The following is a 144,179-nucleotide window of genomic DNA, read 5'->3' on the forward strand; positions in this document are numbered from 1 at the left end:
TCTGGTGGATTTTAAGTTTGGACATTGTAGTGAAGAGTTTACCACACTGATCACAGCAGTGGCACTTGTGTTTAGCAAAGACTCTTTGTTCATTCACCTCTGGTAGAACAGGGAAGCCAGACTGTTCATTCAACACTGAAATGGAAACAAAGACAACGGTCAACCCCTATATTGTTTAAAGGTAATTTATGGTCTACAACAACATAAACACATTTGTACACAATTAACAATTTTACGAGACATTTCAAATTTGATTCTACAATTTCCCTCGCTATCTCTCCTGGCACTCCATCATGGCACAAATTATATGTATACAACAGTTATTCTCTGTTGATTTGTTAGTATTCTAGGCAGGGTTAAGATGGATAAACTGTTATATGTAGGCCTATGAGCATGCTGATTCTATATTATTTAGACGGTAATGGAACACATGTTTATGTGTTGATTAATTGCAAGGGAATTGTTGTGCATTTTAGAAAGACACAAAACAGGTTGTCTTTTAAGTCTATGCTAATGCTGCTAACAAAACGGTAAACATGACTAGATTAAAACATCCTTATGACATGCTGTATACCCACATAAAAACAGTAAGTAACTTACAGAGGTCTTGATGGTCATTGTGTCCTCCCTGTTGAGCAGAATTGATCCTGGTGTCCTTGATAGAGTTCATCTTCACCTGAAGTCCACAGACAGATCTGATCAGAAATGATTGATATCCTGGAGGAGTTGTGGAGAACTGACAATTACAAGCTCTTCTTATACTAGAGAGCCTGAGTTGGAACCATTAACTGCTTGGGATTGATTGGCCAAAGAGGTGAACAATAGAACCCGCTCTAATGAGGCTCTTGTCACACTGTTCACACTAAACACATGTATCTCTCATATGTGTGCATGGCACGAGTCTCTCCCCCTCTTGTTATTCAAACGAACCATTAGATAGACAATCAAGTCCATATAGAAACCTAATTTTCACATGATTGCTCCAAATCCTTCCAGCTTTAGTGAAAGAACAGCTGTTTGTGATATTGTGTTAATAGTATTTGATTGTTCATAACAGCATCTTCATTAATCACTGTTATGTGATCCTACATTACAAGGTGTGTTATTGCCTCCCAAAGGGTATTTCATGTGATTGACTGAAATTACCACAGACTGTACTCCTATAAACACAAGCTCAAAAAACATCTCTTGACTTTGAAAGTTTGTCTTTATTTGTTGACTGCAAGACATAAAGTAATAAACACAAAATTACATCTCACTACATAGTGTCATTTTAAGTATATACAAAAAAGTATTAGTATTGTAAAAAGAAAATCCCAATTGCAACAGAAAAAAAATAATCATAGCTATTTTAAATATCCGTTGAATGACTAAATATATAGGCAGTTTGATTTAGTTGATTTAAACTAATAGTTAATGTAACCTAAAATGTATAAAAAAATGTTTTTAATGAACAATTGCTTTACAAAGTCCATAATGGATCATCATGCTACACTTGGTTGTGTGGATTTGTTGATGTTTCTCACCTGCTCGAATGAAGCTCTTGTCATACTGTTCAAACTAAACAGATATGTGAATTCGTATTGTATTCTTTCCACACTGACCACAAGGGAACAGTTTAAATTGCGTGTACAGCCTTGTGAACTTCTATTAGTTCTTTTAATTACTACAATCTTTTCCGCACACATCACAATGATTTGGGTTTCTCTCCAGTGTGAATTCTCTGGTGTGTTTTAAGGTTTGACATTTAAGAGAAGTGTTGTCCACACTGATCACAAGCATAGGGTTTCTCTCCAGTGTGAACTCTCTGGTGGCTTTTAAGGCCAGTCAATGCAGATAAGTGTTGTCCGCACTGAATACATCCATAGGGTTTCTCTCCTGTGTGAAATTTCTGGTGTGTTTTAACGCTGGACATATGAGAGAAGTGTTGTCCACACTGACTGATCACATCCATAGGGTTTCTCTCCAGTGTGTATTCTCTGGTGGCTTTTAAGGCTGAACATATGAGAGAAGCATTGTCCACACTCATCACATTCATAGGGTTTCTCTCCAGTGTGAACTCTCTGGTGGCTTTTAAGGCCGGACAATGCAGAGAAGTGTTGTCCGCACTGAATACACCCATAGGGCTTCTCTCCAGTGTGAATTCTCTGGTGGATTTTAAGTTTGGACATTGTAGTGAAGAGTTTACCACACTGATCACAGCAGTGGCACTTGTGTTTAGCAAAGACTCTTTGTTCATTCACCTCTGGTAGAACAGGGAAGCCAGACTGTTCATTCAACACTGAAATGGAAACAAAGACAACGGTCAACCCCTATATTGTTTAAAGGTAATTTATGGTCTACAACAACATAAACACATTTGTACACAATTAACAATTTTACGAGACATTTCAAATTTGATTCTACAATTTCCCTCGCTATCTCTCCTGGCACTCCATCATGGCACAAATTATATGTATACAACAGTTATTCTCTGTTGATTTGTTAGTATTCTAGGCAGGGTTAAGATGGATAAACTGTTACATGTAGGCCTATGAGCATGCTGATTCTATATTATTTAGACGGTAATGGAACACATGTTTATGTGTTGATTAATTGCAAGGGAATTGTTGTGCATTTTAGAAAGACACAAAACAGGTTGTCTTTTAAGTCTATGCTAATGCTGCTAACAAAACGGTAAACATGACTAGATTAAAACATCCTTATGACATGCTGTATACCCACATAAAAACAGTAAGTAACTTACAGAGGTCTTGATGGTCATTGTGTCCTCCCTGTTGAGCAGAATTGATCCTGGTGTCCTTGATAGAGTTCATCTTCACCTGAAGTCCACAGACAGATCTGATCAGAAATGATTGATATCCTGGAGGAGTTGTGGAGAACTGACAATTACAAGCTCTTCTTATACTAGAGAGCCTGAGTTGGAACCATTAACTGCTTGGGATTGATTGGCCAAAGAGGTGAACAATAGAACCCGCTCTAATGAGGCTCTTGTCACACTGTTCACACTAAACACATGTATCTCTCATATGTGTGCATGGCACGAGTCTCTCCCCCTCTTGTTATTCAAACGAACCATTAGATAGACAATCAAGTCCATATAGAAACCTAATTTTCACATGATTGCTCCAAATCCTTCCAGCTTTAGTGAAAGAACAGCTGTTTGTGATATTGTGTTAATAGTATTTGATTGTTCATAACAGCATCTTCATTAATCACTGTTATGTGATCCTACATTACAAGGTGTGTTATTGCCTCCCAAAGGGTATTTCATGTGATTGACTGAAATTACCACAGACTGTACTCCTATAAACACAAGCTCAAAAAACATCTCTTGACTTTGAAAGTTTGTCTTTATTTGTTGACTGCAAGACATAAAGTAATAAACACAAAATTACATCTCACTACATAGTGTCATTTTAAGTATATACAAAAAAGTATTAGTATTGTAAAAAGAAAATCCCAATTGCAACAGAAAAAAAATAATCATAGCTATTTTAAATATCCGTTGAATGACTAAATATATAGGCAGTTTGATTTAGTTGATTTAAACTAATAGTTAATGTAACCTAAAATGTATAAAAAAATGTTTTTAATGAACAATTGCTTTACAAAGTCCATAATGGATCATCATGCTACACTTGGTTGTGTGGATTTGTTGATGTTTCTCACCTGCTCGAATGAAGCTCTTGTCATACTGTTCAAACTAAACAGATATGTGAATTCATATTGTATTCTTTCCACACTGACCACAAGGGAACAGTTTAAATTGCGTGTACAGCCTTGTGAACTTCTATTAGTTATTTTAATTACTACAATCTTTTCCGCACACATCACAATGATTTGGGTTTCTCTCCAGTGTGAATTCTCTGGTGTGTTTTAAGGTTTGACATTTAAGAGAAGTGTTGTCCACACTGATCACAAGCATAGGGTTTCTCTCCAGTGTGAACTCTCTGGTGGCTTTTAAGGCCAGTCAATGCAGATAAGTGTTGTCCGCACTGAATACATCCATAGGGTTTCTCTCCTGTGTGAAATTTCTGGTGTGTTTTAACGCTGGACATATGAGAGAAGTGTTGTCCACACTGACTGATCACATCCATAGGGTTTCTCTCCAGTGTGTATTCTCTGGTGGCTTTTAAGGCTGAACATATGAGAGAAGCATTGTCCACACTCATCACATTCATAGGGTTTCTCTCCAGTGTGAACTCTCTGGTGGCTTTTAAGGCCGGACAATGCAGAGAAGTGTTGTCCGCACTGAATACACCCATAGGGCTTCTCTCCAGTGTGAATTCTCTGGTGGATTTTAAGTTTGGACATTGTAGTGAAGAGTTTACCACACTGATCACAGCAGTGGCACTTGTGTTTAGCAAAGACTCTTTGTTCATTCACCTCTGGTAGAACAGGGAAGCCAGACTGTTCATTCAACACTGAAATGGAAACAAAGACAACGGTCAACCCCTATATTGTTTAAAGGTAATTTATGGTCTACAACAACATAAACACATTTGTACACAATTAACAATTTTACGAGACATTTCAAATTTGATTCTACAATTTCCCTCGCTATCTCTCCTGGCACTCCATCATGGCACAAATTATATGTATACAACAGTTATTCTCTGTTGATTTGTTAGTATTCTAGGCAGGGTTAAGATGGATAAACTGTTACATGTAGGCCTATGAGCATGCTGATTCTATATTATTTAGACGGTAATGGAACACATGTTTATGTGTTGATTAATTGCAAGGGAATTGTTGTGCATTTTAGAAAGACACAAAACAGGTTGTCTTTTAAGTCTATGCTAATGCTGCTAACAAAACGGTAAACATGACTAGATTAAAACATCCTTATGACATGCTGTATACCCACATAAAAACAGTAAGTAACTTACAGAGGTCTTGATGGTCATTGTGTCCTCCCTGTTGAGCAGAATTGATCCTGGTGTCCTTGATAGAGTTCATCTTCACCTGAAGTCCACAGACAGATCTGATCAGAAATGATTGATATCCTGGAGGAGTTGTGGAGAACTGACAATTACAAGCTCTTCTTATACTAGAGAGCCTGAGTTGGAACCATTAACTGCTTGGGATTGATTGGCCAAAGAGGTGAACAATAGAACCCGCTCTAATGAGGCTCTTGTCACACTGTTCACACTAAACACATGTATCTCTCATATGTGTGCATGGCACGAGTCTCTCCCCCTCTTGTTATTCAAACGAACCATTAGATAGACAATCAAGTCCATATAGAAACCTAATTTTCACATGATTGCTCCAAATCCTTCCAGCTTTAGTGAAAGAACAGCTGTTTGTGATATTGTGTTAATAGTATTTGATTGTTCATAACAGCATCTTCATTAATCACTGTTATGTGATCCTACATTACAAGGTGTGTTATTGCCTCCCAAAGGGTATTTCATGTGATTGACTGAAATTACCACAGACTGTACTCCTATAAACACAAGCTCAAAAAACATCTCTTGACTTTGAAAGTTTGTCTTTATTTGTTGACTGCAAGACATAAAGTAATAAACACAAAATTACATCTCACTACATAGTGTCATTTTAAGTATATACAAAAAAGTATTAGTATTGTAAAAAGAAAATCCCAATTGCAACAGAAAAAAAAATAATCATAGCTATTTTAAATATCCGTTGAATGACTAAATATATAGGCAGTTTGATTTAGTTGATTTAAACTAATAGTTAATGTAACCTAAAATGTATAAAAAAATGTTTTTAATGAACAATTGCTTTACAAAGTCCATAATGGATCATCATGCTACACTTGGTTGTGTGGATTTGTTGATGTTTCTCACCTGCTCGAATGAAGCTCTTGTCATACTGTTCAAACTAAACAGATATGTGAATTCGTATTGTATTCTTTCCACACTGACCACAAGGGAACAGTTTAAATTGCGTGTACAGCCTTGTGAACTTCTATTAGTTATTTTAATTACTACAATCTTTTCCGCACACATCACAATGATTTGGGTTTCTCTCCAGTGTGAATTCTCTGGTGTGTTTTAAGGTTTGACATTTAAGAGAAGTGTTGTCCACACTGATCACAAGCATAGGGTTTCTCTCCAGTGTGAACTCTCTGGTGGCTTTTAAGGCCAGTCAATGCAGATAAGTGTTGTCCGCACTGAATACATCCATAGGGTTTCTCTCCTGTGTGAAATTTCTGGTGTGTTTTAACGCTGGACATATGAGAGAAGTGTTGTCCACACTGACTGATCACATCCATAGGGTTTCTCTCCAGTGTGTATTCTCTGGTGGCTTTTAAGGCTGAACATATGAGAGAAGCATTGTCCACACTCATCACATTCATAGGGTTTCTCTCCAGTGTGAACTCTCTGGTGGCTTTTAAGGCCGGACAATGCAGAGAAGTGTTGTCCGCACTGAATACACCCATAGGGCTTCTCTCCAGTGTGAATTCTCTGGTGGATTTTAAGTTTGGACATTGTAGTGAAGAGTTTACCACACTGATCACAGCAGTGGCACTTGTGTTTAGCAAAGACTCTTTGTTCATTCACCTCTGGTAGAACAGGGAAGCCAGACTGTTCATTCAACACTGAAATGGAAACAAAGACAACGGTCAACCCCTATATTGTTTAAAGGTAATTTATGGTCTACAACAACATAAACACATTTGTACACAATTAACAATTTTACGAGACATTTCAAATTTGATTCTACAATTTCCCTCGCTATCTCTCCTGGCACTCCATCATGGCACAAATTATATGTATACAACAGTTATTCTCTGTTGATTTGTTAGTATTCTAGGCAGGGTTAAGATGGATAAACTGTTATATGTAGGCCTATGAGCATGCTGATTCTATATTATTTAGACGGTAATGGAACACATGTTTATGTGTTGATTAATTGCAAGGGAATTGTTGTGCATTTTAGAAAGACACAAAACAGGTTGTCTTTTAAGTCTATGCTAATGCTGCTAACAAAACGGTAAACATGACTAGATTAAAACATCCTTATGACATGCTGTATACCCACATAAAAACAGTAAGTAACTTACAGAGGTCTTGATGGTCATTGTGTCCTCCCTGTTGAGCAGAATTGATCCTGGTGTCCTTGATAGAGTTCATCTTCACCTGAAGTCCACAGACAGATCTGATCAGAAATGATTGATATCCTGGAGGAGTTGTGGAGAACTGACAATTACAAGCTCTTCTTATACTAGAGAGCCTGAGTTGGAACCATTAACTGCTTGGGATTGATTGGCCAAAGAGGTGAACAATAGAACCCGCTCTAATGAGGCTCTTGTCACACTGTTCACACTAAACACATGTATCTCTCATATGTGTGCATGGCACGAGTCTCTCCCCCTCTTGTTATTCAAACGAACCATTAGATAGACAATCAAGTCCATATAGAAACCTAATTTTCACATGATTGCTCCAAATCCTTCCAGCTTTAGTGAAAGAACAGCTGTTTGTGATATTGTGTTAATAGTATTTGATTGTTCATAACAGCATCTTCATTAATCACTGTTATGTGATCCTACATTACAAGGTGTGTTATTGCCTCCCAAAGGGTATTTCATGTGATTGACTGAAATTACCACAGACTGTACTCCTATAAACACAAGCTCAAAAAACATCTCTTGACTTTGAAAGTTTGTCTTTATTTGTTGACTGCAAGACATAAAGTAATAAACACAAAATTACATCTCACTACATAGTGTCATTTTAAGTATATACAAAAAAGTATTAGTATTGTAAAAAGAAAATCCCAATTGCAACAGAAAAAAAATAATCATAGCTATTTTAAATATCCGTTGAATGACTAAATATATAGGCAGTTTGATTTAGTTGATTTAAACTAATAGTTAATGTAACCTAAAATGTATAAAAAAATGTTTTTAATGAACAATTGCTTTACAAAGTCCATAATGGATCATCATGCTACACTTGGTTGTGTGGATTTGTTGATGTTTCTCACCTGCTCGAATGAAGCTCTTGTCATACTGTTCAAACTAAACAGATATGTGAATTCGTATTGTATTCTTTCCACACTGACCACAAGGGAACAGTTTAAATTGCGTGTACAGCCTTGTGAACTTCTATTAGTTCTTTTAATTACTACAATCTTTTCCGCACACATCACAATGATTTGGGTTTCTCTCCAGTGTGAATTCTCTGGTGTGTTTTAAGGTTTGACATTTAAGAGAAGTGTTGTCCACACTGATCACAAGCATAGGGTTTCTCTCCAGTGTGAACTCTCTGGTGGCTTTTAAGGCCAGTCAATGCAGATAAGTGTTGTCCGCACTGAATACACCCATAGGGCTTCTCTCCAGTGTGAATTCTCTGTTGGATTTTAAGTTTGGACATTGTAGTGAAGAGTTTACCACACTGATCACAGCAGTGGCACTTGTGTTTAGCAAAGACTCTTTGTTCATTCACCTCTGGTAGAACAGGGAAGCCAGACTGTTCATTCAACACTGAAATGGAAACAAAGACAACGGTCAACCCCTATATTGTTTAAAGGTAATTTATGGTCTACAACAACATAAACACATTTGTACACAATTAACAATTTTACGAGACATTTCAAATTTGATTCTACAATTTCCCTCGCTATCTCTCCTGGCACTCCATCATGGCACAAATTATATGTATACAACAGTTATTCTCTGTTGATTTGTTAGTATTCTAGGCAGGGTTAAGATGGATAAACTGTTACATGTAGGCCTATGAGCATGCTGATTCTATATTATTTAGACGGTAATGGAACACATGTTTATGTGTTGATTAATTGCAAGGGAATTGTTGTGCATTTTAGAAAGACACAAAACAGGTTGTCTTTTAAGTCTATGCTAATGCTGCTAACAAAACGGTAAACATGACTAGATTAAAACATCCTTATGACATGCTGTATACCCACATAAAAACAGTAAGTAACTTACAGAGGTCTTGATGGTCATTGTGTCCTCCCTGTTGAGCAGAATTGATCCTGGTGTCCTTGATAGAGTTCATCTTCACCTGAAGTCCACAGACAGATCTGATCAGAAATGATTGATATCCTGGAGGAGTTGTGGAGAACTGACAATTACAAGCTCTTCTTATACTAGAGAGCCTGAGTTGGAACCATTAACTGCTTGGGATTGATTGGCCAAAGAGGTGAACAATAGAACCCGCTCTAATGAGGCTCTTGTCACACTGTTCACACTAAACACATGTATCTCTCATATGTGTGCATGGCACGAGTCTCTCCCCCTCTTGTTATTCAAACGAACCATTAGATAGACAATCAAGTCCATATAGAAACCTAATTTTCACATGATTGCTCCAAATCCTTCCAGCTTTAGTGAAAGAACAGCTGTTTGTGATATTGTGTTAATAGTATTTGATTGTTCATAACAGCATCTTCATTAATCACTGTTATGTGATCCTACATTACAAGGTGTGTTATTGCCTCCCAAAGGGTATTTCATGTGATTGACTGAAATTACCACAGACTGTACTCCTATAAACACAAGCTCAAAAAACATCTCTTGACTTTGAAAGTTTGTCTTTATTTGTTGACTGCAAGACATAAAGTAATAAACACAAAATTACATCTCACTACATAGTGTCATTTTAAGTATATACAAAAAAGTATTAGTATTGTAAAAAGAAAATCCCAATTGCAACAGAAAAAAAAATAATCATAGCTATTTTAAATATCCGTTGAATGACTAAATATATAGGCAGTTTGATTTAGTTGATTTAAACTAATAGTTAATGTAACCTAAAATGTATAAAAAAATGTTTTTAATGAACAATTGCTTTACAAAGTCCATAATGGATCATCATGCTACACTTGGTTGTGTGGATTTGTTGATGTTTCTCACCTGCTCGAATGAAGCTCTTGTCATACTGTTCAAACTAAACAGATATGTGAATTCGTATTGTATTCTTTCCACACTGACCACAAGGGAACAGTTTAAATTGCGTGTACAGCCTTGTGAACTTCTATTAGTTATTTTAATTACTACAATCTTTTCCGCACACATCACAATGATTTGGGTTTCTCTCCAGTGTGAATTCTCTGGTGTGTTTTAAGGTTTGACATTTAAGAGAAGTGTTGTCCACACTGATCACAAGCATAGGGTTTCTCTCCAGTGTGAACTCTCTGGTGGCTTTTAAGGCCAGTCAATGCAGATAAGTGTTGTCCGCACTGAATACATCCATAGGGTTTCTCTCCTGTGTGAAATTTCTGGTGTGTTTTAACGCTGGACATATGAGAGAAGTGTTGTCCACACTGACTGATCACATCCATAGGGTTTCTCTCCAGTGTGTATTCTCTGGTGGCTTTTAAGGCTGAACATATGAGAGAAGCATTGTCCACACTCATCACATTCATAGGGTTTCTCTCCAGTGTGAACTCTCTGGTGGCTTTTAAGGCCGGACAATGCAGAGAAGTGTTGTCCGCACTGAATACACCCATAGGGCTTCTCTCCAGTGTGAATTCTCTGGTGGATTTTAAGTTTGGACATTGTAGTGAAGAGTTTACCACACTGATCACAGCAGTGGCACTTGTGTTTAGCAAAGACTCTTTGTTCATTCACCTCTGGTAGAACAGGGAAGCCAGACTGTTCATTCAACACTGAAATGGAAACAAAGACAACGGTCAACCCCTATATTGTTTAAAGGTAATTTATGGTCTACAACAACATAAACACATTTGTACACAATTAACAATTTTACGAGACATTTCAAATTTGATTCTACAATTTCCCTCGCTATCTCTCCTGGCACTCCATCATGGCACAAATTATATGTATACAACAGTTATTCTCTGTTGATTTGTTAGTATTCTAGGCAGGGTTAAGATGGATAAACTGTTATATGTAGGCCTATGAGCATGCTGATTCTATATTATTTAGACGGTAATGGAACACATGTTTATGTGTTGATTAATTGCAAGGGAATTGTTGTGCATTTTAGAAAGACACAAAACAGGTTGTCTTTTAAGTCTATGCTAATGCTGCTAACAAAACGGTAAACATGACTAGATTAAAACATCCTTATGACATGCTGTATACCCACATAAAAACAGTAAGTAACTTACAGAGGTCTTGATGGTCATTGTGTCCTCCCTGTTGAGCAGAATTGATCCTGGTGTCCTTGATAGAGTTCATCTTCACCTGAAGTCCACAGACAGATCTGATCAGAAATGATTGATATCCTGGAGGAGTTGTGGAGAACTGACAATTACAAGCTCTTCTTATACTAGAGAGCCTGAGTTGGAACCATTAACTGCTTGGGATTGATTGGCCAAAGAGGTGAACAATAGAACCCGCTCTAATGAGGCTCTTGTCACACTGTTCACACTAAACACATGTATCTCTCATATGTGTGCATGGCACGAGTCTCTCCCCCTCTTGTTATTCAAACGAACCATTAGATAGACAATCAAGTCCATATAGAAACCTAATTTGCACATGATTGCTCCAAATCCTTCCAGCTTTAGTGAAAGAACAGCTGTTTGTGATATTGTGTTAATAGTATTTGATTGTTCATAACAGCATCTTCATTAATCACTGTTATGTGATCCTACATTACAAGGTGTGTTATTGCCTCCCAAAGGGTATTTCATGTGATTGACTGAAATTACCACAGACTGTACTCCTATAAACACAAGCTCAAAAAACATCTCTTGACTTTGAAAGTTTGTCTTTATTTGTTGACTGCAAGACATAAAGTAATAAACACAAAATTACATCTCACTACATAGTGTCATTTTAAGTATATACAAAAAAGTATTAGTATTGTAAAAAGAAAATCCCAATTGCAACAGAAAAAAAATAATCATAGCTATTTTAAATATCCGTTGAATGACTAAATATATAGGCAGTTTGATTTAGTTGATTTAAACTAATAGTTAATGTAACCTAAAATGTATAAAAAAATGTTTTTAATGAACAATTGCTTTACAAAGTCCATAATGGATCATCATGCTACACTTGGTTGTGTGGATTTGTTGATGTTTCTCACCTGCTCGAATGAAGCTCTTGTCATACTGTTCAAACTAAACAGATATGTGAATTCGTATTGTATTCTTTCCACACTGACCACAAGGGAACAGTTTAAATTGCGTGTACAGCCTTGTGAACTTCTATTAGTTCTTTTAATTACTACAATCTTTTCCGCACACATCACAATGATTTGGGTTTCTCTCCAGTGTGAATTCTCTGGTGTGTTTTAAGGTTTGACATTTAAGAGAAGTGTTGTCCACACTGATCACAAGCATAGGGTTTCTCTCCAGTGTGAACTCTCTGGTGGCTTTTAAGGCCAGTCAATGCAGATAAGTGTTGTCCGCACTGAATACACCCATAGGGCTTCTCTCCAGTGTGAATTCTCTGTTGGATTTTAAGTTTGGACATTGTAGTGAAGAGTTTACCACACTGATCACAGCAGTGGCACTTGTGTTTAGCAAAGACTCTTTGTTCATTCACCTCTGGTAGAACAGGGAAGCCAGACTGTTCATTCAACACTGAAATGGAAACAAAGACAACGGTCAACCCCTATATTGTTTAAAGGTAATTTATGGTCTACAACAACATAAACACATTTGTACACAATTAACAATTTTACGAGACATTTCAAATTTGATTCTACAATTTCCTCGCTATCTCTCCTGGCACTCCATCATGGCACAAATTATATGTATACAACAGTTATTCTCTGTTGATTTGTTAGTATTCTAGGCAGGGTTAAGATGGATAAACTGTTACATGTAGGCCTATGAGCATGCTGATTCTATATTATTTAGACGGTAATGGAACACATGTTTATGTGTTGATTAATTGCAAGGGAATTGTTGTGCATTTTAGAAAGACACAAAACAGGTTGTCTTTTAAGTCTATGCTAATGCTGCTAACAAAACGGTAAACATGACTAGATTAAAACATCCTTATGACATGCTGTATACCCACATAAAAACAGTAAGTAACTTACAGAGGTCTTGATGGTCATTGTGTCCTCCCTGTTGAGCAGAATTGATCCTGGTGTCCTTGATAGAGTTCATCTTCACCTGAAGTCCACAGACAGATCTGATCAGAAATGATTGATATCCTGGAGGAGTTGTGGAGAACTGACAATTACAAGCTCTTCTTATACTAGAGAGCCTGAGTTGGAACCATTAACTGCTTGGGATTGATTGGCCAAAGAGGTGAACAATAGAACCCGCTCTAATGAGGCTCTTGTCACACTGTTCACACTAAACACATGTATCTCTCATATGTGTGCATGGCACGAGTCTCTCCCCCTCTTGTTATTCAAACGAACCATTAGATAGACAATCAAGTCCATATAGAAACCTAATTTTCACATGATTGCTCCAAATCCTTCCAGCTTTAGTGAAAGAACAGCTGTTTGTGATATTGTGTTAATAGTATTTGATTGTTCATAACAGCATCTTCATTAATCACTGTTATGTGATCCTACATTACAAGGTGTGTTATTGCCTCCCAAAGGGTATTTCATGTGATTGACTGAAATTACCACAGACTGTACTCCTATAAACACAAGCTCAAAAAACATCTCTTGACTTTGAAAGTTTGTCTTTATTTGTTGACTGCAAGACATAAAGTAATAAACACAAAATTACATCTCACTACATAGTGTCATTTTAAGTATATACAAAAAAGTATTAGTATTGTAAAAAGAAAATCCCAATTGCAACAGAAAAAAAAATAATCATAGCTATTTTAAATATCCGTTGAATGACTAAATATATAGGCAGTTTGATTTAGTTGATTTAAACTAATAGTTAATGTAACCTAAAATGTATAAAAAAATGTTTTTAATGAACAATTGCTTTACAAAGTCCATAATGGATCATCATGCTACACTTGGTTGTGTGGATTTGTTGATGTTTCTCACCTGCTCGAATGAAGCTCTTGTCATACTGTTCAAACTAAACAGATATGTGAATTCGTATTGTATTCTTTCCACACTGACCACAAGGGAACAGTTTAAATTGCGTGTACAGCCTTGTGAACTTCTATTAGTTATTTTAATTACTACAATCTTTTCCGCACACATCACAATGATTTGGGTTTCTCTCCAGTGTGAATTCTCTGGTGTGTTTTAAGGTTTGACATTTAAGAGAAGTGTTGTCCACACTGATCACAAGCATAGGGTTTCTCTCCAGTGTGAACTCTCTGGTGGCTTTTAAGGCCAGTCAATGCAGATAAGTGTTGTCCGCACTGAATACATCCATAGGGTTTCTCTCCTGTGTGAAATTTCTGGTGTGTTTTAACGCTGGACATATGAGAGAAGTGTTGTCCACACTGACTGATCACATCCATAGGGTTTCTCTCCAGTGTGTATTCTCTGGTGGCTTTTAAGGCTGAACATATGAGAGAAGCATTGTCCACACTCATCACATTCATAGGGTTTCTCTCCAGTGTGAACTCTCTGGTGGCTTTTAAGGCCGGACAATGCAGAGAAGTGTTGTCCGCACTGAATACACCCATAGGGCTTCTCTCCAGTGTGAATTCTCTGGTGGATTTTAAGTTTGGACATTGTAGTGAAGAGTTTACCACACTGATCACAGCAGTGGCACTTGTGTTTAGCAAAGACTCTTTGTTCATTCACCTCTGGTAGAACAGGGAAGCCAGACTGTTCATTCAACACTGAAATGGAAACAAAGACAACGGTCAACCCCTATATTGTTTAAAGGTAATTTATGGTCTACAACAACATAAACACATTTGTACACAATTAACAATTTTACGAGACATTTCAAATTTGATTCTACAATTTCCCTCGCTATCTCTCCTGGCACTCCATCATGGCACAAATTATATGTATACAACAGTTATTCTCTGTTGATTTGTTAGTATTCTAGGCAGGGTTAAGATGGATAAACTGTTATATGTAGGCCTATGAGCATGCTGATTCTATATTATTTAGACGGTAATGGAACACATGTTTATGTGTTGATTAATTGCAAGGGAATTGTTGTGCATTTTAGAAAGACACAAAACAGGTTGTCTTTTAAGTCTATGCTAATGCTGCTAACAAAACGGTAAACATGACTAGATTAAAACATCCTTATGACATGCTGTATACCCACATAAAAACAGTAAGTAACTTACAGAGGTCTTGATGGTCATTGTGTCCTCCCTGTTGAGCAGAATTGATCCTGGTGTCCTTGATAGAGTTCATCTTCACCTGAAGTCCACAGACAGATCTGATCAGAAATGATTGATATCCTGGAGGAGTTGTGGAGAACTGACAATTACAAGCTCTTCTTATACTAGAGAGCCTGAGTTGGAACCATTAACTGCTTGGGATTGATTGGCCAAAGAGGTGAACAATAGAACCCGCTCTAATGAGGCTCTTGTCACACTGTTCACACTAAACACATGTATCTCTCATATGTGTGCATGGCACGAGTCTCTCCCCCTCTTGTTATTCAAACGAACCATTAGATAGACAATCAAGTCCATATAGAAACCTAATTTTCACATGATTGCTCCAAATCCTTCCAGCTTTAGTGAAAGAACAGCTGTTTGTGATATTGTGTTAATAGTATTTGATTGTTCATAACAGCATCTTCATTAATCACTGTTATGTGATCCTACATTACAAGGTGTGTTATTGCCTCCCAAAGGGTATTTCATGTGATTGACTGAAATTACCACAGACTGTACTCCTATAAACACAAGCTCAAAAAACATCTCTTGACTTTGAAAGTTTGTCTTTATTTGTTGACTGCAAGACATAAAGTAATAAACACAAAATTACATCTCACTACATAGTGTCATTTTAAGTATATACAAAAAAGTATTAGTATTGTAAAAAGAAAATCCCAATTGCAACAGAAAAAAAATAATCATAGCTATTTTAAATATCCGTTGAATGACTAAATATATAGGCAGTTTGATTTAGTTGATTTAAACTAATAGTTAATGTAACCTAAAATGTATAAAAAAATGTTTTTAATGAACAATTGCTTTACAAAGTCCATAATGGATCATCATGCTACACTTGGTTGTGTGGATTTGTTGATGTTTCTCACCTGCTCGAATGAAGCTCTTGTCATACTGTTCAAACTAAACAGATATGTGAATTCGTATTGTATTCTTTCCACACTGACCACAAGGGAACAGTTTAAATTGCGTGTACAGCCTTGTGAACTTCTATTAGTTCTTTTAATTACTACAATCTTTTCCGCACACATCACAATGATTTGGGTTTCTCTCCAGTGTGAATTCTCTGGTGTGTTTTAAGGTTTGACATTTAAGAGAAGTGTTGTCCACACTGATCACAAGCATAGGGTTTCTCTCCAGTGTGAACTCTCTGGTGGCTTTTAAGGCCAGTCAATGCAGATAAGTGTTGTCCGCACTGAATACACCCATAGGGCTTCTCTCCAGTGTGAATTCTCTGTTGGATTTTAAGTTTGGACATTGTAGTGAAGAGTTTACCACACTGATCACAGCAGTGGCACTTGTGTTTAGCAAAGACTCTTTGTTCATTCACCTCTGGTAGAACAGGGAAGCCAGACTGTTCATTCAACACTGAAATGGAAACAAAGACAACGGTCAACCCCTATATTGTTTAAAGGTAATTTATGGTCTACAACAACATAAACACATTTGTACACAATTAACAATTTTACGAGACATTTCAAATTTGATTCTACAATTTCCCTCGCTATCTCTCCTGGCACTCCATCATGGCACAAATTATATGTATACAACAGTTATTCTCTGTTGATTTGTTAGTATTCTAGGCAGGGTTAAGATGGATAAACTGTTACATGTAGGCCTATGAGCATGCTGATTCTATATTATTTAGACGGTAATGGAACACATGTTTATGTGTTGATTAATTGCAAGGGAATTGTTGTGCATTTTAGAAAGACACAAAACAGGTTGTCTTTTAAGTCTATGCTAATGCTGCTAACAAAACGGTAAACATGACTAGATTAAAACATCCTTATGACATGCTGTATACCCACATAAAAACAGTAAGTAACTTACAGAGGTCTTGATGGTCATTGTGTCCTCCCTGTTGAGCAGAATTGATCCTGGTGTCCTTGATAGAGTTCATCTTCACCTGAAGTCCACAGACAGATCTGATCAGAAATGATTGATATCCTGGAGGAGTTGTGGAGAACTGACAATTACAAGCTCTTCTTATACTAGAGAGCCTGAGTTGGAACCATTAACTGCTTGGGATTGATTGGCCAAAGAGGTGAACAATAGAACCCGCTCTAATGAGGCTCTTGTCACACTGTTCACACTAAACACATGTATCTCTCATATGTGTGCATGGCACGAGTCTCTCCCCCTCTTGTTATTCAAACGAACCATTAGATAGACAATCAAGTCCATATAGAAACCTAATTTTCACATGATTGCTCCAAATCCTTCCAGCTTTAGTGAAAGAACAGCTGTTTGTGATATTGTGTTAATAGTATTTGATTGTTCATAACAGCATCTTCATTAATCACTGTTATGTGATCCTACATTACAAGGTGTGTTATTGCCTCCCAAAGGGTATTTCATGTGATTGACTGAAATTACCACAGACTGTACTCCTATAAACACAAGCTCAAAAAACATCTCTTGACTTTGAAAGTTTGTCTTTATTTGTTGACTGCAAGACATAAAGTAATAAACACAAAATTACATCTCACTACATAGTGTCATTTTAAGTATATACAAAAAAGTATTAGTATTGTAAAAAGAAAATCCCAATTGCAACAGAAAAAAAATAATCATAGCTATTTTAAATATCCGTTGAATGACTAAATATATAGGCAGTTTGATTTAGTTGATTTAAACTAATAGTTAATGTAACCTAAAATGTATAAAAAAATGTTTTTAATGAACAATTGCTTTACAAAGTCCATAATGGATCATCATGCTACACTTGGTTGTGTGGATTTGTTGATGTTTCTCACCTGCTCGAATGAAGCTCTTGTCATACTGTTCAAACTAAACAGATATGTGAATTCGTATTGTATTCTTTCCACACTGACCACAAGGGAACAGTTTAAATTGCGTGTACAGCCTTGTGAACTTCTATTAGTTATTTTAATTACTACAATCTTTTCCGCACACATCACAATGATTTGGGTTTCTCTCCAGTGTGAATTCTCTGGTGTGTTTTAAGGTTTGACATTTAAGAGAAGTGTTGTCCACACTGATCACAAGCATAGGGTTTCTCTCCAGTGTGAACTCTCTGGTGGCTTTTAAGGCCAGTCAATGCAGATAAGTGTTGTCCGCACTGAATACATCCATAGGGTTTCTCTCCTGTGTGAAATTTCTGGTGTGTTTTAACGCTGGACATATGAGAGAAGTGTTGTCCACACTGACTGATCACATCCATAGGGTTTCTCTCCAGTGTGTATTCTCTGGTGGCTTTTAAGGCTGAACATATGAGAGAAGCATTGTCCACACTCATCACATTCATAGGGTTTCTCTCCAGTGTGAACTCTCTGGTGGCTTTTAAGGCCGGACAATGCAGAGAAGTGTTGTCCGCACTGAATACACCCATAGGGCTTCTCTCCAGTGTGAATTCTCTGGTGGATTTTAAGTTTGGACATTGTAGTGAAGAGTTTACCACACTGATCACAGCAGTGGCACTTGTGTTTAGCAAAGACTCTTTGTTCATTCACCTCTGGTAGAACAGGGAAGCCAGACTGTTCATTCAACACTGAAATGGAAACAAAGACAACGGTCAACCCCTATATTGTTTAAAGGTAATTTATGGTCTACAACAACATAAACACATTTGTACACAATTAACAATTTTACGAGACATTTCAAATTTGATTCTACAATTTCCCTCGCTATCTCTCCTGGCACTCCATCATGGCACAAATTATATGTATACAACAGTTATTCTCTGTTGATTTGTTAGTATTCTAGGCAGGGTTAAGATGGATAAACTGTTATATGTAGGCCTATGAGCATGCTGATTCTATATTATTTAGACGGTAATGGAACACATGTTTATGTGTTGATTAATTGCAAGGGAATTGTTGTGCATTTTAGAAAGACACAAAACAGGTTGTCTTTTAAGTCTATGCTAATGCTGCTAACAAAACGGTAAACATGACTAGATTAAAACATCCTTATGACATGCTGTATACCCACATAAAAACAGTAAGTAACTTACAGAGGTCTTGATGGTCATTGTGTCCTCCCTGTTGAGCAGAATTGATCCTGGTGTCCTTGATAGAGTTCATCTTCACCTGAAGTCCACAGACAGATCTGATCAGAAATGATTGATATCCTGGAGGAGTTGTGGAGAACTGACAATTACAAGCTCTTCTTATACTAGAGAGCCTGAGTTGGAACCATTAACTGCTTGGGATTGATTGGCCAAAGAGGTGAACAATAGAACCCGCTCTAATGAGGCTCTTGTCACACTGTTCACACTAAACACATGTATCTCTCATATGTGTGCATGGCACGAGTCTCTCCCCCTCTTGTTATTCAAACGAACCATTAGATAGACAATCAAGTCCATATAGAAACCTAATTTTCACATGATTGCTCCAAATCCTTCCAGCTTTAGTGAAAGAACAGCTGTTTGTGATATTGTGTTAATAGTATTTGATTGTTCATAACAGCATCTTCATTAATCACTGTTATGTGATCCTACATTACAAGGTGTGTTATTGCCTCCCAAAGGGTATTTCATGTGATTGACTGAAATTACCACAGACTGTACTCCTATAAACACAAGCTCAAAAAACATCTCTTGACTTTGAAAGTTTGTCTTTATTTGTTGACTGCAAGACATAAAGTAATAAACACAAAATTACATCTCACTACATAGTGTCATTTTAAGTATATACAAAAAAGTATTAGTATTGTAAAAAGAAAATCCCAATTGCAACAGAAAAAAAATAATCATAGCTATTTTAAATATCCGTTGAATGACTAAATATATAGGCAGTTTGATTTAGTTGATTTAAACTAATAGTTAATGTAACCTAAAATGTATAAAAAAATGTTTTTAATGAACAATTGCTTTACAAAGTCCATAATGGATCATCATGCTACACTTGGTTGTGTGGATTTGTTGATGTTTCTCACCTGCTCGAATGAAGCTCTTGTCATACTGTTCAAACTAAACAGATATGTGAATTCGTATTGTATTCTTTCCACACTGACCACAAGGGAACAGTTTAAATTGCGTGTACAGCCTTGTGAACTTCTATTAGTTCTTTTAATTACTACAATCTTTTCCGCACACATCACAATGATTTGGGTTTCTCTCCAGTGTGAATTCTCTGGTGTGTTTTAAGGTTTGACATTTAAGAGAAGTGTTGTCCACACTGATCACAAGCATAGGGTTTCTCTCCAGTGTGAACTCTCTGGTGGCTTTTAAGGCCAGTCAATGCAGATAAGTGTTGTCCGCACTGAATACATCCATAGGGTTTCTCTCCTGTGTGAAATTTCTGGTGTGTTTTAACGCTGGACATATGAGAGAAGTGTTGTCCACACTGACTGATCACATCCATAGGGTTTCTCTCCAGTGTGTATTCTCTGGTGGCTTTTAAGGCTGAACATATGAGAGAAGCATTGTCCACACTCATCACATTCATAGGGTTTCTCTCCAGTGTGAACTCTCTGGTGGCTTTTAAGGCCGGACAATGCAGAGAAGTGTTGTCCGCACTGAATACACCCATAGGGCTTCTCTCCAGTGTGAATTCTCTGGTGGATTTTAAGTTTGGACATTGTAGTGAAGAGTTTACCACACTGATCACAGCAGTGGCACTTGTGTTTAGCAAAGACTCTTTGTTCATTCACCTCTGGTAGAACAGGGAAGCCAGACTGTTCATTCAACACTGAAATGGAAACAAAGACAACGGTCAACCCCTATATTGTTTAAAGGTAATTTATGGTCTACAACAACATAAACACATTTGTACACAATTAACAATTTTACGAGACATTTCAAATTTGATTCTACAATTTCCCTCGCTATCTCTCCTGGCACTCCATCATGGCACAAATTATATGTATACAACAGTTATTCTCTGTTGATTTGCTAGTATTCTAGGCAGGGTTAAGATGGATAAACTGTTACATGTAGGCCTATGAGCATGCTGATTCTATATTATTTAGACGGTAATGGAACACATGTTTATGTGTTGATTAATTGCAAGGGAATTGTTGTGCATTTTAGAAAGACACAAAACAGGTTGTCTTTTAAGTCTATGCTAATGCTGCTAACAAAACGGTAAACATGACTAGATTAAAACATCCTTATGACATGCTGTATACCCACATAAAAACAGTAAGTAACTTACAGAGGTCTTGATGGTCATTGTGTCCTCCCTGTTGAGCAGAATTGATCCTGGTGTCCTTGATAGAGTTCATCTTCACCTGAAGTCCACAGACAGATCTGATCAGAAATGATTGATATCCTGGAGGAGTTGTGGAGAACTGACAATTACAAGCTCTTCTTATACTAGAGAGCCTGAGTTGGAACCATTAACTGCTTGGGATTGATTGGCCAAAGAGGTGAACAATAGAACCCGCTCTAATGAGGCTCTTGTCACACTGTTCACACTAAACACATGTATCTCTCATATGTGTGCATGGCACGAGTCTCTCCCCCTCTTGTTATTCAAACGAACCATTAGATAGACAATCAAGTCCATATAGAAACCTAATTTTCACATGATTGCTCCAAATCCTTCCAGCTTTAGTGAAAGAACAGCTGTTTGTGATATTGTGTTAATAGTATTTGATTGTTCATAACAGCATCTTCATTAATCACTGTTATGTGATCCTACATTACAAGGTGTGTTATTGCCTCCCAAAGGGTATTTCATGTGATTGACTGAAATTACCACAGACTGTACTCCTATAAACACAAGCTCAAAAAACATCTCTTGACTTTGAAAGTTTGTCTTTATTTGTTGACTGCAAGACATAAAGTAATAAACACAAAATTACATCTCACTACATAGTGTCATTTTAAGTATATACAAAAAAGTATTAGTATTGTAAAAAGAAAATCCCAATTGCAACAGAAAAAAAATAATCATAGCTATTTTAAATATCCGTTGAATGACTAAATATATAGGCAGTTTGATTTAGTTGATTTAAACTAATAGTTAATGTAACCTAAAATGTATAAAAAAATGTTTTTAATGAACAATTGCTTTACAAAGTCCATAATGGATCATCATGCTACACTTGGTTGTGTGGATTTGTTGATGTTTCTCACCTGCTCGAATGAAGCTCTTGTCATACTGTTCAAACTAAACAGATATGTGAATTCGTATTGTATTCTTTCCACACTGACCACAAGGGAACAGTTTAAATTGCGTGTACAGCCTTGTGAACTTCTATTAGTTCTTTTAATTACTACAATCTTTTCCGCACACATCACAATGATTTGGGTTTCTCTCCAGTGTGAATTCTCTGGTGTGTTTTAAGGTTTGACATTTAAGAGAAGTGTTGTCCACACTGATCACAAGCATAGGGTTTCTCTCCAGTGTGAACTCTCTGGTGGCTTTTAAGGCCAGTCAATGCAGATAAGTGTTGTCCGCACTGAATACACCCATAGGGCTTCTCTCCAGTGTGAATTCTCTGTTGGATTTTAAGTTTGGACATTGTAGTGAAGAGTTTACCACACTGATCACAGCAGTGGCACTTGTGTTTAGCAAAGACTCTTTGTTCATTCACCTCTGGTAGAACAGGGAAGCCAGACTGTTCATTCAACACTGAAATGGAAACAAAGACAACGGTCAACCCCTATATTGTTTAAAGGTAATTTATGGTCTACAACAACATAAACACATTTGTACACAATTAACAATTTTACGAGACATTTCAAATTTGATTCTACAATTTCCCTCGCTATCTCTCCTGGCACTCCATCATGGCACAAATTATATGTATACAACAGTTATTCTCTGTTGATTTGTTAGTATTCTAGGCAGGGTTAAGATGGATAAACTGTTACATGTAGGCCTATGAGCATGCTGATTCTATATTATTTAGACGGTAATGGAACACATGTTTATGTGTTGATTAATTGCAAGGGAATTGTTGTGCATTTTAGAAAGACACAAAACAGGTTGTCTTTTAAGTCTATGCTAATGCTGCTAACAAAACGGTAAACATGACTAGATTAAAACATCCTTATGACATGCTGTATACCCACATAAAAACAGTAAGTAACTTACAGAGGTCTTGATGGTCATTGTGTCCTCCCTGTTGAGCAGAATTGATCCTGGTGTCCTTGATAGAGTTCATCTTCACCTGAAGTCCACAGACAGATCTGATCAGAAATGATTGATATCCTGGAGGAGTTGTGGAGAACTGACAATTACAAGCTCTTCTTATACTAGAGAGCCTGAGTTGGAACCATTAACTGCTTGGGATTGATTGGCCAAAGAGGTGAACAATAGAACCCGCTCTAATGAGGCTCTTGTCACACTGTTCACACTAAACACATGTATCTCTCATATGTGTGCATGGCACGAGTCTCTCCCCCTCTTGTTATTCAAACGAACCATTAGATAGACAATCAAGTCCATATAGAAACCTAATTTTCACATGATTGCTCCAAATCCTTCCAGCTTTAGTGAAAGAACAGCTGTTTGTGATATTGTGTTAATAGTATTTGATTGTTCATAACAGCATCTTCATTAATCACTGTTATGTGATCCTACATTACAAGGTGTGTTATTGCCTCCCAAAGGGTATTTCATGTGATTGACTGAAATTACCACAGACTGTACTCCTATAAACACAAGCTCAAAAAACATCTCTTGACTTTGAAAGTTTGTCTTTATTTGTTGACTGCAAGACATAAAGTAATAAACACAAAATTACATCTCACTACATAGTGTCATTTTAAGTATTATACAAAAAAGTATTAGTATTGTAAAAAGAAAATCCCAATTGCAACAGAAAAAAAATAACCATAGCTATTTTAAATATCCGTTGAATGACTAAATATATAGGCAGTTTGATTTAGTTGATTTAAACTAATAGTTAATGTAACCTAAAATGTATAAAAAAATGTTTTTAATGAACAATTGCTTTACAAAGTCCATAATGGATCATCATGCTACACTTGGTTGTGTGGATTTGTTGATGTTTCTCACCTGCTCGAATGAAGCTCTTGTCATACTGTTCAAACTAAACAGATATGTGAATTCGTATTGTATTCTTTCCACACTGACCACAAGGGAACAGTTTAAATTGCGTGTACAGCCTTGTGAACTTCTATTAGTTATTTTAATTACTACAATCTTTTCCGCACACATCACAATGATTTGGGTTTCTCTCCAGTGTGAATTCTCTGGTGTGTTTTAAGGTTTGACATTTAAGAGAAGTGTTGTCCACACTGATCACAAGCATAGGGTTTCTCTCCAGTGTGAACTCTCTGGTGGCTTTTAAGGCCAGTCAATGCAGATAAGTGTTGTCCGCACTGAATACATCCATAGGGTTTCTCTCCTGTGTGAAATTTCTGGTGTGTTTTAACGCTGGACATATGAGAGAAGTGTTGTCCACACTGACTGATCACATCCATAGGGTTTCTCTCCAGTGTGTATTCTCTGGTGGCTTTTAAGGCTGAACATATGAGAGAAGCATTGTCCACACTCATCACATTCATAGGGTTTCTCTCCAGTGTGAACTCTCTGGTGGCTTTTAAGGCCGGACAATGCAGAGAAGTGTTGTCCGCACTGAATACACCCATAGGGCTTCTCTCCAGTGTGAATTCTCTGGTGGATTTTAAGTTTGGACATTGTAGTGAAGAGTTTACCACACTGATCACAGCAGTGGCACTTGTGTTTAGCAAAGACTCTTTGTTCATTCACCTCTGGTAGAACAGGGAAGCCAGACTGTTCATTCAACACTGAAATGGAAACAAAGACAACGGTCAACCCCTATATTGTTTAAAGGTAATTTATGGTCTACAACAACATAAACACATTTGTACACAATTAACAATTTTACGAGACATTTCAAATTTGATTCTACAATTTCCCTCGCTATCTCTCCTGGCACTCCATCATGGCACAAATTATATGTATACAACAGTTATTCTCTGTTGATTTGTTAGTATTCTAGGCAGGGTTAAGATGGATAAACTGTTATATGTAGGCCTATGAGCATGCTGATTCTATATTATTTAGACGGTAATGGAACACATGTTTATGTGTTGATTAATTGCAAGGGAATTGTTGTGCATTTTAGAAAGACACAAAACAGGTTGTCTTTTAAGTCTATGCTAATGCTGCTAACAAAACGGTAAACATGACTAGATTAAAACATCCTTATGACATGCTGTATACCCACATAAAAACAGTAAGTAACTTACAGAGGTCTTGATGGTCATTGTGTCCTCCCTGTTGAGCAGAATTGATCCTGGTGTCCTTGATAGAGTTCATCTTCACCTGAAGTCCACAGACAGATCTGATCAGAAATGATTGATATCCTGGAGGAGTTGTGGAGAACTGACAATTACAAGCTCTTCTTATACTAGAGAGCCTGAGTTGGAACCATTAACTGCTTGGGATTGATTGGCCAAAGAGGTGAACAATAGAACCCGCTCTAATGAGGCTCTTGTCACACTGTTCACACTAAACACATGTATCTCTCATATGTGTGCATGGCACGAGTCTCTCCCCCTCTTGTTATTCAAACGAACCATTAGATAGACAATCAAGTCCATATAGAAACCTAATTTTCACATGATTGCTCCAAATCCTTCCAGCTTTAGTGAAAGAACAGCTGTTTGTGATATTGTGTTAATAGTATTTGATTGTTCATAACAGCATCTTCATTAATCACTGTTATGTGATCCTACATTACAAGGTGTGTTATTGCCTCCCAAAGGGTATTTCATGTGATTGACTGAAATTACCACAGACTGTACTCCTATAAACACAAGCTCAAAAAACATCTCTTGACTTTGAAAGTTTGTCTTTATTTGTTGACTGCAAGACATAAAGTAATAAACACAAAATTACATCTCACTACATAGTGTCATTTTAAGTATATACAAAAAAGTATTAGTATTGTAAAAAGAAAATCCCAATTGCAACAGAAAAAAAATAATCATAGCTATTTTAAATATCTGTTGAATGACTAAATATATAGGCAGTTTGATTTAGTTGATTTAAACTAATAGTTAATGTAACCTAAAATGTATAAAAAAATGTTTTTAATGAACAATTGCTTTACAAAGTCCATAATGGATCATCATGCTACACTTGGTTGTGTGGATTTGTTGATGTTTCTCACCTGCTCGAATGAAGCTCTTGTCTTCTTGTAGTGAAGAGTTTACCACACTGATCACAGCAGTGGCACTTGTGTTTAGCAAAGACTCTTTGTTCATTCACCTCTGGTAGAACAGGGAAGCCAGACTGTTCATTCAACACTGAAATGGAAACAAAGACAACGGTCAACCCCTATATTGTTTAAAGGTAATTTATGGTCTACAACAACATAAACACATTTGTACACAATTAACAATTTTACGAGACATTTCAAATTTGATTCTACAATTTCCCTCGCTATCTCTCCTGGCACTCCATCATGGCACAAATTATATGTATACAACAGTTATTCTCTGTTGATTTGTTAGTATTCTAGGCAGGGTTAAGATGGATAAACTGTTACATGTAGGCCTATGAGCATGCTGATTCTATATTATTTAGACGGTAATGGAACACATGTTTATGTGTTGATTAATTGCAAGGGAATTGTTGTGCATTTTAGAAAGACACAAAACAGGTTGTCTTTTAAGTCTATGCTAATGCTGCTAACAAAACGGTAAACATGACTAGATTAAAACATCCTTATGACATGCTGTATACCCACATAAAAACAGTAAGTAACTTACAGAGGTCTTGATGGTCATTGTGTCCTCCCTGTTGAGCAGAATTGATCCTGGTGTCCTTGATAGAGTTCATCTTCACCTGAAGTCCACAGACAGATCTGATCAGAAATGATTGATATCCTGGAGGAGTTGTGGAGAACTGACAATTACAAGCTCTTCTTATACTAGAGAGCCTGAGTTGGAACCATTAACTGCTTGGGATTGATTGGCCAAAGAGGTGAACAATAGAACCCGCTCTAATGAGGCTCTTGTCACACTGTTCACACTAAACACATGTATCTCTCATATGTGTGCATGGCACGAGTCTCTCCCCCTCTTGTTATTCAAACGAACCATTAGATAGACAATCAAGTCCATATAGAAACCTAATTTTCACATGATTGCTCCAAATCCTTCCAGCTTTAGTGAAAGAACAGCTGTTTGTGATATTGTGTTAATAGTATTTGATTGTTCATAACAGCATCTTCATTAATCACTGTTATGTGATCCTACATTACAAGGTGTGTTATTGCCTCCCAAAGGGTATTTCATGTGATTGACTGAAATTACCACAGACTGTACTCCTATAAACACAAGCTCAAAAAACATCTCTTGACTTTGAAAGTTTGTCTTTATTTGTTGACTGCAAGACATAAAGTAATAAACACAAAATTACATCTCACTACATAGTGTCATTTTAAGTATATACAAAAAAGTATTAGTATTGTAAAAAGAAAATCCCAATTGCAACAGAAAAAAAATAATCATAGCTATTTTAAATATCCGTTGAATGACTAAATATATAGGCAGTTTGATTTAGTTGATTTAAACTAATAGTTAATGTAACCTAAAATGTATAAAAAAATGTTTTTAATGAACAATTGCTTTACAAAGTCCATAATGGATCATCATGCTACACTTGGTTGTGTGGATTTGTTGATGTTTCTCACCTGCTCGAATGAAGCTCTTGTCATACTGTTCAAACTAAACAGATATGTGAATTCGTATTGTATTCTTTCCACACTGACCACAAGGGAACAGTTTAAATTGCGTGTACAGCCTTGTGAACTTCTATTAGTTATTTTAATTACTACAATCTTTTCCGCACACATCACAATGATTTGGGTTTCTCTCCAGTGTGAATTCTCTGGTGTGTTTTAAGGTTTGACATTTAAGAGAAGTGTTGTCCACACTGATCACAAGCATAGGGTTTCTCTCCAGTGTGAACTCTCTGGTGGCTTTTAAGGCCAGTCAATGCAGATAAGTGTTGTCCGCACTGAATACATCCATAGGGTTTCTCTCCTGTGTGAAATTTCTGGTGTGTTTTAACGCTGGACATATGAGAGAAGTGTTGTCCACACTGACTGATCACATCCATAGGGTTTCTCTCCAGTGTGTATTCTCTGGTGGCTTTTAAGGCTGAACATATGAGAGAAGCATTGTCCACACTCATCACATTCATAGGGTTTCTCTCCAGTGTGAACTCTCTGGTGGCTTTTAAGGCCGGACAATGCAGAGAAGTGTTGTCCGCACTGAATACACCCATAGGGCTTCTCTCCAGTGTGAATTCTCTGGTGGATTTTAAGTTTGGACATTGTAGTGAAGAGTTTACCACACTGATCACAGCAGTGGCACTTGTGTTTAGCAAAGACTCTTTGTTCATTCACCTCTGGTAGAACAGGGAAGCCAGACTGTTCATTCAACACTGAAATGGAAACAAAGACAACGGTCAACCCCTATATTGTTTAAAGGTAATTTATGGTCTACAACAACATAAACACATTTGTACACAATTAACAATTTTACGAGACATTTCAAATTTGATTCTACAATTTCCCTCGCTATCTCTCCTGGCACTCCATCATGGCACAAATTATATGTATACAACAGTTATTCTCTGTTGATTTGTTAGTATTCTAGGCAGGGTTAAGATGGATAAACTGTTATATGTAGGCCTATGAGCATGCTGATTCTATATTATTTAGACGGTAATGGAACACATGTTTATGTGTTGATTAATTGCAAGGGAATTGTTGTGCATTTTAGAAAGACACAAAACAGGTTGTCTTTTAAGTCTATGCTAATGCTGCTAACAAAACGGTAAACATGACTAGATTAAAACATCCTTATGACATGCTGTATACCCACATAAAAACAGTAAGTAACTTACAGAGGTCTTGATGGTCATTGTGTCCTCCCTGTTGAGCAGAATTGATCCTGGTGTCCTTGATAGAGTTCATCTTCACCTGAAGTCCACAGACAGATCTGATCAGAAATGATTGATATCCTGGAGGAGTTGTGGAGAACTGACAATTACAAGCTCTTCTTATACTAGAGAGCCTGAGTTGGAACCATTAACTGCTTGGGATTGATTGGCCAAAGAGGTGAACAATAGAACCCGCTCTAATGAGGCTCTTGTCACACTGTTCACACTAAACACATGTATCTCTCATATGTGTGCATGGCACGAGTCTCTCCCCCTCTTGTTATTCAAACGAACCATTAGATAGACAATCAAGTCCATATAGAAACCTAATTTTCACATGATTGCTCCAAATCCTTCCAGCTTTAGTGAAAGAACAGCTGTTTGTGATATTGTGTTAATAGTATTTGATTGTTCATAACAGCATCTTCATTAATCACTGTTATGTGATCCTACATTACAAGGTGTGTTATTGCCTCCCAAAGGGTATTTCATGTGATTGACTGAAATTACCACAGACTGTACTCCTATAAACACAAGCTCAAAAAACATCTCTTGACTTTGAAAGTTTGTCTTTATTTGTTGACTGCAAGACATAAAGTAATAAACACAAAATTACATCTCACTACATAGTGTCATTTTAAGTATATACAAAAAAGTATTAGTATTGTAAAAAGAAAATCCCAATTGCAACAGAAAAAAAATAATCATAGCTATTTTAAATATCCGTTGAATGACTAAATATATAGGCAGTTTGATTTAGTTGATTTAAACTAATAGTTAATGTAACCTAAAATGTATAAAAAAATGTTTTTAATGAACAATTGCTTTACAAAGTCCATAATGGATCATCATGCTACACTTGGTTGTGTGGATTTGTTGATGTTTCTCACCTGCTCGAATGAAGCTCTTGTCATACTGTTCAAACTAAACAGATATGTGAATTCGTATTGTATTCTTTCCACACTGACCACAAGGGAACAGTTTAAATTGCGTGTACAGCCTTGTGAACTTCTATTAGTTCTTTTAATTACTACAATCTTTTCCGCACACATCACAATGATTTGGGTTTCTCTCCAGTGTGAATTCTCTGGTGTGTTTTAAGGTTTGACATTTAAGAGAAGTGTTGTCCACACTGATCACAAGCATAGGGTTTCTCTCCAGTGTGAACTCTCTGGTGGCTTTTAAGGCCAGTCAATGCAGATAAGTGTTGTCCGCACTGAATACATCCATAGGGTTTCTCTCCTGTGTGAAATTTCTGGTGTGTTTTAACGCTGGACATATGAGAGAAGTGTTGTCCACACTGACTGATCACATCCATAGGGTTTCTCTCCAGTGTGTATTCTCTGGTGGCTTTTAAGGCTGAACATATGAGAGAAGCATTGTCCACACTCATCACATTCATAGGGTTTCTCTCCAGTGTGAACTCTCTGGTGGCTTTTAAGGCCGGACAATGCAGAGAAGTGTTGTCCGCACTGAATACACCCATAGGGCTTCTCTCCAGTGTGAATTCTCTGGTGGATTTTAAGTTTGGACATTGTAGTGAAGAGTTTACCACACTGATCACAGCAGTGGCACTTGTGTTTAGCAAAGACTCTTTGTTCATTCACCTCTGGTAGAACAGGGAAGCCAGACTGTTCATTCAACACTGAAATGGAAACAAAGACAACGGTCAACCCCTATATTGTTTAAAGGTAATTTATGGTCTACAACAACATAAACACATTTGTACACAATTAACAATTTTACGAGACATTTCAAATTTGATTCTACAATTTCCCTCGCTATCTCTCCTGGCACTCCATCATGGCACAAATTATATGTATACAACAGTTATTCTCTGTTGATTTGCTAGTATTCTAGGCAGGGTTAAGATGGATAAACTGTTACATGTAGGCCTATGAGCATGCTGATTCTATATTATTTAGACGGTAATGGAACACATGTTTATGTGTTGATTAATTGCAAGGGAATTGTTGTGCATTTTAGAAAGACACAAAACAGGTTGTCTTTTAAGTCTATGCTAATGCTGCTAACAAAACGGTAAACATGACTAGATTAAAACATCCTTATGACATGCTGTATACCCACATAAAAACAGTAAGTAACTTACAGAGGTCTTGATGGTCATTGTGTCCTCCCTGTTGAGCAGAATTGATCCTGGTGTCCTTGATAGAGTTCATCTTCACCTGAAGTCCACAGACAGATCTGATCAGAAATGATTGATATCCTGGAGGAGTTGTGGAGAACTGACAATTACAAGCTCTTCTTATACTAGAGAGCCTGAGTTGGAACCATTAACTGCTTGGGATTGATTGGCCAAAGAGGTGAACAATAGAACCCGCTCTAATGAGGCTCTTGTCACACTGTTCACACTAAACACATGTATCTCTCATATGTGTGCATGGCACGAGTCTCTCCCCCTCTTGTTATTCAAACGAACCATTAGATAGACAATCAAGTCCATATAGAAACCTAATTTTCACATGATTGCTCCAAATCCTTCCAGCTTTAGTGAAAGAACAGCTGTTTGTGATATTGTGTTAATAGTATTTGATTGTTCATAACAGCATCTTCATTAATCACTGTTATGTGATCCTACATTACAAGGTGTGTTATTGCCTCCCAAAGGGTATTTCATGTGATTGACTGAAATTACCACAGACTGTACTCCTATAAACACAAGCTCAAAAAACATCTCTTGACTTTGAAAGTTTGTCTTTATTTGTTGACTGCAAGACATAAAGTAATAAACACAAAATTACATCTCACTACATAGTGTCATTTTAAGTATATACAAAAAAGTATTAGTATTGTAAAAAGAAAATCCCAATTGCAACAGAAAAAAAATAATCATAGCTATTTTAAATATCCGTTGAATGACTAAATATATAGGCAGTTTGATTTAGTTGATTTAAACTAATAGTTAATGTAACCTAAAATGTATAAAAAAATGTTTTTAATGAACAATTGCTTTACAAAGTCCATAATGGATCATCATGCTACACTTGGTTGTGTGGATTTGTTGATGTTTCTCACCTGCTCGAATGAAGCTCTTGTCATACTGTTCAAACTAAACAGATATGTGAATTCGTATTGTATTCTTTCCACACTGACCACAAGGGAACAGTTTAAATTGCGTGTACAGCCTTGTGAACTTCTATTAGTTCTTTTAATTACTACAATCTTTTCCGCACACATCACAATGATTTGGGTTTCTCTCCAGTGTGAATTCTCTGGTGTGTTTTAAGGTTTGACATTTAAGAGAAGTGTTGTCCACACTGATCACAAGCATAGGGTTTCTCTCCAGTGTGAACTCTCTGGTGGCTTTTAAGGCCAGTCAATGCAGATAAGTGTTGTCCGCACTGAATACACCCATAGGGCTTCTCTCCAGTGTGAATTCTCTGTTGGATTTTAAGTTTGGACATTGTAGTGAAGAGTTTACCACACTGATCACAGCAGTGGCACTTGTGTTTAGCAAAGACTCTTTGTTCATTCACCTCTGGTAGAACAGGGAAGCCAGACTGTTCATTCAACACTGAAATGGAAACAAAGACAACGGTCAACCCCTATATTGTTTAAAGGTAATTTATGGTCTACAACAACATAAACACATTTGTACACAATTAACAATTTTACGAGACATTTCAAATTTGATTCTACAATTTCCCTCGCTATCTCTCCTGGCACTCCATCATGGCACAAATTATATGTATACAACAGTTATTCTCTGTTGATTTGTTAGTATTCTAGGCAGGGTTAAGATGGATAAACTGTTACATGTAGGCCTATGAGCATGCTGATTCTATATTATTTAGACGGTAATGGAACACATGTTTATGTGTTGATTAATTGCAAGGGAATTGTTGTGCATTTTAGAAAGACACAAAACAGGTTGTCTTTTAAGTCTATGCTAATGCTGCTAACAAAACGGTAAACATGACTAGATTAAAACATCCTTATGACATGCTGTATACCCACATAAAAACAGTAAGTAACTTACAGAGGTCTTGATGGTCATTGTGTCCTCCCTGTTGAGCAGAATTGATCCTGGTGTCCTTGATAGAGTTCATCTTCACCTGAAGTCCACAGACAGATCTGATCAGAAATGATTGATATCCTGGAGGAGTTGTGGAGAACTGACAATTACAAGCTCTTCTTATACTAGAGAGCCTGAGTTGGAACCATTAACTGCTTGGGATTGATTGGCCAAAGAGGTGAACAATAGAACCCGCTCTAATGAGGCTCTTGTCACACTGTTCACACTAAACACATGTATCTCTCATATGTGTGCATGGCACGAGTCTCTCCCCCTCTTGTTATTCAAACGAACCATTAGATAGACAATCAAGTCCATATAGAAACCTAATTTTCACATGATTGCTCCAAATCCTTCCAGCTTTAGTGAAAGAACAGCTGTTTGTGATATTGTGTTAATAGTATTTGATTGTTCATAACAGCATCTTCATTAATCACTGTTATGTGATCCTACATTACAAGGTGTGTTATTGCCTCCCAAAGGGTATTTCATGTGATTGACTGAAATTACCACAGACTGTACTCCTATAAACACAAGCTCAAAAAACATCTCTTGACTTTGAAAGTTTGTCTTTATTTGTTGACTGCAAGACATAAAGTAATAAACACAAAATTACATCTCACTACATAGTGTCATTTTAAGTATTATACAAAAAAGTATTAGTATTGTAAAAAGAAAATCCCAATTGCAACAGAAAAAAAATAACCATAGCTATTTTAAATATCCGTTGAATGACTAAATATATAGGCAGTTTGATTTAGTTGATTTAAACTAATAGTTAATGTAACCTAAAATGTATAAAAAAATGTTTTTAATGAACAATTGCTTTACAAAGTCCATAATGGATCATCATGCTACACTTGGTTGTGTGGATTTGTTGATGTTTCTCACCTGCTCGAATGAAGCTCTTGTCATACTGTTCAAACTAAACAGATATGTGAATTCGTATTGTATTCTTTCCACACTGACCACAAGGGAACAGTTTAAATTGCGTGTACAGCCTTGTGAACTTCTATTAGTTATTTTAATTACTACAATCTTTTCCGCACACATCACAATGATTTGGGTTTCTCTCCAGTGTGAATTCTCTGGTGTGTTTTAAGGTTTGACATTTAAGAGAAGTGTTGTCCACACTGATCACAAGCATAGGGTTTCTCTCCAGTGTGAACTCTCTGGTGGCTTTTAAGGCCAGTCAATGCAGATAAGTGTTGTCCGCACTGAATACATCCATAGGGTTTCTCTCCTGTGTGAAATTTCTGGTGTGTTTTAACGCTGGACATATGAGAGAAGTGTTGTCCACACTGACTGATCACATCCATAGGGTTTCTCTCCAGTGTGTATTCTCTGGTGGCTTTTAAGGCTGAACATATGAGAGAAGCATTGTCCACACTCATCACATTCATAGGGTTTCTCTCCAGTGTGAACTCTCTGGTGGCTTTTAAGGCCGGACAATGCAGAGAAGTGTTGTCCGCACTGAATACACCCATAGGGCTTCTCTCCAGTGTGAATTCTCTGGTGGATTTTAAGTTTGGACATTGTAGTGAAGAGTTTACCACACTGATCACAGCAGTGGCACTTGTGTTTAGCAAAGACTCTTTGTTCATTCACCTCTGGTAGAACAGGGAAGCCAGACTGTTCATTCAACACTGAAATGGAAACAAAGACAACGGTCAACCCCTATATTGTTTAAAGGTAATTTATGGTCTACAACAACATAAACACATTTGTACACAATTAACAATTTTACGAGACATTTCAAATTTGATTCTACAATTTCCCTCGCTATCTCTCCTGGCACTCCATCATGGCACAAATTATATGTATACAACAGTTATTCTCTGTTGATTTGTTAGTATTCTAGGCAGGGTTAAGATGGATAAACTGTTATATGTAGGCCTATGAGCATGCTGATTCTATATTATTTAGACGGTAATGGAACACATGTTTATGTGTTGATTAATTGCAAGGGAATTGTTGTGCATTTTAGAAAGACACAAAACAGGTTGTCTTTTAAGTCTATGCTAATGCTGCTAACAAAACGGTAAACATGACTAGATTAAAACATCCTTATGACATGCTGTATACCCACATAAAAACAGTAAGTAACTTACAGAGGTCTTGATGGTCATTGTGTCCTCCCTGTTGAGCAGAATTGATCCTGGTGTCCTTGATAGAGTTCATCTTCACCTGAAGTCCACAGACAGATCTGATCAGAAATGATTGATATCCTGGAGGAGTTGTGGAGAACTGACAATTACAAGCTCTTCTTATACTAGAGAGCCTGAGTTGGAACCATTAACTGCTTGGGATTGATTGGCCAAAGAGGTGAACAATAGAACCCGCTCTAATGAGGCTCTTGTCACACTGTTCACACTAAACACATGTATCTCTCATATGTGTGCATGGCACGAGTCTCTCCCCCTCTTGTTATTCAAACGAACCATTAGATAGACAATCAAGTCCATATAGAAACCTAATTTTCACATGATTGCTCCAAATCCTTCCAGCTTTAGTGAAAGAACAGCTGTTTGTGATATTGTGTTAATAGTATTTGATTGTTCATAACAGCATCTTCATTAATCACTGTTATGTGATCCTACATTACAAGGTGTGTTATTGCCTCCCAAAGGGTATTTCATGTGATTGACTGAAATTACCACAGACTGTACTCCTATAAACACAAGCTCAAAAAACATCTCTTGACTTTGAAAGTTTGTCTTTATTTGTTGACTGCAAGACATAAAGTAATAAACACAAAATTACATCTCACTACATAGTGTCATTTTAAGTATATACAAAAAAGTATTAGTATTGTAAAAAGAAAATCCCAATTGCAACAGAAAAAAAATAATCATAGCTATTTTAAATATCTGTTGAATGACTAAATATATAGGCAGTTTGATTTAGTTGATTTAAACTAATAGTTAATGTAACCTAAAATGTATAAAAAAATGTTTTTAATGAACAATTGCTTTACAAAGTCCATAATGGATCATCATGCTACACTTGGTTGTGTGGATTTGTTGATGTTTCTCACCTGCTCGAATGAAGCTCTTGTCATACTGTTCAAACTAAACAGATATGTGAATTCGTATTGTATTCTTTCCACACTGACCACAAGGGAACAGTTTAAATTGCGTGTACAGCCTTGTGAACTTCTATTAGTTCTTTTAATTACTACAATCTTTTCCGCACACATCACAATGATTTGGGTTTCTCTCCAGTGTGAATTCTCTGGTGTGTTTTAAGGTTTGACATTTAAGAGAAGTGTTGTCCACACTGATCACAAGCATAGGGTTTCTCTCCAGTGTGAACTCTCTGGTGGCTTTTAAGGCCAGTCAATGCAGATAAGTGTTGTCCGCACTGAATACATCCATAGGGTTTCTCTCCTGTGTGAAATTTCTGGTGTGTTTTAACGCTGGACATATGAGAGAAGTGTTGTCCACACTGACTGATCACATCCATAGGGTTTCTCTCCAGTGTGTATTCTCTGGTGGCTTTTAAGGCTGAACATATGAGAGAAGCATTGTCCACACTCATCACATTCATAGGGTTTCTCTCCAGTGTGAACTCTCTGGTGGCTTTTAAGGCCGGACAATGCAGAGAAGTGTTGTCCGCACTGAATACACCCATAGGGCTTCTCTCCAGTGTGAATTCTCTGGTGGATTTTAAGTTTGGACATTGTAGTGAAGAGTTTACCACACTGATCACAGCAGTGGCACTTGTGTTTAGCAAAGACTCTTTGTTCATTCACCTCTGGTAGAACAGGGAAGCCAGACTGTTCATTCAACACTGAAATGGAAACAAAGACAACGGTCAACCCCTATATTGTTTAAAGGTAATTTATGGTCTACAACAACATAAACACATTTGTACACAATTAACAATTTTACGAGACATTTCAAATTTGATTCTACAATTTCCCTCGCTATCTCTCCTGGCACTCCATCATGGCACAAATTATATGTATACAACAGTTATTCTCTGTTGATTTGCTAGTATTCTAGGCAGGGTTAAGATGGATAAACTGTTACATGTAGGCCTATGAGCATGCTGATTCTATATTATTTAGACGGTAATGGAACACATGTTTATGTGTTGATTAATTGCAAGGGAATTGTTGTGCATTTTAGAAAGACACAAAACAGGTTGTCTTTTAAGTCTATGCTAATGCTGCTAACAAAACGGTAAACATGACTAGATTAAAACATCCTTATGACATGCTGTATACCCACATAAAAACAGTAAGTAACTTACAGAGGTCTTGATGGTCATTGTGTCCTCCCTGTTGAGCAGAATTGATCCTGGTGTCCTTGATAGAGTTCATCTTCACCTGAAGTCCACAGACAGATCTGATCAGAAATGATTGATATCCTGGAGGAGTTGTGGAGAACTGACAATTACAAGCTCTTCTTATACTAGAGAGCCTGAGTTGGAACCATTAACTGCTTGGGATTGATTGGCCAAAGAGGTGAACAATAGAACCCGCTCTAATGAGGCTCTTGTCACACTGTTCACACTAAACACATGTATCTCTCATATGTGTGCATGGCACGAGTCTCTCCCCCTCTTGTTATTCAAACGAACCATTAGATAGACAATCAAGTCCATATAGAAACCTAATTTTCACATGATTGCTCCAAATCCTTCCAGCTTTAGTGAAAGAACAGCTGTTTGTGATATTGTGTTAATAGTATTTGATTGTTCATAACAGCATCTTCATTAATCACTGTTATGTGATCCTACATTACAAGGTGTGTTATTGCCTCCCAAAGGGTATTTCATGTGATTGACTGAAATTACCACAGACTGTACTCCTATAAACACAAGCTCAAAAAACATCTCTTGACTTTGAAAGTTTGTCTTTATTTGTTGACTGCAAGACATAAAGTAATAAACACAAAATTACATCTCACTACATAGTGTCATTTTAAGTATATACAAAAAAGTATTAGTATTGTAAAAAGAAAATCCCAATTGCAACAGAAAAAAAATAATCATAGCTATTTTAAATATCCGTTGAATGACTAAATATATAGGCAGTTTGATTTAGTTGATTTAAACTAATAGTTAATGTAACCTAAAATGTATAAAAAAATGTTTTTAATGAACAATTGCTTTACAAAGTCCATAATGGATCATCATGCTACACTTGGTTGTGTGGATTTGTTGATGTTTCTCACCTGCTCGAATGAAGCTCTTGTCATACTGTTCAAACTAAACAGATATGTGAATTCGTATTGTATTCTTTCCACACTGACCACAAGGGAACAGTTTAAATTGCGTGTACAGCCTTGTGAACTTCTATTAGTTCTTTTAATTACTACAATCTTTTCCGCACACATCACAATGATTTGGGTTTCTCTCCAGTGTGAATTCTCTGGTGTGTTTTAAGGTTTGACATTTAAGAGAAGTGTTGTCCACACTGATCACAAGCATAGGGTTTCTCTCCAGTGTGAACTCTCTGGTGGCTTTTAAGGCCAGTCAATGCAGATAAGTGTTGTCCGCACTGAATACATCCATAGGGTTTCTCTCCTGTGTGAAATTTCTGGTGTGTTTTAACGCTGGACATATGAGAGAAGTGTTGTCCACACTGACTGATCACATCCATAGGGTTTCTCTCCAGTGTGTATTCTCTGGTGGCTTTTAAGGCTGAACATATGAGAGAAGCATTGTCCACACTCATCACATTCATAGGGTTTCTCTCCAGTGTGAACTCTCTGGTGGCTTTTAAGGCCGGACAATGCAGAGAAGTGTTGTCCGCACTGAATACACCCATAGGGCTTCTCTCCAGTGTGAATTCTCTGGTGGATTTTAAGTTTGGACATTGTAGTGAAGAGTTTACCACACTGATCACAGCAGTGGCACTTGTGTTTAGCAAAGACTCTTTGTTCATTCACCTCTGGTAGAACAGGGAAGCCAGACTGTTCATTCAACACTGAAATGGAAACAAAGACAACGGTCAACCCCTATATTGTTTAAAGGTAATTTATGGTCTACAACAACATAAACACATTTGTACACAATTAACAATTTTACGAGACATTTCAAATTTGATTCTACAATTTCCCTCGCTATCTCTCCTGGCACTCCATCATGGCACAAATTATATGTATACAACAGTTATTCTCTGTTGATTTGCTAGTATTCTAGGCAGGGTTAAGATGGATAAACTGTTACATGTAGGCCTATGAGCATGCTGATTCTATATTATTTAGACGGTAATGGAACACATGTTTATGTGTTGATTAATTGCAAGGGAATTGTTGTGCATTTTAGAAAGACACAAAACAGGTTGTCTTTTAAGTCTATGCTAATGCTGCTAACAAAACGGTAAACATGACTAGATTAAAACATCCTTATGACATGCTGTATACCCACATAAAAACAGTAAGTAACTTACAGAGGTCTTGATGGTCATTGTGTCCTCCCTGTTGAGCAGAATTGATCCTGGTGTCCTTGATAGAGTTCATCTTCACCTGAAGTCCACAGACAGATCTGATCAGAAATGATTGATATCCTGGAGGAGTTGTGGAGAACTGACAATTACAAGCTCTTCTTATACTAGAGAGCCTGAGTTGGAACCATTAACTGCTTGGGATTGATTGGCCAAAGAGGTGAACAATAGAACCCGCTCTAATGAGGCTCTTGTCACACTGTTCACACTAAACACATGTATCTCTCATATGTGTGCATGGCACGAGTCTCTCCCCCTCTTGTTATTCAAACGAACCATTAGATAGACAATCAAGTCCATATAGAAACCTAATTTTCACATGATTGCTCCAAATCCTTCCAGCTTTAGTGAAAGAACAGCTGTTTGTGATATTGTGTTAATAGTATTTGATTGTTCATAACAGCATCTTCATTAATCACTGTTATGTGATCCTACATTACAAGGTGTGTTATTGCCTCCCAAAGGGTATTTCATGTGATTGACTGAAATTACCACAGACTGTACTCCTATAAACACAAGCTCAAAAAACATCTCTTGACTTTGAAAGTTTGTCTTTATTTGTTGACTGCAAGACATAAAGTAATAAACACAAAATTACATCTCACTACATAGTGTCATTTTAAGTATATACAAAAAAGTATTAGTATTGTAAAAAGAAAATCCCAATTGCAACAGAAAAAAAATAATCATAGCTATTTTAAATATCCGTTGAATGACTAAATATATAGGCAGTTTGATTTAGTTGATTTAAACTAATAGTTAATGTAACCTAAAATGTATAAAAAAATGTTTTTAATGAACAATTGCTTTACAAAGTCCATAATGGATCATCATGCTACACTTGGTTGTGTGGATTTGTTGATGTTTCTCACCTGCTCGAATGAAGCTCTTGTCATACTGTTCAAACTAAACAGATATGTGAATTCGTATTGTATTCTTTCCACACTGACCACAAGGGAACAGTTTAAATTGCGTGTACAGCCTTGTGAACTTCTATTAGTTCTTTTAATTACTACAATCTTTTCCGCACACATCACAATGATTTGGGTTTCTCTCCAGTGTGAATTCTCTGGTGTGTTTTAAGGTTTGACATTTAAGAGAAGTGTTGTCCACACTGATCACAAGCATAGGGTTTCTCTCCAGTGTGAACTCTCTGGTGGCTTTTAAGGCCAGTCAATGCAGATAAGTGTTGTCCGCACTGAATACATCCATAGGGTTTCTCTCCTGTGTGAAATTTCTGGTGTGTTTTAACGCTGGACATATGAGAGAAGTGTTGTCCACACTGACTGATCACATCCATAGGGTTTCTCTCCAGTGTGTATTCTCTGGTGGCTTTTAAGGCTGAACATATGAGAGAAGCATTGTCCACACTCATCACATTCATAGGGTTTCTCTCCAGTGTGAACTCTCTGGTGGCTTTTAAGGCCGGACAATGCAGAGAAGTGTTGTCCGCACTGAATACACCCATAGGGCTTCTCTCCAGTGTGAATTCTCTGGTGGATTTTAAGTTTGGACATTGTAGTGAAGAGTTTACCACACTGATCACAGCAGTGGCACTTGTGTTTAGCAAAGACTCTTTGTTCATTCACCTCTGGTAGAACAGGGAAGCCAGACTGTTCATTCAACACTGAAATGGAAACAAAGACAACGGTCAACCCCTATATTGTTTAAAGGTAATTTATGGTCTACAACAACATAAACACATTTGTACACAATTAACAATTTTACGAGACATTTCAAATTTGATTCTACAATTTCCCTCGCTATCTCTCCTGGCACTCCATCATGGCACAAATTATATGTATACAACAGTTATTCTCTGTTGATTTGCTAGTATTCTAGGCAGGGTTAAGATGGATAAACTGTTACATGTAGGCCTATGAGCATGCTGATTCTATATTATTTAGACGGTAATGGAACACATGTTTATGTGTTGATTAATTGCAAGGGAATTGTTGTGCATTTTAGAAAGACACAAAACAGGTTGTCTTTTAAGTCTATGCTAATGCTGCTAACAAAACGGTAAACATGACTAGATTAAAACATCCTTATGACATGCTGTATACCCACATAAAAACAGTAAGTAACTTACAGAGGTCTTGATGGTCATTGTGTCCTCCCTGTTGAGCAGAATTGATCCTGGTGTCCTTGATAGAGTTCATCTTCACCTGAAGTCCACAGACAGATCTGATCAGAAATGATTGATATCCTGGAGGAGTTGTGGAGAACTGACAATTACAAGCTCTTCTTATACTAGAGAGCCTGAGTTGGAACCATTAACTGCTTGGGATTGATTGGCCAAAGAGGTGAACAATAGAACCCGCTCTAATGAGGCTCTTGTCACACTGTTCACACTAAACACATGTATCTCTCATATGTGTGCATGGCACGAGTCTCTCCCCCTCTTGTTATTCAAACGAACCATTAGATAGACAATCAAGTCCATATAGAAACCTAATTTTCACATGATTGCTCCAAATCCTTCCAGCTTTAGTGAAAGAACAGCTGTTTGTGATATTGTGTTAATAGTATTTGATTGTTCATAACAGCATCTTCATTAATCACTGTTATGTGATCCTACATTACAAGGTGTGTTATTGCCTCCCAAAGGGTATTTCATGTGATTGACTGAAATTACCACAGACTGTACTCCTATAAACACAAGCTCAAAAAACATCTCTTGACTTTGAAAGTTTGTCTTTATTTGTTGACTGCAAGACATAAAGTAATAAACACAAAATTACATCTCACTACATAGTGTCATTTTAAGTATATACAAAAAAGTATTAGTATTGTAAAAAGAAAATCCCAATTGCAACAGAAAAAAAATAATCATAGCTATTTTAAATATCCGTTGAATGACTAAATATATAGGCAGTTTGATTTAGTTGATTTAAACTAATAGTTAATGTAACCTAAAATGTATAAAAAAATGTTTTTAATGAACAATTGCTTTACAAAGTCCATAATGGATCATCATGCTACACTTGGTTGTGTGGATTTGTTGATGTTTCTCACCTGCTCGAATGAAGCTCTTGTCATACTGTTCAAACTAAACAGATATGTGAATTCGTATTGTATTCTTTCCACACTGACCACAAGGGAACAGTTTAAATTGCGTGTACAGCCTTGTGAACTTCTATTAGTTCTTTTAATTACTACAATCTTTTCCGCACACATCACAATGATTTGGGTTTCTCTCCAGTGTGAATTCTCTGGTGTGTTTTAAGGTTTGACATTTAAGAGAAGTGTTGTCCACACTGATCACAAGCATAGGGTTTCTCTCCAGTGTGAACTCTCTGGTGGCTTTTAAGGCCAGTCAATGCAGATAAGTGTTGTCCGCACTGAATACATCCATAGGGTTTCTCTCCTGTGTGAAATTTCTGGTGTGTTTTAACGCTGGACATATGAGAGAAGTGTTGTCCACACTGACTGATCACATCCATAGGGTTTCTCTCCAGTGTGTATTCTCTGGTGGCTTTTAAGGCTGAACATATGAGAGAAGCATTGTCCACACTCATCACATTCATAGGGTTTCTCTCCAGTGTGAACTCTCTGGTGGCTTTTAAGGCTGGACAATGCAGAGAAGTGTTGTCCGCACTGAATACACCCATAGGGCTTCTCTCCAGTGTGAATTCTCTGGTGGATTTTAAGTTTGGACATTGTAGTGAAGAGTTTACCACACTGATCACAGCAGTGGCACTTGTGTTTAGCAAAGACTCTTTGTTCATTCACCTCTGGTAGAACAGGGAAGCCAGACTGTTCATTCAACACTGAAATGGAAACAAAGACAACGGTCAACCCCTATATTGTTTAAAGGTAATTTATGGTCTACAACAACATAAACACATTTGTACACAATTAACAATTTTATGAGACATTTCAAATTTGATTCTACAATTTCCCTCGCTATCTCTCCTGGCACTCCATCATGGCACAAATTATATGTATACAACAGTTATTCTCTGTTGATTTGCTAGTATTCTAGGCAGGGTTAAGATGGATAAACTGTTACATGTAGGCCTATGAGCATGCTGATTCTATATTATTTAGACGGTAATGGAACACATGTTTATGTGTTGATTAATTGCAAGGGAATTGTTGTGCATTTTAGAAAGACACAAAACAGGTTGTCTTTTAAGTCTATGCTAATGCTGCTAACAAAACGGTAAACATGACTAGATTAAAACATCCTTATGACATGCTGTATACCCACATAAAAACAGTAAGTAACTTACAGAGGTCTTGATGGTCATTGTGTCCTCCCTGTTGAGCAGAATTGATCCTGGTGTCCTTGATAGAGTTCATCTTCACCTGAAGTCCACAGACAGATCTGATCAGAAATGATTGATATCCTGGAGGAGTTGTGGAGAACTGACAATTACAAGCTCTTCTTATACTAGAGAGCCTGAGTTGGAACCATTAACTGCTTGGGATTGATTGGCCAAAGAGGTGAACAATAGAACCCGCTCTAATGAGGCTCTTGTCACACTGTTCACACTAAACACATGTATCTCTCATATGTGTGCATGGCACGAGTCTCTCCCCCTCTTGTTATTCAAACGAACCATTAGATAGACAATCAAGTCCATATAGAAACCTAATTTTCACATGATTGCTCCAAATCCTTCCAGCTTTAGTGAAAGAACAGCTGTTTGTGATATTGTGTTAATAGTATTTGATTGTTCATAACAGCATCTTCATTAATCACTGTTATGTGATCCTACATTACAAGGTGTGTTATTGCCTCCCAAAGGGTATTTCATGTGATTGACTGAAATTACCACAGACTGTACTCCTATAAACACAAGCTCAAAAAACATCTCTTGACTTTGAAAGTTTGTCTTTATTTGTTGACTGCAAGACATAAAGTAATAAACACAAAATTACATCTCACTACATAGTGTCATTTTAAGTATATACAAAAAAGTATTAGTATTGTAAAAAGAAAATCCCAATTGCAACAGAAAAAAAATAATCATAGCTATTTTAAATATCCGTTGAATGACTAAATATATAGGCAGTTTGATTTAGTTGATTTAAACTAATAGTTAATGTAACCTAAAATGTATAAAAAAATGTTTTTAATGAACAATTGCTTTACAAAGTCCATAATGGATCATCATGCTACACTTGGTTGTGTGGATTTGTTGATGTTTCTCACCTGCTCGAATGAAGCTCTTGTCATACTGTTCAAACTAAACAGATATGTGAATTCGTATTGTATTCTTTCCACACTGACCACAAGGGAACAGTTTAAATTGCGTGTACAGCCTTGTGAACTTCTATTAGTTCTTTTAATTACTACAATCTTTTCCGCACACATCACAATGATTTGGGTTTCTCTCCAGTGTGAATTCTCTGGTGTGTTTTAAGGTTTGACATTTAAGAGAAGTGTTGTCCACACTGATCACAAGCATAGGGTTTCTCTCCAGTGTGAACTCTCTGGTGGCTTTTAAGGCCAGTCAATGCAGATAAGTGTTGTCCGCACTGAATACATCCATAGGGTTTCTCTCCTGTGTGAAATTTCTGGTGTGTTTTAACGCTGGACATATGAGAGAAGTGTTGTCCACACTGACTGATCACATCCATAGGGTTTCTCTCCAGTGTGTATTCTCTGGTGGCTTTTAAGGCTGAACATATGAGAGAAGCATTGTCCACACTCATCACATTCATAGGGTTTCTCTCCAGTGTGAACTCTCTGGTGGCTTTTAAGGCCGGACAATGCAGAGAAGTGTTGTCCGCACTGAATACACCCATAGGGCTTCTCTCCAGTGTGAATTCTCTGGTGGATTTTAAGTTTGGACATTGTAGTGAAGAGTTTACCACACTGATCACAGCAGTGGCACTTGTGTTTAGCAAAGACTCTTTGTTCATTCACCTCTGGTAGAACAGGGAAGCCAGACTGTTCATTCAACACTGAAATGGAAACAAAGACAACGGTCAACCCCTATATTGTTTAAAGGTAATTTATGGTCTACAACAACATAAACACATTTGTACACAATTAACAATTTTACGAGACATTTCAAATTTGATTCTACAATTTCCCTCGCTATCTCTCCTGGCACTCCATCATGGCACAAATTATATGTATACAACAGTTATTCTCTGTTGATTTGCTAGTATTCTAGGCAGGGTTAAGATGGATAAACTGTTACATGTAGGCCTATGAGCATGCTGATTCTATATTATTTAGACGGTAATGGAACACATGTTTATGTGTTGATTAATTGCAAGGGAATTGTTGTGCATTTTAGAAAGACACAAAACAGGTTGTCTTTTAAGTCTATGCTAATGCTGCTAACAAAACGGTAAACATGACTAGATTAAAACATCCGTATGACATGCTGTATACCCACATAAAAACAGTAAGTAACTTACAGAGGTCTTGATGGTCATTGTGTCCTCCCTGTTGAGCAGAATTGATCCTGGTGTCCTTGATAGAGTTCATCTTCACCTGAAGTCCACAGACAGATCTGATCAGAAATGATTGATATCCTGGAGGAGTTGTGGAGAACTGACAATTACAAGCTCTTCTTATACTAGAGAGCCTGAGTTGGAACCATTAACTGCTTGGGATTGATTGGCCAAAGAGGTGAACAATAGAACCCGCTCTAATGAGGCTCTTGTCACACTGTTCACACTAAACACATGTATCTCTCATATGTGTGCATGGCACGAGTCTCTCCCCCTCTTGTTATTCAAACGAACCATTAGATAGACAATCAAGTCCATATAGAAACCTAATTTTCACATGATTGCTCCAAATCCTTCCAGCTTTAGTGAAAGAACAGCTGTTTGTGATATTGTGTTAATAGTATTTGATTGTTCATAACAGCATCTTCATTAATCACTGTTATGTGATCCTACATTACAAGGTGTGTTATTGCCTCCCAAAGGGTATTTCATGTGATTGACTGAAATTACCACAGACTGTACTCCTATAAACACAAGCTCAAAAAACATCTCTTGACTTTGAAAGTTTGTCTTTATTTGTTGACTGCAAGACATAAAGTAATAAACACAAAATTACATCTCACTACATAGTGTCATTTTAAGTATATACAAAAAAGTATTAGTATTGTAAAAAGAAAATCCCAATTGCAACAGAAAAAAAATAATCATAGCTATTTTAAATATCCGTTGAATGACTAAATATATAGGCAGTTTGATTTAGTTGATTTAAACTAATAGTTAATGTAACCTAAAATGTATAAAAAAATGTTTTTAATGAACAATTGCTTTACAAAGTCCATAATGGATCATCATGCTACACTTGGTTGTGTGGATTTGTTGATGTTTCTCACCTGCTCGAATGAAGCTCTTGTCATACTGTTCAAACTAAACAGATATGTGAATTCGTATTGTATTCTTTCCACACTGACCACAAGGGAACAGTTTAAATTGCGTGTACAGCCTTGTGAACTTCTATTAGTTCTTTTAATTACTACAATCTTTTCCGCACACATCACAATGATTTGGGTTTCTCTCCAGTGTGAATTCTCTGGTGTGTTTTAAGGTTTGACATTTAAGAGAAGTGTTGTCCACACTGATCACAAGCATAGGGTTTCTCTCCAGTGTGAACTCTCTGGTGGCTTTTAAGGCCAGTCAATGCAGATAAGTGTTGTCCGCACTGAATACATCCATAGGGTTTCTCTCCTGTGTGAAATTTCTGGTGTGTTTTAACGCTGGACATATGAGAGAAGTGTTGTCCACACTGACTGATCACATCCATAGGGTTTCTCTCCAGTGTGTATTCTCTGGTGGCTTTTAAGGCTGAACATATGAGAGAAGCATTGTCCACACTCATCACATTCATAGGGTTTCTCTCCAGTGTGAACTCTCTGGTGGCTTTTAAGGCCGGACAATGCAGAGAAGTGTTGTCCGCACTGAATACACCCATAGGGCTTCTCTCCAGTGTGAATTCTCTGGTGGATTTTAAGTTTGGACATTGTAGTGAAGAGTTTACCACACTGATCACAGCAGTGGCACTTGTGTTTAGCAAAGACTCTTTGTTCATTCACCTCTGGTAGAACAGGGAAGCCAGACTGTTCATTCAACACTGAAATGGAAACAAAGACAACGGTCAACCCCTATATTGTTTAAAGGTAATTTATGGTCTACAACAACATAAACACATTTGTACACAATTAACAATTTTACGAGACATTTCAAATTTGATTCTACAATTTCCCTCGCTATCTCTCCTGGCACTCCATCATGGCACAAATTATATGTATACAACAGTTATTCTCTGTTGATTTGTTAGTATTCTAGGCAGGGTTAAGATGGATAAACTGTTACATGTAGGCCTATGAGCATGCTGATTCTATATTATTTAGACGGTAATGGAACACATGTTTATGTGTTGATTAATTGCAAGGGAATTGTTGTGCATTTTAGAAAGACACAAAACAGGTTGTCTTTTAAGTCTATGCTAATGCTGCTAACAAAACGGTAAACATGACTAGATTAAAACATCCTTATGACATGCTGTATACCCACATAAAAACAGTAAGTAACTTACAGAGGTCTTGATGGTCATTGTGTCCTCCCTGTTGAGCAGAATTGATCCTGGTGTCCTTGATAGAGTTCATCTTCACCTGAAGTCCACAGACAGATCTGATCAGAAATGATTGATATCCTGGAGGAGTTGTGGAGAACTGACAATTACAAGCTCTTCTTATACTAGAGAGCCTGAGTTGGAACCATTAACTGCTTGGGATTGATTGGCCAAAGAGGTGAACAATAGAACCCGCTCTAATGAGGCTCTTGTCACACTGTTCACACTAAACACATGTATCTCTCATATGTGTGCATGGCACGAGTCTCTCCCCCTCTTGTTATTCAAACGAACCATTAGATAGACAATCAAGTCCATATAGAAACCTAATTTTCACATGATTGCTCCAAATCCTTCCAGCTTTAGTGAAAGAACAGCTGTTTGTGATATTGTGTTAATAGTATTTGATTGTTCATAACAGCATCTTCATTAATCACTGTTATGTGATCCTACATTACAAGGTGTGTTATTGCCTCCCAAAGGGTATTTCATGTGATTGACTGAAATTACCACAGACTGTACTCCTATAAACACAAGCTCAAAAAACATCTCTTGACTTTGAAAGTTTGTCTTTATTTGTTGACTGCAAGACATAAAGTAATAAACACAAAATTACATCTCACTACATAGTGTCATTTTAAGTATATACAAAAAAGTATTAGTATTGTAAAAAGAAAATCCCAATTGCAACAGAAAAAAAATAATCATAGCTATTTTAAATATCCGTTGAATGACTAAATATATAGGCAGTTTGATTTAGTTGATTTAAACTAATAGTTAATGTAACCTAAAATGTATAAAAAAATGTTTTTAATGAACAATTGCTTTACAAAGTCCATAATGGATCATCATGCTACACTTGGTTGTGTGGATTTGTTGATGTTTCTCACCTGCTCGAATGAAGCTCTTGTCATACTGTTCAAACTAAACAGATATGTGAATTCGTATTGTATTCTTTCCACACTGACCACAAGGGAACAGTTTAAATTGCGTGTACAGCCTTGTGAACTTCTATTAGTTCTTTTAATTACTACAATCTTTTCCGCACACATCACAATGATTTGGGTTTCTCTCCAGTGTGAATTCTCTGGTGTGTTTTAAGGTTTGACATTTAAGAGAAGTGTTGTCCACACTGATCACAAGCATAGGGTTTCTCTCCAGTGTGAACTCTCTGGTGGCTTTTAAGGCCAGTCAATGCAGATAAGTGTTGTCCGCACTGAATACATCCATAGGGTTTCTCTCCTGTGTGAAATTTCTGGTGTGTTTTAACGCTGGACATATGAGAGAAGTGTTGTCCACACTGACTGATCACATCCATAGGGTTTCTCTCCAGTGTGTATTCTCTGGTGGCTTTTAAGGCTGAACATATGAGAGAAGCATTGTCCACACTCATCACATTCATAGGGTTTCTCTCCAGTGTGAACTCTCTGGTGGCTTTTAAGGCCGGACAATGCAGAGAAGTGTTGTCCGCACTGAATACACCCATAGGGCTTCTCTCCAGTGTGAATTCTCTGGTGGATTTTAAGTTTGGACATTGTAGTGAAGAGTTTACCACACTGATCACAGCAGTGGCACTTGTGTTTAGCAAAGACTCTTTGTTCATTCACCTCTGGTAGAACAGGGAAGCCAGACTGTTCATTCAACACTGAAATGGAAACAAAGACAACGGTCAACCCCTATATTGTTTAAAGGTTGGTTGTCTGTAGACCATTCTCTGGTGGTGGTCAGTAGACCATTCTCTGGTGGTCAGTAGACCATTCTCTGGTGGTCAGTAGACCATTCTGATGGTCAGTAGACCATTCTCTGATGGTCAGTAGACCATTCTCTGGTGGTCAGTAGACCATTCTCTGGTGGTCAGTAGACCATTCTCTGATGGTCAGTAGACCATTCTCTGGTCGTCAGTAGACCATTCTCTGGTCGTCAGTAGACCATTCTCTGGTCGTCAGTAGACCATTCTCTGGTCGTCTGTAGACCATTCTCTGGTCGTCAGTAGACCATTCTCTGATGGTCAGTAGACCATTCTCTGGTCGTCAGTAGACCATTCTCTGGTCGTCAGTAGACCATTCTCTGGTCGTCTGTAGACCATTCTCTGGTGGTCAGTAGACCATTCTCTGGTGGTCAGTAGACCATTCTCTGGTCGTCTGTAGACCATTCTCTGGTGGTGGTCAGTAGACCATTCTCTGATGGTCAGTAGACCATTCTCTGGTGGTCAGTAGACCATTCTCTGGTGGTCAGTAGACCATTCTCTGGTGGTCAGTAGACCATTCTCTGGTCGTCAGTAGACCATTCTCTGATGGTCAGTAGACCATTCTCTGGTCGTCTGTAGATCATTCTCTGGTCGTCTGTAGTAATCAAATGTTTCCATCTTCAATGTAGACATTTAGCAGACGCTCTTAGCGCAGAGTTATTTACAGTAAGCAATGCAAACACGAGGTAATACATCAAATGCATAATTATAATTATGGTCAAGGATCAAATTAAAGACTGCTATCAACATTTGTCTCTCTGTACAACGTCCTGCAATCTAGCAGAAAACAAGTCCTATAAAAACTAGTTAATGATCAAAGTCAAAGTCGTGCGATTTCTCACACACGTCACCGCAGTGAAACGTGCTCTCCACATTTGACCAATCTCTTGGAGCGGTGAGACGCAACCGCGCTCACCCTGGAATTATTTTTGATTAGTTGATTTGACCCCCCAATCCAACCCTTTGATGCTGAGTGCCAAGCAGGGACTGACCCCCCCAATCCAACCCATTGATGCTGAGTGCCAAGCAGGGACTGACCCCCCAATCCAACCCATTGATGCTGAGTGCCAAGCAGGGACTGACCCCCCCAATCCAACCCATTGATGCTGAGTGCCAAGCAGGGACTGACCCCCCCAATCCAACCCATTGATGCTGAGTGCCAAGCAGGGACTGACCCCCCCAATCCAACCCATTGAGAGTTCCTGGAACAACATATTTTCAGATGGGGGTCGGCGGCCAATTACATGAAGATTGGGGGTCCAATTACATGAAGATTGGGGGTCCAATTACATGAAGATTGGGGGTCCAATTACATGAAGATTGGGGGTCCAATAAGATGAAGATTGGGGGTCCAATAAGATGAAGATTGGGGGTCCAATAAGATGAAGATTGGGGGTCCTTGACATGAAAATGTTTGAGAACAGTGTTTTATCTGCCAGGACCTTGGGGTGGACGGTGTTTCAGCTGCCAGGACCTTCGGGTGGACGGTGTTTCAGCTGCCAGGACCTTGGGGTGGACGGTGTTTCATCTGCCAGGACCTTGGGGTGTAAAGTGAACAGAATCGTTAAAACCTTGTCTCGGTATAGGGACGTCGTCTCCATCACGTTGTCTTTGCTCCCGATCGAATTCATTCGATCTTGAGCATCTGCCGATACCGATCTTTCTCGATCTGATATTTCTATATTTTTTAAAGAACACCTGCTGTGCCATATCACAGTACAATATCCAAAATCACACACATTATGCCGTCTAATATTATGATATGGATATACTATTGACACTAGCGATGTCCCGATCACTTTTTTTTTTTTTATCCGATTCCGAACATTTGGAAAAGACGTGATCGGCCCCGATTTCCGGTCACGTGATTATATCGGGACAAACCTAATAGTTACATTACACTGTAGTCTGGTCTACAGGCAACAATACATTACACTGTAGTCTCACTGTCAGCACAATATGGTTGTGCTGCAAAGCTGTGACATGACAAAGATTTCACTTTTATTTTATTTTATTACCGGGCAGCTCAAGGTTAGAATTGTAATGTATCTATTGTATTGTATTGTATTGTATTGTATTGTATTGTATTGTATTGTATTGTATTGTATTGTATTGTATTGTATTACCTGGCAGCTCCAGAGAAAGAACCCAGTCCTTGAGCTGTGTATTATAGGTGTTGTGAACCTCTGGATCTCTGAGAAGTTTGAGGAAGTCAGAAGAAGAGCTCTCTCCTCTAGACATCAGCGCGTCAATAAGGTCATAGCAAGCATCTTCTGGTGGTGCTTTACTCTTCAGTTGTTGGTACACTCGGTCATCAACCAGCTCTTCAGAGTGTGCATGCTGCAGAATCAACTGGAAGTCTGCTTGGAGCCACCTGGCCAGTTTCACCTTGTTCTTCTTCAAGATTTTCACAGAGGGTTCCTATCAAAGGGAGAAGATACCATGTGACCTTCTATCAACGGGAGAATATACCATGTGACCTTCTATCAAAGGGAGAAGATACCATGTGACCTTCTATCAAAGGGAGAAGATACCATGTGACCTTCTATCAAAGGGAGAAGATACCATGTGACCTTCTATCAACGGGAGAAGATACCATGTGACCTTCTATCAAAGGGAGAAGATACCATGTGACCTTCTATCAACGGGAGAATATACCATGTGACCTTCTATCAAAGGGAGAAGATACCATGTGACCTTCTATCAAAGGGAGAAGCAGGCAATGTGTATGGAGTGTAACGATAACATGTGACCTGATTTTGAGTGGCTGTATTTGCCAGAAAACCTGTAGTATTTACCTGAGTGGAAGAAGCCATGGTCTTCTCTGGATGAGGCACAGCTGAAACGCAAAGAAGGAATTTATTGAATGAATGTGTGAATAATAGTAATAATAATAACAACACTAATAATAACAATAATAATAAGGTAACAACAAGGTCACAAAGTGCTGAACAACAAAGGAAACACAACAAAGAAACACGACGGTGATAATAGCACAGCAGTGGAGGTAACAGATAAGAAAGTGAAAAATACACCAGACATTACATAACAATCACAACGATGAAGGATTAAAAGCAGCTTTATTATTATTTATATATTTTTTAATTAAACCTAATAACTAAATTTTCTGGAACTGTAAGTCACATCGATCACACTTACGCATTTTCCATTTGCTCGAGCCCGGCTGAGACCAACCAAGAACATGTTTCCAGCTTGGCTTCTTCTCAGTGACCAAGTCACCGACCAAGTCACCTGACGCAAGATAAACAGATATTATCATATATTATTATATACCATACCATACCATACCATCTTTATTTCTATAGCACATTTCAATAACAACAGGTTGTTCCAAAGTGCTTTACAATAAAATAATAAAATCACAACTTCATAAATAAATAAATAAAAACAAACAACATACAGTACACAGTGTCACTTTCAACATCAAAAAGCTCATACTATGCTAGGAAAAGCCAAAGAATAATAATATGTCTTGAGGCGTGATTTAAACACCTGAAGAGTGGGGGCCTGTCTTATGTGCAGAGGCAGCTCATTCCAGAGCTTGGGAGCTGCGACTGCAAAAGCCCGGTTCCATCTAAGCTTCAGCCTTGATTTAGGCACCACCAGGAGAAGCTGGTCAGAGGACCTGAGGGTCCTTGTGGGAACATACGGTTTGAGTAGTTCAGAGAGATAAATGGGTGCCAAACCATTTAAACATTTAAAAACAAAAAGCAAAACTTTGAAATCAATCCTGTATCGCACAGGAAGCCAATGGAGGGAGGCTAGTAGGCCTACAGGACTAATATGGTCACGCTTACGTGTACCTGTAAGCAACCGTGCGGCGGCATTTTGGACTAACTGTAAGCGAGATATGGAGACCTGGTTGACTCCAATATACAGGGCATTACAGTAGTCGAGGAGGGATGTCATAAAGGCATGGATAACAGTTTCGAACACAGGGCGGGAAAGACAAGATTTAATCTTTGCCAGCCTTCTCAGCTGGAAAAAGCTCTTTCTGACTGTTTCATTGACCTGTTTGTCCATTTTTAGATCAGAGTCTATTTTACCGCCTAGATTGGTGGCAATTGGCTTTAAGAAAGGCTTTATATATAGGTATTATCATTCAGAAATGCACTGCATAGTCACAAACAATATTAATGAAGCTGACAGTCATCTCAGTAGACAGGTGACTGTGTACATAAAGACAGTCATCTCAGTAGACAGGTGACTGTGTGTGCATAAAGACAGTCATCTCAGTAGACAGGTGACTGTGTACATGAAGACAGTCATCTCAGTAGACAGGTGACTGTGTGTACATAAAGACAGTCATCTCAGTAGACAGGTGACTGTGTACATAAAGACAGTCATCTCAGTAGACAGGTGACTGTGTGTGCATAAAGACAGTCATCTCAGTAGACAGGTGACTGTGTACATGAAGACAGTCATCTCAGTAGACAGGTGACTGTGTGTACATGAAGACAGTCATCTCAGTAGACAGGTGACTGTGTGTACATAAAGACAGTCATCTCAGTAGACAGGTGACTGTGTGTACATAAAGACAGTCATCTCAGTAGACAGGTGACTGTGTACATAGAGACAGTCATCTCAGTAGACAGGTGACTGTGTACATAAAGACAGTCATCTCAGTAGACAGGTGACTGTGTGTACATAAAGACAGTCATCTCAGTAGACAGGTGACTGTGTGTACATGAAGACAGTCATCTCAGTAGACAGGTGACTGTGTGTACATAAAGACAGTCATCTCAGTAGACAGGTGACGGTGTGTACATAAAGACAGTCATCTCAGTAGACAGGTGACTGTGTGTACATAAAGACAGTCATCTCAGTAGACAGGTGACTGTGTACATAAAGACAGTCATCTCAGTAGACAGGTGACTGTGTACATAAAGACAGTCATCTCAGTAGACAGGTGACTGTGTACATAAAGACAGTCATCTCAGTAGACAGGTGGCTGTGTGTACATAAAGACAGTCATCTCAGTAGACAGGTGACTGTGTGTACATAAAGACAGTCATCTCAGTAGACAGGTGACGGTGTGTACATAAAGACAGTCATCTCAGTAGACAGGTGACTGTGTGTACATGAAGACAGTCATCTCAGTAGACAGGTGACTGTGTGTACATAAAGACAGTCATCTCAGTAGACAGGTGACTGTGTGTACATGAAGACAGTCATCTCAGTAGACAGGTGACTGTGTACATAAAGACAGTCATCTCAGTAGACAGGTGACTGTGTGTACATAAAGACAGTCATCTCAGTAGACAGGTGACTGTGTACATAAAGACAGTCATCTCAGTAGACAGGTGACTGTGTGTACATAGAGACAGTCATCTCAGTAGACAGGTGACTGTGTGTACATGAAGACAACCAGGTGACTGCTGTGTGCTTGCGGTAGGTACCTTGTCGAATCGTTGCAGTCCATGCCGTAACATCTGAACCACTCGCCTTCAGATTCAACTTGAAGGGAGGAGTCTGCTCATAGTATGCTTCAAAGAAACCTCTGGGTTTCACGGTGAATGGCAGGTACTGCACGGACACAGAACATTAATAATCATCTGACATCACACGTTCATAATAAACACATACATGTTCATACTAGCTTCACCTATCTACTATCCACACACACCTCGGGATCGATTTCTCCACGTGGCTCACTGGTCAGATGGTATTCCTCGTATCGCATCGAACAGAAGGTGTTCTTGTCAATCGTATTGAAGCGTCCCTTCTTCAACTTCTTCCTGATGTCCTGCCCCACACAAGGACAACACGCACGCGCACACACGCACACGCACACGCACACACACACACACACACACACACATACACACACACACACACACACACACACACACACACACACACACACACACACACACACACACACACACAATATTAGGGAACGATAAAAACGAACAAACAAATAAAGCGTCATCTTCTTTTCAGACGATGACTTATTGACCATGTGTTACATTTTTAATAAAAGCACTTGTGACTAGACTAGCGAAGAATCATTAACTCAGCACAGGTGAAAAAGTCTAACAATAATGTAATATAGAGTTAACAGTGGGATATATCTATATAATGAAACTATGAAACCATGCATATACTATAGTGCTATGTCTACATATAAGTTGAGCCTTTGCATTCGCCTGTAAGGTTGTTGGGCAAATGCTACAGAAAGTGCTACAGCCTGAGATGGAGTCTGGCAAAGAGCCTTGGCAAAGAAATGGCATAGGTGTAATTGATGATTTATATATGGATGCAAGTCATATCAGGAATCAATTTAACCTGATAGGGGTGAGTTTTGGAAATATCTTCAACTAAGTAGTGTTGGAAGTGTGTTCCACCCCACTACTTTTGCTAGTCAATTACAATGTCACGTCACCCCTGTGATCATCCCCTCCCAAGTAATTGGGAGGGGATGATCCCAAAAAAACATTTTTAACATTTGCGGCGCCCCCTATGGATGAAAATGTAATTTATTTTGGCTCTTGGTTGATTAAACCACCTGTGACATCTGATTGGACGTTTGGTTCATGATTTGTGGCATTTTTCTTCGATCTTCCCATCATAAGTCTATTGAGAACTAATATCAATTAAACTATACAACATTTCTCTTGCAATCAGTAAGCAATGAGCAAGCACACGACTCCCGATGAAGCCGGTCGATTTGGCTCGAGTGCGTGCGGCAAAAACAACTGCAAAATAAAGGTAAGAAAGCCTTCTAGCATGGAATTCCCCTTTAACTTAACACCTGCACTCTAAACTCTAAACATAAACAAATATAGTGATAAATGTTTCACATGATTATCATTGTATAAAAGCCATAGTTGTTCTGCTCACTTTAACATGCGAGGAGTTGCTGCTGGAGAGGTAGATGCGGAAACAGTGAGTGTCGATAGTACTGCCCAGATCCTGGTAGACCAGCACCGATCCGTGGTGTTGGTCCTGCTCTGTGCCGCGGGCGATGACGCCCACAGGGGACAGCGAGGACACCGACCACTTCACATGACTACCCGAGGACTGGACTGTCTCCATGACGGGCTGCTTTCCAGTGAAATGTAGGACACCAAACACCTTCTTCTCTTTCTGCTGGCCTGCAGGTGAGGATAGTGAGGAGGAGGAATGGATGGAGGGACAGTTTTATAGAGACAAGAAGTCATGAAAGAATGGAGGACAAACAAGTCTAAAGAATAGTGTAACAGAAATGTCACTTATGTGGTTTGTCCAAGGAAGATGTTTAGTTGTACAGTCACTAATACATGTTCTCACCAGCCAGACACAGGGAGTGGGGGGGGGGGGGGGGGGGGGTTGTACAGTGTATAATACATGTTCTCACCAGCCAGACACAGGGAGTGGGGGAGCTGGATGGACTTGAGGGCAGAGGGATCCTTGTCCACGGTCTGTATGTTGAATATGGGCCCAGCAACCATCCAGGGGTTCTGGACCAAGGCGTTGAACTTGGACCAGGACAGGATGGAGTAGACCACCAGAACGCGCTCCAACGCCTCCAAAATCAAGCCTGTCAGCACACACTCGTATGTGCCCGGTCCTTCCAGCTGAGCCCTAAGGAAGGAACGCACACACACACATGCACGCAAATGACACACACGCACTCGCCAAAGTGAAAATGCTCACCATAAGGAATGAGAACATAATGAAATCAGATCAACAGATGATGTCAAAGTGAAGTCCAGACTCACTGCAAGCGTCCTCGGGACAGTTTCTGAGGGGTGAACTTCTCACTGCCGTAGCTCTACCAAGCACACACACACACACACACACACACACACACACACACACACACACACACACACACACACACACACATTATTATTATTAACACATGGCCACGTCTTCATTAAGTCGTTCCCTCGACTTATCAAGTAAAAAAGCTTTTGTATTATTTTGTATTCAACAACACCATGTGGGCATCGGCCTTGTAGTCAACAACACCATGTGGGCATCGGCCTTGTAGTCAACAACACCATGTGGGCATCGGCCTTGTAGTCAACAACACCATGTGGGCATCGGCCTTGTAGTCAACAACACCATGTGGGCATCGGCCTTGTAGTCAACAACACCATGTGGGCATCGGCCTTGTAGTCAACAACACCATGTGGGCATCGGCCTTGTAGTCAACAACACCATGTGGGCATCGGCCCCGTGGCTATCATGATTTTTAAAATGCAAAGATTCTACGTAATGTTTGATATGTCCGTTTTCATTTGGTCTATAAATGGTGATCGTATATTGTCTCTGCATCAAGCGATATCAAAGCCCAATGCAAATATCGTCCTTTGATCAAACTGACCTGCTGGACATGATGGCATATTTTACAGCATGGTCGGAAGTACAGCTGATCTGGAGGACAAAACATATATGGTTACACAATAGTTCATTAATAAAAAAATAAAATACATGCATTCATTCATTCATCCATCCATCCATCCATCCATCCCTCCATCCCTCCATCCATCCATCCATCCATCCATCCATCCCTCCATCCATCCATCCATCCATCCCTCCATCCATCCATCCCTCCATCCATCCATCCATCCATCCTCATCCTACCATCATCAGAATCTTCAGGTTCCTTCAGCTCTGCACAGGAAGGACATTAAAGAGAATCCATTTAGTTGTGTTAATCCTTCACGTTGTATTATTCACAGTTAAACGGTAAATGGTACATTTATATAGCGCCTTTATCCAAGGCGCTTTACATAGATTGTGCATCAATTCACCCATTCACACATTGATGGTGGCGGAAACCATACAAGGCACCAACCTGCACATCAGGAGCAATTAGGGGTTCAGAGTCTTGCTCAAGGACACAGGGATTGAACTGGCAACCTTTACCTTCCTTTCCACTTATCTCCATCCTCATCATCATCTTCATCTCGTCCATGCAGTCTTCTGTAGAGAGAATAAACACAGAGGACAGTTAGTGGACCACAGACAACTTGGAGGCTTACGGGGGGCTCCATAACCTCTCGTCACCTCACGTAACTCGCGAGGAGTTACATATTCACTGGTTTTTCTTTTTCCTCTGAAGGCGAGGCGAAGTAGCCTGGTTAATAAACCAGACTAGGCCCAGGCCGTAGCGTAACGGTCTGGGCACCGGACTGGTGATCCAGTCGCGGTGTGCCGCGGGTTCGACTCCCGGACCCGACACGGCCTTTACCGCATGTCATCCCCCCATCTCTCTCCCGTTTCCTGTCAGCCTACTATCTGTCCCTTAAAAAAAATAATAAAATAAAAATAAAAAAAATAAAAGAAAAAAGAAACCAGACTAATATCGCACGGACCGCGGGATATTAGTCTGGGGAGGCTCAGCTTGGATTTCATTTCCAGGGGGGCGGGTTGAAACATTTTCTCTTTGACGCAATTGGTCAGAGCTACTGTCAGTCAAAGGTCTCAAGCATTGAAAGTCACTGTACCAAAGCCCGCCCATATTGCATACCGTGTCCCGATTGGCCGCCCCATTTCTCTGGTGTAGGAAATGGGCGTATACAATTGAGCCTCTCCAGACCGAAATCCGCCGGCAGGCAATTTTTTTTTTGCCAACGGCTGATTGGGTCTGGTTTATTAACCAGGCTAGAGGCGAAGGGCTGCGTAACCCCAGCGGAAACGCGGCAAAATAGAGCACTTATAGTGGCAGTGTACCGTTGTACCCTTAAGCCCTAACCAGTGTACTGTTGTACCCTTAAGCCCTAACCCAGTGTACTGTTGTACCCTTAAGCCCTAACCAGTGTACTGTTGTACCCTTAAGCCCTAACCAGTGTACTGTTGTACCCTTAAGCCCTAACCCAGTGTACCGTTGTACCCTTAAGCCCTAACCAGTGTACTGTTGTACCCTTAAGCCCTAACCCAGTGTACTGTTGTACCCTTAAGCCCTAACCCAGTGTACTGTTGTACCCTTAAGCCCTAACCAGTGTACTGTTGTACCCTTAAGCCCTAACCCAGTGTACTGTTGTACCCTTAAGCCCTAACCCAGTGTACTGTTGTACCCTTAAGCCCTAACCCAGTGTACTGTTGTACCCTTAAGCCCTAACCCAGTGTACTGTTGTACCCTTAAGCCCTAACCAGTGTACTGTTGTACCCTTAAGCCCTAAGCCAGTGTACTGTTGTACCCTTAAGCCCTAACCCAGTGTACTGTTGTACCCTTAAGCCCTAACCCAGTGTACCGTTGTACCCTTAAGCCCTAACCCAGTGTACTGTTGTACCCTTAAGCCCTAACCAGTGTACTGTTGTACCCTTAAGCCCTAACCCAGTGTACTGTTGTACCCTTAAGCCCTAACCCAGTGTACTGTTGTACCCTTAAGCCCTAACCCAGTGTACTGTTGTACCCTTAAGCCCTAACCCAGTGTACTGTTGTACCCTTAAGCCCTAACCAGTGTACTGTTGTACCCTTAAGCCCTAACCCAGTGTACTGTTGTACCCTTAAGCCCTAACCCAGTGTACTGTTGTACCCTTAAGCCCTAACCCAGTGTACTGTTGTACCCTTAAGCCCTAACCCAGTGTACTGTTGTACCCTTAAGCCCTAACCAGTGTACTGTTGTACCCTTAAGCCCTAACCCAGTGTACCGTTGTACCCTTAAGCCCTAACCACACCAAAGGGTGGAGACGGTTTTAGACTGAACTCCTTGCAACCGTTTGGACCCAAGGAGTTGCATGCTGACCCTTTGGTGTGGTCAGGGCTTTACAGTGTAAAATATGAATATGATCCATGTCTCTCACCACAATCCTCGTCCTCCTCCTCTTCCTCCTCCTCTTCCTCTGATGAGCTGCTCACAGACAAATCCTAAAACACGAGGAGGAGAAATCATAAAACACAACCTTTCAGCCAGATTACCATAAAACACAGATAACAGATAACCATAAAACACAACCTTTCAGCCAGATTACCATAAAACACAGATAACAGATAACCATAAAACACAACCTTTCAGCCAGATTACCATAAAACACAGATAACAGATAACCATAAAACACAACCTTTCAGGTAGATTACCATAAAACACAGATAACAGATAACCATAAAACACAACCTTTCAGCCAGATTACCATAAAACACAGATAACAGATAACCATAAAACACAACCTTTCAGCCAGATTACCATAAAACACAGATAACAGATAACCATAAAACACAACCTTTCAGCCAGATTACCATAAAACACAGATAACAGATAACCATAAAACACAACCTTTCAGCCAGATTACCATAAAACACAGATAACAGATAACCATAAAACACAACCTTTCAGCCAGATTACCATAAAACACAGATAACCATAAAACACAACCTTTCAGCCAGATTACCATAAAACACAGATAACAGATAACCATAAAACACAACCTTTCAGCCAGATTACCATAAAACACAGATAACAGATTACCATAAAACACAACATTTCAGCCAGATTACCATAAAACACAGATAACAGATAACCATAAAACACAACCTTTCAGCTAGATTACCATAAAACACAGATAACAGATAACCATAAAACACAACCTTTCAGCCAGATTACCATAAAACACAGATAACAGATAACCATAAAACACAACCTTTCAGCTAGATTACCATAAAACACAGATAACAGATAACCATAAAACACAACCTTTCAGCCAGATTACCATAAAACACAGATAACAGATAACCATAAAACACAACCTTTCAGCCAGATTACCATAAAACACAGATAACCATAAAACACAACCTTTCAGCCAGATTACCATAAAACACAGATAACAGATAACCATAAAACACAACCTTTCAGCCAGATTACCATAAAACACAGATAACAGATAACCATAAAACACAACCTTTCAGCTAGATTACCATAAAACACAGATAACAGATAACCATAAAACACAACCTTTCAGCTAGATTACCATAAAACACAGATACCAGATAACCATAAAACACAACCTTTCAGCCAGATTACCATAAAACACAGATAACAGATAACCATAAAACACAACCTTTCAGCCAGATTACCATAAAACACAGATAACAGATAACCATAAAACACAACCTTTCAGCCAGATTACCATAAAACACAGATAACAGATAACCATAAAACACAACCTTTCAGCTAGATTACCATAAAACACAGATAACAGATAACCATAAAACACAACCTTTCAGCCAGATTACCATAAAACACAGATAACCATAAAACACAACCTTTCAGCCAGATTACCATAAAACACAGATAACAGATAACCATAAAACACAACCTTTCAGCCAGATTACCATAAAACACAGATAACAGATAACCATAAAACACAACCTTTCAGCCAGATTACCATAAAACACAGATAACAGATAACCATAAAACACAACCTTTCAGCCAGATTACCATAAAACACAGATAACAGATAACCATAAAACACAACCTTTCAGCCAGATTACCATAAAACACAGATAACAGATAACCATAAAACACAACCTTTCAGCCAGATTACCATAAAACACAGATAACAGATAACCATAAAACACAACCTTTCAGCTAGATTACCATAAAACACAGATAACAGATAACCATAAAACACAACCTTTCAGCCAGATTACCATAAAACACAGATAACAGATAACCATAAAACACAACCTTTCAGCTAGATTACCATAAAACACAGATAACAGATTACCATAAAACACAACCTTTCAGCCAGATTACCATAAAACACAGATAACAGATAACCATAAAACACAACCTTTCAGCCAGATTACCATAAAACACAGATAACAGATAACCATAAAACACAACCTTTGAGCCAGATTACCATAAAACACAGATAACAGATAACCATAAAACACAACCTTTCAGCCAGATTACCATAAAACACAGATAACAGATAACCATAAAACACAACCTTTCAGCTAGATTACCATAAAACACAGATAACAGATAACCATAAAACACAACCTTTCAGCCAGATTACCATAAAACACAGATAACAGATAACCATAAAACACAACATTTCAGCCAGATTACCATAAAACACAGATAACAGATAACCATAAAACACAACCTTTCAGCTAGATTACCATAAAACACAGATAACAGATAACCATAAAACACAACATTTCAGCCAGATTACCATAAAACACAGATAACAGATAACCATAAAACACAACATTTCAGCCAGATTACCATAAAACACAGATAACAGATAACCATAAAACACAACCTTTCAGCTAGATTACCATAAAACACAGATAACAGATAACCATAAAACACAACCTTTCAGCCAGATTACCATAAAACACAGATAACAGATAACCATAAAACACAACCTTTCAGCTAGATTACCATAAAACACAGATAACAGATAACCATAAAACACAACCTTTCAGCCAGATTACCATAAAACACAGATAACAGATAACCATAAAACACAACCTTTCAGCCAGATTACCATAAAACACAGATAACAGATAACCATAAAACACAACCTTTCAGCCAGATTACCATAAAACACAGATAACAGATAACCATAAAACACAACCTTTCAGCCAGATTACCATAAAACACAGATAACAGATAACCATAAAACACAACCTTTCAGCTAGATTACCATAAAACACAGATAACAGATAACCATAAAACACAACCTTTCAGCCAGATTACCATAAAACACAGATAACAGATAACCATAAAACACAACCTTTCAGCCAGATTACCATAAAACACAGATAACAGATTACCATAAAACACAACCTTTCAGCCAGATTACCATAAAACACAGATAACAGATAACCATAAAACACAACCTTTCAGCTAGATTACCATAAAACACAGATAACCATAAAACACAACCTTTCAGCCAGATTACCATAAAACACAGATAACAGATAACCATAAAACACAACCTTTCAGCCAGATTACCATAAAACACAGATAACAGATAACCATAAAACACAACCTTTCAGCTAGATTACCATAAAACACAGATAACAGATAACCATAAAACACAACCTTTCAGCTAGATTACCATAAAACACAGATAACAGATAACCATAAAACACAACCTTTCAGCCAGATTACCATAAAACACAGATAACAGATAACCATAAAACACAACCTTTCAGCCAGATTACCATAAAACACAGATAACAGATAACCATAAAACACAACCTTTCAGCTAGATTACCATAAAACACAGATAACAGATAACCATAAAACACAACCTTTCAGCCAGATTACCATAAAACACAGATAACAGATAACCATAAAACACAACCTTTCAGCCAGATTACCATAAAACACAGATAACAGATAACCATAAAACACAACCTTTCAGCCAGATTACCATAAAACACAGATAACAGATAACCATAAAACACAACCTTTCAGCTAGATTACCATAAAACACAGATAACAGATAACCATAAAACACAACCTTTCAGCCAGATTACCATAAAACACAGATAACAGATAACCATAAAACACAACCTTTCAGCTAGATTACCATAAAACACAGATAACAGATTACCATAAAACACAACCTTTCAGCCAGATTACCATAAAACACAGATAACAGATAACCATAAAACACAACCTTTCAGCCAGATTACCATAAAACACAGATAACAGATAACCATAAAACACAACATTTCAGCCAGATTACCATAAAACACAGATAACAGATAACCATAAAACACAACCTTTCAGCTAGATTACCATAAAACACAGATAACAGATAACCATAAAACACAACATTTCAGCCAGATTACCATAAAACACAGATAACAGATAACCATAAAACACAACATTTCAGCCAGATTACCATAAAACACAGATAACAGATAACCATAAAACACAACCTTTCAGCTAGATTACCATAAAACACAGATAACAGATAACCATAAAACACAACCTTTCAGCCAGATTACCATAAAACACAGATAACAGATAACCATAAAACACAACCTTTCAGCTAGATTACCATAAAACACAGATAACAGATAACCATAAAACACAACCTTTCAGCCAGATTACCATAAAACACAGATAACAGATAACCATAAAACACAACCTTTCAGCTAGATTACCATAAAACACAGATAACAGATAACCATAAAACACAACCTTTCAGCCAGATTACCATAAAACACAGATAACAGATAACCATAAAACACAACCTTTCAGACAGATTACCATAAAACACAGATAACAGATTACCATAAAACACAACCTTTCAGCCAGATTACCATAAAACACAGATAACAGATAACCATAAAACACAACCTTTCAGCTAGATTACCATAAAACACAGATAACAGATAACCATAAAACACAACCTTTCAGCCAGATTACCATAAAACACAGATAACAGATAACCATAAAACACAACCTTTCAGCCAGATTACCATAAAACACAGATAACAGATTACCATAAAACACAACCTTTCAGCCAGATTACCATAAAACACAGATAACCATAAAACACAACCTTTTGGCCCAGGCCGTAGCGTAACGGTCTGGGCACCGGACTGGTAATCCAGTCGCAGTGTGCCGCGGGTTCGACTCCCGGACCCGACACGGCCTTTACTGCATGTCATCCCCCCATCTCTCTCCCGTTTCCTGTCAGCCTACTGTCTGTCCCTTCAAAAATCAATAAAAGGCGTAAGCCGCAAAAAAATATCTAAAAAAAAAAAAAAAAAAAAACACAACCTTTCAGCCAGATTACCATAAAACACAGATAACAGATAACCATAAAACACAACCTTTCAGCCAGATTACCATAAAACACAGATAACAGATTACCATAAAACACAACCTTTCAGCCAGATTACCATAAAACACAGATAACAGATAACCATAAAACACAACCTTTCAGCCAGATTACCATAAAACACAGATAACAGATTACCATAAAACACAAAATTTCAGCCAGATTACCATAAAACACAGATAACAGATTACCATAAAACACAACCTTTCAGCCAGATTACCATAAAACACAGATAACAGATAACCATAAAACACAGATAACAGATAACCATAAAACACAACCTTTCAGCCAGATTACCATAAAACACAGATAACAGATAACCATAAAACACAACCTTTCAGCCAGATTACCATAAAACACAGATAACAGATAACCATAAAACACAACCTTTCAGCCAGATTACCATAAAACACAGATAACAGATAACCATAAAACACAACTTTTCAGCCAGATTACCATAAAACACAACCTTTCAGCCAGATTACCATAAAACACAGATAACAGATAACCATAAAACACAACCTTTCAGCCAGATTACCATAAAACACAGATAACAGATAACCATAAAACACAACCTTTCAGCCAGATTACCATAAAACACAGATAACAGATAACCATAAAACACAACCTTTCAGCCAGATTACCATAAAACACAGATAACAGATAACCATAAAACGCAACCTTTCAGCCAGATTCAGCCGGTCTCAGAAATCAAATGAACATTCAGAATGTTACTGCATCTTTTACTTACCCTATAAACCCAGTTGAATTATATTCATATATATGTATTCCACTTATTCATTTCTGACAATGTCCATTATCCAAGGAAGATATCTGATTGGTCTTTTATGGACATGATACTGGGTGCAGTGTGTACCAGACACCCATGGACATGACACTGGGTACAGTGGGTAACACCCATGGACATGACACTGGGTACAGTGGGGACCACCCATGGACATGACACTGGGTACAGTGGGGACCACCCATGGACATGACACTGGGTGCAGTGGGTACCACCCATGGACATGACACTGGGTACAGTGGGGACCACCCATGGACATGACACTGGGTACAGTGGGTACCACCCATGGACATGACACTGGGTACAGTGTGTACCACCCATGGACATAACACTGGGTACAGTGGGTACCACCCATGGACATGACACTGGGTACAGTGTGTACCACCCATGGACATGACACTGGGTACAGTGGGGACCACCCATGGACATGACACTGGGTACAGTGGGTACCACCCATGGACATGACACTGGGTACAGTGGGTACCAGACACCCATGACCAAAACATGAAAAAACATGAAATAAATCAGTGTTGTGAAAATGGCCATGTATGATGGAGAAATTGTATAAAATAAAATAAAATAAAAACAATTGCAAAAACCCATCTGGTTTTCAAGGGGTCTGCAAACGGACTCACACTACAGAACTTATTTTCAAGTATATTTGCGGGCGAGTTCCTACGGAACCGCAGGCGTGCATTAATGACATTAAAGAACACCCTCTCATCTAATATTGCTTAATTAATTTATAATGAATGTGATGTCTGTAATTAATGTATCCTCCTTGCTGACATGTTTGCACTATTGGTGAGATGCGAAAATACTTTTCGCTGTGCTGTACTTGTACTGTACATTGACAATAAATTGAATCTCATCTCATGTTGGTTGGATGTGATTTTTTTAAACGTGAATTCTATTTTAGGTTTTGGGAGGATTATTTTTGGACAATTGTTTCTTCCTCTAATGTAATCTATAAAACATGGTCATCTTACACTGTAAAGTATAATCTATAAAACATGCTCATCTTACACTGTAAAGTTTAATCTATAAAACATGCTCATCTTACACTGTAAAGTTTAGTCTATAAAACATGCTCACCTTACACTGTAAAGTTTAATCTATAAAAGATGCTCATCTTACTCTCGTCACCTCAGCGTCTTCCTGCGTAGGAACTTCACTCATTGTCTCATATCCTGACGAGGATGCAGGCTGGTTCTTCAGCCAATCAGAGACCTTCTTGGCAGGTGACACACAGCTGTACACACTTCCTGTCTCAGATGGTGTTTCGCCTGGAGCTGTTGGACAAAGCATATTTCCTTTTGGATTAATAAAGTGTGTGTGTGTGTGTGTGTCTGTCTGTCTGTCTGTCTGTCTGTCTGTCTGTCTGTCTGTCTGTCTGTCTGTCTGTCTGTCTGTCTGTCTGTCTGTCTGTATGTCTGTCTGTCTGTCTGTCTGTCTGTCTGTCTCTTCATCAGTTTAGTTACAGTATGTCAAACCCACAGATGTTATTTATAGTTAATTTCCAAAGTGATCAAATGATTTTGTGAAATGAAATGGTCAGCTAGATGATGATAAAAAGGTGAGTATAGTGAATACCAATGATAGAGTAGGTCTACTATTTCAGGATATTGTTTACCAATGAATTACATTGTTTCTGTACTTTGGCGTTTAAACTTTAGCATTCCTACTTCATCTAGTGTAAAATCTAAACAACTATCCTCTCTCTCTCTCTCTCTCTCTCTCTCTCTCTCTCTCTCTCTCTCTCTCTCTCTCTCTCTCTCTCTCTCTCTATTCAATGCAATTTAAATTAAGGTGAAGTAAAACTGAAATGCATTAAACCGCGGCGAGTCAGTGAACTGGCGAGTTCTCTGGATGCCGTTATTGTTATTGTACTGTTATTGTATCTCACCTTGAGGTCCAGTGAGTCTTTGATTCCTCGTCACCATGTCTTCTGGCAGGGTCATCAGCATCCACTCTCTCATCGCTCCTTCTCTCTTCTTCCATTCTTCTTCTCGTCCCACCTTGAAGTGTCCTGAAGTTTCAAAGTGTCCTCCGTTCCTCGTCACCATGGCTTCTGTTTTCTCCATCAGCTGTGTTACCTCTGAAATGTCCCAGCCCAAACCACGTATAACATGGTACCTGTAGCCACATTTCTCCAGGATCCTCCTCAGAGGTTCTCCTTCAGCCTCGATGTACTCCTCAACACGTCTCCCTCCCAGCCACCATCCCCACATGAACAGAACCAGAGCGTGTCTCCAGACTGTGTGCCCCAGCAGCTCCATGTGTTCCTCCACTGATCTCCTGTCAGATTCACAGAATCTGGACTTCACATCGACCATCACCAGGACAGCGTGGGGTCCAGGAGAACACAGAGTCACACCGTGTAGAAGGACGTCTTTGGTCTTCTGGGATGGAGGTGTAATCGACCAGTCTGGACACATCACCACACTCACTGTTCTGTCAGCAACTCGTCTCTGTTTTCTGACACATTCTGTCAGTTTAGGCTGGGTTTTAAACTCCTGGAATATGAGGTTTACTGTATGTTAGTCATAATAATAATAATAATAATAATAATAATAATAATAATAATAATAACTGATCAATTATGATATACATTTATAGGTTATCTATCCACCCTGCATACCATGATCTGTAACCATAAAAGGATGATCACAATAATGTGTTATTAATTATAACATTAAAGTGAGGAATACATTAATGTGTTATTAATTATAACATTAAAGTGATGAATACATTAATGTGTTATTAATTATAACATTAAAGTGAGGAATACATTAATGTGTTATTAATTATAACATTAAAGTGATGAATACATTAATGTGTTATTAATTATAACATTAAAGTGATGAATACATTAATGTGTTATTAATTATAACATTAAAGTCATGAATACATCATAATAATATGAATTACAATCCAATAATATGATTGTGAAATGTTAATTTCTGCATAATGAGGACTTTTATGTTTGGTATTGTGACTATATTATTATTATTCTTGGCCTTAAGCCCTATTTTATACTTTGGCTACAGCTTTAGCAGATCTACAAGCTCAAGTGCACGTGAGTGCACGTGCATGTATGTGTTTGAGTGCACGTGCGTGCGTGTGCGTGACCGTGGTACCGAAATGAAAAATCACCGTTACACCACTGATGACAGCAGATACTTTCACATTATCATCATAAAACATGTATATTTAAGGTCTTTACTGTTTACTGTGAGATCATTCGTTATAACATCTCATTCAGATCATAATTATTACTCACCTTGAATAGAGTTTCTGTAAACACAGACTTCTTCAGAATCCTGTTTCCAGCTCCGTTCCTGTCAGCCTGCTTTCCTCCAGCCAAAACCATCCTGACCTTTGATAGGTGTTCTCCTGACACTAACACACACACACACACACACACACACACACACACACACACACACACACAAACACAAACACAAACACACACACACACACACACACACACACACACACACACACACACACACACACACACACACACACACACACACACACACACACAGGCGTAAAGCAGTGTTTCTCAAACTCTTTTGGCCACGGACCCCCATGTGAGAGTGTTCTGTGTGTCAGGGACCCCCATGTGAGAGTGTTCTGTGTCAGGGACCCCCATGTGAGAGTGTTCTGTGTCAGGGACCCCCATGTGAGAGTGATCTGTGTGTCAGGGACCCCCATGTGATAGTGTTCTGTGTCAGGGACCCCCATGTGAGAGTGATCTGTGTGTCAGGGACCCCCATGTGAGAGTGTTCTGTGTCAGGGACCCCCATGTGAGAGTGTTCTGTGTCAGGGACCCCCATGTGAGAGTGTTCTGTGTGTCAGGGACCCCCATGTGAGAGTGTTCTGTGTGTCAGGGACCCCCATGTGAGAGTGTTCTGTGTCAGGGACCCCCATGTGAGAGTGTTCTGTGTGTCAGGGACCCCCATGTGAGAGTGTTCTGTGACAGGGACCCCCATGTGAGAGTGTTCTGTGACAGGGACCCCCATGTGAGAGTGATCTGTGTGTCAGGGACCCCAATGTGAGAGTGTTCTGTGTCAGGGACCCCCATGTGAGAGTGTTCTGTGTGTCAGGGACCCCCATGTGAGAGTGTTCTGTGTGACAGGGACCCCATGTGAGAGTGTTCTGTGTCAGGGACCCCCATGTGAGAGTGATCTGTGTGTCAGGGACCCCCATGTGAGAGTGTTCTGTGTGTCAGGGACCCCCATGTGAGAGTGTTCTGTGTCAGGGACCCCCATGTGAGAGTGTTCTGTGTGTCAGGGACCCCCATGTGAGAGTGTTCTGTGTGTCAGGGACCCCCATGTGAGAGTGTTCTGTGTGACAGGGACCCCCATGTGAGAGTGTTCTGTGACAGGGACCCCCATGTGAGAGTGTTCTGTGTGTCAGGGACCCCCATGTGAGAGTGTTCTGTGTCAGGGACCCCCAGAAGAGAAGATTTCTGTTAAAAAGCTAATATATTCAAATATTTTCTAAAAAAGTTCAAAAATAGCAGATGTACAAGTGAAGTGATGCTCTGCAAGCTTGTAGATCTGCTATTTATGACTAACCAACGTTTAACGTATGGAACATGTTGCAGTGGGACCCCCTGGAAACCCCTCAAGGACCCCTGGGGGTCCTTACCCTTAACCTTAACCCTCAAGGACCCCTGGGGGTCCTTACCCCTTAACCCTAACCCTTAAGGACCCCTGGGGGTCCTTACCCCTTAACCCTAACCCTCAAGGACCCCTGGGGGTCCTTACCCTTAACCTTAACCCTCAAGGACCCCTGTAAGTAAAGTAAAATAACATGTAACTGTACAACACTTACATATTGTGGTACAGACAGACAGACAGACAGACAGACAGACAGACAGACAGACAGACAGACAGACAGACAGACAGATCACCTTCACAGAGAGCTTTCAGGGCGGTCAGTTTCCTGGTCAGTGTCTGGACACGTTCCTCCATGTTCCTCTTCCTCGCTGACATCTTCTCAACTTCACAGTGTCCACCTGTGTTTCCTGACAACATCTCATCTATCTTCTCCAGAAGCTGTGTGACCTGACTGTCATCTCTCTTCTGGTTGTTGAAGACATGGTACCTGTTCCCACATCGGTCAAGAAGCCAGCGGAGGTCTTCTCCTTCAGCCTCAATGTGCTGCTCAATGCTTCGTTCTCCCAGACGGTCTCCATGGGTGAACAGGGCTATAGAGTAACTCCAGAGGCTCTGTGGCAGAAGGCTCATGTGTACCTCTACTGCTACTCTCATTTCTTTGGTGAATGCTTTATGAAGAGGAACGACCAGAAGAACAGCATGTGGTCCAGGAGGACAGAGACACACACTGTCCTGGATCTCCAGTCTGTCCATCTCTGAGGTGTCCTGTAGTGGACGGTTGTAGTACCAGCCTGGTGAGTCCACCACTGTCACCTGTCTCCCTGCTACGCTGCCCTGTTTCACCTCGCACTGCGCTGACCTCAGTTTAGTTTGAAAACCACTTCCTGTCAGAATGGTGTTTCCTGCTGAACTCTTCCCAGAGCCCCGCCTTCCCAACATCACAATCCTGAGGTCGGTCCGTCCTGTCAGAGAAAACATTGTTTACTTTCACTTTGTTTAACAACATCTTCAACGTTTTGGTTTTAGTTTAAAAACGCTACAATAGCCGATCTACAAGCTCATATTGCTTCTCAACGTGACACACTGTGAGCTTGTAGATCTGCTGTTTTCTCTATTTGTCATTATAACAAAATACATCGTTGCTGTAAATTATCGACCTGCCTCACCATATACAATACAGGAGTGTCACGCTAAAGTAGTGAAAATAGAAGATCTACAATTTTATTTTATTTCATGTTAATGTTTAAACACGCTGATAAAAAATAAAAATAAAATAAATAAAATAAAAAGAATAGTGAAAATAATGATCTACAAGCTCACATCACATTGCAATGCGCTGCATTATGAGCTTGTAGATCTGCTATATATATATTTTTTTTACAAATTTTAAATGTTTTAAGAATACTAACTAAGAGGAAGGGTTTTGGACATACACGGTCAACCCTATACTTAGCTGAGTGGAGTCCCCCAGGGAAGTGTACTAGGCGTCTACATGTTTTCACTCTACACTAAATGTATTAGCCTACAATAGCTGATCTACAAGCTCACAACACGATGCTACGCGACACGTTGTGAGCTTGTAGATCAGCTATTTCCCCAGAATGGGGATGTGGGTATAAGCCCTACATTATTATAATTATGCCAAATAGTGAACAGAGCAGATCTACAGGCTCACAACACCTCACACTGTGATGTGTTGTGAGCTTGTAGATCAACTGTTTCGGTGAACTTTTCTTATTTTAACCACTTAACCCATTTTGACCTGAGATCAGATTCTAAAAATGTCTTCTACATCCTGACAGTTTTCTGAAAAAGCTATGTTTCTATGGCAGTCATTCTTTGATTTTTCAAAAATAGCAGACCTACAAGCTCGTAGCGCGCCACCTAGCTTGTAGGTCTGCTATTTTTCAATAGCTAAAGCATAACATGATGCTAACACCAAAAGGGTCTTCCCGCCCAGTTTAGAGCCCTGAGGAACTTTTAAGCATTATGTTATGCTTTAGCTATTGGAAAATAGCAGACCTACAAGCTCATAGCGCGGCACAGAGTGGTGCGCTACGAGCTTGTAGGTCTGCTATTTTAGAAAAATCTTGAAAATGTGTCGCAAATCTTTGAATATTCTTTTAGAGCGAATGTTTTTAACTCATATCTTTGCTTCTGGGGTGGGGTGGGGGGGCTATTTTCAGATTGGAGTCGGCGGCCAATTACAGATAATTTCGGGGTACTTGACATGAAATAGTTTGAAAGCCACTGGTATACTGTAAAAACAGGTTTTTCAGAAAACTGTCATGATTTAGAAGACATTTTATTTATTTTGATGTCAGGCCTAAATGGGTTTAAGTGCCAGTTATTAATGAATTAATTCATCCAGTGTTTTTACCTCTTTCTGACGAGCCGCGGCCCAGAGGAGGTCGAGTTGGTTGTTTCTGGGCGTCTTTCCTCCTTTGTTCTGCTCTTCTTCTGATACTTCTCTCCTTCTCCTTCAGTTCCTCTGAGACGTGTTCTTCTGTCTCATAGTGACCACCATTACTCTGCACAATCTGATCTACCTTCTGCAGCAGCTCTGTGACCTGACCACCATCTCCTCTGTCACTGATGTCAAGGACATGGAAGCGACCTTCACATTTCTCTGTGAGATATCTTAACTGATGGTTAGATCTAATGAGACCAGGTCTCATGTTGTTTTTATCAGCTACAGTGAACACCACAATAGTGCGTTTCCACACTGTGTCACTGAGGAGGAATCTCACATGTTCCTCTGTTGACATCCCTGTTCCTGCATATGGGGCGTCCAATCTGACCACTAAGACAAAGGCATGTGGTCCTGGAGGACACAGACTCACACTCCTTTGGATTTCTAACTGGGTGAGTTTTGGGGTCAGATCTAGGGGACGAGCAGACCTCCATCCTGGAGTGTCGACCACACTGACCTGTCTCCCTGACACTAACTCTTGTCTCATGACACTCTGAGATGTTAATGTGTTTGTTCTAAAAGCCTCTCTGCCCAGGATGATGTTTCCTACTGAACTCTTTCCACTGAGTTTACCAAGAGCTCTTCCCCCGATCAGAACAATGTTCAGTTCTGACGGGTCGCTGTTCTTCCCTGGTTGGAAAAAATAAACATAATATTGATACAGATCACAGATGATATTAAACCAGTATTATAAGTTAATTAAATATTATATTGATACAGATCACAGATGAGATTAAACCAGTATTATTAGTTAACCCATTTTGGGGCGGGAACCCCTTTTGGTGTTAGCATTATGTCATGCTTTAGCTATTGAAAAATAGCAGATCTACAAACTCATAGCGCGCCACAGAGTGTCGCGCTACGAGCTTGTAGGTCTGCTATTTATTTTTTAATCGAAGAACGACTGACATAGAAACATAACATTTTCTCAAAACTGTCAGGATGTAGAAGACATTTTTAGAATCTGATCTCAGGTCAGAATGGGTTAATTAAATATAATATTGATACAGATCACAGATGATATTAAACCAGTATTATGAATTAATTAAACATAATATTGATACAGATCACAGATGAGATTAAACCAGTATTATGAGTTAATTAAACATAATATTGATACAGATCACAGATGAGATTAAACCAGTATTATTAGTTAATTAAACATAATATTGATACAGATCACAGATGAGATTAAACCAGTATTATGAGTTAATTAAACATAATATTGATACAGATCACAGATGAGATTAAACCAGTATTATGAGTTAATTAAACATAATATTGATACAGATCACAGATGATATTAAACCAGTATTATTAGTTAATTAAACATAATATTGATACAGATCACAGATGAGATTAAACCAGTATTATTAGTTAATTAAACATAATATTGATACAGATCACAGATGATATTAAACCAGTATTATTCGTTAATTAAATATAATATTGATACAGATCACAGATGAGATTAAACCAGTATTATTCGTTAATTAAATATAATATTGATACAGATCACAGATGAGATTAAACCAGTATTATTAGTTAATTAAATATAATTGTGTGTTTTAACCCATTTAGGCCTGACGTCGACATTAAAAATATGTCTTCTAAATCCTGACAGTTTGACTGAAAAACCTCCTGTTTCTATATCAGTGGTGCTCAATATTTCATGTCAAGGACCCCAAAAATATCTGTAATTGGCCGTCGACCCCCATCTGAAAACATGTTGTTCCAGGGACCCCCCCCCCAGAGGCAAAGATATGAGTTAAAAACACAGAATATATAAAGATTTGCGCCACATTTTCACGATTTTTCAAAAGTAGCAGACCACCGCGCTACGAGCTTGTAGATCTGCTATTTTTCAATAGCTAAAGTGTAATGGATGGTCCTAATGATTAAAACACCAACAGGTTCCTGTCCTGAATGGGTTAATAGAACACACCTCTGATGCTTCCGCTGGACATCCTGTCTACTGGTGATGACATCCTGTCTACTGGTGATGACATCCTGTCTACTGGTGATGACATCCTGTCTACAGCTGGTTAGAAACTGGAAAACAGACACATTGTACAATTAGTATTGCAATTATTATGCTCTCGCACGTGCACACACGCACGCACGCACGCACACACACACACACACACACACACACACACACACACACACACACACACACACACACACACACACACACACACACACACACACACACACACACACACACACACACACACACACACACTCCTACTTGACATGAAATGAATCCTCATTTCTATCATAATGTTTCACCTGCTGAAGAGCTGCTGCTCTGAATCCCACTCTGTTGTTTCCTCCATTCTGAGCCAACACGTCTCCACATTGTAGCCAACTGGACACACCTACTGTACATAAACATGACATTAAAGGTCTCCACATTGTAGCCAACTGGTACACACCTACTGTACATGAACAAGACATTAAAGGTCTCCACATTGTAGCCAACTGGACACACCTACTGTACATGAACATGACATTAAAGGTCTCCACATTGTAGCCAACTGGACACACCTACTGTACATAAACATGACATTAAAGGTCTCCACATTGTAGCCAACTGGACACACCTACTGTACATGAACATGACATTAAAGGTCTCCACATTGTAGCCAACTGGACACACCTACTGTACATGAACATGACATTAAAGGTCTCCACATTGTAGCCAACTGGACACACCTACTGTACATAAACATGACATTAAAGGTCTCCACATTGTAGCCAACTGGACACACCTACTGTACATGAACATGACATTAAAGGAGCATTCAGTGATTTGGTGTATGCACGCTCTACAGTGGGGGGGGGGGGTCAATAATGAATAAAACATGTTCTAGACATTCTAATGATCACAATAAAAACATATATTACAGTTATTTTACTTACTTTTATTAAGGGTTAAAGGTCAAAGGTCATAGGTTAAAAATTGTTCAAAAGAGTCATAGAACAAATAGGTTTTCAATGTAATGGTCCCAGGATGCATTTCAAATGAGTCACACTGTCACATGACCAACATCATTTGTATTAATTAATCATTAATTAATTAAAATATGTTGTATTATTAAAACGCTAGGTGTTACAGGGACGCCAGTAATGACTGACAGCTGTCACTCAGAGTTTAATGACATCAGTAATGACTGACAGCTGTCACTCAGAGTTTATAATGACATCAGTAATGATTGACAGCTGTCACTCAGAGTTTAATGACATCAGTAAACCTTTCTCTACGACAAAGCCTATAGCTAGACTTGTCTCCAAGTCTATACCATAGTCCTACATTGTTGTGTGGGTCTGTCTCCCAGCAGTACTTGTAATACACACTATCAGTGTTGTTTTGGGCAGCACATTTCTATTTTAGTTTTAGTCTTAGTCTCTTGAATAGTTTTCATTTAGTTTTAGTCACATTTTAGTCACCCGGAATGTTTTATTGTTAGTCTAGTTTTAGTCGACTAAATCTACAGGTGATTTAGTCGACTAAAATTTATTTTGGCGGGCCTTGATGCCGTCATAATGACGCCATCATATTTTTACACTTGCTGAAAATAGCAGATCTACAAGCTCACAACGCGTCGCGCTGTGAGCTTGTAGATCGGCTATTTTCACCATGCAACCAAGTGTAAAATGACTTATACTGGATCTCTTGTCCACTAGTCCCTTCCTAACATTTTAGTCTAGTTTTTATTCGTTTTGTCAGTATATTTAGTCTTAGTTTTAGTCATCATAGATAGTTTTAATTTAGTTTCCATGTAGTTTTCGTCAGTGGAAAAAGGTAGTCGACGAACATTTTTCGTTTTAGTTTTAGTAGACGAAAACAACATTGCACTCTATATAGGCTCCAGTAAGGCCTGCCACTAACCCAACATCCGGGGAATCTCTCCCCGGAGTCTCTTTTCGTCCTCCCCGTCGCAGTTCTGTGGACCTCTAATATTAACCCCCAACTGACTGCCGAGTGTGACCGTGTGTAATGAGTGAAGTTACTGAGACAGGGGTCTTGGAGGGGGAGATGTAATGAGTGAAGTTACTGAGACAGGGGTCTTGGAGGGGGAGATGTAATGAGTGAAGTTACTGAGGGGTCTTGAAGGGGGAGATGTAATGAGTGAAGTTACTGAGACAGGGGTCTTGAAGGGGGAGATGTAATGAGTGAAGTTACTGAGACAGGGGTCTTGGAGGGGGAGATGTAATGAGTGAGGTTACTGAGACAGGGGTCTTGGAGGGGGAGATGTAATGAGTGAAGTTACTGAGACAGGGGTCTTGAAGGGGGAGATGTAATGAGTGAAGTTACTGAGACAGGGGTCTTGAAGGGGGAGATGTAATGAGTGAAGTTACTGAGACAGGGGTCTTGGAGGGGGAGATGTAATGAGTGAGGTTACTGAGACAGGGGTCTTGTCACTTTATAGGCGGGTAAAAATATGGTTTGACCCTAAAAAAAATTGCAACAAAAGGTTTCTCAACTTTTTTTTGTAGTAATAGGTGTCCTTAATAACATACTAAAAGTTTACCAAAGTTTGACCACCCGAAAGGTGTTATTTTCAAGATGGCCGCCGCCAGTTCTAAAAATACCATTACTCCTCCATTATTCATCCTAGAAAGATAATTTTGGTGTCTAACCCTATGTTTTGGTTATCTAGGAATCCAATTAGCATATATAAATGATATAAAAGTACAATGATATATTAAGGCAATTGTTTATAAGGTTATAACAGTGTAATAGGACATTTCCCTTTTCTATAATGCCGTACTGCTGTATAGGTGAATTCATCACCTATACACAATTCACATTCTGTTGAAGCTTTCAGGAGATTTATTTTGATACCATAACAATAAGGAATATATTCATTATTACTGGGTGGTACTGTCATGTGACATTTGTAAAAGCATGGCTGCCAAGTGATAGACTGCATGGGAATATTACACAAATCATGGAATAAATTTACAGAGAAATGTCTGCCCTTTTTTTTGTAAAGGTGTCTGGCAATAATAATAATAAAAATAAGTCCCCTATAAGGGTAGTGGTTCCCAAACTGTGGGCCGGGACAAACATTGTGAAAATAGGCAATCTATAAAAGCTCACGACGCTGAGTGTCTTTGCAGCAAACACACTCAGTCAGTAGAACCAAATGGCCACTTGTCTGGTCTATGGGGAAGATGGACTCCTCAGTGGGGATACAGTGGAGAGAAATGGCCCCTCATGGGCCTAGAGCAGGGGTGTCAAACTCAACTTGGGGTGAGGGCCGCATTGGTCAAAAGGTCACTTGATGGGGGCCACAACCAGTTGCGGACCCACGCTCGATGTCTCAGTCAGTCACTGCTATAATATCTATCTATCTATCTATCTATCTATCTATCTATCTATCTATCTATCCATCCTCAGACCCAGCCAGCAAGCCACACACATAGTGCTCAGACCCAGCCAGCCACACACATACAGTAGCTCCGTAAGGGAGTGGTTGCACCACTCAAAAAATCTTCAAAAAACTGAAGAGGCTACTGGAGATTGGAGAACCTGATTTGGATATGATCTGATGCAGGACAATGTCACTATGACAGAAAGAGAAGATGGGTCTGGCCACATTCATTCACCCCATAATCTCAGTGGAAATTGGGGAATATGTTGACAATAGTCGACAGCTCTGCCGATTAATAATCGATTAATTGAACCCACCCCCCATATTAATCAATATCACAACATGGAGGTCTTAGAACTACCACCACAGGGACAGACAAGCCCCAATCTCTCAAGCTCTCAAGTGCCCCATAGCTTTAATGGGACATGTACTGTATGCGCCACCTCGGACATGCATAGAGGAGAAGACCATGAGGGTCTTCTTAACTTTGCTCTTCTGTGCTCCAAGTCCCCAGGGAGAAATCCAGTGACCCCCCCACTCCCCACACTCCCCTGTACCCACCTGAGGGGAACCCTAGGCCCACTAAACTCTAGACCGGACCCCCCTTTACCTTCTCACCCAACCCCACCTATCATACTCCCCTCTGCACCCGGTAGAGACTTAGGTTCTGACTACTCTGCACTAAGAGTAAGTAGAGCGTCGCAGTCCCGCCCCCTCGAGAGAGACGGAGAAGAAATCACCGTTCATTTCCCTCATAGACTTTTCAAAAAGTATTTATTTAAAGACGTTTACGCCGCGGACAAAGCCAACTCTTGTCGCGACAATTCATGACAATAATGAAGAATTAGAAAGAATTAGAAAGTAGAAAAAACAGCAGATTACAACACTTGTTGTTTTTCTTCTTTGTAATTACGACGCTTAAAATGTCTTTCAATAAATACGTTTCGAAATGTCTATAGGAAAAATGCATTGGGAATTATTTCCTGGGCCTGGCGTCGTCATGAAAGGGGGCGGGACTGCGACGCTCTATAATGCAAGGAATTAGTTTTGGGTGGGGTGTATAATGATGAATTATTTACAGTAGTTTGAGCAAAAGTTTATCCACCAAGCTATCCAAAACGTTTCAATATTGCAATCATGTAGGCTATTATCTATCAACTGACAATATTCTCTGCCACAACCTTCTGAATTACTGAAAATTGTGACTATTAGTTTTGTTGTGTTTTGAGGATATCTTGAAACCTTATTCCAAAAAATATATAAATATTCAGACATTTATTAAATATTTAGTTTAGTTAACTTGAAACTGGTTTTCAGAGGGTTTTAACAGAGTCACATACACAATATTGGATTTCACAATTATCTAATTGTATCTCTGCAATTTGAACAAGTTCAATGGACTCCTAGACCCCAAAAACATAGGGTTAGACACAAAAAGTACTTGTCTAGGATGAATAATGAAGGAGTTAGGCTATTTTAATGGTTTTTAGGCCATCTTGGACGCCATCTTGAAAATAACACCTTTCGGGTGGTCAAACTTTGGTAAACTTTTAGTATGTTATTAGAGACACCTAATACTACAAAAAACTGTTGAGAAACCTTTTGTTGCAATTTTTTTGGGGTAAGGTGCTTTTTTTCATAGATTTACTCGCCTATTAAGAGTTCTTGTGTTGTGTCTTGAGTGACGTGGACATCCGCTCCACGTCATGAAGGAAGTTAATGTATTGCCCGAGCTTTTGGAGGGAAGTTAAATAAATACTACTACAACTGACATGAGAACTCACTGAGTCTGCTTGTGATATTATATGTCCTGTGAGACACATCGACAGACATTACACCATGGACCAGACCTCTTCATGGAGAACACCAGAAGTGTGACCGTGGACCAGACCTCTTCATGGAGAACACCAGAAGTGTGACCGTGGACCAGACCTCTTCACGGAGAACACCAGAAGTGTGACCGTGGACCAGACCTCTTCATGGAGCCCACCAGAAGTGTGACCGTGGACCAGACCTCTTCACGGAGAACACCAGAAGTGTGACCATGGACCAGACCTCTTCATGGAGCCCACCAGAAGTGTGACCGTGGACCAGACCTCTTCATGGAGAACACCAGAAGTGTGACCATGGACCAGACCTCTTCATGGAGAACACCAGAAGTGTGACCGTGGACCAGACCTCTTCACGGAGAACACCAGAAGTGTGACCGTGGACCAGACCTCTTCATGGAGCCCACCAGAAGTGTGACCGTGGACCCGGCCTCACAGAGCTCGACCTGGACCAGACGTGGACCAGACCCCTCCACAGAGCCTGTGAACACTTGTAGGTTGTGGGTAAGTTCAATAAAGACAACGTTCTTGAAAGAGCTGACGTTTATATGAATAATAATAATGTGGCAGTTACAAAACAGGAGCACAACCAGTTCTGGCGGGCTCAGTATCCAGAAGGCTGAATGCTAGCCAGCACCCTGGGAAAGCTGTCTGTTCTAGGCATTGCTAGTCAAACTATGAACTAAATCAAAACAGATCAACATGACACAGATAAGAATAATCATGAAGCAAATATGATTTGCTCATAGCATTACATCTCCTTTTCTTAAAATAAAAGTTTAACTTTTATAAAAATGAAATGAATTATTGTAGCATTCACGAACCACAAATAGTGTTGCTTTCAATAAACTTAAAGTATATTTATTTTCTCTTCTTCACAGAAACTACTAAACATGAACTTCAATAAAGATGAATAAACACAATAATGAAATACAGTTTCACAATTCACTTTTCTTTTCTTTCTTTCTTTTTTCTTTTTTTTTTTAAACATCACTCAAAAATGACATAATTAAATGGTCACAAGCAGTCTCTCCGGTGGTTTCACAGCCCTTGAGGACTTTCTAACTGCCTGCCCTTGATCTTGATCTGTGGATGGATTCTCAGCCGTGTGCTGAGTTTGTTCAACAGTCTCTGTTCCTTGACTTGCTGTGGCTGGCCCTTTGAGACGGTCTCGGCGGTTCCTGCGCAGTACAGCGCCATCCTCTGTCCGAATGGTGTATGACCTTGGTTGGACCTGGCTCAGAACAGTCCCTTTCTGTGACCACGTGTTTGTTCTGTCTTTGAACCTTACTTGGTCACCGGTGTGTAGTTCAGGTAAATTCCGTGTTCCTCTGTCATAGTAGAACTTCTGCTTTTCTTTCTGTTTCTGTTTCTGTATTCTAACTCTGTCCCCTTCCTTTGTCTTGAGCAGGTTCTCCGGGATAGGTAGGTTTGATCTCAGCAGGCGTCCCATGAGGAGTTGAGCAGGAGACATACCACACTCGAGTGGTGTTGTGCGGTATATCAGCAGGCTCTGGTAGAAGTCAGTTCCACTGTCTGCTGCTTTTTTCATCAGTCTTTTCACTGTTTTGACAGAATTTTCCACTAAGCCATTCGACTGCGGAAAGTGTGGGCTTGATGTTGTGTGCTTAAAGTCCCACTCCTTGGCAAAGGTTCTGAATCTGTCATTTGCAAATTGCGGACCATTGTCTGAAAAAACTTGAGAAGCCACGCCGTGCCTAGAGAATATGGCTTTCATGCATGTTATCACTGCTTCCGCAGTGGTGGTGGTCAGTCTACAGACCTCTGGATACAGTGAGTAATAGTCTGTGACAACAAGATAATCTTTACCTTGACATGCAAACAGGTCAGCACCCACCTTTTGGTATGGTCTGTCTGGTGCTTGGTGTGGGTGTAGTGGTTCTGCAGGGTGACTCGCTTGATATTTGAGGCATGTTGTGCATTTTGACACTTCATTTGTGACATCTTGATTTATTCTAGGCCAGAACATCACTTCACGTGCCCTCTTCTTGCACTTTTCGATTCCTAGATGTCCTTCATGAATCCTTTTGAGCATCTCATTTCTCAGGCTCTTTGGAATCACAATTTTACTGCCTTTGTAAATTATGTCACCGACCTCTGATAGCTCAGCCCTGTAGTTCCAATACTCCGCTGCTTCTGGTGAACAGTTTTGTTTCGCGGTGGGCCATCCATGTCTGATGATTTGTCTCAATTGTTTCAGCGTCTCATCCTTGTTAGTCTCAGTCCGTATGAGCTCCATCTTCGCATCTGCTACTGGCAGTGCACTTGTGATCATGTGTACATAAGCATCCACATCTTCATCCAGTTTAGTGTTTGCACGCTCCTGTGGGTCAACAGCCCTGGATAGTGTGTCAGCTGTATACATCAGCTTTCCTGGTGTGTATGCAACGTTAAGTGAGTAGCGTTGCAGCCTGATCATCATTCGTTGTATGCGGAGTGGACAGTCATTTAGTGGCTTTTGGAACAATGAAATCAAGGGCTTGTGATCAGTCTCCACACTGATTTCTTGTCCTGACACAAACTGATGAAATCTCTCACAGGCATATGTGATGCTGAGCAGCTCTTTTTCGATCTGTGCATATCGCGTTTCCGGGTCTGTCATGGATCGTGATGCATATGCTACAGGTTGCCAGTCATCATATTTTTGTAGAAGTACTGCACCGAGCCCACTCTGTGATGCATCAGATGATATTTTAATAGGTTTCTCTGGGTCATAGAACCTCAGGACCGGTTCCTCTGTGAGCAGCGTCTTCAATTCAGTCCATGACTTTTCATGCTCATGATTCCACTGCCATTCTATGTTCTTCTCTGTCAGTTGTCTCAGTGGGGCCATTTTTTCTGACAGGTTGGGTATGAATTTTCCCATGAATGTGATCATTCCATTAAATCTTTGCACATCTTTTTTGCATTGTGGCCTTGGCATGTTCTCGATAGCAGACACCTTTCGTGGGTCTGGTCTGACACCTTCACTGCTCAGTATGTCGCCCACAAATGTCAACTCTGTCACACCCAGCTGACATTTATCTTTATTCAGCCTCAGGTTTGCTTTCTTTGTTGCTTCCAGCACAGCTTTGAGTCTCACATCATGCTCAGCTCTGGTGGCACCCCATATTATGATGTCATCCATTGAGGTATCAACTCCTTCCACATGCTCGTAGATCATGTTGATTGTCTTGTGATACACTTCAGGAGCTGAAGCAATGCCAAATGGTAGTCTTAGAAATCTGTATCGGCCAAATGGGCTGTTGAATGTGCACAGTTTTGAGCTTGGCTCGTCCAACTTCATCTGCCAAAATCCTGAAGACGCATCTAGCTTGCTAAAATATTTTGCATTTGCAAACTGTGCCATGATGTCTTCACGAGTAGGAAGCTTGAAATGTTCTCTCTTAATGGCTCTGTTTAGATCTCTTGGATCCAGGCATATTCTGAGTTTTCCATTCTTTTTGTCCACAACAACAAGGGAACTCACCCACTCAGTCGGCTCATCTATCTTCTGAATCACGTTCAGGCTCTCCATCTTGTCCAATTCTGCTTTCAGTTGCTTTTGCAGTGCAAATGGGACTTTTCTGCATGGATGTATGACTGGTGGCACACTTTTGTCTACTCTGACTGTGTGTTCTCCTGGCAGGCAGCCTAGACCCTGAAATAGGTCTTTGTACTCCTCCATGAGTTGATCATATACTGTCTCTTTTTGTCTGTCCACGACGAAGACTCTCTTCACCATTTGTAGTCTCTCACAGGCTGACAATCCTAGTATAGCCTGCACATCCCTGGGTACAATGATGAACGATAGCTTGTGCACTTTGTCTTTGTGCGTCACATTGACAATGCATTTTCCTTTCTTCGGTATGTCTGCACCTGCATAGGCTGTCACTTTCATGTTTGCTCTATGTATTTTTGGTCTGGGTCTTATTTTCATGAAATCAGTCTCTGACATCACATTCACATTTGCTCCAGTATCCAATTTAAATTTCAGATGTATGTCATTCACTTTCAGTGTAGTGATCCAATCCTTGTCTCCTTTTTCATCATCATTTACAGCATCCATGTAGAACTCCTCTACTTCATCATCTACTGCATCCACTTTGCCTTTCTGGTCTGGGTTCTTGCAGCAACGGGCATAATGGTTGTCTTTATTGCACTTATTGCACTTTTTTCCATATGCAGGACACTGCTTAGGTGGATGTTGTGTTCCACATCGAATACAAGATTTCTGATTGGCCACTCTGTTTTTGTGTGATTGTCCCGCCCCTCTGTTGACATCAAACGTCTTATTTTTGTGGAATTTGTGTGCTTCCCTCTTCACTGCATCCACGTTGCAGCTAGCATCACTTAACAGCTCTTTAGCCTGTGTTCTCACAGTCTCTGCAGCTCTGCACAGTGCTAAGGCTTTCTCCAGGTCTAGATCTGCCTCTCTCAGCAGCCTCTCTCTCAGACCATTATCTGTGATGCCACACACAATCCTGTCTTTTATCAGTGATTCTGTCAATCCACCAAATTCACACGTCTTGCCTCTGTTTCTCAGCTCATTTACATACTGATCAATTGTTTCTCCCATTTTCTGCACACACGTGAAGAATCTGTGCCTTTCAAATGTCACATTGCGTTTCGGAATGCAATAAGCCTCAAACTTTTCCATTATTTTCGGGAGCTTCATTTTATCTGCCTCTGCAGCAAAGGTGAAGTTATTGTACACTTCCAGTGCTTCATCTCCCACGACATGTAAGAATACGGATGCTTGCATTTTAGCACTCTTTCCATCCCCTCCAATTGCAGCTAAATACAGTTCAAAACGCTGCTTGAATCTCTTCCAGTTTTCAGCCACGTTACCTGTTAGCTGAAGAGCTGCTGGTGGACGTAGAGCTTCCATTCTTACTTCGTTTACAGTTCTCAAAGGTTAGAAACGATGTCGTCTTTTTCTGCCGGCTTATTGTGCAACTGACATTTCTTGCATTCCTTTGTTCTCCGGAGATTCTTTCACGTTCCAATTCTTTGCACCGTCCTCTTCCAAGCCAATTCTGACACCATGTGAACACTTGTAGGTTGTGGGTAAGTTCAATAAAGACAACGTTCTTGAAAGAGCTGACGTTTATATGAATAATAATAATGTGGCAGTTACAAAACAGGAGCACAACCAGTTCTGGCGGGCTCAGTATCCAGAAGGCTGAATGCTAGCCAGCACCCTGGGAAAGCTGTCTGTTCTAGGCATTGCTAGTCAAACTATGAACTAAATCAAAACAGATCAACATGACACAGATAAGAATAATCATGAAGCAAATATGATTTGCTCATATCATTACAGAGCCCACCCTGTCTATCTCTCTTCTTTTTCTTTCTTCCTATTTAGGCCATGAGCCAAAATCCCCAAATTGCGCGTTATGCATCCAAAGGGTGGGCAATTTTATTTTCGATTTTCTGACTAGCTGTACATCTCTACTTTATAGTTTGGCATGATAACCATTGCAAACTCGTAGCTTAGTGGTGGTTATCATGCGTTGAATATGTGGACCCCTATATTGTCACCATCAAAATGTCCTAACAAATATATGGATAACTTTTGAACCTTAACTTGTGTCAAGACTAATGAAACCACTTTTCTGCATAATTAAAACATGGGAAATTGTTTGGAATGGTTATTGTACTTGTTCAAAACTTCTATAGATGGAGGGAGGGAGGGATGGATTGAGAGATGGAGGGAGGGAGGGATGGATTGAGAGATGGAGGGAGGGAGGGATGGATTGAGAGATGGAGGGAGGGATGGATGGATTGAGAGATGGAGGGAGGGATGGATGGATTGAGAGATGGAGGGAGGGAGGGATGGATTGAGAGATGGAGGGAGGGATGGATGGATTGAGAGATGGAGGGAGGGATGGATGGATTGAGAGATGGAGGGAGGGAGGGATGGATTGAGAGATGGAGGGAGGGAGGGATGGGTTGAGAGATGGAGGGAGGGATGGATGGATTGAGAGATGGAGGGAGGGAGGGATGGGTTGAGAGATGGAGGGAGGGAGGGATGGATTGAGAGATGGAGGGAGGGATGGATTGAGAGATGGAGGGATGGAGGGATGGATTGAGAGATGGAGGGAGGGATGGATTGAGAGATGGAGGGAGGGAGGGATGGATTGAGAGATGGAGGGAGGGAGGGATGGATTGAGGGAGGGAGGGAGGGAGGGATGGATTGAGAGATGGAGGGAGGGAGGGAGGGAGGGATGGATTGAGAGATGGAGGGAGGGAGGGAGGGAGGGATGGATTGAGAGATGGAGGGAGGGATGGATGGATTGAGAGATGGAGGGAGGGATGGATGGATTGAGAGATGGAGGGAGGGATGGATGGATTGAGAGATGGAGGGAGGGAGGGATGGATTGAGAGATGGAGGGAGGGAGGGATGGATTGAGAGATGGAGGGAGGGATGGATTGAGAGATGGAGGGAGGGATGGATTGAGAGATGGAGGGAGGGATGGATTGAGAGATGGAGGGAGGGAGGGATGGATTGAGAGATGGAGGGAGGGAGGGAGGGATGGATTGAGAGATGGAGGGATGGATGGATTGAGAGATGGAGGGAGGGAGCTGGATTGAGAGATGGAGGGATGGATGGATTGAGAGATGGAGGGAGGGAGCTGGATTGAGAGATGGAGGGAGGGAGGGATGGATTGAGAGATGGAGGGAGGGAGGGATGGATTGAGAGATGGAGGGAGGGAGGGATGGATTGAGAGATGGAGGGAGGGAGCTGGATTGAGAGATGGAGGGAGGGAGGGATGGATTGAGAGATGGAGAGAGGGAGGGAGGGAGCTGGATTGAGAGATGGAGGGAGGGATGGATGGATTGAGAGATGGAGGGAGGGAGGGATGGATTGAGAGATGGAGGGAGGGAGGGATGGATTGAGAGATGGAGGGAGGGAGGGAGGGAGGGATGGAGGGAGGGATGGATGAAATGAAATGAAATGTAGCAGGTGCCTTTATTTGTGCATTGATTTATCAGGTCAAAATCAGGGGCTCTCAGCTTGTGTGTGCGTGTGTGTGCGTGTGTGGGGGGGGGGGAGGCACTGTGTGTGTGCGTGGGGGGGGGGGGGGGGGGTGGGTGCTGGGCTGCCTGGGTGCCCTCCACCCAACCACGAGAAAAGAAAGAAACACCAAGCCTTGCCGCGCCCATTTGATACCATAGCTCAATTTTGGGACGCTGGCTCATGTCATCACTTATCACATTTCTGACAGTATGTCAGGAGGTACAACCACATGTTACCACTCAAATCGAAGCTTAGAACGATGGGCAGCTTTCTATTGCCATTAGAAACATGTTGGGTCTCAGCATACACTTTTAAAATGGGTATATTTACTAGCTTTTTTCAAAATCATCATATTTGGGATGGAAATATTGCATTAAAATGCCATTTAAGCATATATAGAAGTTTTGAACAAGTACAATAACCATTCCAAACAATTTCCCATGTTTTAATTATGCAGACAAGTGGTTTCATTAGTCTTGACACAAGTTAAGGTTCAAAATTTATCCATATATTTGTTAGGACATTTTGATGGTGACAATATAGGGGTCCACATATTCAACGCATGATAACCACCACTAAGCTACGAGTTTGCAATGGTCATCATGCCAAACTATAAAGTAGAGATGTACAGCTAGTCAGAAAATCGAAAATAAAATTGCCCACCCTTTGGATGCATAACGCGCAATTTGGGGATTTTGGCTCATGGCCTAATTCCCCCTCTACACACCCCCCCCCCCCCCCCCCCCCCCCCCCCCCCCCCCGACACGGTGGAGGCAGATGGCCGCCCACCCTAGAGTCGGGTTCTGCCTCATGACGTTTCTTCCTAAAGGAGGAGTTTTTCGTTATATTGCTGCTCTGGGTGGATCTGTGTTGGTTGTAAAGTGTCTTGAGATTTGACACTATAATAAAATGTAATTGAATTGAATTGAAAGTAATGATTGACAGCTGTCACTCAGTGTTCATAATGACATCAGTAATGATTGACAGCTGTCACTCAGAGTCTTACCTTATTAAAGTGTTGAAGGAAACGTCACTCCTCCTCCGTCAGGTCATTCCTGTCAATCAACAGGAAAGTGTCAATCATTCATGAGCTGTAAGGAATGGATTCCCCAAACGATGCTGTGTCAGATGTCACATGTAATCAGGGCCAAATTAACCATAGGGCCAGGGGCCCTTGGCTCTCAGGGGCCCTTGGCTCTCAGGGGGCCCTTGGCTCTCAGGGGCCCTTGGCTCTCAGGGGCCCTTGGCTCTCAGGGGGCCCTTAGATCCCAGGGGCCCTTGGCTCTCAGGGGCCCTTGGCTCTCAGGGGGCCCTTGGCTCTCAGGGGCCCTTAGATCCCACGGGCCCTTGGCTCTCAGGGGCCCTTGGCTCTCAGGGGGCCCTTGGCTCTCAGGGGCCCTTGGCTCTCAGGGGCCCTTGGCTCTCAGGGGCCCTTGGCTCTCAGGGGACCCTTGGCTCTCAGGGGGCCCTTGGCTCTCAGGGGCCCTTGGCTCTCAGGGGCCCTTAGATGCCAGGGGCCCTTGGCTCTCAGGGGCCCTTAGATCCCAGGGGCCCTTGGCTCTCAGGGGCCCTTGGCTCTCAGGGGGCCCTTGGCTCTCAGGGGGCCCTTAGATCCCAGGGGCCCTTGGCTCTCAGGGACCCTTGGCTCTCAGGGGCCCTTAGATCCCAGGGGCCCTTGGCTCTCAGGGGCCCTTGGCTCTCAGGGGCCCTTGGCTCCCAGGGGCCCTTGGCTCCCAGGGGACCTTGGCTCTCAGGGGCCCTTGGAGGAAACTGGACCACGCGGTAGGACTGCTGGGTTTGAGGGCCTGAAATTGGCCGTTGATTGAGATACATTTAGGTCAAACAGATGATAAAACATAATAAAACCACGAAGATTATGTGCTCACGCACGCTAGTCTAATAACAACCTAAAACAAACAAAACTAAAAAACCTAACATATATATTTTTGTAAAAAGGGTAAAGTGTCCCTTTAAGCCTGTAGGGCTGAGTAGGAGAGTTGGTTAATCATTCATTTAAAAGGGTGAAGTGTCCCTTTAAGCCTGTAGGGCTGTGTAGGAGAGTTGGTTAATCATTCATTTAAAAGGGTGAAATGTCCCTTTAAGCCTGTAGGGCTGTGTAGGAGAGTTGGTTAATCATTAATTTAAAAGGTGAAGTGTCCCTTTAAGCCTGTAGGGCTGAGTAGGAGAGTTGGTTAATCATTAATTTAAAAGGTGAAGTGTCCCTTTAAGCCTGTAGGGCTGTGTAGGAGAGTTGGTTAACCATTTATTTAAAAGGGTGAAGTGTCCCTTTAAGCCTGTAGGGCTGTGTAGGACAGTTGGTTAATCATTAATCTCTACATTGTATGTTTCACTCATTCTGTAGAAGATGTTGATGAACTAAAGTGGATCCATAACCTTTGATCCATAACCTTTGATCCATAACCTTTGATCCATAACCTTTGATCCATAACCTTTGCTAACCTCAGAGTAAGGAATGATAAAAGTAACAGATGATGTCACTCACAGTCACAACACGTCACCGTTGCTAAAATGGTAAAGACATTGAAAATAGCTGCATTTATACATGCGAGTGTAGGTGAACATGATTCTACATGAATAACTATTAAAACACACGTTCTCGTGTGGCGGCGTGTTTCCTCCTCCGCGTCATCAGCGCCCATACCCGAAGGCGGGGTTGGCGAAAGGGCCTTTCTGTGTGGAGTTTGCATGTTCTCCCCGTGTCCCCTAGGGTAGGTACCCTCACATGTTCTCCCCGTGTCCCCTATAGGGTAGGTACCCTCACAAAAAACATGCAGTAATCCTGGTCTCTATACTGCCTCCCCCTGGCCAGCCGGGGCGCCTGCTGGAGGGGAAAGGAACTGGTTGGAATAACGTGTTCCTTCCACGCGCTACGTCCAACCAGGGAAACTCCCCCCCTGTCAGGTGTAAAGGAGCAACTTGGACACTCAGGCATGAAGGAAGCATGAGTTCAAGTCCGTTGCTCTCCCCTTGTCCCCCATATATGGGGACTAGGTTGGTCTCCCCTTGTCCCCCATATATGGGGACTAGGTTGGTCTCCCCTTGTCCCCCATATATGGGGACTAGGTTGGTCTCCCCTTATCCCCCATATATGGGGACTAGGTTGGTCTCCCCTTGTCCCCCATATATGGGGACTAGGTTGGTCTCCCCTTGTCCCCCATATATGGGGACTAGGTTGGTCTCCCCTTGTCCCCCATATATGGGGACTAGGTTGGTCTCCCCTTGTCCCCCATATATGGGGACTAGGTTGGTCTCCCCTTGTCCCCAATATATGGGGACTAGGTTGGCGGAGGGTGTGTAGAGCCCAGGATCACATTAGATGATTGACACAGGGGTGAAAAATGGGTTACAAAATCGTGGGATAAAAAATATATAAAAAAAAGACACACGTTCTCAATTACAAACAAAACGCTATACACGGATATGAATATTAATTCACTGCTTAATTTTATGAATATTAATTCACTGCTTAATTTTATGAATATTAATTCACTGCTTCATCTTATGATTATTAATTCACTGCTCCATCTTATGATTAATTCACTGCTTCATCTTATGAATATTAATTCACTGCTTCATTTTAGGAATATTAATTCACTGCTTCATTTTAGGAATTCTAATCTCTATTGTCCCACATGGGGACTAATTCTACAGTAATAAATATCGACGTCCTATATGATATTTAATTTTTTGTTATTCATGTCCTCACTGTATTGCATCACTGCTTGTTTTTTAATGTTCATGCCTTGCTTTTTTCCCCCTTCTCCATTGTTCTGTAAAGCACTTTGAGCTGCATGTCATGCCATGAAAGGTGCTATACAAATAAAGTTTTATTATTATTATTATTATAATATGCCACCAAAATGTGGAACGCCCTACCAACAGTCATTAAGACATGTGACTCAAAGGGCCCCTATACGGACGGCTGCAATTCTAAACTGGCCCCCGTAAAATCTGTACTTACTGTACTGTACTGTACTGTACTGTACTGTACTGTACTGTACTGTACTGTACTGTACTGTACTGTACTGGCACACCCAAAATCACCATATATAGAGTTAATATGTGCATGTGTGTTTGTGTGTGTGTTTGTGTGTGTGTTAGGTTGCGCACAGGTGGTGAAAAACAACCATGCTGTTTTCGTGCTCATACCCAGCCACACACACACACACACACACACACACACACACACACACACACACACACACACACACACACCTTAACAGGAGCCCTCGTACAAGGTTTCTTTGACTATGCATCCACCTCTTGGTACCACAGCACCTCAAAGGCCCTTAAAACAAGGCTCCAGACCTCCCAAAACAAACTGGTCAGGCTCCTACTTGGCCTCACTCCCCGAACCCACCTCACCCCTGCCCACTTTGACAGGCTGGGATGGCTTAGGGTCGACGACAGAGTACAGCATCTTGCAATGGGTCTGGTCCACAAGATTCGATACACCACCAAGATACCCATGTACCTGTCTAAATACTTCCTTAATGTAAACGAAGTCCACACCCACAACACCAGAGGGAGTGCAACAAACCATGTACAACCCAGATTCGGCACAAACAAGGGACTAAATTATTTTCGCTCCTATGCCACCAAAAGGAACGCCCTACCAACAGTCATTAAGACATGTGAATCCCTTGACTCCTTCAAAACCGCTCTCAAAGGGCACCTACGGATGGCTGCAATTCGAAACTGGCCTCTGTAAAATCTGAATCCCCCCCCCCCCCCACCCCATTTCCCCTCACTGTATATGTATCTTTTCCCTTTTTGCTTCCTATATGATGAATTCCTGTTCTGTTCTTTGGCTACATAGAAGTGTCTATTTGTATGTCTCTAAATGTTTTGATGAATTGAACAATGTGGACCCTGTTGTAAACAAGTGTAATGCTTAATTGGGTCGTCCACTCACAGTTAACAGTCTTTGTATTGAGTTTGTGCTTAAAATGTACTGTAAATTCTACAAACTGTTAATAAATATTTCAATCAATCAATCAAAACACACAGTCCTTTAAGGAAATGGTTGCACCACTTAAAAACCACACCCGTGTGAACTGAGTGTTGCAATTCCCCCCCCCTCCCTCTCTCCCTCTCTCTCTCTCTCTCTCTCTCTCTCTCTCTCTCTCTCTCTCTCTCTCTCTCTCTCTCTCTCTCTCTCTCTCTCTCTCTCTCTCTCTCTCTCTCTCTCTCTCTCTCTCTCTCTCTCTCTCTCTCTCTCTCTCTCTCTCTCTCTCTCTCTCTCTCTGGCGCCCCCTACTGGTACTAATAAATAAGTCACATACTCTGCTCATACTCTGACGGCCACATAGATAAACACGGACATTGCTGGTTTGGCTGAGTGCCAAAAAGGGGAAATAAACATACAGTGAGGGGAAAAGGGCACATTTTGGTGGCATAGGAGCGAAAATAATTTAGTCCCTTGTTTGTGCCGAACACACACACACACACACACACACACACACACACACACACACACACACACACACACACAACGGCGTAACATAACAATGCACATCAACGTTATGATACTGGAGGTTTGGAACAACAAGGATACAAACGATACTAATAAGCTGCAGCCTGTCAATGTCAACCTGTCACTGCGGGACTCAAAACACACACGGCGAGACTCCAGACTCAGCAGTGATCACCAGCCACACGTTCACAACAACCATAGATTTGATCTAAATGCACAATGTCCAGCTATATACCACAGCTATAGGGTCCACGTGGTTAACGAAGACATTGTCCAGTTCTAATAAACAATGTAACACCATTGAATCTTTAATTACCTGTCATCCTCCTCCTGTCTGTCGCTCTTCGATTCCGACGGTGTAAAAATATTACAAAGTTGCAACACACTGAACTATGACTTATTGTATTTCCAACACACTGAACTATGACTTATTGTAGTTCCAACACACTGAACTATGACTTATTGTAGCTCCAACACACTGAACTATGAGTTATCATAATGAGCTATATTAAATCTAACACAAGCTTAGCTTATGATAATAATACAGGGTTTCTCTTCCTGGTCAGTTGAAGTTATTGTAGCTCTGAGCAGGGCGTAGAGAGAGACACAGAGAGAGAGAGAGAGAGAGAGAGACACAGAGAGAGAGAGAGAGAGAGAGAGAGAGAGAGAGAGAGAGAGAGAGACAGACAGACAGACAGAGGTGTCGTCAAACAGGTTCCTTCAACAACAGGTGATGCGTCAATGAAAACTAGCAAAGTGAGTTCCTTCACACTTACTCAAGAATTGATTGATTGAAATATGTATTAACAGTTTGCAGAATTCCAGTAGCCTACATTTCTCAAGCACAAAATAAAGCATTACACTTGTTTACAAGAGGGTCCACCTTGTTCAATTAATCAAAACATTTGGAGACGTACAAATAGACTCTATAAACAAGGATACAGTTCTGGTTCAAATGCACCACCAGTTTTTGTTGTGTTTTTTTTTTTTTTTTTACTTTGCTACAGTATTCAGTACTTTTATATTTCTACTCCACTGAATCTCAGAGGCAAATACAGAGAAATGCCATTAAATGGGGCTCCGTAGACTAATGCATGTCAAACTGGGGGTCCATTAAATGGGGCTCCGTAGACTAATGCATGTCAAACTGATAGAAATGCCATTAAATGGGGCTCCGTAGACTAATGCATGTCAAACTGATAGAAATGCCATTAAATGGGGCTCCGTAGACTAATGCATGTCAAACTGATAGAAATGCCATTAAAGGCCCAGGCCGTAGCGTAACGGTCTGGGCACCGGACTGGTGATCCAGTCGCGGTGTGCCGCGGGTTCGACTCCCGGACCCGACACGGCCTTTACCGCATGTCATCCCCCCATCTCTCTCCCGTTTCCTGTCAGCCTACTTTCTATCCCTTAAAAAATCAATAAAGGCGTAAGCCGCAAAAAAATATCTTAAAAATAAAAAGAAATGCCATTAAATGGGGCTCCGTAGACTAATGCATGTCAAACTGGGGGTCCATTAAATGGGGCTCCGTAGACTAATGCATGTCAAACTGATAGAAATGCCATTAAATGGGGCTCCATAGACTAATGCATGTCAAACTGATAGAAATGCCATTAAATGGGGCTCCGTAGACTAATGCATGTCAAACTGATAGAAATGCCATTAAATGGGGCTCCATAGACTAATGCATGTCAAACTGATAGAAATGCCATTAAATGGGGCTCCGTAGACTAATGCATGTCAAACTGATAGAAATGCCATTAAATGGGGCTCCATAGACTAATGCATGTCAAACTGATAGAAATGCCATTAAATGGGGCTCCGTAGACTAATGCATGTCAAACTGGGGGTCCATTAAATGGGGCTCCGTAGACTAATGCATGTCAAACTGGGGGTCCATTAAATGGGGCTCCGTAGACTAATGCATGTCAAACTGGGGGTCCATTAAATGGGGCTCCGTAGACTAATGCATGTCAAACTGGGGGTCCATTAAATGGGGCTCCGTAGACTAATGCATGTCAAACTGGGGGTCCATTAAATGGGGCTCCGTAGACTAATGCATGTCAAACTGATAGAAATGCCATTAAATGGGGCTCCGTAGACTAATGCATGTCAAACTGGGGGTCCATTAAATGGGGCTCCGTAGACTAATGCATGTCAAACTGGGGGTCCATTAAATGGAAAAGGTTTGGGAAGCACTGCTTTATGGGGTCGTCCATCACAGTTAACAGTCTTTGTATTGAAGCTCTGCTTTATGGGGTCGTCCATCACAGTTAACAGTCTTTGTATTGAAGCTCTGCTTTATGGGGTCGTCCATCACAGTTAACAGTCTTTGTATTGAAGCTCTGCTTTATGGGGTCGTCCATCACAGTTAACAGTCTTTGTATTGAAGCACTGCTTTATGGGGTCGTCCATCACAGTTAACAGTCTTTGTATTGAGCTGTGCTTGAAATGTGCTGTAATTCTGCGAACTGTTAATAAATCAATCAATCTCTTGTACTTGTTCCTTGTGTCCACATGGGGGCGACAAAGACCGCTAACTAAGAGTCAGATTGTTTGCAAAGCTCCTATCCCAGGGCTTTTCAACTGGTTTTGATCCAGGGACCACCATTCTGACTAGCAGCAGCCTGGGGACCACCACTGTTGTGTCGGGTGGGTTCATCGTAGATCTACGATGGACCCACCCGACACAATAGTGGTGGGGCATTCATGCACCATGGGTTAAGATTGTTTTTGTTTTCTTCTTATATTGTTACTCACTAATCACACTATCACAGGCTACATTCATGAGTATGTTTCAAAGTATTTTATTATCAAAAGTTTTACTAAAGTGTTTTTTACTTGTACTAAGCAGGACTCAAAATAAGTCTCAAAATAATAATCCATTTCAGTTAATCACCCAAACACTGAAGACACATTTGACACTTGGTGCATTTGACAGTCACAGTAGGTTTGTTTCTGACAACCCCCCCCCCCCCCACACACACACACACACACACACACACACACACAGAATATATATTTTTATCTTATTCTATTTTAATAATCTTCTCTTTATTTTAACCAACCTACAACCTGCACTACATTTTACTAGGGCCTTATACAGTACCTTTCTAACATACAGAGGGAACTGTTCATTGTGTACCGTCACTTTAAAAGCGTAATGTATACATCATCGTACGACGGTGTCACGCACCAAAAATAGCCAATCTACAAGCTCACACCGGGGCTCCACCGGGCGCGTTGTGCGCGTTGTGCCTCCGTCGTGTGAGTCAAAAAACGAACCGGCCAACCGGGGCAATTTGAATGCAGTCACGCAACGCAACACAACGTGGGCAGTGGAGCCACCCTTCATTGATTAAAACGGGAACATTCCCTGACGGAGACGCGACGCCGACGGGCCCGGTGGAGCCCGCACCTGGTTGCATCGCGTTGTGAGCTTGTAGCTCTGCCTTTTCGGCAACGATAGACTGAGAAGTTGCACATTGAATAGTGAATACGTCACGTATTATGTGAGACTATTCAATCGATCCGTGGCAGATATTATAACTCTATGGCAGGGAGATTTGACTTTCCCAAACGTATTATTATGAATTGAATGAATAATTTATGGCAACGTCTTATCGTGCTTGCCTTGGGCAGCAAGCACGGTAAGCATGCATGCGTTGGGTGGAAGAGCAGGATGGTTGTTCCGCTGGCAGCTGATTACTCCGTCAGTGTTCGGAGTTTAGTAAATGAAGCCCTCCGAAAGGCTAAGAACAGGCAGCACACACGGGCATGACTCGTGTTAGTCGATTTATTGATGCAAAAGACCACAGGTCATAAACCTGGAAGAAAACAAAATAAAAAGGCATTACAATAATATACTTTTTTGAATATAATGCAACAATTAAACAAATAAGCGTCACAATATGTTATTGTAGTTGACTCTCACAAAATATCATATAGCTGTACATTCACCCAGAATATACCTGCTAAATATAATTGTAACATAATCTTACAGCACCTCTCATTACTGATACAAAACTGTAATATAAAGAAAACCGGCATCATGTAAACATTCCTATATACACATGAGTAGCCTACATATAACCAAACCACACATATACTGTGTATCCACTAACATATATATATATATATATAAAGCAGCACAAAGTAAACACTGTTACTACAGCGAGCTGGATACAACAAGCATAAACTGCATTTCCCAGAATGCAAATCACCAACGTGCCTTGCGCAGATCGCACGCAGCACGCACACACGATACTACAACATCACCATGGCAACAGCTAGTACAACTAGTATGTTAATACTGACGCGACTCTTTTATGGATGTACAAAACACCACCACACAATAACACAGCCCACAGGACTTCTCTACCACCCACCACGCTACGGTCCGCTAAGCGTCCCGACAAAGCAACCTGTCAAACAGCCAGCGCTGGTCACAGCTAAACATTAGCATTTGCTACATAACAAACACTCACTGCTTTCCGTGCGCTGCTCGCTCAATACAAAACAAGTAAGTAAATAAGTAAGTAAGTAAGTAATGCTACTGCACAAATGCTATAGCAAACATTAGGCTACATTTACACACTACAGTTCAAAGCTGCTAACTTACCAACGGGCTGTGTGCTCCTGATGACATATCGTTGTCGAGTGTAATGAGTGACACTCAACCCAACCCCTCATATGGTCGCAGTCGCACAGTCGAGCATGCGCAAACACTTCCATTCCATAATCATGACTACCATACTGACACACGTCTCCAGCATAATGTAAAGAAATTAGAGTTATGAAAAGTATTAAATAGACAATAAAGAAGTAAATATTTTTAACACCCCACAGTTCACATTATTTATAAATTAACTTTTTTAACCTATAAATAATTACTTATGTTTTTAAACCAAAACTCAAAAGAACCGAACACCTCCCACTTGGCCGACTGATCCAGATCCAAGGAGGCCACTTAAACACAGCCATGAGTCTCTCACAAATGGAATGTCAACTTAGTCCATCCTTGTAGGCATATATGTTAAGAAATTTAAGAAACTGAAAATGTCTTTCAAAGTTAGTTATCCTTAGCTGAAAGGCTCCCTAAGGAGGTAGGTCCCACCACCTTGCCTCCTCACTGAGTGCGAGTTTGCCCCACGGCTCAGCCGCCTCCCAGGGTTGCCCACAAAAAATAAAGTTCAGAGAGTTCGTTGGGCACCCATGGCGAGGACTTTCATACCTCCAGCTGGTCTTCAGCAGGTATCAGCACGACCAGTCTCCGCACATCTCTGCGTAGGATGATGGTCGAAGGCAGGGTAGAGTCTTTAGCCCGGGTTCTGGATACAAGAGGTGCAGGAGAGGCCATACAGGTCGCCACGTCAGCATCCCGAACCACTCCAGCCTCGTCCGGATAGGTGACGATGATTCTGCCGAGCCGGAACTGCCCCCTCAGGGCGTTCTGGTCTGCGATCCAGACCAGATCTCCAACCTTGAGACTTCTTTCTGCTCGATGCCACTTGTGCCGGATAAACAAGTTTGGTCCCGCCAGCTCACTCCATTTCGACCAGAACTTGTCCACCCCAGCCTGGACAGCCCTCAGTCTGCGCCAAGGGTGGGTTTCCACGTCGATCCCGTGCATGTCTCCTCCTTGTCCGGTCCGCCCCAGGATAAGGGAGTTAGGAGCGTCGATGGGTCGCTCGTTAGTCAAGTTGGCTGCTGAGTAGAGAAGTGTCTGGAACTCCCCCCAGGTGTAGCAGCTGGTTGTTCCGCTGAGGCTACTGAGCGCTCTTTGGATAAGTTTGACAGCTGCCTCTGCTGCTCCATTCCTGTGAGGCGAGTCCGCAGGATGGAACTCCCACTGCCATTCAGTGCCATTTTTTGCTGCTATGCTCTCGACTGACGCCTTCTGTAGACAGGCAAGATGCTTGTGCAGTTCTTTCAGGGCAGGCTTGGCGCCCACGAAATTTGTGCCTCTGTCGGACCATAACTTCCGGGGATGCCCCCTCAGCGCGGTGAATCTGGAGTAGGCCTGAAGGAAGCTCTCAGAAGACAGGTTGTCGACAAGGTCAGCGTGGACTGCCCTGGAAGCCATGCAGCAATACACGACTCCCCAGACCTTTTTCTTGGTCCGTTTCTTTACAGCATCCATCACCTCGAAAGGGCCGAAAAGGTCCAATGTTGTATACTGGAACGGGTTTGCTCTGCTAGTACGCTCATGAGGAAGGTCGCTCATTACTTGCTGACATAGCCTTGCTCTCTGCTTCTTGCAAGTGATGCACTCGTTGATAACCTTCTTGACTATCCTCCGGCCTTCTATGACCCAGGCTTTTCTTCTTGTGCGCAGCAGTGTGGCAGAAATACCTTCATGATTGGCCTTGTGAGCTTCACTAGTCAGCAAGGTCCCCAGCCATGACTGGAAAGGGATTAACGGTACAGCTGCACCGTCTTCATTCCAAGATTGGACTCTACCGCCGCAGAGCAAGAGCCCTGTGTTGTTATCTTTGGTTACAACCAGGCGGTTCAGGGTCGTAGTCTTGAAGTCCACGCCGTCCTGGGCTGCAAGTGCCAAGTCTTGGAAGGCCATTTTTCTCTCTTCTGCGGACAGCTTAGAACTCTTCGCCTCCCACTGTGCTGAGTCAGAGCCTCTGTGTCTTAGATTCAGCCAGAATTCTGCCATTCGTCGAGCCCATGCGACAGTTCCACATAGTTTTGACAAGCTACTGAACCGTTGAGGGTCAACTAGGCGCACGAGAGCCACGCCCCAGGGTCTTCTCTTCGGCTTTTCTGCTGCTTGAGTCTGACCTTGGTCATTCGGCGGTGGCCGCTGAGCATTAACTCCCACGTCTGCCCCAACATCAGGGCTTGAGACTTTTCGTGATTGAGCCCTGGTGACTACAGCTGAAAACGCCTTTCTCTGCAACCTTTCCACGTCATCAGCGACTTTGGTCACAACTTCGCTAGCCATCTTCACAGGCCACTCAGCTTCAGGTCGTTTCAGGAATTCGGGGCCTTGTTGCCACTCTGACTCTTCACCAAGCTCTTCAGGAGTTGCTCCCCTTGTGACGATGTCGGATATGTTGAGGATGCCGTCAACCCACCTCCAGTCTTCCACTGACCCAGCCATCTGTATTTCTCCGATGCGGTTGGAAAAGAAGGTCTGGTAACCGTAGCTATCCTTCTGAATCGCTCCCAGGATGGTTTGGCTATCCACAAAGTGGACCCAGCGTGCGACTTCTATGCGGCAGTGCTTCTCAAAGTACCTCTTCAGACGGGTTGCGAAGACGGCACCGCATAACTCTGCCTTGATCACGTCTCCTTTCTGGTCGAGAGGAGTGAGCTTGGCTTTTGACTCAGCCAATCTCACGACGATCCCTCCTTGCGTCTCCCAACGGAGATAAAGCACGGCGCCGTAAGAAGCCTCACTTCCATCTGAGAACGTGACTCCCAAAGGGCGGCCTATGGCTCCAAAAGGTGTGAGGCTTCTCTCAAACCTGATCTGGCCGAGTCTCACATATTCCTCAAAGAGTCGTATAGCTGCCTCCCGGAGTCTTGGCGAGAGTGGTTCATCCCACGTGTCTTTTGTTGAATTGCCTATACTTGCTTCCTGGTAGGATTCCCTCACGAGCATCGCTCCTTTCTGCTTTGCTGGTGTGGCAAGTCCAATGGGGTCGTAGAAACCAGCGACTTGACTTAGAAGTATCCGACGAGTCAAGGGGTTTGGAGTGTTGCTTCTGACTTCATCTTCGCGTAGATCAATCCCCGTCCTCATCTTGCCTCGCTTCTTTGAGAAATTGATGGACGTCATCACACGAAGTTTGTCAGTCTCAGGCTCGTAGCCAACACCTAGAGCCTTACTTTCTTCGTCTCCCATCTGGTTAGGCAACACCAGAGTCTTGGGCGCAGACGGAGTTGTTTCACTGTCACTGGAGTCGGCCGCAGTTCCAGACCTCCCACTTTGGCCTGTCAAGACCCACGGTTTTAGGGAGAAGCCTCCAGCCTTCAAGATCTTCTCAACACCTTTGGTGATCCTCTCCAGTGTCTTGATATCGTTGTGGGATGTCAGTATGTCATCGACATAACTGTCTTCTACCAAGACGCGGCGCTCTTCAACCATGGCTGCGAACTGCGGAAGGTTTGCCGTTTCCCTCATGGCAACCTGGGCGATACAACCAGCGGGTTTGTCTCCGATGTTGACCCTTACGACGACGAAGACCTCAATTTCATCCTCTGGGTTGTCTCTCCAGAGGAATCGATGGAGTTGAACTTCTTCGTCTTTCAACCAGACGGAGTTATACATTTTCTTGACGTCACCTAGGGCGGCGTACAATCCAGTCCTGAATCTGAGAAGGACTCCTCTGATTAGATTGAGGACATCTGGACCCTTGTGCAGAAGGTCATTTAAACTCACTCCGTGGAACTCTTGGCTGCTGTTCCACACAATTCTCACAGGGGTAGAGGATGAGTGGGGGTTAGGCGCAACCAGATGACTGATGTACCACTTCGGTCCCTTCCAGCTGTTGGATTCTTCTTTAGTAAGTTTAGCAGCAGCTCCCCTGGAGATCATGTCATGGATTTGCTCTTTATACGCAGCCTTCCACTCTGGCTCCCTTTCGAGGCGTTTCTCAGTGTTCAGGAAGGTCGCCTCCACTGCACGTCGGTTGTCTGGCAGTGTTGCGGGGTCTCCTTTCCATGGGTAAGCTGCGTCCCAGTGAGGAGAGTTGCTGTGCTTGTCAGCTAACACATAGGTGAGGCACTCTTTGATCTTTTCGATTTCTCTTTCCTCTCCTAGTGTCATTTCTTTGCCTCCAGGGGGACATCTCCCGCACTTACAGCCTCCACATTGAGGGTCGCAGGCCGCGCCAACGCTGTCCCACTTGAACCATTCGATTACTTCTTTGTTGGTCGCCGCAGTACTCCGGAGGATCGTTTCTCTGCCTTCCACGTCAGCTTCGACAGGACCTGTCGGATCCGCAAGGACTTCTCTGTAGGCCTTCGAAGCTGTTCTCATTGACCGTGCAAAATGGGTGTCAGACCTATGAACTGCCAAGTCTATTTCCTCGAAGAGGTCAGGGTGGGTCCCACCGACTGTCTTCCCAAGAGGACCATCCCAGAGGACGAGGTCTCCCTCCACTTTGACTGGCTGCGGGACTAGGCGACCTTCTCTGTGACTAATCAACAGGTCAATCTTCTCTGGGCGAACCAGATCGTGAGCAGTGAGGTCCGGAAAGAATTTCAGAAGTTGCCCTGGTGTGAATCGACTAACACGGGCATGACTCGTGTTAGTCGATTTATTGATGCAAAAGACCACAGGTCATAAACCTGGAAGAAAACAAAATAAAAAGGCATTACAATAATATACTTTTTTGAATATAATGCAACAATTAAACAAATAAGCGTCACAATATGTTATTGTAGTTGACTCTCACAAAATATCATATAGCTGTACATTCACCCAGAATATACCTGCTAAATATAATTGTAACATAATCTTACAGCACCTCTCATTACTGATACAAAACTGTAATATAAAGAAAACCGGCATCATGTAAACATTCCTATATACACATGAGTAGCCTACATATAACCAAACCACACATATACTGTGTATCCACTAACATATATATATATATAAAGCAGCACAAAGTAAACACTGTTACTACAGCGAGCTGGATACAACAAGCATAAACTGCATTTCCCAGAATGCAAATCACCAACGTGCCTTGCGCAGATCGCACGCAGCACGCACACACGATACTACAACATCACCATGGCAACAGCTAGTACAACTAGTATGTTAATACTGACGCGACTCTTTTATGGATGTACAAAACACCACCACACAATAACACAGCCCACAGGACTTCTCTACCACCCACCACGCTACGGTCCGCTAAGCGTCCCGACAAAGCAACCTGTCAAACAGCCAGCGCTGGTCACAGCTAAACATTAGCATTTGCTACATAACAAACACTCACTGCTTTCCGTGCGCTGCTCGCTCAATACAAAACAAGTAAGTAAATAAGTAAGTAAGTAAGTAATGCTACTGCACAAATGCTATAGCAAACATTAGGCTACATTTACACACTACAGTTCAAAGCTGCTAACTTACCAACGGGCTGTGTGCTCCTGATGACATATCGTTGTCGAGTGTAATGAGTGACACTCAACCCAACCCCTCATATGGTCGCAGTCGCACAGTCGAGCATGCGCAAACACTTCCATTCCATAATCATGACTACCATACTGACACACGTCTCCAGCATAATGTAATGAAATTAGAGTTATGAAAAGTATTAAATAGACAATAAAGAAGTAAATATTTTTAACACCCCACAGTTCACATTATTTATAAATGAACTTTTTTAACCTATAAATAATTACTTATGTTTTTAAACCAAAACTCAAAAGAACCGAACAGTCAGCTTTTCTTTTGGTTTATTTGACACCTTGAGCACTTGACTTTTTGAAATGTTAGATTCGACTTAAGTTATTATTATTATTTACAAACAAGTAAAAAGAGTGCAAATAAGTTTTATATTATATATTAGAAAGGCAAAGAAAAAGTAAAGAAAAAAAAGGCAAACATATAACTTTTCTGAATGCCTGGCCGCGGACCACCAGCAGTACCTCCGCGGACCACCGGTTGAAAACCCTGACCTATCCTATTGCACCCTGGAAAAAATCATGTATAATGTGAAGATAAAAGTATGTCACTTTCAGGTCGGGCAACGGACTACATCCCAGATATGGGACCCGAACTGGAGAGGGCAATGGACTACATCCCAGATATGGGACCCGAACTGGAGAGGGCAATGGATTACATCCCAGATATGGGACCCGAACTGGAGAGGGCAATGGATTACATCCCAGATATGGGACCCGAACTGGAGAGGGCAATGGACTACATCCCAGATATGGGACCCGAACCGGAGAGGGCAATGGACTACATCCCAGATATGGGACCCAAACTGGAGAGGGCAATGGACTACATCCCAGATATGGGACCCAAACTGGAGAGGGCAATGGACTACATCCCAGATATGGGACCCGAACCGGAGAGGGCAATGGATTACATTCCAGATATGGGACGCTAACAGGAGAGGGCAATGGACTACATCCCAGATATGGGACCCGAACCGGAGAGGGCAATGGACTACATCCCAGATATGGGACCCGAACTGGAGAGGGCAATGGATTACATCCCAGATATGGGACCCGAACCGGAGAGGGCAATGGATTACATCCCAGATATGGGACCCGAACTGGAGAGGGCAATGGATTACATCCCAGATATGGGACCCGAACTGGAGAGGGCAATGCACTACATCCCAGATATGGGACCCGAACCGGAGAGGGCAATGGATTACATCCCAGATATGGGACCCAAACTGGAGAGGGCAATGCACTACATCCCAGATATGGGACCCGAACAGGAGAGGGCAATGGATTACATCCCAGATATGGGACGCTAACAGGAGAGGGCAATGAGGGGAAAGGAACTGGTTGGAATAACGTGTTCCTTCCACGCGCTACGTCCAACCAGGGAAAGTCCCCCCTGTCAGGTGTAAAGGAGCAACTTGGACACTCAGGCATGAAGGAAGCATGAGTTAAGTCCGTTGCTCTCCCCAGGTTGGCGGAGGGTGTGTAGAGCCCAGGATCACATTAGATGATTGACACAGGGGTGAAAAATGGGTTACAAAATCGTGGGATAAAAAATATAAGTAAAAAAGAAAAAGGAGAGGGCAATGGATTACATCCCAGATATGGGACCCGAACAGGAGAGGGCTAATTGAAGCATAACGGAGATTGTTGTTACCATTGTACCTGTCATTGCTGTTATTTATTTATGTTTGTAGCACAGATGATAATAGTCATGTTATTTATTTATTTATGTTTGTAGCACAGATGATACAAGTCAGAGGATTGGGGTTGGGGTTGTTTAGTTAGGAAATGTAATTTTTATATAGGTTGAATTTAGTAACTGTATGTAAATGAAATGTTAAAAGTAAATAAAAGATAATAAATTATAGATTGTTTGCAAAGTGCTGTAACCGTTTATCTAGCCAGTCAGTCAGTCAGTCAGTCAGTCAGTCAGTCAGTCAGTCAGCCAGCCAGCCAGCCAGTCAGTCAGTCAGCCAGCCAGTCAGCTAGTCTGTAATTCAGTCAGTCAGTCAGTCAGTCTGAGGTTGATTCTGCAAAATGCCTTCTAAATCCTGACAGTTTTCTGAAAAACCCCATGTTTCTATATCAGTGGTGCTCACAGGGTTAAACCTCATGTTTCTATATCAGTGGTTCTCACAGGGTTAAACCCCGTGTTTCTATATCAGTGGTTCACACAGGGTTAACACTACGAAGTCTGAAAATTTTTCACTACTACTCAGTCGGCTGAACGGTCAGGGGGACCGTGTTTTTGGTGCGATTTGATTGGCCACTCTCTCCCCCACTGTCCCTCTCCAGCTGGAGAAGACATTGTTCAAGCCTGCATCCCATTTCCAACGAATTAAATCATAATATGTTTCTTAACACATGTTTTCACTCCTAAAATGTATAAAACTAATAATACATGTGAAAAATATATATTTTGCCGTTGCCCGTTAGTACTATATTGCAACATAGCCATGGAAGAGTGTCGCGTTGCTGCCTTTTGTTGTTTTTTTTCCTTCCAAAAGAGCAAGATCACTTGTCTTTTCTTGTGTGTTATCGATGTAATTAATATATGTGACCCCACGCGATGTACAGACTGCTTGACTAGGCATGTAAACATGACATAATTGTATTCATGTTTAAGTGTAATGATGTTATTGACCGGATTGTCCGTAGTCCTCCAGCCGTTAGCTTACAGTTGCTAATATTATAAGCTAACAACATTACTAAAGCCAATGTATTGCATTAAATGCGGCCTGTCCGCGGTAAATTACTTATACAAGTGAGTCGCGTTATATTTACCTAAATTACCAGCCAAAGTACATTCCAAATAAACAATTATTAGCCACGTTATATTGTTATATCAGTTTAATTAATAAAAAACATCGTTCAGAATACGGCCGTTAGCACTGTGAATTCAACATCCGGTGAGGAGAGGATACGGATCGTGTATGTGTTTTGTATGGAAATCAGCGCATAGCCTACAGTGGCTTACCGGATGTAAGCCTTGCACACTAAATAGAAAGCCTGCAGCCTGGTGATACAAAAAATAAACTCCACACGTGAAATGCACTGCATGTTGAGGAGAAACACCAGCTCAGCTGCTGTTTATAACATCGTGCAGTTATTGAATTCATGCATGCATGCTTCCCTGAGAGGGAGAGAGAGAAAGTTTACAGATAAAGAAGGACGGACAGGCTGAACTCTTTTGACTGACAAAGAGCTGGCGATATTGAGCCTATATGCCAGAACAAATTAATCCACAGCAGCATGCCTACATACGTTCCACGTCGCTTGCAGAAAGAACTGTTCTTTTGACTGACAAAACATTTAGCGGTTCGGGAGGTCTATCTGGTTGGAATTATTCAAACACTTTTTATTTTGTATCGCGCATCGGCAAGCGTTCTCGCTTCATGGAAAGTAAATGTCGGGTCGAGTCTAACCGAGCATTCAATAATAATAATAATAACAATGATAATAATCATTGTATTCATATTCCTATTATCTTATCAAAATAATAAACAAATTCCAAGTTAATTAACCAGCCAAACGTATATGATTTAATTCGTTGGACATGGAATGCAGGTTGAACAACAACAACAATGCCGTCTCCAGCTGTCTGTTTGTGTGTTCTTTTTTTTTCTCCACCCCTACCACCATAACCACCATAACTCGATCATTTTTTGCTAATTTAAAGAAAATCAAAATACCATGTAAACTATGGAATTGGGGCTTTCATTTGGTATATAAATCGGTTGTGTAGGCGCTCTCTACGAAACGATATCAAGTGAAAAGGAAATGTCGGGGAATCACCATTAACAAGCAGCGCAAACAAAAGACGAGAGGGGGAGAAAGGGTGACGGCGGTCGATTGGGCCAATTATAGTCAGACTGAGTAAGAGATATATGCCTAAAATCATATTTACAAAATGTTTCAAATGGAAAAAAAAACAGAGATGATTTCAACCGAATATTTAGACAAAGTCATGCAAGGGGAACTTTCTCTGGACTCCATGGGCTAAGAAAATAAACGTTGAAATTGCAAATTCGGTCAGAACGGCTGCTCAGACTTCCTAGTGTTAAACCTCATGTTTCTATATCAGTGGTTCTCACAGGGTTAAACCTCATGTTTCTATATCAGTGGTTCTCACAGGGTTAAACCTCATGTTTCTATGTCAGTGGTTCTCACAGGGTAAACCCTATGTTTCTATATCAGTGGTTCTCACAGGGTAAACCCTGTTTCTATGTCAGTGGTTCTTACAGGGTTAAACCCTATGTTTCTATATCAGTGGTTCTCACAGGGTTAAACCTCATGTTTCTATATCAGTGGTTCTCACAGGGTTAAACCCTATGTTTCTATATCAGTGGTTCTCACAGGGTTAAACCTCCTGTTTCTATATCAGTGGTTCTCACAGGGTTAAACCCTATGTTTCTATATCAGTGGTTCTCACAGGGTTAAACCTCATGTTTCTATATCAGTGGTTCTCACAGGGTTAAACCCTATGTTTCTATATCAGTGGTTCTCACAGGGTTAAACCTCATGTTTCTATATCAGTGGTTCTCACAGGGTTAAACCTCATGTTTCTATATCAGTGGTTCTCACAGGGTTAAACCTCATGTTTCTATATCAGTGGTTCTCACAGGGTTAAACCTCATGTTTCTATGTCAGTGGTTCTCACAGGGTTAAACCTCATGTTTCTATATCAGTGGTTCTCACAGGGTAAACCCTATGTTTCTATGTCAGTGGTTCTCACAGGGTAAACCCTATGTTTCTATGTCAGTGGTTCTCACAGGGTTAAACCCCGTGTTTCTATGTCAGTGGTGCTCACAGGGTTAAACCCTATGTTTCTATGTCAGTGGTTCTCACAGGGTTAAACCCCGTGTTTCTATGTCAGTGGTGCTCACAGGGTTAAACCCCATGTTTCTATGTCAGTGGTGCTCACAGGGTTAAACCCTATGTTTCTATGTTAGTGGTGCTCACAGGGTTAAACCTCATGTTTCTATGTATGTGGTGCTCACAGGGTTAAACCCTATGTTTCTATGTCAGTGGTGCTCACAGGGTTAAACCCTATGTTTCTATGTCAGTGGTGCTCACAGGGTTAAACCCTATGTTTCTAGTCAGTGGTTCTCACAGGATTAAACCCCATGTTTCTATGTCAGTGGTTCTCACAGGGTTAAACCTCATGTTTCTATGTCAGTGGTGCTCACAGGGTTAAACCCTGGATGGATGGATGGATGGATTTTATTTTGTCATTGGACACAAGTGTACAACGAAATTAATCTGTTGGCATCAATCCAATGCAATACAAAGAAATGGTCATATAGTACTGCAATAGTTGTTAGTATTGGCAAGAGTAAAAACAGTAGGAAAAAAAACAGTTTATGTACAGTCAGGAGTTCATATGTTGACCTGGGGGGGGGGGGGGACAGACTATCGTTTGCTTAAAGAGTTCAGGAGAATAATGACTGAGGGGAAGAAGCTGTTTCTGGATCTGGTGGTTGAGGTCTTGAGGCATCTGTAGCCCTTTGGCCTCTGTGAATGGGAGGGGTGGAACAGTCTGTTGTTGGGGTGGGAGGCATCCTTTATGATACTAAGGGCCTTAGACCGGCAGCGCTGCTTATAGATGGACTCTATTGTTGGCATTGAAGAGCCCATGATACGCTGCGCAGTTTTCACCACCCTCTGCAGTGTTTTCTTTTCCGCAACAGTACAGTTGCCGTACCAAGCTGTAATGCAGTAGGTCAGTGTACCCTCGATGGTACAGCGGTAGAAGTTGGTGGGAAAGCTTAGCTTTCCTCAATCTCCTCAGGAAAAAGAGACGCTGGTGGGCCTTCTTTATCCGGGAGGAAGTGTTTTGTGTCCAGGAGAGGTCTTCCGATATGTGGACCCCCAGGAACTTGAAGCTGCTAACACGCTCCACCTCCACACCATCGATGAGGATTGGAGCGTGCTGCCCCCCTCTGCTCCGTCTGAAGTCCACAACCAGCTCCTTTGTCTTGGAGGTGTTGAGGGCGAGGTTGTTTTCTGCGCACCACCTCACCTGGTGTTGTACCTCCTCCATGTAGGCACGTTCATCGTTGTTCTTGATGAGGCCAATCACAGTAGTGTCGTCTGCGAACTTGATGACATGGTTTGAGCCATGTGCAGGTGTGCAGTCGAAGGTGAAGAGGGAGTATAGGAGGGGGCTCAGGACACAACCCTGCGGGAGACCAGTATTCAGGGTGATGGTTGAGGAGGTGAGGTTACCTATCCTGACCTGCTGGGGTCTGTTCACAAGGAAGTCCAGTATCCAGTTACAGAGCAGGGGGTCAATGTCAAGGTAGGCAAGTTTTTTAATCAGTTTGGAGGGGATGATTGTATTGAATGCTGAGCTGAAGTCTATGAATAGCATTCTCACACAGGTGTTGTCAGTATCCAGGTGAGAGATGGTGAAGTGTAGGGCTGTAGCAATGGCATCCTCTGTGCTCCTGTTTTCCCGAAAGGCAAACTGGAACTGGTCTAGGGTTTGTGAGATGGTGGATTTCACATGAGCCAGGACCAGCTTCTCGAAGCACTTCATTATGATGGAGGTGAGTGCGACAGGGCGGAAGTCATTTAGCCTTACAGCAGAGGGGTGCTTCGGTACCGGTATGATGGTGGTGGTTTTAAAGCACATAGGAACAACCGCTTGGGCCAGGGACAGGTTGAAGATGTCAGTCAGGACCCCAGCTAGCTGTACGGCACAAGCCCGGAGGACCCGTCCAGGGATTCCGTCAGGCCCAGCAGCCTTCCGTGCATTTGTCCTGCACAGTACCGCCTGCACGTCAGTAGTGGTGAGTATGAGGGGCTGGTGGTTTGCAGGGAGGACAGCTTTGGTGGCTGTCTCCATGTTCTCCCTATCAAAACGAGCATAGAACATGTTTAGCTCGTCAGGGAGGGAGGTGTCACTAGACAGGGGTGAGGCTTTAATGGATTTATAGTTGGTAATAGCCTGAATACCTTGCCACATGCGCCGGGAGTCAGAGTTGTTAGCAAAGTGCTCCTCGATCCTCAGCTTGTGGTCATGCTTGGCCCTCTTGATGCCCCGTTTGAGATTAGCCCTGGCTGTGCTATAGGCCTCTGCGTCGCCAGATGCAAAAGCAGAGTCACGTGCCTTTAACAGTAGACGGGTTTCTCGGTTCATCCACGGCTTCTGATTTGGGAAAGTTGTAATCCGTTTGAGGGTGGTAACACTGTTTATATTTGTGTTGATGTAATCCACTACAGCAGAGGTATAGGCATTGATGTTAGTATGGGAGTCCTGCGTGGCAAATATGTTCCAATCCGTGTGATGGAATTTGGACTGGAGGATGGAATCTGCCTCCTCTGACCACACTTTGACCATTTTAACTGTGGGTTTTACACGTTTTATGAGGGGGGTGTATTTGGGGGTGAGAAAAAGAGAAATGTGATCAGCTGAGCCCACATTTGGCTTGGGGGTGGCCTTATATGCACCTGCAATGTTGGTATAGACATGGTCCAATATGTTATCCCCTCTAGTGGGGCAGGACACATGTTGGTAGAATCTGGGGAGGACAGTCTTTAATTTAGAGTGGTTAAAGTCACCTCCAGTAATAAAAACTGCCTCTGGGAAAGTGTTCTGTACTTTGCTAATTGCAGCATACATAACTTTCATTGCTTCTTTAGCATTTGCGTCAGGTGGGATATAAGCTGCAATTATGATGATAACTGAAAATTCTCTAGGCAAATAGAAAGGTCTACATTTGACCATGAGATATTCAATGTTTGCAGAGCAGTGGCTCCCGATTTGGGCATTGTCCATGCACCAAGCGGTGTTTATGTAAATACACAGACCGCCCCCTTTGGTCTTATAGTTGGAATCACTGCCGTCAACAATTCTATCTGCCCTGAAAAGACAGCGTCCTGGTAAGTCGACAACGTTGTCAATAATGTGGTCCCCTAACCACGTTTCAGTCATGATCATAACGTTGCAGTCCCCAAACCATTTACAAGTGTTTATCCACAGCTGTAGTATATCCATTTTTGGCTCCAGAGACCGCACGTTAGCGAGGAAGAGGCTAGGTAGTGGAAGCCGTTCGGGGTAGAGCTTCGCTCTCCGCTTTGCTTTGAGGTTTACCCCCCCTCTCCTTCCCCGTCTCTGCTTGCGGTCTCTCCTCCGCCTAGTAGCTCTCGTAGGCGGGGGAGGTGGATAGACAGCACTCGGTGGTCTAACGATCTCGATGGGAAACACTCCAGCTGGATTTGCGGAAGTGTTTAGCCCTTGTTGTGAGCCGATGCCCAAAAGCTCTTGCCGAGTATATGATAACGCGGAAGAGCAGCATCGGGAAGAAAAAAGGTAGAAAAAAAGTAGCCATATAATCACTAGTTTGGATGCATTGAAGGGATGCCGAGCCTCGCGAGTGAAACGCGCCGCCACCATGACAGCCAGCCTGTCAGCCTGTCACTGTTTTTGGACTCTTTGTATTTTTGACAGGGGGGCGGGGGCATTCGAGCATGGGGCTAAATATGTATTTTTTTACAAAATATTATGGCAATTTATTTTTTTATTATTTACTATAGCCCTAATAAACCCCAATAAATTACATCTGGCCACAAAAGATCACAGGATCTATTGAATGTGACAAACTGACATTGAGCCTATACACACAGTATAAAGCTTCCCCCAGTAGGCATTCAGTAGATCCTGTTATCTTCTGTGACCAGATGTCATTTCCTGGGGTTTATTAGGACTATAGTAAATAATAAATAAATAAATCACCATCAAATTTGGTAAAAAATACATATTTAGCCCCATGCTCGAATGCCCCCGCCCCCCTGTCAAAAAGAGCTAAAATCCCTAAAACGAAAGAAAGCAGCAAATGAAAGAAAATTAACACTCACCTTTTAGTTTCTCTAATAACCTAAAACATTAACCTTGGTTGAAAAAAACTAAATTGTCCTTTTTTAAGCAAAGATTTGAGTTAAAAACGTTCGCTCTGAAAGAAAATACATATTCAAAGATTTGCGACACATTTTCAGAGATTTTTCAAAAAATAGCAGATCTACAAGCTCGTAGCGTGGCACTCGGTGCCTCACTACGAGCTTGTAGATCTGCTATTTGTCAATGGCGAAAGTATAACATGATGCTTAAAACACCAGGGGTTCCGGTCCTGAATGGGTTAACAACCCAGCTAACATGTCCATATGGGCCCGACATGGGTTTTGACATGGGCTATGGGCTATGGGTTTTAACTGGACCGTGCACCCACTTTTTACAAAGCACCCACCTGTGTTAGCCCATATGGGCTTACGTGGGTTTCTAACTGGGTCTTAGGTGGTATCCAAATGGGCCATTTGATGTCAGAAATATGTGGGTGCCACCTGTGTTTGCCTATATGGGTTTGAAATGGGATCTGATTGGGCCTTAAGTGGGTACCAGCTGGGTGAATTATATTTGACCCATGTAGGCCACACCTGTGTCCGCCCATTAAGGGCTCCAAGTGGGCCGTGCACCCACTTTTTACAAAGCACCCACCTGTGTTAGCCCATATGGGCTTACGTGGGTTTCTAACTGGGTCTTAGGTGGTATCCAAATGGGCCATTTGATGTCAGAACCATGTGTGCGCCACCTGTGTTTGCCTATATGGGTTTGAACTGGGATCTGATTGGGCCTTAAGTGGGTACCAGCTGGGTGAATTATATTTGACCCATGTAGGCCACACTTGTGTCCGCCCATTAAGGTCTCCATGTGGGCCGTGCACCCACTTTTCACAAAGCACCCACCTGTGTTAGCCCATATGGGCTTACGTGGGTTTCTAACTGGGTCTTAGGTGGTATCCAAATGGGCCATTTGATGTCAGAATCATGTGTGCGCCACCTGTGTTTGCCTATATGGGTTTGAACTGGGATCTGATTGGGCCTTAAGTGGGTACCAGCTGGGTGAATTATATTTGACCCATGTAGGCCACACTTGTGTCCGCCCATTAAGGGCTCCAAGTGGGCCGTGCACCCACTTTTCACAAAGCACCCACCTGTGTTAGCCCATATGGGCTTACGTGGGTTTCTAACTGGGTCTTAGGTGGTATCCAAATGGGCCATTTGATGTCAGAACCATGTGTGCGTCACCTGCGTTTGCCTATATGGGTTTGAACCGGGATCTGAATGTGGGTTCCAGCTGGGCGAATTAAATGCGACCCATGTAGGCCAGACTTGTGTCTGCCCATTAAGGGCTCCAAGTGGGTTTTCACCCAGTATACACTCAGGGCCCAGCTGTGGGTCTTAGGTGGGGTCCAAATTGGCAATTGTATCTCAAACCCATGTAGGCCTCACCTGTGTTTGCCTATATAGGCTTGAAGTGGGATCTGAATGGGCCTTAAGTGGAGTCCGACTGGGCACTTTGAGACCGATGTAGATCCCACTTCTAGCAGCACAAGTGGGTAACACCCGGGAACTTTGCCAAAATGGGTTTCAAGTTGGTCCTGGAGGGATTTAAATACGAGAATTTAGCAGTATATTGACATGAACCCTGTTTAACAACTGCAAACACATTAACACAAGATGTAAAAAGTGCCTAAGGTTTAGCCAATTTAAGCTTTACCAGAGTGAAAAAGCTATATCAGAGAATATATCTTTTGACAAAGTTTATTGAAAACATGGTGACATGGAATCTATTGGTTGCAATATAAAAACAAGCTTTGTTCTTTCAGACCAATTTTCTGTTAATGTTTTAACATAACTGTCATAAATGAAACATGAAAAACAAATTATTCACAAATTGTGTAAATAACACTTGTGTGAAGTGATGGGCGATCATATCATACATCACATTCCGTGCTCAGCCAATCAAATCATCGCAATGGGGTACACATTGCTCAGCCAATCAAATTGTTGCAATGGGGTACACACATTGCTACGCCAATCAAATAATAGTTATGGGGAACACACAAACCTGGGCATAGGAGGGGCTAGCACCCCTCAAAATAAATAAATAGAACACTAATGCGAGCTCATTGGGCAATGTTGATCATTTTCAAGAACTTGAACCATCAAGGGAAGATGGGGTTAAATTAAAGGATATTTAACTGTCAAACATGTTTGGGGTCATTCTAACATTGTGGTGTTTTTTGTCACTGTACCCATCCTTTAACAACTAGGAGTAAGGAGCAGCCATTATCTCTGGGAGCTGGCACTCAGGCAGCAATTAGGGGTTACGAATTTTGCTCAGGGACACATCGCTGGCCTAGCATCGTGCCAGGGACAACCAGGGGCTCTGGGTCCCCAGGCACGTTCACTAACTTGTGAGCACCCAGTTTTTAAGTTGCTTGATTCAGTATTTAAATATTTGATATTCATATTATCAGACACGCCTCCTTCCTATGTAAACCTATGGTAACGTTAAAATCAATTTTAATCATGTTAGATTAATTGAAAACACTTAACCTACTGCAAGACATAGATACATTGACAGACAATATGGAGGAAGCACTTATAGAAACCCCAACTGAAGTACTAGGGCAGGACAGGAAGAAAAACAAACCATGGGCCACTGATAACATCCTAGATCTACCGGGAGGCAGTAAAGTGGATCACATAATCCACGTGTGGAAGCATAGATGCAGGGAGAAGACAGGGCAACAATAAAGCAGCCTAGACAACATAAAATAAACTGAGGAGGACACAACAACATACAGCCACAATAATAGAAGACAAGCATGACTCTACTAACCGAGAAGGAAGCAATATCCAAGTGATGGACAGAGTATTGTTAGGAAGTTAACTATAAAAATGTGCAATAATCCCAACATACTAGTGCTATGAAGTCCAGTGGGTGGCGGTGGCTCAGGGGTAGAGTGCCTGGATGGTAACCGTAAGGTTGCCAGTTCGAACCCGGGCTCCCCCAGAGTTACTATCCAAGTATCCTTGAGCAAGACACTGAACCCCTAATTGCTCCCGATGTGCTAGTTGGTGCCTTGCATGGTTTCCGCTGCCATCGGTGTATGAATGTGTGTGTGAATGGGTGAATGTAATGCACAATCTCTGTAAAGCGCCTTGGATTAAAGGCACTATATAAATGCACCATTTACAGTAGTGCATGTGGTACGATGCCTCAATACGTCAAGCTGAAGTAGAGGAGGCAGTAAAGAGCATGCTATCGATAATGTCCCAGCAGAGCTTTGGAAGCAAGGGCAATACATGCTAATAGCATTGACATGCATCTACTAAAATATATGGGAAACCAAGCAATGTACCCAATAAAAGACCCCAAGAAAGGGAATGTAGGGCAGGGACAAAACTACAGAAACAACAGTTTTTTTCTGGCTGGCTAGCAAAGTAATGCTGCAGATCATCTTGATTCAGACCAAAAAGGAGATATTCAAAGTCAGAATACTGATTGAGAAGCACCTTTAGCACCAGCACGACCTGTACCACAACAGGTAATCCAATCACTATACCCAAGCAGTGCAGTTCTTATAAACAACATCATGGAGGAAGCACTCATAGAATATCACACCACCATATCCATCAGAGGAAGACCCTACCATCTCCAATGACATCAAACTTATGGCATGGAGATGAAGAGAAAAGTAATAACCTGGTCACCAGCCACAGCCATACATATATCACCAAGGAACAGGCCACTTGCCTGTAGGAAGTAAAGGACTTATTTATACCTTGGGTCCTTTGTGAGTGAAGATGGCAGCTCCACAAAAGATAAAAGCAAGAGCTGGGATAGCAACATCAGCTATGACTAGACTGTATACAGTATTTGGAAACATAACAAATAATAAATCAGCTTCTCAGTGAAGCTGATTTCTCAGTGAAGCTGAGATTACAAGTCACTTGTAATCTCCACCCTATTCCATTGGCTCTGAAAGCTGGACACTTACAGCGGACACCGAGCACAGGATACAGTCATTTTAAAGCAAGTGTGACAGAAGAATGCTACATATATCGTATAAGAAGACCGGACAAATGATTATGTTAACATAACAACAGTTTAGCTACCACCCATGCTGGAGAACAGGAGCCTCTACTCTCATGGTCATGTCACAAGACATACCCTCCCTGTCAAAGACCATAGTACAGGGGACAGTGGAGGGAAAGTGGAGAAGAGGCAGACGGGCAGATTAAGTCCTGAGTGGACAACATCAAGGAGTGGACTGGCTGCAGCTTTAAAACCCTGATATGCACAACAGAATAACGAAAGCACTGGAGAGTGCCCAAGCATCCACCATGACACCTGTACAACCCCCTAGGCCATGGGATGAGTGAGTGAAAGCAACTTAAACTGTATGGGGCGTTCACAGAAGCCTGTGTAGGCGTTAAATTGATCCCAAACATGTTTGAAAGTGAAATATCCCCATAACTATTGTAAACAATAATTTTAGAATAGTGTATACATTGGCAAACTACATGAGGAACTTAAATATTCTGAACACAAAAAGTAAGAGGAACCTGACACAATCACGACTTGACACAATCATTTAAAATTGAACACAAAAAAGCCAACTGGAGAGAGAGACAGATTAAACTTGATCTCTCAACTTGAACTAAAGGGTTTTTATGAGGAGGTAGTTGTTTGTGTGTGTGTGTGTGTGTGTGTGTGTGTGTGTGTGTGTGTGTGTGTGTGTGTGTGTGCATGCGTGTGTGTGTTACCAAGACTGTGTCAGATGGTGTTTTTTCTATTGGGGCTGTGCACCATTGTCCTGTGTGTTCTCAAGTGCTCCCTGAACTCTTGCAGCCCTATTCCCACCTCAAGCACGAGCTCCTGTGAACCACTTTGACCACTTCTCTCCCTCCTTCTGCTGAATGTCCTGTGTGACTGCCACCGTGTTCTTCTTTAGTGTCCCTAAAAATAAATAACAAGAAGCTGACTTAGTAATGCTAGCTTGATTCTTACATTATGAAACATCATGAGACATGTGTATATTTAAAAATATATAATAGAGTGTGATTAGGGACTAATGGATTGGCCACCACAACCACCTTATTAAAGGCCTATTCAAGAAGGGCTCTTCACCGCGGCTCTGTGACGTCATGTTGTAGTTGCGGGGTCACCTCACCACCAATAAATAAGACTATGAATAACGCTTAAGAATGTATCATGAAAGTTGTACTACAATCTAATCACACGGCCAAGTGCTACAAGAAATTACATGATTCATTATACATCAAGAATAACTATGGTCTGTAAAGATATTTTTGCTGCATATTGAGGATTATTTTCTGAACAGAAAATTTAAAACAAACCAAAAAACAGTAATTTTAAATGTCTTGAGCTATGGTGGCAAATTTGTTTTCTATGTGAAATACAAACGGTGGCCTCTGTTCAGAATTGTGATCCCTTTTGAGCAGCTACAGCTGTAATACTGTGGCATGCTTCTACTTGTGTACATCAAACATCAATGTTTTGCCAAACACCATTTCAAGTTAGAATGACAGGAGGAAAGTTCAAGATAAATTTACAGTGGAGCAACCATTATGTGCATGCAATCCAAGGGCCAGATCCTATCGACTATACATGTGATTGTGATTCGAAACTACATTTTGAAGTGAATATGATATTTCAACTTACAACTGGTTCCAGTAGGGCGGCTCTGTGTCCCACTTGAGGTGCTCACATTCAGGGTTCCAGCAGCTGATCAGGGTTTCAGTTGGGCAGCAATTCCACTGTGACCCAGGGTTCCTACACATAATTTTACGTTTCAAGATGTCAAATTCTCTGTATGTTTATGTTTTTTTTTAATGAAATAAATCTAATTCCATAGTTTACATACTTGCATGAGAACCTCCAGGGGACACACTGGGGCTGCTGGTCATACTCAGTGTCCACTTTCTTGCGGACACAGTAGTCTCTCTGGGACACAGTAGTCAGTCCAACGCTGTTCATTCCACAGGGAGGTGTAGGTCACATGTCTTTGCGATGGCCTACAGTACATTCAATAAAAAAACGTACCTTTTAGCAAACATAAAAAACTAACTTTAAGCAGTAGCATGGTGTGGGCCACAATGTCAAACAGCTCAGGAGAAATACAGCATCACATGACATGTGGAGGAGTGAGCGAGCAGTAGTGTGCGGAATTGGAATGTGGCAGCCTGTTAGTCCAACCTACTTGATTCATGCGGACTCACATTTAATCCTCACTTCCTTGCTCAGATCGAGGTGGGACGTATGCGTCTAATAATATTAGGGAAATTCCAGGTTGTGTGCCAATGTACTTGGCAAACACCCCAACACAGTGGTTTTGAAAGTGGGGTCTGGGGATCCCCAGGGGTCCTTGAGGGGATTCCAGGGGTCTGTAGATAAATTATGGATAGTTGCGATCCGAATGGACCCTAATGTTGCTGCAACTCTGAGAACCAAATCCATTTTGTTTGACCACCATAACTGTACAGTACACTCTAAGATATGGTGGTCCATATTCTAATGCAGGGGTTCTCAAAGTGAGGTGCGAGGACCCCCACGGCCCTATATTGCAACAAAATATTATTAGAACCACTGCCCTAAAACAGCCATTGTTACCTCCTCGGTCGTTTCAACATCAGTCTGTACATCAGATGGAGTCTCTGCTTCTGACATCGCAAGAAAGAGCACAAAAACAGGGGAAAGAGACATTAAAGTTAAAGCAATATTATGCCGAACCTTTGAATTGCATAGGGCTATCATACGCCTATCATATAGCCTCTCATTGCCTACTTACTTACACATGTTGTATTACACCTTGTAAAAGCTTAAAAGCTACTGGTGGGAAACTTGTCAAAAGTAACAAGTTGGGTGCATGATGGCAATATTAAAAAACTACAGTATGTGAAATGCTAACAGTGGCCTATTTACAGATTTGTCGCACTCAGTTACATAGCAGCTGTATGCTGTGGCATGCTTTTACTAGTGTACATAAAATGTTTTGCAGAATTACATCAATAACTCATTCTAGGCGGGAACCCCTTTTTGTAACCCTACCCTTCTGGTCAGGAACCCCTTTTGCATTTCTGTACACTATGTACAGTATTCAAAAATTAAAAAAAAATGATGCCGCTTTATAAATATTTGAAGTTTTTCAAAAATGGGTTAACCCATTAAGACCTGGAATGCATCCGTCACTTTAGCGTTTAACCACATTAACAATTATTTTATACATTAGCTAATGAGAGGAAAGCTGAGTGACTTTCATCAGGTATCTCAGGTCGTTTAGACCGACACGTTTGTTACTACATATACCAATACGAAACCTATACACGACCCAGACATGGGCGGGTGACATGGTCTAGCCCATGCCCACTTAGCCCATACATAACCTACATAGGACACAAACATGGGTGACCAGTTCTAACCCATGCCCACTTAGCCAATGCATAACCTATATAGGACCCAGACATTGGTGACCAGTTCTAACCCATGCACACTTAGCCCATATATATCCAACAAGAGATCCCAGATATGGATGACCAATTCTAACCCACGCCCACTTAGCCCATATATATCGCACAAGGGACCCATACATGGGTGACCACTTCTAACCCATGCCCACTAAGCCCATAAATAACCTATATAGGACCCAGAAATGGGTGACCAGTTCTAACACACGCACACTTAGCCCATATATATCCCACAAGAGACCCAGATATGGATGACCAGTTCTAACCCATGCCCACTTAGCCAATATATATCCCACAAGGGACCCATACATAGGTGACCAGTTCTAACACATGCCCACTAACCCCATAAATAACATATATAGGACCCAGAAATGGGTGACCAGTTCTAGTTCGAGTTAGAGACCTGTCAGGGTCCATTTGGTTCCATGTGTTACACTCTAAGACAGTTACAGACCTGTAATAATAATAATAAAATATGTGCTGTGTTTCAGGGTTGAGCTGCTTAACGACCACACTGTTTTCAAACGTTTTACTACCGGTATTATTCAATCATTTGTGTCTCGGGACCGACACACATGCATGCATGGACACATCACATTACTAGGCTACTGTTGATAGCTTACCCAAGCACTGTATAGCCACTTCCAAATGCCAGCAGCTAACTCTCATTTTAGTTATTGAATCAAAATGCACAGCAGATAACAGAAGTTAAATGTAGATTTACTCGTCGCAAAAATAATGATAGTCAAATGAATAGAAGCATGCTAGCTCTTACCAGCATGTCCTGTAGCATGCTGCCTACATTGTCTCCTGGTTTGTCGGCCCTTCTCCGGGCGGGCTTAGAACGGCTTCTGCTGCTGCTGCGAGACCTGACCTGAGCCCTGGTCGACGTCTTCTTTGTCTTTTTGCGGGCACGGCCTTTCTTCGTCCATAACGCTGGTATATATATATAGTATATACTATATAGTAGCATAGTGACGCTGCGCCGGTTCACTTTCTTCTTTGTCAACAGTGACAGGCTGACAGCCCGGGCAGTGAAAGAAAGAATAAAGAGCGGGCTAAAGTTTGATATGCTGCCTGTTGACTCATGAGCCAATCACTGCCGCCAACGTCACACAGTCAGACCACACAGCCAATCACATTATGTTAAGGTCGAAGCGTGACTTGCAATGCACTCTGGTTGCCAAACCACCTGCCATTTCAAAGTATTTTAGACACATAGGCCTATTGGGGGGAGAATTTTTTTAATATATCAAACCTGGTAACCATATCTGGTTTTAACTTGCACTTGCAACATGCATTGCTGGCTGATTTTAACCATGATAATGACAAGTTTGAATATTAAAATGTGGATACTGGATATACATTTAGGCCATACTAGATCTTTAACTCTTTCATGTTACACTCTCAGGAGTACAATTATAAATTAACATTGCATTTAAACAAAATATTTACACAATTAGAGAATGTAGAAGAATGTGTTATTTTGTTCAACGTTTGCCTGCAGCAGATTTTCCTAATTAATTAGAGAGACAGAGAGAATTGTTTGTGTGCGTGTGTGTGTGTGTGTGTGTGTGTGTGTGTGTGTGTGTGTGTGTGTGTGTGTGTGTGTGTGTGTGTGTGTGTGTGTGTGTGTGTGTGTGTGTGTGTGTGCGCGGTTGTAATGCACGTAACTCGAGAACCGTTCGGCCCACCGACTTCAAATTCGACACATGCGTTCCACACCCCCACAGGGAGGGCAGTGCCCGGTATCGAGTCAGTCGGACCCACGGTTTTCCAGAACCACCACAAAAAGGCTCTGGTCAGGCTCTGCCAGTGGGCCTAATGAGGCCAACTCTTTTCACCTGTGCAATTTCCAGCCAGTCTTCACACAGGCACATACACAGATCTCTGTGTGGGACACCGGCTGACAGTTAAAACGGGTGCTATGACAACGTTTATCATTAGGTGCCCAAGTTGCATCGTTCCCAAGTAGGCCGGTGGACGACTGCGACAGGCACGTACAGGTCTAGTTTTTTTAATGTCCAACACAAGCCAGCATGGCAAATGAACCCTGACAATGCATGCAAAGCCTCTTGCCGAAGCTTGTGCAATTATTCCACCTCTGCAAGAACAAATGTCAACGGTCATCTATAGTCAATTAGTAATCTATTATTATCTATAGTATAAGCCAAAGGGGTGGAGCTATCTCCTATCTTCTGCAGCGTGAGGCAACTTAATATACTTATAGGTGCATCCCCGGGACATGACCCTATAGTACGACACATGGATCAAACCTTTGATGCTGGATTCCAAGCAGGGCCAGGAGGCATTATTTCTTTGGTACGACAAGGCTGTACTGTATCAGCAGCATATCAAATCAAAGCCCTTTTCACTGTTTGGCACTGGGTGATCACTGATCACCAGGCTTTAATTAAGGCTTAACAAATGCATGTGGCCGCAAAGGTTGCCTGCTCTCCTATAAGCTATCGAAACACACACAGGGGTGGCAGGGATAAAGTGACCGGATAGGAACGCGAAGTTTCCCAGTTCAAACCCGGGCTTCCTCAGTGTCGAAGTGTCCTTGAGCAAGACTCTGAACCCCAATTCCTCCCGATGTAATTGGTGCCTTGCATGATATATGTTTTCCTCCGGCATTGGTGTATGAATGTGTGTGAATGGATGAATGTAATGCACAATCTATATGTAAAGGTGTGTGAATGTGTGTGTGTGAATGGATGAATGTAATGCACAATCCATGTTAAGGTGTGTGAATGTGTGTGTGTGAATGGGTGAATGTAATGAACAATCTATGTGAAGATGTGTGAATGGGTGAATGAAATGTACATTATGGGACTCATAATGCTCAGAGGCCTCAACATCAAGGTTTCCCGAGTCCACCTCAGCCCCATACATGCAGGCTTCTTCACCAACTGTAGAAGCTCTTTAACAGTTTGAAGGGGTTTACGGCACACAGGCATGACTTCAGTGACCTGTCAACCGGCTGGATACAGAATGTGCAGGGGTCTTAGTCATTCATGAGCATGCAGAGGACATATTTTATCTCCTTCTGACTGACTTCAATGAGCCAATAGGGACTGGGAACCAAATTCAACCAATAATGCTCTGAGCCCTGCTTTCCTAATCTGTACAGTAGGCTATGCACATTATGCAATTTGGCTCGCCGAGAGTAACGAGAAAACATAGGTCTCCTCAAAAATGGGCACTCCTAAAGGTCAACGGTCACCCAAGATGCTTTGAAGCGACCTTTGGGCCTTAAAAATCATTAAAATATTTTTTTTAAATCCTTTTGTTTCAGGCAGGACACCTTTTCATATTTGAAGGATGCCAAATTAGATTAAACGGGTCTCGTGTCTCTCCGACACTTCTAAATGTCGACCATCGAAGACTAGACACGACATTCGGACTGCGCCGAAAAAAGAAAAGAAAAGATTGTTTCAGGTAAAAGACACTTGTTCTGACTTACTTTTTCACGCTGAATCTGATATGCTTGGTGTCATTGTAGCCACACTGGAACAGTAAGCAGCTGCTGCTCAATTTTTTAGAGTCCTAGGACCTTTTGTTGATCAGGCAAGTCTGTGTGTGTGTGTGTGTGTGTGTGTGTGTGTGTGTGTGTGTGTGTGTGTGTGTGTGTGTGTGTGTGTGTGTGTGTGTGTGTGTGTGGACTGGACTGGAAATAATGGTCACACATTTCAATTTCAATCTGTACAAATACAGACTCCTCTTATGTGATTTTAGACTAATCATTTGACTGGCTATCAGCACAAATGTAAAAGGTTAGTGGTGAACCCTTGTGTGTGTGTGTGTGTGTGTTTTAAAATTACTCGTGTTGACAAAGCCTCTGCCACAAACTGTACAAGTAAATGGCCTTTCACCTGTATGAGTCAGCATGTGTGTTTTTAGAACACGTGCATTAACATAGCCTTTGCCACAAACTGCACAAGTAAAGGGTCTTTCACCGGTATGAAGTTTATGAACCATTGTGTGAATCTTCAGACCATGCTTCTCGGTCAGGTTCTTGCTCAAATACAATATTTGCCCTTCTATATGTTGTGCACCCCTGTCTCTTCAGTGTCAGATTCAGAACAGTGTGAAGAGAGGTGCTGGTCGTCACTAGTTGGTTGTCCTCTACATCAACCTTGTGAGTGTGCATGTGTGCGCGACATAGCCCCACTATTTGAAAAGCTGGTACGGATTTCATTTTGTGTGTGTGTGTGTGTGTGTGTGTGTGTGTGTGTGTGTGTGTGTGTGTGTGTGTGTGTGTGTGTGTGTGGGCGCGTGTAGCCGTAACTTATCCCATGCTTAAACCTTTATACATTTTTGGCAAGGCAAAACTGGTCACCCTTGTCTGGGTCCTGTATGGGTTCTGTATGAGGTAAGTGGGCCTGGGTTAGAACTGGTCACTCATGTCTGGGTCCTATATAGGTTATGTATGGACTAAGTGGGCATGGGTTAGAACTGGTCACTCATGTCTGGGTCCTATATAGGTTATGTGTGGACTAAGTGGGCATGGGTTAGAACTGGTCACTCATGTCTGGGTCCTATATAGGTTATGTATGGGCTAAGTGGGCCTGGGTTAGAACTGGTCACTCATGTCTGGGTCCTATATAGGTTATGTATGGACTAAGTGGGCATGGGTTAGAACTGGTCACTCATGTCTGGGTCCTATATAGGTTATGTATGGGCTAAGTGGGCCTGGGTTAGAACTGGTCACTCATGTCTGGGTCCTATATAGGTTATGTATGGACTAAGTGGGCATGGGTTAGAACTGGTCACTCATGTCTGGGTCCTATATAGGTTATGTATGGGCTAAGTGGGCATGGGTTAGAACTGGTCACGCATGTCTGGGTCCTATATTGGTTATGTATGGGCTAAGTGGGCATGCGTTAGAACCATCGCTTTTCTCACCCTCTGTCTTACTGGTTATTATTTATCACTAAATGAGTGGTTATTATTATACATTTATCACAAGTGACACTGCAGGGTAATACGAATGTGTGTGTTATGCCTGATTGTGTATGGCATAACACCAATAACTAAACTAGGCTACCAGGATAGCGCTACCGACGTCGGCTCACCCCTGCCCATAGACTATAGTTAGTGTTTGATGACAAACAGCATATCTCCCATCTATGTGCTCAGACATACAGGCAGGTACATGGACATAATCCCACCCTCTTAGCATGGGATTCTCTCTCTCTCTGGCCATCTTGCCGAATTGAAGGAATCAGGCTCTGGAGGTGGGCTGTGTGGCCCCTGTGCTCATACTGACTGGACTGTTAAAAGCATAGTTCAGGGTACAGGGTTGACATTTACTTTTTGAGGCACTTGTCCTTTGGACAGGAACATTTCCCCTTATTCACTTGTCCGGGCAAGTCACTTGTCCGAAGTAAGATTCACATGGACATCATTCTCTGTCAGCAAGGAGGCCGGACCTGAAATGATTGCTTGACTGAAATTTTTTAAACCTCCTGGGAACAGTCAATGTTTGGGAAGCACAAATGGCACACAATTGAAAGCCAGACAATAATGTCAAACAATATTGTTGGCTGCTAGGTGTGTCACCGAAAAAGTGAGAGGCAGAGATCCATTGGATGTGAGGGGTTTCAATGATCTGTTACAAACGTGTCCACCTGATAAGTAAACTTTCAATGAACTTCAGAAATATGTATTACTTGTCCCGGACAAGTATACCTACTATAAAATGGTGGACAATCTTGAGGATTTCTGTGTAAACTGGGGGGAGGATTGTGTACAGTGGGGGATGATGAAGAACTGCTCTTCTCTTTCTGATCTGGTTTTGGAGCCTCGCTGTGTTCTATGTTTTTATCCTTCTAATTTGCTTGCATATAACTTAGGTGAGGTCATGTACTGGTCTGTATGCAGTGTAAATAACTCTTTAAAATCTCTCTCACTCTTTCTCTCTCTCTCACATTCTCACACACACACACACACACACACACACACACACACACACACACACACTCACTCACTCACTCACTCACTCACTCACTCACTCACTCACTCACTCACTCACTCTCTCTCTCTCTACAACATCACTCGATGGAATGATATAGGCACTGTAGTCCTGCACACAATATAGACGCGCACACCGTACTGCTTTTCACTAGTTGGCGTTTGCCTACTTCAGATAATAATTTAATACATAATTATCTCCCTATAGGGAAGCATCCAGCCAATTTGCTCAAAATATCAGATCTACAAGCTCAAGCAAGCTAATGAAAAGCTTCTATCTGCAACACAATTTTATAAATGTTATACAATGGCCAGGTCCTCTCTCTCTATTTGTCCGTCCATCCATATCCATCTAGACTTATACACTGTTGTTCACATCCAAGATCATCAAAGGACCACGTGCACTTATTGTAACTTACCATTGCATTCAAGAAAAAGCTGGTACAGATTTCCTTTATGATAGCTTGCTGTCAATTGCATACTTTCTGCAGTTCTTTACCAATATATGTTCTAACTGTTACTATTTGTTACTACATATACCAATACGAAACCTATACACGACCCAGACATGGGCGGGTGACATGGTCTAGCCCATGCCCACTTAGCCCATTCATAACCTACATAGGACACAAACATGGTTGACCAGTTCTAGCCCATGCCCACTTAGCCCATGCATAACCTATATAGGACCCAGACATTGGTGACCAGTTCTAACTCACGCACACTTAGCCCATATATATCCCACAAGAGACCCAGATATGGATGACCAGTTCTAACCCATGCCCACTAACCCCATAAATAACCTATATAGGACCTAGAAATGGGTGACCAGTTCTAACCCATGCACACTTAGCCCATATATATCCCACAAGAGACCCAGATATGGATGACCAGTTCTAACCCATGCCCACTAACCCCATAAATAACCTATATAGGACCTAGAAATGGGTGACCAGTTCTAACCCATGCACACTTAGCCCATATATATCCCACAAGAGGGCCATATATGGATGACCAGTTCTAACCCACGCCCACTTAGCCCTTATATATCCCACAAGGGACCCATACATGGGTGACCACTTCTAACCCTTGCCCACTAAGCCCATAAATAACCTATATAGGACCCATACATGGGTGACCAGTGCTAACCCATGCCCACTTAGCCCATATAAACCCATAAGGGACCCAGGTGTTGGTGACCTGTTCTAAACCTTGCCCACTTAGCCCATATATAACCCACAAGGGACCCAGGTGTGGATGCCCAGTTCTTACCCATGCACACTTAGCCCATACATAACCTATATAGGACCCAGACATGGGTGACCAGTTCTAACCCACGCACACTTAGCCCATATATATCCCACAAGAGACCCAGATATGGATGACCAGTTCTAACCCATGCCCACTTAGCCAATATATATCCCACAAGGGACCCATACATAGGTGACCAGTTCTAACCCATGCCCACTAACCCCATAAATAACCTATATAGGACCCAGAAATGGTTGACCAGTTCTAACCCATGCACACTTAGCCCATATATATCCCACAAGAGGCCCATATATGGATGACTAGTTCTAACCCACGCCCACTTAGCCCATATATATCCCACAAGGGACCCATACATGGGTGACCAGTGCTAACCCTTGCCCACTAAGCCCATAAATAACCTATATAGGACCCATACATGGGTGACCAGTGCTAACCCATGCCCACTTAGCCCATAAATAACCTATATAGGACCCATACATGGGTGACCAGTGCTAACCCATGCCCACTTAGCCCATATAAACCCATATGGGACCCAGGTGTTGGTGACCTGTTCTAACCCATGCCCACTTAGCCCATTAATAACCCACAAGGGACCCACGTGTGGATGCCCAGTTCTTACCCATGCACACTTAGCCCATACATAACCTATATAGGTCCCAGACATGGGTGACCAGTTCTAACCCATGCCCACTTAGCCCATACGTAACCCATATGGGACACAGACATGCGTGCCCAGTTCTAACCCATGCCCACTTAGCCCATATATATCCCACAAGGGACCCATACATGGTGACCAGTTCTAACCCATGCCCACTTGGCCCATTTGTAACCCATATCGAACCCACAATATTTGCCCAGTTCAAGCCCATGCCCACTTAGCCCACATAGAACCTACCTGGAACCCAGTATAATTGCCCAGTTCTAGCCCATGCCCACTTGGTACCCATACACACACATGCACCCCATATGGTGCCCACATGGACATGTTAGCTGGGAATGGGCTATATGCAGCCAACACTTCCACGTTCAGCTTCCTTGATCTCAATTGCACATGATTCTTTCCTTCTAGAGCAACATGGAGTCCACCGTACGGTCTTCTGTCCTTCTAGGAGCAACATGGAGTCCACCGTACGGTCTTCTGTCCTTCTAGAGCAACATGGAGTCCACCGTACGGTCTTCTGTCCTTCTAGAGCAACATGGAGTCCACCGTACGGTCTTCTGTCCTTCTAGAGCAACATGGAGTCCACCGTACGGTCTTCTGTCCTTCCAGGAGCAACATGGAGTCCACCGTACGGTCTTCTGTCCTTCCAGGAGCAACATGGAGTCCACCGTACGGTCTTCTGTCCTTCCAGGAGCAACATGGAGTCCACCGTACGGTCTTCTGTCCTTCCAGGAGCAACATGGAGTCCACTGTACGGTCTTCTGTCCTTCCAGGAGCAACATGGAGTCTCATTTAATTGTCCTTGGCGACCGACAGAGGCAAGCGAGACTTTTTATTTATTTATTTTTGCCGCGTGATCCAATCGTGTGACGCGCCACAAAGTAGCCGTGGAAAACCTTGCATGTCTCGTAAGTTATCAAACTCACCGTAAGTTATCAAACTCACCGTACCATCTGAATAAAACAATAAGTTATCAAACTCACCGTACCGTCTGAATAAAACAATAAGTTATCAAACTCACCGTACCGTCTGAATAAAACAATAAGTTATCAAACTCACCGTACCATCTGAATAAAACAATAAGTTATCAAACTCACCGTACCATCTGAATAAAACAATAAGTTATCAAACTCACCGTACCGTCTGAATAAAACAATAAGTTATCAAACTCACCGTACCATCTGAATAAAACAATAAGTTATCAAACTCACCGTACCGTCTGAATAAAACAATAAGTTATCAAACTCACCGTACCATCTGAATAAAACAATAAGTTATCAAACTCACCGTACCATCTGAATAAAACAATAAGTTATCAAACTCACCGTACCGTCTGAATAAAACAATAAGTTATCAAACTCACCGTACCATCTGAATAAAACAATAAGTTATCAAACTCACCGTACCATCTGAATAAAACAATAAGTTATCAAACTCACCGTACCATCTGAATAAAACAATAAGTTATCAAACTCACCGTACCATCTGAATAAAACAATAAGTTATCAAACTCACCGTACCATCTGAATAAAACAATAAGTTATCAAACTCACCGTACCGTCTGAATAAAACAATAAGTTATCAAACTCACCGTACCGTCTGAATAAAACAATGTAATATCACACAACAACCACATTACGGTAAGAACACTGTAATGTAATATCACACAACGACCACATATACGGTAAGAACACTGTAATGTAATATCACACAACGAGCACATTACGGTAAGAACACTGTAATGTAATATCACACAACGACCACATTACGGTAAGAACAGTGCTGGTCCCAAACTCTCCATATTACATCTTTATTTATTTTTTTACAAGTATTCAAATGCATACAAATCTTTTGGAAATGGCTGATCTACACGCTGACAGTGTGTAGAGAGAGACACATTGTGAGCTTGTAGATCTGCTATTTTCAAACGGCCGAAATGTATAAAAGGCTGAAGTGGTTAATGTATGTGCTGTAATAATAATAATAATAATAATAATAATGATGATAACAACAATAGCAATCTACTAAGTAGCTCTTTAAGGCCATCAGCGCCTATACCCTAGATGGGATTGGCGAAACGGTCTTTCTGTGTGGAGTTTACATGTTCTCCCCGTGTCCCCTAGGGTAGGTACCCTCACATGTTCTCCCCGTGTCCCCTAGGGTAGGTACCCTCACATGTTCTCCCTGTGTCCCCTAGGGTAGGTACCCTTACATGTTCTCCCTGTGTCCCCTATAGGGTAGGTACCCTCACATGTTCTCCCTGTGTCCCCTAGGGTAGGTACCCTTACATGTTCTCCCCGTGTCCCCTAGGGTAGGTACCATCACATGTTCTCCCCGTGTCCCCTAGGGTAGGTACCATCACATGTTCTCCCCGTGTCCCCTAGGGTAGGTACCCTCACATGTTCTCCCCTAGGGTAGGTACCCTCACATGTTCTCTCCTAGGGTAGGTACCCTCACATGTTCTCCCCGTGTCCCCTAGGGTAGGTACCCTCACATGTTTTCCCCCCGTGTCCCCTAGGGTAGGTACCCTCACATGTTCTCCCGTTGTCCACTAGGGTAGGTACCCTCACATGTTCTCCCCTAGGGTAGGTACCCTCACATGTAGTTAGCATGCTGGTACTGCCCCAGGGGCCACCCGTCCAGGCCCACTCTACGGAGCTAGCGATGCGATACAAACTCACAAATGATTTACGATCGACAGGTGCGCGGCGGCTCACCGTGGACAGCTCTCTAACCTTTGAAACTCGGGTCATAATGGATGCTCAACGGAGCTGGATTTAGGAATCACATCGCTGCTGGTGAAGGAGGAGGGCTCTAACTAGCCGGGGCAATGCTAAAAAGGTAAACAGACGGACGCCACGTTCATATATGGATTAAACTGTTGTCTACGCTTATAAGCGTAGCTAGCATAGATAGGTCCCAATAGCCTAGCTACGTTTATAAGCGTAGCTAGCATAGATAGGTCCCAATAGCCTAGCTACGTTTATAAGCGTAGCTGGCATAGATAGGTCCTGATAGCCTAGCTACGTTTATAAGCGTAGCTGGCATAGATAGGTCCTGATAGCCTAGCTACGTTTATAAGCGTAGCTGGCATAGATAGGTCCCAATAGCCTAGCTACGTTTATAAGCGTAGCTAGCATAGATCGGTCCTGATAGCCTAGCTACGTATATAAGCGTAGATGGCAAGAAAATAATGAATTGGCATCGGGGTGAAAGATGGGTTACGAAATCGTGGGATATAAAAAAATAAAAAAATGCAACAATATCAAAGAGTTCCCTTTAGGAAAAATAACAACTGTCCAGTGGCATACAGCAGTGGTTCTCAATGTGTGGTCCAGGGACCCCCAGGGGCCCTTGGGGGGCCAGGGGGGATCCAGGGACCCCCAGGGGCCCTTGGGTGGCCAGGGGGGATCCAGGGACCCCCATGGGTCCTTGGGTGGCCAGGGGGGATCCAGGGTCCCCCATGGGTCCATGGGGGGCCGGGGGGGATCCAGGGACCTCCCAGTGGTCCTTGGGTGGCCAGGGGGGATCCAGGGTCCCCCATGGGTCCTTGGGGGGCCGGGGGGATCCAGGGACCCCCATGGGTCCTTGGGGGGCCGGGGGGGATCCAGGGACCCCCATGGGTCCTTGGGTGGCCAGGGGGGGATCCAGGGACCCCCATGGGTCCTTGGGGGGCCGGGGGGGGGGGTCCAGGGACCCCCATGGGTCCTTGGGGGGCCGGGGGGGATCCAGGGACCCCCAGGGGTCCTTGGGGGGCCGGGGGGGATCCAGGGACCCCCAGGGGCCCTTGGGAGGCCAAGGGGGGGGGGGGGGGGGGGGGCAAATGTAACTCTGAGAGTGTAACACGTTCATAAACTCTCAATAGATATATGAGGTCTTTGAAATAAAATAATTATTATAAAAACAAAACAATAAAAAATGAAGTTTGGCATACAGTCTCTTTCTGATTGGCTCTTGGCATTCTCAGGAAGGCTGCCGATTGGTTGGGCTGCTCCTAAACCCCGCCCCCTCCTTGTATACAAAGCAAGTCAGTTGATCGTGATGAGAGAAAAAAAAACACTTTGACCTCAGAGGTCACATGAAGGTCAAACACTTTGACCTCAGAGGTCACATGAAGGTCAAACACTTTGACCTCAGAGGTCACATAAAGGTCAAACACTTTGACCTCAGAGGTCACATGGAGGTCAAACACTTTGACCTCAGAGGTCACATGGAGGTCAAACAGGAATCCATGGTGTTCTTCTAGGAGGTGGATTTCTTCTCCCACTCCTGAAAGAAAAGGTTTAGGATGAATATATTTATATATGAATATATTTATATATATATATATATGAATATATTTATATATATGAATATATTTATATATATAAAGAAAAGGTTTAGGGTGAATATATTTATATATATTAGGGCCGGGACTAATTGTGATTAATTTAGATTAATTAACTACAGATAAATTAATCGCGATTAACTACAGATAAATTTATCGCACCTTTTTTTTCACCGCAGAACGTTTCTCACTGGGCGCTTTTCTATAGTACTGAAAACTGGAAATAATAAAAAGTCACCCCATTTTGTGTTGCCTAGAACTGGAGGTCTGACAAAAAACAGTAACAATATGAAGTAAGTACAGCTTTGTGATGTCACTGAGATGTACTTGTTACTGTTACTAATTTTCTTTCAGACCTCCAGTTCTAGGCAACACAGCATGGGGTGACTTTTTATTATTATTTCCAGGTATATTAATGACAGTAAAATGTTGAAAATGAGTGGTATCCTGTAGTCACTATTCATTGATTCACTGGGATACCAAAAAACATAAAAAAAAAGGTTTCTCGCTGTTCTCGAGTTGCGATTAAAATGTGATTAATCTAGATTAATTAATCGCAAAGCCTCTGATTAATTAGATTATTTTTTTTAATCGAGTCCCAGCTCTAATATATATATGAATATATTTACATATTTATATATATATGAATATATTTATATATACGAATATATTTATATATATATGAATATATTTATATATATACATACACAGGTTTAGGATGAATATATTTAGGATGCTAATTATATGGTAATGAGCTCATCGTGTTATGTTAATGACATGCTAATGACCTTAGCTTTCTGCAGCACGTTGCCGGTACTGGAGATCATCATGACATGCTAATCATATGCTAATGATATGCTAATGACATGCTAATGACCTTAGCTTTCTGCAGCACGTTGCCGGTACTGGAGCTCATCATGACATGCTAATGATATGTTAATGACATGCTAATGACCTTAGCTTTCTGCAGCACGTTGCCGGTACTGGAGATCATCATGACATGCTAATCATATGCTAATCATATGCTAATGATATGCTAATGACATGCTAATGACCTTAGCTTTCTGCAGCACGTTGCCGGTACTGGAGCTCATCATGACATGCTAATCATATGCTAATGATATGCTAATGAAATGCTAATGACCTTAGCTTTCTGCAGCACGTTGCCGGTACTGGAGCTCATGACGGAGGCGGGTCTGTTCTTGAGGGCGGAGGCAGAGTTGACCGGAGAGGCGGAGTCTCCACCGGGGCTGCTGCTATTGGACGGCTGGCATGGAGGGGGCGGGGCCAGGCACGGTGCTTTAGACTGAGGATAAATCACAAAGAAACCAATTAGGTGATCAATGGACCTTTGACCTGTAAGGTCAAAGGTTAAACCGGCCTCGACCACCTTACGGGTCAAAGGTTAAACTAGCCTTGACGACCTCACAGGTCAAAGGTTAAACTAGCCTCGACAACCTTACAGGCGTATGCAAAGGCTCACCTTATAGCATAGATAGCATTAGCACAAGTATCACCATGTGTTGTTCTATTGTTCTATCTCTATGTATGTGATGTATCACCATGTGTTGTTCTATTGTTCTATCTCTATGTATGTGATGTATCACCATGTGTTGTTCTATTGTTCTATCTCTATGTATGTGATGTATCACCATGTGTTGTTCTATTGTTCTATCTCTATGTATGTGATGTATCACCATGTGTTGTTCTATTGTTCTATCTCTATGTATGTGATGTATCACCATGTGTTGTTCTATTGTTCTGTCTCTATGTATGTGATGTATCACCATGTGTTGTTCTATTGTTCTATCTCTATGTATGTGATGTATCACCATGTGTTGTTCTATTGTTCTGTCTCTATGTATGTGATGTATCACCATGTGTTGTTCTATTGTTCTATCTCTATGTATGTGATGTATCACCATGTGTTGTTCTATTGTTCTATCTCTATGTATGTGATGTATCACCATGTGTTGTTCTATTGTTCTATCTATATGTATGTGATGTATCACCATGTGTTGTTCTATTGTTCTATCTCTATGTATGTGATGTATCACCATGTGTTGTTCTATTGTTCTGTCTCTATGTATGTGGTGTATCACCATGTGTTGTTCTATTGTTCTATCTCTATGTATGTGATGTATCACCATGTGTTGTTCTATTGTTCTATCTCTATGTATGTGATGTATCACCATGTGTTGTTCTATTGTTCTATCTCTATGTATGTGGTGTATCACCATGTGTTGTTCTATTGTTCTATCTCTATGTATGTGATGTATCACCATGTGTTGTTCTATTGTTCTGTCTCTATGTATGTGATGTATCACCATGTGTTGTTCTATTGTTCTATCTCTATGTATGTGATGTATCACCATGTGTTGTTCTATTGTTCTATCTATATGTATGTGATGTATCACCATGTGTTGTTCTATTGTTCTGTCTCTATGTATGTGATGTATCACCATGTGTTGTTCTATTGTTCTATCTCTATGTATGTGATGTATCACCATGTGTTGTTCTATTGTTCTATCTCTATGTATGTGATGTATCACCATGTGTTGTTCTATTGTTCTATCTCTATGTATGTGATGTATCACCATGTGTTGTTCTATTGTTCTATCTCTATGTATGTGATGTATCACCATGTGTTGTTCTATTGTTCTATCTCTATGTATGTGATGTATCACCATGTGTTGTTCTATTGTTCTGTCTCTATGTATGTGATGTATCACCATGTGTTGTTCTATTGTTCTATCTCTATGTATGTGATGTATCACCATGTGTTGTTCTATTGTTCTATCTCTATGTATGTGATGTATCACCATGTGTTGTTCTATTGTTCTATCTATACGTATGTGATGTATCACCATGTGTTGTTCTATTGTTCTATCTCTATGTATGTGATGTATCACCATGTGTTGTTCTATTGTTCTGTCTCTATGTATGTGGTGTATCACCATGTGTTGTTCTATTGTTCTATCTCTATGTATGTGATGTATCACCATGTGTTGTTCTATTGTTCTATCTCTATGTATGTGATGTATCACCATGTGTTGTTCTATTGTTCTATCTCTATGTATGTGGTGTATCACCATGTGTTGTTCTATTGTTCTATCTCTATGTATGTGATGTATCACCATGTGTTGTTCTATTGTTCTGTCTCTATGTATGTGATGTATCACCATGTGTTGTTCTATTGTTCTATCTCTGCGTATGTGGTGTATCACCATTTGTTGTTCTATTGTTCTATTTCTATGTATGTGATGTATCACCATGTGTTGTTCTATTGTTCTATCTCTATGTATGTGATGTATCACCATGTGTTGTTCTATTGTTCTGTTTCTATGTATGTGATGTATCACCATGTGTTGTTCTATTGTTCTATTTCTATCTATGTGATGTATCACCATGTATTGTTCTATTGTTCTGTTTCTATGTATGTGATGTATCACCATGTGTTGTTCTATTGTTCTATCTCTATGTATGTGATGTATCACCATGTGTTGTTCTATTGTTCTATCTCTATGTATGTGATGTATCACCATGTGTTGTTCTATTGTTCTATCTCTATGTATGTGATGTATCACCATGTGTTGTTCTATTGTTCTATCTCTATGTATGTGGTGTATCACCATGTGTTGTTCTATTGTTCTATTTCTATGTATGTGATGTATCACCATGTGTTGTTCTATTGTTCTATCTCTATGTATGTGATGTATCACCATGTGTTGTTCTATTGTTCTGTTTCTATGTATGTGATGTATCACCATGTGTTGTTCTATTGTTGGTCTACAACAACATAAACACATTTGTACACAATTAACAATTTTACGAGACATTTCAAATTTGATTCTACAATTCCCCTCGCTATCTCTCCTGGCACTCCATCATGGCACAAATTATATGTATACAACAGTTATTCTCTGTTGATTTGTTAGTATTCTAGGCAGGGTTAAGATGGATAAACTGTTACATGTAGGCCTATGAGCATGCTGATTCTATATTATTTAGACGGTAATGGAACACATGTTTATGTGTTGATTAATTGCAAGGGAATTGTTGTGCATTTTAGAAAGACACAAAACAGGTTGTCTTTTAAGTCTATGCTAATGCTGCTAACAAAACGGTAAACATGACTAGATTAAAACATCCTTATGACATGCTGTATACCCACATAAAAACAGTAAGTAACTTACAGAGGTCTTGATGGTCATTGTGTCCTCCCTGTTGAGCAGAATTGATCCTGGTGTCCTTGATAGAGTTCATCTTCACCTGAAGTCCACAGACAGATCTGATCAGAAATGATTGATATCCTGGAGGAGTTGTGGAGAACTGACAATTACAAGCTCTTCTTATACTAGAGAGCCTGAGTTGGAACCATTAACTGCTTGGGATTGATTGGCCAAAGAGGTGAACAATAGAACCCGCTCTAATGAGGCTCTTGTCACACTGTTCACACTAAACACATGTATCTCTCATATGTGTGCACGGCACGAGTCTCTCCCCCTCTTGTTATTCAAACGAACCATTAGATAGACAATCAAGTCCATATAGAAACCTAATTTTCACATGATTGCTCCAAATCCTTCCAGCTTTAGTGAAAGAACAGCTGTTTGTGATATTGTGTTAATAGTATTTGATTGTTCATAACAGCATCTTCATTAATCACTGTTATGTGATCCTACATTACAAGGCGTGTTATTGCCTCTCAAAGGGTATTTCATGTGATTGACTGAAATTACCACAGACTGTACTCCTATAAACACAAGCTCAACAAACATCTCTTGACTTTGAAAGTTTGTCTTTATTTGTTGACTGCAAGACATAAAGTAATAAACACAAAATTACATCTCACTACATAGTGTCATTTTAAGTATATACAAAAAAGTATTAGTATTGTAAAAAGAAAATCCCAATTGCAACAGAAAAAAATAATCATAGCTATTTTAAATATCTGTTGAATGACTAAATATATAGGCAGTTTGATTTAGTTGATTTAAACTAATAGTTAATGTAACCTAAAATGTATAAAAAAAATGTTCTTAATGAACAATTGCTTTACAAAGTCCATAATGGATCATCATGCTACACTTGGTTGTGTGGATTTGTTGATGTTTCTCACCTGCTCGAATGAAGCTCTTGTCATACTGTTCAAACTAAACAGATATGTGAATTCGTATTGTATTCTTTCCACACTGACCACAAGGGAACAGTTTAAATTGCGTGTACAGCCTTGTGAACTTCTATTAGTTATTTGAATTACTACAATCTTTTCCGCACACATCACAATGATTTGGGTTTCTCTCCAGTGTGAATTCTCTGGTGTGTTTTAAGGTTTGACATTTAAGAGAAGTGTTGTCCACACTGATCACAAGCATAGGGTTTCTCCAGTGTGAACTCTCTGGTGGCTTTTAAGGCCAGTCAATGCAGAGAAGTGTTGTCCGCACTGAATACATCCATAGGGTTTCTCTACTGTGTGAAATTTCTGGTGTGTTTTAACGCTGGACATATGAGAGAAGTGTTGTCCACACTGACTGATCACATCCATAGGGTTTCTCTCCAGTGTGTATTCTCTGGTGGCTTTTAAGGCTGAACATATGAGAGAAGCATTGTCCACACTCATAGGGTTTCTCTCCAGTGTGAACTCTCTGGTGGCTTTTAAGGCCGGACAATGCAGAGAAGTGTTGTCCGCACTGAATACACCCATAGGGCTTCTCTCCAGTGTGAATTCTCTGGTGGATTTTAAGTTTGGACATTGTAGTGAAGAGTTTACCACACTGATCACAGCAGTGGCACTTGTGTTTAGCAAAGACTCTTTGTCCATTCACCTCTGGTAGAACAGGGAAGCCAGACTGTTCATTCAACACTGAAATGGAAACAAAGACAACGGTCAACCCCTATATTGTTTAAAGGTAATTTATGGTCTACAACAACATAAACACATTTGTACACAATTAACAATTTTACGAGACATTTCAAATTTGATTCTACAATTTCCCTCGCTATCTCTCCTGGCACTCCATCATGGCACAAATTATATGTATACAACAGTTATTCTCTGTTGATTTGTTAGTATTCTAGGCAGGGTTAAGATGGATAAACTGTTACATGTAGGCCTATGAGCATGCTGATTCTATATTATTTAGACGGTAATGGAACACATGTTTATGTGTTGATTAATTGCAAGGGAATTGTTGTGCATTTTAGAAAGACACAAAACAGGTTGTCTTTTAAGTCTATGCTAATGCTGCTAACAAAACGGTAAACATGACTAGATTAAAACATCCTTATGACATGCTGTATACCCACATAAAAACAGTAAGTAACTTACAGAGGTCTTGATGGTCATTGTGTCCTCCCTGTTGAGCAGAATTGATCCTGGTGTCCTTGATAGAGTTCATCTTCACCTGAAGCCTGCAGTCCACAGACAGATCTGATCAGAAATGATTGATATCCTGGAGGAGTTGTGGAGAACTGACAATTACAAGCTCTTCTTATACTAGAGAGCCTGAGTTGGAACCATTAACTGCTTGGGATTGATTGGCCAAAGAGGTGAACAATAGAACCCGCTCTAATGAGGCTCTTGTCACACTGTTCACACTAAACACATGTATCTCTCATATGTGTGCATGCCACGAGTCTCTCCCCCTCTTGTTATTCAAACGAACCATTAGATAGACAATCAAGTCCATATAGAAACCTAATTTTCACATGATTGCTCCAAATCCTTCCAGCTTTAGTGAAAGAACAGCTGTTTGTGATATTGTGTTAATAGTATTTGATTGTTCATAACAGCATCTTCATTAATCACTGTTATGTGATCCTACATTACAAGGTGTGTTATTGCCTCCCAAAGGGTATTTCATGTGATTGACTGAAATTACCACAGACTGTACTCCTATAAACACAAGCTCAAAAAACATCTCTTGACTTTGAAAGTTTGTCTTTATTTGTTGACTGCAAGACATAAAGTAATAAACACAAAATTACATCTCACTACATAGTGTCATTTTAAGTATATACAAAAAAGTATTAGTATTGTAAAAAGAAAATCCCAATTGCAACAGAAAAAAATAATCATAGCTATTTTAAATATCCGTTGAATGACTAAATATATAGGCAGTTTGATTTAGTTGATTTAAACTAATAGTTAATGTAACCTAAAATGTATAAAAAAATGTTTTTAATGAACAATTGCTTTACAAAGTCCATAATGGATCATCATGCTACACTTGGTTGTGTGGATTTGTTGATGTTTCTCACCTGCTCGAATGAAGCTCTTGTCATACTGTTCAAACTAAACAGATATGTGAATTCGTATTGTATTCTTTCCACACTGACCACAAGGGAACAGTTTAAATTGCGTGTACAGCCTTGTGAACTTCTATTAGTTCTTTTAATTACTACAATCTTTTCCGCACACATCACAATGATTTGGGTTTCTCTCCAGTGTGAATTCTCTGGTGTGTTTTAAGGTTTGACATTTAAGAGAAGTGTTGTCCACACTGATCACAAGCATAGGGTTTCTCTCCAGTGTGAACTCTCTGGTGGCTTTTAAGGCCAGTCAATGCAGAGAAGTGTTGTCCGCACTAAATACATCCATAGGGTTTCTCTACTGTGTGAAATTTCTGGTGTGTTTTAACGCTGGACATATGAGAGAAGTGTTGTCCACACTGACTGATCACATCCATAGGGTTTCTCTCCAGTGTGTATTCTCTGGTGGCTTTTAAGGCTGAACATATGAGAGAAGCATTGTCCACACTCATCACATTCATAGGGTTTCTCTCCAGTGTGAACTCTCTGGTGGCTTTTAAGGCCGGACAATGCAGAGAAGTGTTGTCCGCACTGAATACACCCATAGGGCTTCTCTCCAGTGTGAATTCTCTGGTGGATTTTAAGTTTGGACATTGTAGTGAAGAGTTTACCACACTGATCACAGCAGTGGCACTTGTGTTTAGCAAAGACTCTTTGTTCATTCACCTCTGGTAGAACAGGGAAGCCAGACTGTTCATTCAACACTGAAATGGAAACAAAGACAACGGTCAACCCCTATATTGTTTAAAGGTAATTTATGGTCTACAACAACATAAACACATTTGTACACAATTAACAATTTTACGAGACATTTCAAATTTGATTCTACAATTTCCCTCGCTATCTCTCCTGGCACTCCATCATGGCACAAATTATATGTATACAACAGTTATTCTCTGTTGATTTGTTAGTATTCTAGGCAGGGTTAAGATGGATAAACTGTTACATGTAGGCCTATGAGCATGCTGATTCTATATTATTTAGACGGTAATGGAACACATGTTTATGTGTTGATTAATTGCAAGGGAATTGTTGTGCATTTTAGAAAGACACAAAACAGGTTGTCTTTTAAGTCTATGCTAATGTTGCTAACAAAACGGTAAACATGACTAGATTAAAACATCCTTATGACATGCTGTATACCCACATAAAAACAGTAAGTAACTTACAGAGGTCTTGATGGTCATTGTGTCCTCCCTGTTGAGCAGAATTGATCCTGGTGTCCTTGATAGAGTTCATCTTCACCTGAAGCCTGCAGTCCACAGACAGATCTGATCAGAAATGATTGATATCCTGGAGGAGTTGTGGAGAACTGACAATTACAAGCTCTTCTTATACTAGAGAGCCTGAGTTGGAACCATTAACTGCTTGGGATTGATTGGCCAAAGAGGTGAACAATAGAACCCGCTCTAATGAGGCTCTTGTCACACTGTTCACACTAAACACATGTATCTCTCATATGTGTGCATGGCACGAGTCTCTCCCCCTCTTGTTATTCAAACGAACCATTAGATAGACAATCAAGTCCATATAGAAACCTAATTTTCACATGATTGCTCCAAATCCTTCCAGCTTTAGTGAAAGAACAGCTGTTTGTGATATTGTGTTAATAGTATTTGATTGTTCATAACAGCATCTTCATTAATCACTGTTATGTGATCCTACATTACAAGGCGTGTTATTGCCTCTCAAAGGGTATTTCATGTGATTGACTGAAATTACCACAGACTGTACTCCTATAAACACAAGCTCAACAAACATCTCTTGACTTTGAAAGTTTGTCTTTATTTGTTGACTGCAAGACATAAAGTAATAAACACAAAATTACATCTCACTACATAGTGTCATTTTAAGTATATACAAAAAAGTATTAGTATTGTAAAAAGAAAATCCCAATTGCAACAGAAAAAAATAATCATAGCTATTTTAAATATCTGTTGAATGACTAAATATATAGGCAGTTTGATTTAGTTGATTTAAACTAATAGTTAATGTAACCTAAAATGTATAAAAAAAAATGTTCTTAATGAACAATTGCTTTACAAAGTCCATAATGGATCATCATGCTACACTTGGTTGTGTGGATTTGTTGATGTTTCTCACCTGCTCGAATGAAGCTCTTGTCATACTGTTCAAACTAAACAGATATGTGAATTCGTATTGTATTCTTTCCACACTGACCACAAGGGAACAGTTTAAATTGCGTGTACAGCCTTGTGAACTTCTATTAGTTATTTTAATTACTACAATCTTTTCCGCACACATCACAATGATTTGGGTTTCTCTCCAGTGTGAATTCTCTGGTGTGTTTTAAGGTTTGACATTTAAGAGAAGTGTTGTCCACACTGATCACAAGCATAGGGTTTCTCCAGTGTGAACTCTCTGGTGGCTTTTAAGGCCAGTCAATGCAGAGAAGTGTTGTCCGCACTGAATACATCCATAGGGTTTCTCTACTGTGTGAAATTTCTGGTGTGTTTTAACGCTGGACATATGAGAGAAGTGTTGTCCACACTGACTGATCACATCCATAGGGTTTCTCTCCAGTGTGTATTCTCTGGTGGCTTTTAAGGCTGAACATATGAGAGAAGCATTGTCCACACTCATAGGGTTTCTCTCCAGTGTGAACTCTCTGGTGGCTTTTAAGGCCGGACAATGCAGAGAAGTGTTGTCCGCACTGAATACACCCATAGGGCTTCTCTCCAGTGTGAATTCTCTGGTGGATTTTAAGTTTGGACATTGTAGTGAAGAGTTTACCACACTGATCACAGCAGTGGCACTTGTGTTTAGCAAAGACTCTTTGTTCATTCACCTCTGGTAGAACAGGGAAGCCAGACTGTTCATTCAACACTGAAATGGAAACAAAGACAACGGTCAACCCCTATATTGTTTAAAGGTAATTTATGGTCTACAACAACATAAACACATTTGTACACAATTAACAATTTTACGAGACATTTCAAATTTGATTCTACAATTTCCCTCGCTATCTCTCCTGGCACTCCATCATGGCACAAATTATATGTATACAACAGTTATTCTCTGTTGATTTGTTAGTATTCTAGGCAGGGTTAAGATGGATAAACTGTTACATGTAGGCCTATGAGCATGCTGATTCTATATTATTTAGACGGTAATGGAACACATGTTTATGTGTTGATTAATTGCAAGGGAATTGTTGTGCATTTTAGAAAGACACAAAACAGGTTGTCTTTTAAGTCTATGCTAATGCTGCTAACAAAACGATAAACATGACTAGATTAAAACATCCTTATTGTAATGTATTGGCTTTAATACATATATTATGCTGTACTAGGGCTCCCCCTGTTGGCAACTGTTGTTGTGTGCATTCCAGCACACTGCGCATGTGCACAAACCCATGTTTTGCTCCCGCTTTCATTCAGTAAATAACCAGGCATCTAACACTAGCACTGTGTCCGTGTCCTTTCAATAATACTACTGACAACCCGATATACTACAGTGGCGACGAGGTGGATGGGATTTTCTAGCTCAAAGAGGATCCCTGTGACGAGAGACAAGTTGAAGAACGTATATTGTGGGAAATAAACGGACGAGACTACACGTTGACACAATGGCTGCGTCGTTCCAAATAGGCGCGATAGCCGAATATAAAGAAGGACAGGAGGATTTTGAGTCTTACTTGGAGAGATTGGACATGTGGATGACCGCAAACAGTGTGGAGGATAACAAAAAGGTCAGTGTGTTCCTGTCAGTAATTGGAGCTGATGCCTACAGACTTTTGAAGAATCTAGTCAGCCCAGACAAACCCAGTACAAAGACGTATGTACAGCTGTGTGAGGCACTCGGTAACCATTACAAGCCGAAACCGCTCATCATTGTGGAACGATTCCGGTTCCAAAAGAGAAACCAACATGACGTCGAGTCTAATGCTGATTATGTTGTAGCATTGAAGCAACTGTCTACACACTGTGATTTTGGCGCATTTCTCGATGATGCATTACGTGACCGTTTTGTAAGTGGATTAAAGTCGGAGGAAGTGCAAAGAAGACTGTTATCCATGGCAGGGCTTACGTTCAAGACAGCTTGTGATACAGCGTTGGCCATGGAGACGGCAACACGCAATGCACAAGAATTTTCAGGGCACATGAAAGACACAGGGACAGTAAACAAGGTGCACATGGAACAAAGTAAAGGCGGATGGAAATCGCGGAGCAACAGTGCTCAACAGAGTTTCAAACCAGCACCTAGAAATGACGATGCCCGAGAGCAGCAGCCTTGCTACAGATGTGGCGGTAAGCATGCTGCACAATTATGCAAATTCAAGCAAGAAAAGTGTCACAATTGTGCTAAAATTGGCCATATCGCACGGATGTGTAGGAGCAAAAAGACACACTATGTCGAGCAGGAAGCACACAGGAATTATGATGATGAGGATGATGAAGATGCAGTGCTCGGAGTGTGCTCTGTGTTTACAGCTTCTAGTAATAAGCGTGGCATTAATGTGCATGTGATGCTGGAAGGAAAGGGTCTGGATATGCTGCTAGACACTGGAGCAGATGCAACATTAGTGTCTGAGGTTTTCTATGAAGAGTGCCTATCTCATCTACCCCTTGAAGTATGCCGTCAGAGACTGTCCACATTTACTGGGGAACGAATTCCCACACTAGGGCAAGTGCATGTGAATGCAACATATGAGCAACAGACCGCAACATTACCTTTGGTGATTGTGAAGGGTGATCGACCAGCACTCCTAGGGCGTGACTGGTTGGATACAATCAGACTGAACTGGAGGGAAATATTCGTTGTTAAGGCAGCAGGTGGTGCTAGTGTGCCAGATGTGGAGGCCGTGTTACAGAGGCACAGAGCTGTGTTTGAAGAAGGCCCCAGCATCAT

This window comes from Protomyctophum parallelum, assembly GCF_964188405.1.
Source record: "Protomyctophum parallelum genome assembly, chromosome: 6".
NCBI classification, from domain to species: Eukaryota; Metazoa; Chordata; class Actinopteri; order Myctophiformes; family Myctophidae; genus Protomyctophum; species Protomyctophum parallelum.